General features: G+C 40.5%; 1 long non-coding RNA gene across 1 annotated transcript; it reads right to left on the minus strand.

The window, feature by feature from the left end:
* Positions 1 to 68428: 68428 nt before the first annotated feature.
* LOC140621630 (uncharacterized) lies at positions 68429 to 116688 on the minus strand. The gene is made up of 3 exons (XR_012021385.1): positions 116472 to 116688; positions 106652 to 106819; positions 68429 to 69495 (listed from the first exon to the last, which is right to left on the minus strand). It is a non-coding gene; the product is annotated as an uncharacterized lncRNA (long non-coding RNA).
* Between the last annotated feature and the right edge of the window lie 5752 nt (positions 116689 to 122440).

Here is a 122440-nt window from a genome sequence, read left to right on the forward strand (position 1 = left end):
TGTCCTAGGGAGAGAAATGCAGGGGTGTAGAACATGCTCTATTAATTGAAGGTTTCCCTTACATCGCATGTACCCATGCAGTTCCCTCTGGCCTTTCCCAACTCAGAGTCAGTAAGCAGCAGCCATTGAGTCAGAGAAGTGGCCTTACAACAGAATAGGACGGAAAAAGGGAGGTGCTTTGAATATGACTTTGAATGCAGCTTTTCTTATTCAGAATCTACAGCTTTTGCCTTTCCAGAGAAGGAGCTTGAATTGCCCCAAGGAAAGCTTCAGGAAATAAAGCCTAGTTGGTTTGAATTTATGGGTCCCAGAACTCAGATATCAAGTTAATCATGACTCTCAGTTCTGAGCACTTTATTAAGAGCATCAATGCTGAGTGCAATAAGGACACTCAGAAGGACAAACATTATATGGTCTCATTCATTTGGGGAATATAAAAAATAGTGAAAGGGAATAAAGGGGAAAGGAGAGAAAATGAGTGGGAAATATCAGAGAAGGAGACAGAACATGAGAGACTCCTAACTCTGGGAAACAAGGGGTGGTGGAAAGGGAGGTGGGCGGGGGGTGGGGGTGACTAGGTGACGGGCACTGAGGGGAGCACTTGATGGGATGAGCACTGAGTGTTATACTATATGTTGGCAAATTGAACTCCAATAAAAAAATTTTTTTGATTTAAACTAAAACTAAAATGTGTGCACAAAAAAAAAAAAAAAAAAAGAGCATCAATGCATGCAAAGCCCCTTTGGTCCATGATCTCTACTCCATTCCTCTGTTCTGAAGGTAATCTATCTGAAGTGTTTCCTTAACCCTGATTATGCAAGGTCCTTCCAAAATATGCAGAGCCATTCTGTGTGTGTGTTTTAAACTGATTAATAATAAATTAGTTTATTAATAACAATAACTTATCTGCCCCTATTGTCATGTGTACATCTATTTTGTAGCTTCTCTCCACTACCATACAAAAAGAGTTCAAGACCTAAAATGTATGTGGTAAACAAAGAATAAGAAAAAATGAAGCATGAGCTGTATCATCCAGCCCAAGGCAAAAGAAAGCATCGCTGGGCCTGAAGGGAAGAAAAGATTCAAAGGTAGAGAAAAGAGCTGAGACATCAGTGGAGGTCCTGAAAGGACAGTTCCTTGTTCTGACCCCCAGACCCACACCTGGGGGCTCACAAGAGAACCCCAGGTAGATCAGGGAATCTGAGAGGCCCTTTCCCAGGTAGAGTTTACAGACAAAAAGCAAGACCCAAAGCTTTCTTATGCCCAACTCGTGGCAGCAATTGGAGAAATGTCTGTGTGGGTTGCCTGGACAGATTCCTAGAAGACCCCTGCAAGCCCCCATGTCCTAGCACATACAGGTCTGGTGGGACTTTGCCCTCACCAGGGAATGTGCAGCATCCCAGGGGCCTGAACCAGCCTTGTGCTCCAGATGGGGCTGAGAAGCCATTAAGCACCTGACCATAACCCTTTCCTGGTGGCCTCCTACCCTTGATATCTTGGTTCTTTATGAGCCCACAACATAAGCATGAAACCTCAGGAAAAGGGATAAAGACTCTAAATTCACAAAACTTAGTTTCTACCATTCAGCATACTGGAGACCCTGAACAGAAATTAAATAATTACAGAAAAATTAAGTAGGTTACAGTTTGTATGCAACTGAGTTTTTTTTTTTTTAGCTCAAATTTGTTTCTGCTACACATTTCTTTCCTTCTTCTAGATAGTGCCTTTTTTTTTTTCTTTTTAATTAGGAACCTCAAAAATATCCCAAGAGTACCTGGTTGGCTCAGTCAGTAGAGGGTGCAACTTTTGATCTCAGGGTTATGAGTTTGAGCTTCACATTGGGTGTAGAGATTACTTTTTAAAAAATAAAAGAGTTTATTATATATATATATATATATATATACACATGCCTGGAGCAGTTCAAACCTAAAAATACTAGAGAAATGATCTATATACTACTAAAATGAGCATTTAAAGAAAGTCAGTTGGCAAGTTAGAAAATAATTACTCATATTCTTCTGAGTAGAGAAACCTGTGGAATTTGGACACTAAACAGAACATCAGGATGGAAACACACCTCATTGACTGTTCCATGTGATCTACCACCAAGGTCATTTTTGCAGGGAAGCCCCAGAAACCCCATTTCAAAGCTCCTCTGTTAGTACAAAAGCCAGACACAAAGGTTAACACAGCTGAATCTCCTACAGGAGAGTCAAGGACAAAGACTAGGGGTGGAATAGGGGTGTCACAGTCTATGGTGCTGTCCCTTTTAGGAATATTTTTCTGCTTTTAACATATTCTGTTAAGAAATTACAATATGGGGGCAGCCCAGGTGGCTCAGTGGTTTAGCACCGCCTTCAGCCGGCGGCCTGAGCCTGGAGACCCAAGATTGAGTCCCACGTCGGCTCCCTGTATGGAGCCTGCTTCTCCCTCTGCCTGTGTCTCTGCCTCACTCTCTCTCTCTCTCTCTCTCTCTCTCTGTGTGTGTGTGTCTCATGAATAAATAAATAAAATCTTTAAAAAAAAGAAATTACAATATGTAGAATCTTCTCATTAACATATATATCAAGAATAGTGATATTTCATTAGGTTTTTAAAACTTGATTCAAAAAAATAAAATAAAATAAAAATAAAACTTGATTCAAATCTCTAAATGAAATTTTAAAAACTAGATCTAATAAATAAGGATTACAGGAAAAGTGTAATAGAACTTTTTCGGATCCTCCTAGAAAACTATTAAGAACTGCTATAGAGATCTTGGGAGCTTAGGAAGATGGGGGACCCTGAGTTCACCCCATCCCACATTTACAACTAGATATCACTCATCTCCAAATCAATAAGCCAGACAGAGAACAAAAAACTGGTAGAACAAGCTCCATAACTAAATGCAGAGAAGCAACTGTGTCTGAAAGGTTAAGAAGGTCAGAAAGGCAGAGGAAGGCTGCCTGCAGGAGGGCAGGAGCTGGGCACAGAGATGGCAGAGAAATGGGCCCCCATACCAAGGAGCTCACACAGGGAAGACCAATGCCCATTGCATTTGGCTTTAAAAACCAGAGGTGTTGAATTCTGTGTTTGTAAAACCAGGAGGATGAAACAGAAGCTTTAAAAGCCAGCTGCTCAGAACTAGGTGAGCTGGAAGGGTGAGTGACAGCTGGGTTGCCACCCTTAAAGAGCCAGCAGCCTACACAGGAGGCAATCACAATGCCGGGATGGGGACGGGGTGGGGGGGTGGGGGGTTGGCAAATGAGACAGATCTGTGCATACTGATTTCAGAGCATGTTTGGGGACTTCTTTGAAAATAAGGGAGCTGGCAGGCATTTTCCTCCCCCACCTCCCAGCATAAACATAGAGATACCTGTGGGAGGTACAACTGCACTGACACTGGCTACCTAACCCACTAGTAGTGTGCCACATCCATGAGTTCTCCTGAGGGTATCCACTCTACACCTTCTGGCCTCAGCTGTGGGCTCAGGGCAAATTTTGTTAAAACCAAATGGGTGCCCTGCCCAACCTCCAGGTGCCCAGTTCCCACTACAACTCACATATCTACCACACCACTCCCAGCCACAAACACTCTCAGCCACTTGCATGTTGCACCCAACCTCATGGCCCAGCCACCTTGTGTGCAGGCCCCAGCAGCTGCAGTGCTTCAGGGGATCCTGCATAGAAATAGTGGCCCAGTGCAAACACTACCACCCTGTCCCCAGGTTCCCCAGCAGGCATGCTCCCTCAGAGCTGGCCTGACTCGGTCCCACTAACACCACAAAGAGCAAACACAGCCCACAGCAGTGTAGTCATTGGCACTGAAATGGAAAGTGATTCAGACATAGCAGCAGGGCATAAGCAAAACACATAGGATACTCTCCTGAAGGGCTAGGTTCTAATGAACAGAAAACACTACACCACAGGGAACTCCAGGACTCTTCTTCATAAAATCATGACTTTCAAGAATAGAAGACACAGCTGACATTCCTAACACAGAGAAACAGACACAGAGAGGCAGACAGAAGGAGGAGACAGAGAAATTTATCCCAAATGAAAGAATAAGACAAGGCCACAAACAGAGATCTAAGTGAAACAGGTATAAGTAACTTGCATAAGGATACTCACTGGACTTGAGAAAAAAGTGGAAGACATGAGTGAGTCCCTTAACACAGAGATAAGAAATAACATTGCAGAGATTAAGGGCTTAACAAATGAAATGAGAAACACACTTAATGGAAGGAACAGCAGGATGTAAGAAGCAGAGGAATGAATTAGTGACCTAGAAGATAAAGTAATGGAAATTAATCAAGCTGAACAAAAGAGAGAGAAAAGAATTATGTAAAACAAGAATAGACTTGAGAACTCAGTGACTCCATCAAATGCAATAACATCCATATAATAGGAGTCCCAGAAGAAGAAGAAGAAGAAGAAGAAGAAGAAGAAGAAGAAGAAGAAGAAGAAGAGGAGATAGAAAGAGGGACAGAAAATTTATTTGAAGAAATAATAGCTGAAAACTTCCCTAATCTGGGGAAGGAAACAGATATCCAGATCCAGGAGGCATAGAGAACCCCCAAAAGAAACAACAAAAGCAAGATTGACACCAATACATATTATAATTAAATTTGCAAAATATAGTGATAAAGAAAAAACTTTAAAAGCAGCAAGACAAAAGAAGTCATTAACTTAAAAGGGAAAACCCATAAGGCTAGCATGAGATTTTTCAACAGAAATTTTTCAGGCCAGAAGAGAGTGGCATGATATATTCAAAGTGCTGAATGAGAAAAATCTGCAGCCAAAAATACTCTCTCTAGGAAGACTATTACTCAGAATAGAAGGAGAGATAAAGAGTTTCCCAGGCAGACACAAACTAAAGGAGTTCATGACCACTAAACCAGCTCTGCAAAAAATATTAAAAGGGACACTTTGAGTGGAAAGGAGAGACCAAAAATGACAGTAGGAGACACAAAAGTAGTAAAACTGAGTATTTCTGTAAAAAAATAAGAAACTCACAAAGAAGGATATAAAATATAATAACATAAACCTAAAATTTGGGGAGGAGAAAAGAAGAAGTTAAAATATAAACAATTACCAATTTAATATAGACTACTATATGCAGAAGAGGTTGTATACAAACCTAAGGCAACATTACATCAAAGCCACTAATAAATGGGCAAACAATAAAGAGAAAGAAATTCAGATACATCACTAGAGAAATCAGCAAAATATGAAAGAGAGAAAAACATGAAAGGACCAGAGAAAATCTCCAGAAACAACCACAAAACAAATAATAAAATGGAAATAGGTACATATCTATCAATAATTATTTTGAATGTAAATGGACTCAATGCTCCAATCAAAAGACATAGGGTAATAGAAGGGATAAAAAAAAATAAAAAAAATAAAAACAAGACCCATCTATATGCTGCCTACAAAAGGCCCACTTTAGACCTAGAGACACCTGCAGTTTAGAAGTGACAGGATAGAGAAACATTTATCATGCAAATGGATATTAAAAGAAAGCTGAGTAGCAATACTTATATTGGAAAAATAGACTTTAAAACAAAGACTGGGGGTGCCTGGATGGCTCAGTCAGTTAAGCATCTGCCCTCTGCTTGGGTCATGAGCTCAGGGTCCTGGGATTGAGCCCTGTGTTGGGCTTCCTGCTTAGCGGGGAATCTGGATCTCCCTCTCTCTCTGCCTCTCTCCCTCCACCCCTCCCCCCTTCTGTTCTCTGCTCTCTCTGTGCTCTCTCTCCCAAATGAATAAATAAAATATTTTTTAAAAATTCAAAAATAAAACAAAGAAGATCATAACAAGAGACAAAGAGGGACAGTGTACAATAAAAAAGGGAACAATTCAATAAGAAGATATAATAATTGTAAATATTTGCGCACTGAACATAAAAACACCCCAAATACACTAAACAGTTAATAACAAAAGTAAAGGAACTAATTGATAATAATACAATAAGAGTAGGGGCTTTAATACCCCACTTACATCAATGGACAGATCATTTAAACAGAACATCAACAACAACAAAAATAATGGCTTTGGGGCACCTGGGAGTTATGCATCTAACTCTTAATTTTGGCTTAGATCATAGTCTTAGAGTAATGAGATTAATTCCTGCATTGGGCTCTGTGCTTAGCAGGGAGTCTGCTTGAGATTCTTTCTCTCCCTCTGTCCCTCCTTCTACTCATTTTGTCTCTCTCTTTACCACCAAAAGTAAATAACCCTTAAAAAAATTAACTAATGTCTTTGAGTAACACAGCAAAACAGATATAACAGATATTTAACAGATATATTTAGGATTTAACAGATATATTCAGAACATTCCATCCTAAACAAGCAGAATACACATTCCTTTCAAATGCACATGGAACATTCTCCAGAATAGATCATATGTTAACACACAAAACAAACCTCAACAAATTGAAGATCAAAATCACACCATGTATCATTTCTGACTACAATGCTATAAAACTAGAAGTCAACCAGAAAAAAAAATTTGAAAGAATGCAAATACATGGAGGTTAAATAACATGCTACTAAATAATGAATGGATCAACAAAGAAATCAAAGAAGAAATTAAAAAGTGCATAGAAACAAATGAAAATGAAAACACAATAGTCCAAAACTTCTGGCATGCAGCAAAAGCAGTTCTAACAGGGAATTTTATGGCAATACAGGCTTACCTCAAGAAGCAAGAAAAATCTCAAAAACAAACAAACAAACAAAAACCTAACTTTGCACCTAGAGAAGCTAGGAAAAGAACAGCAATCGAAATCTAAAACCAGAAGAAGGAAGGAAATAATAAAGATTACAGTAGAAATAAATGATATAGAAACTAAAAAAAAAAAAAAAAAAAAAATAGAACAGATCAATGAAACCAAGAGCTTGTTCTTTAAAAAGAAAATCATTAAAGTAATAAACCTCTATCCAGACTTATCAAGAAAAAAAGAGAAAGGACTCAGATAAATTAAATCACAAGTGAGAAGGAGAAATCACAAGCAACACCACAGAAATACAATCATAAGAAAATATTAAGAAAAAGAATATGCCCCAAAATTGGACAACTTAGAAAAAAATGGAGAAATTCCTAGAATTATATAACCTACCAAAATTGAAACAGGAGGACATAGAAAATTTGAACAGATCAATAACCAGCAAAGAAATTCAGTCAGTAATCAAAAAATTCCCAAGAAACAGAAGGCCAGGACCAGATGGCTTCACAGAATTCTATCAAACATTTAAAAAACATTCCAAAATATAGGAAAGGAAGGAAAACTTCCAAATTCATTCTATGAGGTCAGCATTAGCCTGATACTAAAACTACATAAAGATACCACTAAAAAGAGAACTACAGGCCAATATCCCTGTTGAACACAGATGCAAAAATTCACAACTAAATATTAGCAAACCAATTCAACAATACATTTGTAAAAAAAATTATTCACCACAATAAAATGGGATTATTCTTGGGTTGCAAGTGTGGCTCAATATACACAAATCAATCGATGTGATATATCACAATAAGAGAAAGGATAAGAACCATCCAATCATTTCAGTAGACACAGGAAAAGCATTTGACAAGTACAACATCCATTTATGATTAAAAATCCTCAACAAAATGGATTTAGAGGGAATATACCTCAACATTATAGAGGCCATTTATGAAAAACCCATAGCTAGCATCATCCTTAATAGGGAAAAACTGAGAGCTTTTCACCGAAGGTCAGGAATAAGACAAGGATATCTACTCCATCACTTTTATTCAACATAGTGCTGGAAGTCCCAGCCATAGCAATCAGACAACAAAAAAGAAATAAAAGGAATCCAAATCAGTAAGGAAGAAGTATAAACCTACATTTGCAGATTACATGATACTAAATACAGAAAATCCTAACAATTCCACACACACACAAAAAAAACCCTGCTAGCATTGATTTAAAAAAATTTCAGTAAAATCACAGGATATAAAGTCAACATACAGAAATTTGTTCCATTTCTATACACCAATAATGAAGCAGCAGAAAGAGAAATTAAGAAAAGAATCCCACTTACAAGTGTACCAAAAATAGTAAGATACCCATGAATAAACCTACCCAACAAGGTGAAAGATTCAAGATGACACAAAGAAATGGAAAGACATTCCTCATTCATGGATTGGAAGAACACTGTTAAAATGTTTATACTACCCAAAGCAATCTACACACTTAATGCAATCCCTATCAAAAAAGAAGAAGAAAGAAGAAAGAAAGAGAAAGAAAGAAAGAGTGCCTGAGTGGCTCAGTTGGTTAAGCATCTACCTTCAGCTTGGGTCATGATCTCAGGGTCCTGGAATCGAGCTCTGCTCAGTGGAGAGTCTGCTTCTCCCTCTCCCCCTCCCCCTACTAATGCTCACTCTCTCTCTCTCTTTCTCTCTCTCAAATATTTATTCTCTCAAATAAATAAATAAATTTTTTTAAAAATGATAATCTCTTCAAAAAATGGTGTTGGGAAAACTGGACAGCAACATGCAGAAGAATGAAACTGGACTACTTTCTTATACCATACATAGAAATTAACTTAAAGTGGATTAAATACTTAAATGCAAGACCTGAAATCATCAAAATCCTATAAGAGAACACAGGCAGTAGATTCTATGACATCGGCCATAGCACTCTCAAGATATATCTCCTGAGGCAAGGGAAATAAAAACAAAAATAAATTCATGGGACTACATCAAAATAAAAAACTTCTGCACAGTGAAGGAAATAATCGACAAAACTAAAAACCAGCCTACAGAGTGGGAGAAGATATTTCCAAATGGCATATCCAATAAAGGGTTAGTATCCAAAATATATAAAGAACTTATAAAATTCAACACCCAAAAAAACAAATATTCCAAATAAATGTGCAGAAGACATGAACAGACATTTCTCCACAGAAGACACACAAATGGCCAAAAAACACATGAAAAGATACTCATCATCACTTATCAGGCAAATGCATATCAAAACCACACTGAGTATCACCTCACACCAGTCAGAATAGGTAAAATTAACAACACAAGAAACACTTATACACTGTTGGTGGAAATGCAAATGGGGCAGCCACTGTGGAAAACAGTATAGAATTTCTTCAAAAATTTAATAGAACTACTTATGATCCAGCAATTGCACTATTGGGTATCTACTCAGAGAATACAAGAATTCAGAGATTATAGAGAATACACTAATTTAAAAGGATACATGTACCCTTATGTTTATAGAGCATTATTTATAATAGCCAAGATATGGAAAGAGCCCAAGTGTCCATTGATTGATGAATGCAAAGAAGATATTATATATATATATATATATATATATATACAATAAAATACTATTTAATAATATATAAATATAGATATTATATATACAATTAAATACTACTTAGCCATAAAAAAAATGAAATCTTGCCATTTGCAATGACATGGATAGAGCTAGAGAATATAGCAAAATAAATCAAAGAAGGACAAATATCATATGATCTCACTCATGTGGAATTTAAAACACAAAACAAACAAGCAAAGGGAAAAATAATAAAGAGAGAGTGAGAAAACAAGAAACAGACTCTTGATTATACAGAACAAGCTGATGGTTACCAGAGGGGTGGAGACATGGATGAAATAGGTGACAGGAATTAAGGAGTACATTTGTCGTGATGAACACTGGGTGATATATGGAACTATAGAATTACTATGTTGTACACCTGAAACTAATGTAATGTTATATGTTAACTGGAATTAAAATAAAAATTTAAATTAAAAAAGGAGTGCTATAGCCAAAATGTTTGTGGTCCCTCAGAATTCATATGTCAAATCCCAAAGCCCAGTGTGATAGTTTTTGGAGGTGGGGCCTTTGGGAGGTGTGAGGTATGAAGGTGGAGGCTTCATGAACAGAATCAATGCTCTTATAAAAGAGACCCCACAGAGCTCCCTCACCCCTCCTGTCATGTGAGGACACAGTGAGAAGACTGTGAATGAAGCAGGTCCTCATCAGACATGGAATTTGCTGGCACCTTGATCTCAGACTTCCAGCCTCCAAAACTATGAGAAATAAATTTCTGTTGTTTATAAACCATCCAGTCTATGATATCTGTTATAGCAGCTCAAATGAACTAAGACAAGAACCAAATATCAGTTAAAAGTCAAAGGAGGGGAGAATTCCTATGGTCAAGGATGGTGCTCACATTTTCTTTGACTCTATTATTAGAGTATGAAAAGATTAATGGATAGCTAAGGTCTACAGGGGAGAAAAAACTGGAAAATATTTGAATTACATCGGCATTTGCTCTTCAATTCCCAACTATTATTGGCTCTTTACCAAATTCCAGTGAACTGTAACTTGGCAGTATCCAGAAATAGACCATTTGAAAATTAAAACAAATAAAATCAGAGATTCTTTTGTGCACTTGGTGAGTAGGTTCAGGGAATTCATTACTCACAAGGTGACAGAAGGGTGTGAGGCCATTCACAGGTGACAGAAATCATAAAGGACTATTGAAGGGGGTTTTGTTGAGACAGTCTTTGTCCTGAGGTTGATAACATATCTTCCAAGAAGACACACTTTGACCTTCACCCACAGCAAGAATTCTAGTTATATCTTATTCATAAAGGATTGGTTCTAAACACAGATAGAGTAGATTCTGGATGGACTCCTCAATGTTGGTCAATCTGCCAGAGTTAAAAAGTCATCTTAGATCAATTTTACCAGGACAAATATTTCTCAAGCACCACAGATCAAGTCAACATCACCAAAGAACATTATTCCAAGAAACAGCCCCTGCTTAGTCCCACCATGAACCAATCTAACATGTTTTCCATAAAGTGTCTTCCAAGCAGGAACCAGCATGCTCTGGAAGCAGCCCCTCTTTCTGTTCTGTATCACATCACTTTGCTGGACAAATAGTGATTCACACCTAATTTCAACAAGGACCACAAAGAACAAATGGTTCCCGTATATTATTCTGGATATTACCTTATATTAATAAGGTAACCTAATATTCAGGCTTGCTTTTTTAATGGTGACTCTTCACTGCTCACAAAATATCTAGTCAAACATGGGACATTTGTTCAAGTCAAAACTCATTCTGAATGGCCATAAAATCTATCGATTTTATATCTGTGGCTTAGTGAAAGCTAACTGTCCATGTTGTTTAAGTCAGTTAAATTAACAACTTGGAGAACCAGTGGTGTCCAAGCATGCCCAGCTGTGCACTGTGCCTTAAGTAATGAATAGTATGTCCTATTTTTATTTAGTACTTTTATCCTATTCACCTGGTCTCTTTTAAAAAAGAAATGCTTCTAAAACTAATATTTACTTGTTCCTCCAGAAATACTTTAATTGGCTTTGTGAAATCAATGGTTCCCTTGATAATTGATAAGAGAGTGTCTCTTTTCCCTGTCCTGGCAATATCTTGGTTTGAATAACAGGATAGATAATTCTTTCACAAATATGAAAAACAGATTTTCGGAAACAAGCTTATTTTATTAAGCCATGTTATTTAATTTTATCTGACATTTGCAAGTCATTTTTGCTAGTAAGCACTCTACATTAATACCTTGAGTTCACATAGAGTTTAACAATATGAATTTCCATTCAGAGGAAAGTATAATATATGTTTGGCAGAAGCCAAGTTCATGAAGAATTAACAGTTATCACATCTCAAAGGGAAACAAATTTTCTCTGTTTCTCTCCTGCCAGCTGTCAAGCATCCAATTTGCACTTTCAAAATCCTGTGTATTATCCCAGATTCAGGAATGAGAGTATTGGTAACTTTTTAGCACATCCATGTCCACACATAGCAAATCCAAACACTTACAGGTGACCAACTGCTACTGAGGTAGAAAAAACATATCAACATATCATCTTCAAATATTTCCATATTAATATCCAGAATAAACCACAGAAAATAAGTTATTTTTATATGTTTAAATAAATGTGACAGAAACCTTTCAAAATTTACAAATTAAATGGTTTCCTGAAAAGTTGTGTTAAATGAAAATTGATCATTGAATCTTCTTTCCTGCTGACCTACATTTTTTTTTAAAAAGATTTTATTTATTTATTCATAGAGAGAGAGAGAGAGAGGCAGAGACACAGGCAGAGGGAGAAGCAGGCTCCATGCAGAGAGCCTGATGTGGGACTCGATCCAGGGTCTCCAGGATCATGCCCTGAGCTGCAGGCAGCACTAAACCACTGCGCCACCGGGGCTGCCCCTGACCTACATTTTAAAACATAAAATATCACACCAAGTTCTACAATGTTGGGCCGCCGGGGGGCTCAGTAGTTTAGCACTGCCTTTGGCCCAGAATGTGATCCTGGAGTCCGGGGATTGGGTCCTCATCGGGCTCCCTGCATGGAGCCTCCTTCTCCCTCTGCCTGTGTCTCTGCCTCTCTCTCTCTGTCTCTCATGAATAAATAAATAAAATTTTTTTTAAAAGTTCTAAAATGTGAAAGCCAAGCATTAATACAAATAGCCGATATTGAACAAACATAGATCTTTAAGAGGAAAATGTGTTCTTTCTTACTATAAGTAACACATATGAAAATAAACTGGTCTTCAGAAATGCTGTTTAATTTGCAGGGAAAAAATCTGCAATCATGTGGAAAACTACTCAATTTTAAATGCTCAACCCAAATGCCACCACCTCTGCATATCTAGCCTTCTCTACTCTGTAATCCCTAAAGGAAAAAATATGTCTACATCATTCCATGAACACGGGTGCAGAATTAGGGTACTTCCTTCCTCTCCTGGCACCTAAGCTTCCCTCTTTTATAGCCCCAGGACAAATTATTATCATTCTTGAGAATCTAGATCCTCCACTGGACCTTGTGCTCCCTGAGGAGGGAATGCTGAATGAACCTCTGAAGGACCAGTGCCTACATGAGTGCCTGGCATCTCATTGGTGCTAAGTAAGCACTTATGAAACGAATGAGTAAACAAATGAAAGAATTGATGAATGTAAGAGGAAATATAATCAATAATGTTGTAATAACTTTGTATGGTGACAGGTGGTAACTAGACTTATTATGGGGGTCATTTTGTGATATATAAAAATATAAAACCACTGATATATACCTGAAACTAACAGAATATTGTATCTCAGTTATACTTAAATAATATATAAATAAGCATTTTGAATTCTTAGAAACTTAATGTAGATACTGCTTAGATTGCCCCCTCTGGGTGTTTTGGAAATACTTTCAGTTATCAGGTCCCTTATATCTCCTATTGTCAATACAGGGTATTTTTAGTTTGGTTACTCTAAATAAACTGAACTCTCTGATTTCAGAAATCAGCGTTGACAGACCTCTTAGACTTGAGGTGCTCATCTGCTGACATAAGAGTGACTCAACAATGGGCTAGAGACTAAGACATGCCACTTAACAATGTCTCAATTGACAGACTTTTTATTTTATTTTTTTTTAAGATTTTATTTATTTATTCATGACAGAGCAAGAGAGGCAGAGACATACACAGATGGAGAAGCAGGCTCCCTGTGAGGAGACTGATGTGAGACTGGATCCCAGGACTTCATGACCTGAGCCAAAGGCAGATATTCAACCATTGAGCCACCCAGGCGTCCCTCAGTTGACAGACTTTTTAAAGTGCTATCCCCAGACAATTAACAAGTATTGCTGCAGGGATTATGTAGTTTACTGAGCAGAAACAACTCTGGACCTGAAGGAAGGAACAAAGTTACCAATTAAAGAATGTGTAACATATAAACAGCAAACACCAGAGAAATGCAAAGGAGTGTGTAGAGTCAAGGGCCAACACATTCTCACAAGCAGGCCATGCAATGTCCACATGACATGCTCATGCTGATGGGAATGCCTCACCAGCAGATTTTAGAGAGTTGTCCCGATGGATGGCTGGGCATATACCAGCTTTTAGAATCTTCCCAAGAAAGAGCTTTGAGTAATCACCCACAGTGTTGGGTCAATATCTTAACCTCCCCAACCCTCTGGAAGGGGAATTGTGAGGCAGAGTATCAAGAAAGAGGTGGTAGATAAAACCGCCTAGAAAAATGACTCACAGTGTTTATTTGCAGGCTTCAGTCATAAAAAATTAAAGGCCATTTTAAGGTACACTGGGCACTGATGGAATCGCAACCAAAATGACAATAGAAGCCTCAATGTTTTCAATACATAAAAAGGAGAGAATGCCCAACTGTAAATAAACTACCAGCAGACCTTCCCAGGGGGTGGAGAAGTAGAAGATCCCCTAAAGCAAAAGACACTTTTCCTTTTGCATATTTTAGTTTGTTAATTGTGAACTTAAAAGTTTGATAACCTGGAGTCTATGTTCTACCTGCTGATTCTTTAGCCTACAGAAGGACTTCTAAATCATCCACAATGCTAGAATCTTCCTAATGCAACCACCAAAGCCTATAGAGGATCAAGTCAGAGATTGGCTTGAACTGAAACAACCTCAAGAAGGTGTGACATAAGGTGGATATTTGAAATTGTCAGTTGCTGAAATCTCTTGCTGTCAGTGGGCACCCTTGTATTTAAAGGTATTTAAGGGTATTTAAATCTCCTGTGGTCAGTCAAGTATGCAACCAAAGCACAATATTCCTCCAGGACTCTTTAAGTAACTATATGACAAAATTTGTTTATAAAATTCACCTTGATAAAACTTCAGAATTCCTAATTCAGTAGAATTAGAGATTTTATTATTCTTTCTCCTTTTTGTCTCTATAGTTTAGTCATATTTGCTGTCTATTTCTGTGCACCCTAATTGTTATCAATTTCTTTAATGTTTACCATTATCAAGAGCTGCTGTCACTTTCTAATACCAAGATCTAGATTTTGGAAATCTAAAGTTAATGGCATCTGCAAAGTTCTCGGCAAAGTAGGTACAAACCATGTTTATGGTTCCTTTCATTTCACATTATTCCACTGTTTCATCCAACATAGAGAACTAAGAACTGATACCACATAAGCTACTAAATTTTGAATCTTTGATTTCTAGACATCTTAAACAAACTCCCAAGAGAAAAAAAAAGACAGTCCTCTACTTTCATATAAAATTTAAAAATCCATGTGTGTGTGTGTGTGCATGTGCATGTGCGTGTGTTTGGGATTGCAGAAAGCAAGTGGAGTACAACTTAAATAATATATTCTTCACGATGAAGGGATTCCCAGAGATACTTATGAAAAAGTCTTTAATTATATCTCATCTTTAGACATCCTTGCACTCTTCACTGGTTTATTTCTAGTTTTTCAAGCATGCCTCTTAATATTTTGATTACACAATTAAGAGGCTTAAAGGTTCACATATGAATACATGATTAACAGGCTTAGAACTAATGCATGCCTCGGGTTAATTTACCACAAAGCTTTCCATTTTTCTTCCAATTTTATAAATGTTTTAAAGTCTATGTTTCTTATCACAGATATCAGCATTTGGGTTCTAATATTTTCCACTCATTTTTATAAATTAAGGCCAAAATTTAGAAATATTCAAACAATTTTACAAACACTGCCTTTCAGTCAAAGATAGCAAAGTGCCAGAGTTGAACGGTCTAGACAAAGACAACACCACGCGCACAACTCACTCAGCAGCTGAAGCCCAAAATCTGCCTTGGAGTCATCAAAACCTCCATGTGTGAGTAAATTTAGATTCAGAAATCAGCTGTACTACCAGGCGACATTAGAAACAATTACCCAAATATCTGGGCACTTTCTGTATTGCAGCCATACTGGGACAGTATTCGTTCCTCACAAAGACCATGGCCTTCAAACTCCTACTTCTACATGGCAGTTTCTTAGTCTAGAATATTCTTTCCCCACCATCTTCTCCAAATTTCCCCTGGCTTATTCCTGTTCTTCAGTTCTCAACTTAAATGTAGCCTTCTATGTACCCCCACATCAGACTCTATCTATCCTCTGTGTCACTGTCACTTGAGGCTTAGCAACATGTCTTAGGCTTATAATGAGGTTTGCTGGCTATCTTCCTTAAATGACCATCAATCCTATACACACAATCTGGAAACCTGCTTCCCCAGTTCCATCCTACATTTTCACTGCCTGGCACATACACTCTATACTCTGGACAAGTTGTTGTGTGACTGGATTAAACCAGGTTAAACTGTAAAAGCATTGAACACAATTTGTATCTGAATGATATACATGTTTCTTTTTGTCATGTTTAGGTAGGAGGGAGACAGAAATCGAGGGGGCAGGGTGGAGTAGGAGTCATTGCTTCATCATGATGAAACAATCCCATTGAGCCATGGAGGCTATTTATATGGCATCCCTGTGGGACAAGTTTTCCTTCCTACAGACAAGTGTCCAAGGGCCAAACAAAGCAAAGCAAGGCTGTACTTTGGCCTGACATCTGCAAAGTTTTGATCCTCATCCATGTCTTCATACCAATAGAGATCTGATCTCTGTGTGTAGTGGCATTGACTCTCTTTGATCATCTATGTTGGCCACATGTTCCCCTGAAGCCAGGGAAACAATCCTGTCTTCATCTGGGAACTGGGAACTTGATTCAAATATAAAACATAAAGCTCTGATTATAAAATGAGGGCCACAGTGCATCCTATAGTTTTAGGTTTCAGAGAAAAGGTGATTAACAGTGACCCCACATGTTTGCTTCCCAGCTATCACCAATGGCACCACCAGGAGCTACTGGACACACAGAGAGAGCAACCAAAACCACAGGCAAGGAATTACAAATACTTTCTCTTAAATAAAAAAGCAACCCCATGTGGGAAATAATCAGTCTTAGCCAAGGAAAAATCAAAAGGGAGGAGTGATAAAAGAAATATAAGCTTACTTCTAAAACAATAGTATTAATAATAAGCTTTTAAACAAAAGTCCTTTTTAAAAATGCCTGGTTCAGCAAGTTCTCTTTCATCAGAAGCGCTCTGCTGAAACTCAACTTGAGATTGAGGCCGAGACTCTGGAGCTTGGCTCTTTGCCTCTTGTTAGGGACCACTGTACCTGAGTCACCAAGCAGGTACGGGAATACCAACAGGCCCCTGCCTCAATGTGGTTTCATAAAGCAATACAGAAACAATTTTTGGCTTTGCTGCAAATGTGCATAATGGAAAGCAAATATTATTAAAAAGACAATCATTTTTAGTGATTAAAATAATCCAAGGCAGAAAAAATTTCTCCCATAAGTTTCTAAGTTCTCATTTATCATCGTTTTGCCGCAAGAAGCCAGAGTAATTTTATTTTTCCTGACTTCTATTAAAAAGATCAATACATATGATTCCAAAGAGTCTCGGCTCATGAAAAGATGGAGCAGGCCTGTAATCACATATGAAAGTATTGGTTGTCATTAGCAGAAAGATTGATCTGAAAAGACAACAGACCTAGAGTGAAAGGGCTTAAAATTTTCCATTGGGCAGCCCAGCAACTTTCACCTTCCAGATAATTGAATACAGATAACAGATTACCATATTAGAGGAAAGAATTGGATTGGGGATATTCAGTAGATACCCACTTTAGCAAAGCAATACCAAATTTCTCAATAATGATTTTGTTTGATGCAAAAAATTAAAGTGGCCTGCTGGTACAAAAGTATTGTCTGATGCACATTTGAGTCAATGTTGTTAGATGAGATTTTTATATAGTTACCTGCGGCATTGGTGGCTCTAATGAAAGCACATGTTCAGCTGACTGCCAAGACGACAGTTAAGAAACATGTTAAGGAATGTGTATTCCATGAACAGAACTTCTTTCAGCTTTCTTCAGTGAATTATTGACATGACTCGTAGTGATGATTGTATAAAACTCACAAAAACTGAACTCATGGGCACGCAAAGAGTCTTCTTCACTCCATAGTTCTCCTTTCCTGAAACCCACTCACAGCTGTAAAAATGCTAGCTATAAATCAAGATGGAATTTTTATAGGATCTTGGAAAGGCATGGTGAACTTGGAAATTCAGAATTGTGGACATTTTAAACTGGAGGTCAACATTTTCAGTATCTTTATCTTTGTCCTACATATGTACAATATTGACACACCTGAGGATGGTGTTTTCATGTTCCAAAATTAATAGATAAGATGAAAGAAGAGCTGAAACCAGCACAAGATGCTATTAACCAAACACTGCCCTGTATGTTTTTTCCAAAACATCCGAATATTTTATCACTCTTCAATCCCTCTACTTACTTAGCTGCCAACAATAACTGGACATCTCACAGTTATCGGATCTGTTCATAATTATTAACCACTGATCATTTTCATAATAACCTAAAAGCTGATCCTGGAGAAAGATATCAACATCCCTTCCCTAAAACAATAATGTTGACAGTGTTAGTGTTAAGAATCATTGTTTGTAATGGGCTTCAACAGAGTTTGAAAGATGTTTTATGTAAGTGTGATACTCTATTACTCTCTTATGAATTTTTCAATGCTTTCATTATCTACATTTTACACAAAATCACATTGTCACAGCATTCACTAGACACTTCAATGCATACAAAGCAAACCTGCTTTCCTCCATGCCTAAATTAAACAAAACATAAACACTTGTTTTTGTGAAAATACCAGAAAATGTTCATGCTTTTGGAATTTCCTGTAATAATAGTATCAGGAGTAAATTCCTCTAAATACAGAGGACAGGAATAAGACCAGCCAGGAATTATTTTTAGTTTTTCAAACTTAGTAAATTCTTTCCCATTTTCAGCTGAACAGATTATTTTTTCTTGCCACTAAGTAAACATCTCCATTTTACTAATGAAGTCAGTATTTTTAAGAAAGGAAGGAATAGGATTTTTCCCATGAGTGCTTCATACAGGAGTCTGTGTAAGTGTATGTGTACATGTTAATAGGCCATGCTGGTAATGAGGCCACATCCTCTTAAAGCCAATTCTCTTTTTAAGAAGACTGAAGTTATAATCACTCCAGGGCATTATTATTTTATTGTGGTGAGCACTGAGTAATATATGGAATTGTTGAATCAATATGTTCTATACTTGAAACTAATATAGTATTGTATGTTAATTCTACTTCAATAAAATAAGTAAATACAGAGAGACAGACAGACAGTGAAGTAGGTAGCTCTCCAAGATTGCAGTGACTTGTGGAAACTGCCCATCTTTCTCCTGAGGAAGAGTTCTCGAATGATGACTCTGGAGCCATAAGACACCAGAATGGACAGATAGCCCATGATGTAGTTACGAACACTCAGTGACAGAAGCACTTGTCAAGTCTGTATTCCTCCCCTGCCCTTCCCTGTCTTGCCCCTGCCTTAATGAAAGGTCTATGATATGATACCCTGGGTTAACATGCTCTCAAGGGAGATGATGGAATAGCTTGTATGGTGCTCCAGACTAGCACACCAGGCTCAAATTTGCACTGGGCTGTGCTGCTGTCATATGTATGAGATGTATCTCATTCCTGTCCTCTGTGTATAGTCTGACGAAGAAGTTGCTGAGGCCCAAAACATGATGTAAATTGGGGTTCAAACATTATATTTCCAAACACTAAAAATTATAGCATTTTTTAATAAAAAGATGAAATAAGAGAGAAAAGCTAAAACTCTATCAGCCAGGGTTCACCAGAAAAACAGAACTGATAGGAGCTAGAGATAGATGTATATTTATATTGAGGCCCATGAAGAGCCAAAGTTTCAGTTCAACTGTAAAGGCAGGAAAAAGTCAGTGTCCCAGCTCAAAGCCATTTAGGAAGGAGGAATTGTCTATTACTCAAGGGTGGGTGAGTCTTTTTGTTTTATTAAATCCTTCAATTGATTGGCTGAGGGCCACCCACATTAGGGAGGGCAATCTGCTTTTACTCAGTCTACCAATTTAAGTGTTAATCTCACCTTCAGTGAAACACCCAGAATGCTTGACTAAATATCTGGCACCTCATGACCCAGTTAAATTTATATAAAATTAACTGCCGTAGTAACTTCATCAAATACTAAGCAAATACACTTTTTCTTCTGTTTGTCTTAATACAAATGATAATGTAACTTTCTATTCATTCCTTTTTTGTGATTATTCTTTTTTTCCATTTGGTTTAAATATTTCTTCTGCACTTCAACAAGCAGGCAATGGATGGGCAATAAAACTGTGCTGAAAGCTGCCCACCTCCTCCCCCCCAGCTAAAGCAAGCTCAAGGAACATTTATTTAATAAAAAGGAGAATCAATAAAATTATAATTTGAGGAAGTCAGAATCAATGCCAAGTTGTCCTGTAAAAGAAAAAAAAATTGGTTGAAATTCATGCTTTTTCTTCTCTTTGTTAGGAAAAACTATATTAAGAGTAGGATTAATTTAATGATCACCATACTGGTTGGTTTAGTGCTAAGAACCATGACTAAGAAACATGCATGCAGCTTCTATTCCTTTGAAACTGCATTTTTCAATCCTATCAGACCCTTGCTGCTGTAGGAAAGTTCCACAGACAAGCAGCATCAGAATTCCGTGGGCATTTGTTTAAAATGCATATCCTGGTTCCAACCCCAATTCTATTAAATCAGAATATGTGGGGATGGGACCTAGGAATTTGCATTCTAAGAAGCTCTCCAGGTGATTATTTTTTTCTTCATCTTTTTTTAAATTTAATTTTTAATTTAAATTCTAGTTAACATATATGATAAAACTGGTTTCAGGTGTAGAATTTAGTGATTCTTCACTTATATATAGCATCCAGGTAATACTTAAGTATGATAACATGAGAATCTCCAATTAAATAACACTTTATCCAGTTCACAAAATCACATACATCACAGGTTAAACCTCAACCAGAGAAACGTAGTACTATCATCCAGTTAGAGCCTAATTTATCAACCAGTTTAATCAACCAATTATCAACCTAATTTATCAACATACTCCAATTCAACTATCAAGAATTTTGTGTTGAATTGTGTTGCTCATTTCCTCTAAATTCTGAAGTATTATAAATGAATGTAAGTTAGCAGTACTATAGAATACCAGATTACCAAGATATTACAATATTAACATTTAATATCACCTTTTAAATTTAAGTATTAAATTACATTTAATATTAAACATTAATTTCCTTGCATTTCATTCCACCATGTTGACATAAATAGATGGCCCTCAAAAAAGATTTCAAGTTGTCCTCAGTTGTCTAATTATTCATATTTTCAATAAAAAGCACTTGTCAACACATATGAACAAGGTTGGCCATGAACAGCAATACAGAGAAGCTCTGTTTTAAAGTAGTTGGTCTATTTATTGTGCATCATCTGTTAATTCTGCCTTCCAAGCCCAGACTTAGAAAAATACTCTAGAGCCTCCATAGTCTTCATTCAGCCCAGATCTTTTCTTTGCAACAAGAATATTAAAAGAGGCCAAATTTTGAAATAGTGGAATCTTCCTTCTCTTCCCCCCAATCTGAGTTCCCAATGTCTTCATAATACCCACACTACACCATGATAACTCCCCATCAAGACATTCTGTGTCTGCATGTTGGCCTCTGTTGCCAGTAGGGCCCCTCTCACAAGGGCCTCATCCCAAGACCATCCTCACTAACAAAGCCCGGCTTTCCAAAAGCTTCTTTCCCCTCTTTCCAAATATAAATATTCTATATTGCTTCTCATTCTCAAGAGACCTGACATTGACTACCTACCTGTTCAAATCTGATACTATTCCCTTTGGAATAATAATGAACATTAGTTTAGCATCATCTCTGATTATGATTTAAAGCAAAGCAGAACTTGGGGTTGAACTATCAGAGTCTAATAAGACATGGCTGTGGTTATGAATCCTAAGGAAGCTCTTGCCCTCAAAGAACTCATAATTTAATATGATAAATAAGATAGTTAAACCAAAACACAGTGGGCTGGAAAACAAAGAAAGGTGCAGGGTGCTAAGGTAGTCAAGAACAGGAGAGCTCACAGTCAGTTGAATGTGGGCTTCAAGCTTTCCAAAGGATGCTAGCATGGTTCATTATAAACCCGCCCCTTCTGAGGTCACAATTCAAACAAAATAGATATACCAAAATTTTTTCTATCTGGAAATGAGAACTGTGTCCATGAGAACTTACATCATGTCAGTTTTCCTCCTGGTTCTGAATACACTGAGGTGCATCATGTGATCCTACTGGAATCATTCTGACATAGCCATAGGCAAGAACTGTCATCATTGTCTTTTTGAACCTAGTCCCATAGCATTGCAAGCTATGTGTGAGGGGTATACACTTGCACATGGATGGGGACAAATGTGTGTGCAGCAGCATATATGATTCTTGCCACAGGTAAAGTAGATATCTTCCCTGTATATCAGTAAATAAGTGCATTGAGTTACTTATTACTCAAATATTGAGTTACAAATACTCAAATATTGAGTATTTGTTGGGAATCAAATTCCAAGATGATGGCTACAAACAATGCAGAACCAGTCCCTGCCCTCCAGGAGCTTAGAGTCCACATAGCCAAAGAGAAATTAAACACATAATGACTAGTGTAGACTCAAGTATAGTTGCAAGTTTAAGACTAATGCCTACATAGGTGTCAAACAGTGCTTTATCTTCTACAGTTGCAGAAACTAGTGTTGCAATGAAGAAGATGATGACTCTCGTCCTCATATTGAGTGGTGTTGCAAATACCTGTCTCAGTTCCGTGGACAGCCCTGTTGCCTCAGCATAGAGTCCTCATCTATACCCTGGAACCACTCTAGTAAGCCATGGTTCTAAGCCTATAGGTGAGCATAAAGATAACCTGGGGGACTAAAGATCGGACACCTGGCTTCACCCAGAAATGCTCATACAGTAGGTCTATGCTGGGAAAAGTCCACGTTGTATTTGAAATACCCATATGAGTGGTTCTAAAGCAATTATATGAACTGTCTTGGGAAACTCCGTAGCCTAGAAATGAATGAACTAAATACTCTGATTTTCCCTATTCAAACATATTAAGACATGATTTAATTGATATACTGCATTCCCTTCAGAATGTCTCAAAAATATGCACAAATATTTACATATTGTACCTTCTCCTGTCTTCAAGAGACACAAAGAGGCAAACTATTCTCAAAATAGAAGAAAGTTCACAATCCTTAGATTTGAACTCTTTTGAAAGGACCTTTTAGTATGTAATTTCAATACAATTGTCAGGTTAACAAAAAAATTATTCATTTATGACTCAGTTTTTTAAAATATTGACTAGTAAATCTCTCTTTAAGACAACATGCATAAACCCCTAAATGTAAGAAATATGCTAAAGCAAAAACTTGATATGGCCAACACTTCATGATAGAAATAAAATCAGCTGCTAAGCCACAGACAAAACGGAGGTTTTTCTTTGTACCTTCAAATCAATTCTTTGTTTTGTTTGTTCGTTTGTTTTACCATTTTTAAATGACAATTAGAAAAAAATCTGTATTTTCACTAAATTTAACTTTTCCTCTTCCATACAATATTGACTCAAAAACAATGTTATCAATAGTCACAAGTAAAAGAAAAGGAACTTCCGAAGCCACAAATTCTACTGGAACCAAGATTCCCAGTTTATGAGTAGAGATTAGCAACTGACTTTAAAAAGAGACTGCAAGTCTCGGAACAAGCCCAGAATGATGTGAAGTGAGAAGGTTGGGAGGAAGGGTAGGAACAGAAAAAAAACATATTCTCCAAAATTCCAGAGTTTTCTTTTTGTTCAAAAAGGCAAACTTTATGTAAAAACTTTGCAAAGATATGAACAGTAGAACAGCTCAACAGCATAGCCAACATTGATATTGATATTGATATTGATGATATTGATATTGATATTGATATTGATACTGATCTTGATATTGGACTATGAACTATGAACTAGAATGGAATCCTTCTTTCACCCAGTAAACCACTAATGCGTGAGGCCTGATATAGCGAACTGTGTTGGGGATACAGTTGGGAACTGTGTGAATAAAATACAATTCCTGTCTTTAAGACATTCACCACCACGCCTGTAAAATGACAGCCATCTATCTCTACGAGGCATTACTCATCAAGGTGTGTTATACGGGTCCAGCAAAACAGCGAGGAAGGGGTAATGAACTCTTCCTGGGATTGTGAGTAAGATGGCCTCAGAGAGGAAATGAGTGTTTTTGCAGACCTTGAGTCCAAGCAAGTTTCTGGGTAAAGAGATCACTAGTTTGGGACAGTTTTTAATTTGTGTGGAGTTCCCTCTTCGGTCCTCTACTTGACTCTCATTGCATGCTCTTCCTGGGCAAGCCTTTCACATGCACAAGTTCAGCTCCCATCACTATGCTTATGACTCCCAAAACTGTATCTTGAGACAAAAACTTCCTGCCTGGGTATCTCAGTTGGTGAAGCATCTGCCTTCAGCTTGGGTCATGATCCTAGGGTCCTTGGATCGAGCCCTTCATTGGGCTCCCTGCTCAGTTTCTTCCTCTCCCTCCGCTCCTCCCCCAATTCGTGTGCATGTGCTTGCTCTCTCTCACTCTCTCTCTCAAATGAATAAATCAAACCTTAAAAAAAAAAAAAAAAAAAAAACTTCATGTCTGAGTTTCAGAATCACAGCTAGATTCTCTCGTGGGAAACCAAAATCTCCTCAAGTCTGACACATCTAAATCTAAGTCACATAACTTGTTGCCTAAGACCGAAATGATACATAACCCCAGACTCACCCTCTCCTCACTAGTCACTAGGTTCTGCTCTTTCCATTTAAGTATCTCACCCTCCTCTGCTTCCATAGCCACAGTTTTGGTTGATACTCTTAACCATGTTTTACATCATATCCCTGTCTCCAGTCTTATTTCCTTCCAATTCATCCTCCATGCACTGTCAGGGGAATGCACTGTAAGTGACAGCTAGTGATTTTGCTTCTCTGATTAATACCTTCCAATACTGCATGAGCACATTAGGATAAATTCCAAACCCCTCACGAATTGGGCTCCTTCATCCTGCCATCCGTTTTCCCACTATCCCCAACAGGTACACAGAGCTTTGCTCAAATGCACATATGCTATCTTCTCTGGCCTGAGCATCCTTTTCTCCCCATCTATTCACCATCTGCCCTGCTTGCCTAACTTCTGCTCAGCTCAGCAACCTCTTCCTTTGGGGAGCTATCTCTGATATCCTCAGGCTGAGTCAGGTCCCCCTCTCTGGCCCTGAGTTCCCTGTGCATGACCCTATTGGAGCACCCTCCACCTGTTAGGTATTGGTTGAACTATTCGTCTGCCTCCCCCAAGCTGACTGTGTGAGACTCGAGGGCAGGACTGTGTTCTGTTCATTTTATATCTCTCATGCCTAGCACAAAGCTCATTACATAAGAACTCAACTGTTTGTGGATTATCTTAATTAACGAATGCCATTCACTGAGCTGCATAATATTGCCATCCAAGAATAAATACTTGAAAACCTCAGAGACCACAGGCTATTCAACAACTCTACTCCTTAAAAACAATCAACAATAAAAATGTGCATCCTAAAGTTATATAAATATCATAGAAAAACAACTGGTTGGATATGAAAACTGGGGTCAACCAGCTGTTTCTTTCTACATTGTACCAAATAACTGATGTGATAGTTGCTGCTGTTTGGTATTTTTGGTATTTTGCTTTTTTAAATTTTTGATAGCTAACATATAGTGCAATATTGGTTTCTGGAATAGATTTCAGGGATTCATCACTTACATACAACACCCAGGGCTCATCACAACAAGTGCTCTCCTTAATCCCCATCCCCCATCTAGCCTATCCCCCACCCATCTCCCTCTATCAACCCTCAGTTTTTTCTCTGTAGTAAGAGTCTCTTAGGGCTTATTGTTTACCTCTCTCCTTTTTTCTTTTCCTCCTTCCTATATGTTCATGTTTTCCTTCTTAAATTTGTCTTCATCTAAGTAACTTATTTCCCTTAATAATTATATTATTATAATTATATTTTATATATTATATTAATATAATTATATTATAATTCACTTAAGCTCCATCCATGTTGTTGCAACTGGCAAGATTTCACCCTCTTTGATGGCTAAATAATATTCCTTTGCTATATATACCATATCTTCTTTATCCATTCATCAGTGATGGCCAGTTGGACTCTCTCCATAGTTTGACTATTGTTGATTATGTTGCTATAAGCATCGGGGTGGGGGGTGCCTGGGTGGCTCAGTCAGTTAAGTGTCTGCCTTCAGCTTGGGTCATGATCCCAGAGTCCTGGGATTGAGACCCATGCTGGGCTCCCTGCTCAGTGTGGAGTCTGCTTCTCCCTCTCCCTCTGCCTCTCCCTCCACTCATTCTCTCTCTCTCTCAAATAAACTTTTAAAAATCTTTTTTTTTAATTTTTAAAAATCTTAAAAAAAAATCAAGGTGCATATATTCTTTTGAATTTGTATTTTTGTATACTCTGGGTAAATACTGAGTAGTACAGTTGCTAGATTATAGGGTAGTTCTATTTTTAACTTTTTGAGGAACCTCCATACTGTTCTCCAGAGTGGCTGCACCAGTTCGCATTCCCACCAACACTACAAGAGGGTTCCCCTTTCTTTGCACCCTTCCCAGCACCTGTTGTTTCTTATGTTGCTAATTTTAGCCATTCTGACAGGTATGAGATTGTATCTCATCGTGGTTTTGATTTGTACTTCCCTAACAAAGAGTGATATTCAACATCTTTTCATGTGTCAGTTAGCTATCTGGATGTCTTCTTTGGAAAAGTATCTATTCATGTCTTCTGCTCATTTCTTAACTGAGTTATTTGTTTTTGGATGTTGAGTTTGATAAGTTCTTTATAGATTTTGGATACTAACCCTTTATCAGATATGTCATTTGCTAATACCTTCTCCTATTCTGTAGGTTGCCTTTTAGTTTTGTTGTTTCCTTCACTGTGCAAAAGCCTTTCTTCTTGATGAAGTCCCAATAGTTCCTTTTTGCTTTTATTTACTTTGCCTTTGGAGACATGTTGCTGTGGCAGATGTCAAAGAGGCTGCTTGTGCTGTCTTCTATGACTTTGATAGTTTCCTGTCTCACATTAAAGTCTTTCATCTATTTTGAATTTATTTTTATGTATGGTATAAAAACGTGGCCCAGTTTCATTCTTCTGCATGTTGCTATCTAGTTTTCCCCAACACCATTTGTTGAAGAGACTGTCTTTTTTCCATTGGATAGTCTTTCCTGCTTTGTCTTCCTGCAAAGATTACATCGCCATATAGCTGTGGGTCCATTTCTGGGTTCTCACTGCGGTTGTTTAAGCCATTATATTATCTGATACTTTTGAGGCAGTTGAGTCAATAGAGAAGTTAAGTATCATGTAAGTTCCATCTGTGTTTAGCATCAGCAGATCTCATTAATTACTGTAACCTATTATCTCAAGTCCTTTTCTGAGCATCTACTTCAGGTTAGGCATCCATACTGTATAAATGCTTCTCCCAGTGTAGCTCATGGACCACTCCTATCTATATCACCTGAGGGTCTTCCTAAAAAATGCATATTCTTATACCTCACCCAAGATATCCTAAACCAGAACTTCTTTTCAATAAAGTCCACCCTATTAATATTTATTCAAAGTAAAATTTGAGGGCAGCCTGGGTGGCTCAGCAGTTTAGCACTGCCTTCAGCCCAGGGTGTGATCCTAGAGACCTAGGGTCAAGTCCCCCATTGGGTTCCCTGCATGGAGCCTGCTTCTCCCTCTGCCTGTGTCTCTGCCTCTCTCTCAATCTCTCTCTCTCATGAATAAATAAAAATCTTTAAAAAAAAACTAAAATTTGCAAGTCATTGGTCTACACTTTGGACAGTCTCAGAGAAGGTGGAAGGATGGAGTAGTGAAGAGATAAGGGAATGAGAGAGGCCAAGGTGTAAAAGGGGGAAACATATTAGTTAGGATATAGGAACAGCTGCTGTGAAAAGAAGAGCCAATATAGTAGTGGTTTAAACAAACAGAGTTTATTTCCATTTCATATAATGGTTTATATAATGAATGTTGACAGTCCAGGGAATATTGACAGTCCAGGATGTAGAGGCATCAAGATGTCAGGAACCCGAGATCCTTCCAGCTTGCTGTTCTCTCTGCCATCCTTAGAATCTTTCCCTCAACTACATGGTCTAAGGTGGTTCATTACTTCATCCTCATTGAATGAGATGGAAATAAAAGGGAAAGGATACTTCCCCTAAAAGGCATAAGCCAGAAGGTATACCTACCACAACCTGTTAATTTTCCAGAAATTGCTTATGTATCTTCAACCAACTACAAAGGAGACTGAGAAATGCAGTAGGTGTAGGAGGAGTCCATGTACCCAATTAAAAACTGGGAATCTGTAACAATGGAGTAAAAGGGGAATAGATAACAGGGTCTATTTGCAGTCTCTGTCACCTGGGAGAAAGAAGAAGGGGAGAAAGGAAGTAGAAGGGAACAAAAAAATACAAAATCAGTTGTCAATTCTTCAGAACATCCTCCATCCCCTAACCCTTACCGAAATATGTCTGCTTTAGCCTGGTGTTCTTGGTTTTCCAAACATCTTTAATCAAGATTATTGAATTCACTTTCACTGACACCCCTCCAGTCTTGGCCTTGGACATTGACTTTGATTGGAAACTAATCTGCTGCCAGTGTTTCCAATACCATTGACATAATGGGCTACAGGCACAAGCTGTTTATCCAAGTTCTCTGCTTTATATTAAAAGTCATGGGATTAGAAATGAATTTTAAACAGCACAGTTTCCTCATTTGTGTTTAAAGATGGCGCTGTTTGGGATGCCTGGGCAGCTCAGTGGTTGAGCATCTGCCTTTGGGTCAGGGTGTGATCCCAGATTCCTGGCATTGAGTCCCACATCAGGCTCCCTGCATGGAGCCTGCTTCTCCTCCCTCTGCCTGTGTCTCTGCCTCTGTTTCTGTGTCTCTCATGAATAAATAAATAAAATATTTTTAAAAAAATAGATGGCACTGTTTGATCAGTCCTACCATGGCACCCCTTCTACATGACTAGTACCCTCTGGAACTGGGCAGTGCCCTGGCCCTGTGCTTGGTAAATTGAATTTCCATGTGACTAATCACCTCGAGTTTCATGTGAAAACTGCACTTTGGTTTATACTCTGGCTGTTGGGGAAAGTCTAAAACATGAAGGGACAGGCAGATTTGGTGCTACTGCTCCACTCAGACTACCTTTCCTATGGAATAAGAACTACCATGGCCCCACGCCAGAATGCTGACCTGTAGAGAACAACCCCCTCCAGCCTTCCGTGGGCCTAAGATGAACCATGTGACATTCATTCCATGGATCAGACATCAGGTCAGATCTTATTGCTTTTGGACAACAGCCATTATGAGATTTATGGAGCAAAGAATAGGTACAATACAACCCTCAGAGTACATTACAAAGTTAGAGGGTATTTCTAAGCATGGAAATATGCAACATTTCAGGGCTAATGTCATAAAAAGAGGCATCAGACCAATAGATCACTGTCTCCACTCAACTGTAATCTCTAAAAATAACTTCAGCTCTCATTTCTGAGAATGAGAGAAACTTTAGAAGTTACATTCATGTTTTTAGGAGTCCATATGTAACCTAAATTTTCCAGAAATGAACCTGAATATAATCTAGTTAGAATTACATCCCTCAAATACATTTCAGTACAGATGCAGATTCATAAAGCAAAATAAAAGATAACGTGGTTTTATTCCAAAGCACAGACTTAAACACATGGCAACACTCATCATTCTCAAAGTTCCCAGTTGCTTCATTTGCTCCCGAGAGTCAAGTGGTTTCTATAAGAAAATCACATGTGGTCAGAAAATTATAGGAGGCCTGGTTCTTAGGGAGTAATGATCCATTCATTTGATAATTTGCTAAATGCCTACTCTTGCTCTTCGTCATTTTTTCCTTCTTGGTTAGCACATCATGCAAATTGTGACAAGAGATAAAGAAATGGAAATGCTCCCGGAAAAACAAGCCAAAATGATGAAAAAAAAAAAAGATACAAAATCTTTTTAAAATAAACTTAATATTGTGGGATCCCTGGGTGGCCCAGTGGTTTAGCGCCTGCCTTTGGCCCAGGGCGCGATCCTGGAGACCCGGGATCAAATCCCACGTCGGGCTCCCAGTGCATGGAGCCTGCTTCTCCCTCTTCCTGTGTCCCTGCCTCTCTCTGTCTCACTGTGTGCCTATCATAAATAAATAAAGTAAAATAAAAATTTTAAAATAAACTTAATATTTTTTAGAAGTGTCTCTATAAAAAATACTCATGGAAAAATTTAAATGTGCTATTGTAGCCCCTCCGACACTGATTTTCAGAGAGTGATGCCACATGCCCCCATCACTAGCATCCATACCATCGGAAATGGCCACTGAGGATGTTCAAGGACAACTCCAAACAGGCATCTAGATGTGAGCAAATGTACCTCTCTCTGGAGACTTTGGATTCCATGTCTCTCATTTTTTAAGTATGGGTATATGAGAAACACTGATCCCTAGGCTATTGTTTTTAGGTAAATCCTTGAGTTTACTTTATTCTGAGGTTGATATTCTTATTTGTTGGCTATTCTTGTCCATTCATTTTCCTGAGGACCAATTCTCAGTGTTCACCAGGATTGGAATAGAAGCATGGAAACCAAAAAGCAGCTCCACATTATTGCTTGTTGCTATGCCCGCTGATGTGTGGTGATGAAAAGAGCAGACGTAAAAGCCAAGATGAATTTCCACCATGAAATGCAAGATAAGCATAGGGACATCCTCATGTGCCCAAAGAATGGGGCCAATTTTAGTATGTCAACAGAGTTCCAAGTCACGTGACCTGGAGTTATATAAATCAGACAGATTTAATGTGATATAACAGCAAGGATTTTAAATAGGTCAGCTCTTTTTGGTGTGACTTACTACAGTTTACTTAAAAGGAAAAATAGAAAATTTATTATATAAGGAAAAGTAGAAACTATTATATAGTCTCCAGCAGTCAGATCTAATTTCCTAGGATGGTGTAGGACAGAGCACTCTCAGGGTTATTGAACAGTTTGTATCAGAAAAGGCCTGATTGGAATTTGTGCTCACTGTCCTCTTTCTCTTTACTCTTTCTCAGTTTTCTTAGGAAACATATCCAATATTCAGGCTTCTCCAGCCAAGCAGGGTGGGGAGAAAAAGGCATTTACACTGAATGGTGTCTAAAAATATTTTATACCAATTTCAACATTTTAGGAAAATAACTGTATGATATTCCAACATTAACAGAAGAAAGGAAAAATTACTTAAAAGATGCCTATCTGCTCATGCCCTACATAGATCCTCTGTTGGACAAAAATTTTCCATTCTTCTCATGAAACTAATTAATTATAAAGTTGGAAAGTTTAGCAGACACTGTGTTTTAATGAATTTCTCTATTTCTCTTTGGAGTTCTTAGGGAAGAAGGGGGTAAAGCACAGATAAATACTCTCTAGGCTGTAAGATCAGAGGAGCAGGCAGGTGATCCAGTCAATGTTGAGTACCTAACTCATTACTTGGCATGTAATAGTTGCTTAATAAAATTTTTTGCTGTGTGTTAAATAGCTCTTTCAAATTAGTAATTCATAGTTTTTCTGCCACTCTCCCATACTCAAAATCTAACAAAAATCTTTTAAAGGTATGAGTCCATGACTTTTTTATTCCAGAGTTTTACAAGGCAACATTTCTTCTATCTAGTCGCTTTCTCTTGCATACTCAAGGGTTCATCTTAGTAATGGAGCACAAGGGCTTTGAGGTCAGACATGTTCAACCATGAGGTTCTGCTGTTTGCCTCATGTGGTTCAGTGAGTCACTTAATTTCTCTGAGCCTCATTTTCCCTTTCTTAATGCATTTTGATACTTATTTCACAAGGCTATCTATGGATCAAATAAAATAATATGTATTAAACAGCAAAGTGCTTGACTTCAATTAATGAAGTCTACTTGTGATGATTACTTCAGTAGTAGTAGTAGTATCTACATGAAACTTTATTTTTATTTTTTAATTTTTTTTTACATGAAACTTTAGAATAATCTTATAACATGCTTTATTTTTTTATTTTTTTTTTAAGATTTTATATATTTATTCACGAGAGACACAGAGAGAGATAGAGGCAGAGGCAGAGGCAGAAGCAGGCCCCATGCAGGGAGCCTGATGTGGGACTTGATCCTGGGTCTCCAGGATCACACCCTGGGTTAAAGGTGGCTTTAAACTGCTGAGCCACCAGGGCTGCCCTTATAACATGCTTTAAAAGTTAAATGTCATTGCATATCTAATTGAGAAATTTTTTTTTTCATCATGAACTGAATAAGCTGCTTTTTTGCACTGTGTAATACCAAAGGAAAAGTACCTCCATTTTTGTAATGACTGGGGATAAATACTAAAGTATGCAAATTCTTGGATGCAAATTTCTCTGGATCTTTCTTAATCTATACAATACTTTAGAATAATATGCATATATTTCTCCATCACAAATTAGCTGTAATTTTCCCAAAGTCAATAGCCTATCAATGGGAACAAAATAAATAGAGAAAGTAACATACAAAACACCCGTAAACATCCTCAGTGCAATAAATGTGAGATTGAAGAGAAGACACAAGGAGAGATGCTCTTCTAGAAGCTTCCATTTTCCACATATCTTCTTTTTGCCTTGTGGCATGGTTAAAGGGATACACGCAAATCTAAGAAGCTCAACAAAGACTCCTTTGCCTCAGGCATCATGGATGGCTAGAAGGAAAATGGGCTGTTTCCTTCAAAGAACTTGAGAAGAGAACACAGAAAGCACAGAGGTAGAAGTATGTACATGAAGAACATGTAAGAAACACACAGCCAAATATGTGCAGATGGATAAAAACTTGAAGAGGAAAAGATAGTAGAGTGCCTCAGGCCATTACTGTCAAATAAATGACTGAACTACAATGGTTTGGACTAACCTAAAATCAATAAAAATTGGCACATGTATCTAGGTTCCGAAAATCAGAGGTGAGAGGCATGCCATCTCATATTTGTTGTCCTTCTACTCCCAAAATCCCCTGACAAGAAAATGAGCCTCAGACAACTCATCTATTCATCTGCTTTCAGCTAACACCTAACTCTGAATTGTCCTCAAATTTTTGTTTGATGTTTCTCCTTCTAATTTCAGTTTCATTAAATGGGGATTTCCTTGTGGATGTTTCACAAAGATGTTAAACAATCATAAACAAGTCCTGTATTCATCCACATTTTTTAAAAAATTAACTTAAATCTTAATCATTTGTAACTTACAAACCAGTTTATAATTTGTTTTCTGATTGGATAGTTAGTCAGTGAAATTAATTGAATGCTTCTCTTTAAACTTCATAGTGTTGAAATACCCTAAACATGTCTACAAATGCACTCATCCATTTATCTTACATTCATCTTTCCTAAATCACCCTATGACCAGCAAGAACACCATAACCTTCCTGCTTCTGAAAGTCTTTGGCTTTGGGCTTATCTTCAACTCTTCCTCATCCTCAGGGGTAGCGGGGAACAATCTACATCCTCTATACGTCTACAAGCTCAAAGGCTGGGTAGAAAACATCTAGTGTGAATGTGCCTCAATACCCCTACAGAAGGCCCCTAGGAAGGACCCAAGACAAGGGACAAAAAAGATGAAAGCTATTGATCAACTCCCCCAATGCTACACATGCCTGCACCCCACCCTTTAGAGCCATAGGGCTGATTCGTTCCTAGTTACAATTTAGAAATATTAGGTAAGCACCTACAATGTGCCAAGCACTGCTTTACTTTTGATGATGGAAATAACTGGTGAACAAAACCAGCAAAGTGTCTGCCCTCATGAAGCTTGCATTCCAGAGAGAGCTCTTTCTTGGTAGCGAGAAAAAGGAGTCTGAATAACAGACCTTATAGTTGGCATAGGATATAATTTTCTATCTTTCTAAATGCTCTTAATTGTCCCAGTCTAAGCCAAATTTCATTCCTGCTGTGCAAAATGGCATGGCCAGTCTGACCACCAAATACCAAGAGGCTTTCTTAACTACTCGAGTATGTTGTTGGCCAAAAAAAGCCGGCTGCTCCAAAATGACAAGGCAAAACATGTAGAGTAATTTTAATCAATTCTTTCAGCCAATTTTAAAGGTATTTATCACAAAGCACCACAGTCTTGCTAAAATATTTCTTTAAACACAAAGAGTACTTTGTTCCTAAACCTAAACCTTTGAGAAATAAAGGGAGCACCCAGACACTGTGCCTGTTTTGTAAGTTAAAGTGAAAAAATGCAACACTGAAACTTGTAGTTGATATCTCTTCAGAAGAGAATTCATCAGCAAGGTAATAATTCCCAGTAGCTATACAAAGAAACCACAGTCTTCAGAAAAACCACATAACAGAGAATGGAATACTGGGAGCAGCCCACATAATTACTCATGATAGATAACTGTATTAAAAATTAAATATAAATTATTGTGGGCATTATAGTTTTGGCAGAAGATGAAAAAAGTGCTTTATGTTACTTAAAAGTTTCAATAACTGCCTTAAATTTGGCTCCATCGAAAGTAAGCCTACCCCGAGTAAATATAAAACATTTATTATTTGCAATATTGCTTTCAATACAATTGCAGGTTTTAAAAAAAGATCTCTTGAATTTTCTAAAAGTTTCTATATGGCATTGTTCTTTCTAACAAGTACTAAAAATGGATACAAAGAGGTGAATTTTAAGCACAGCTTTAAAGAAGATGACTTTAGTATATGAAAATCTCTTAGTGAAACTCAACAAAACACAAAAATCAATTCCAGATGATCTTCAAATCTAAACATAAGAGGGGAAAAATAAATCTTCCAAAAAAATATGAGAATGTCCTCACGACCTCGGAGTAGGCAAAGATTCCTTAAATAACACACAAAGCAGTACCCTCAAAAAAGAGATGAATTAGATTATATTAAAATTACAAATTTCTGTTCAACACTGTCGGGAGACTGAAAAGGCAACCCACAGAGTGGGAAAAGAAACTTGCAATAAAAAAAAAAATCCAACAAAGAACTGATACCCAGAATATATAAAGATTTCCTACAATTCAATAAGAAAAAGAAAGACAATCCAATAGAAAAATGAGCAAAAGACTTTAACACACACTTCACATAAGAAGATATCTAAATAGCCAATAAACATGGAAAGGAGCTCTACTTCATTAGTCGTTAGGCAAATGCAAATTAAAAGCACAAGGAAATACCTTACATTTCCATCTATATGGTTGAAATTTATTTTTTTATTTTTATTTATTTATTTTTTTGTATGGTTGAAATTTAAAAGGAGTCTCCTACCAAGCAGAGCAACTGGCTCTTTCACATCCTGCTGGTGGAAGGATAAATTGGCACCAATACTTTGCAAAACTACACAGCCACATCTGCTAAGCGGAGGCCTTCAAAGTGTGGTCCATTGACCAGCACCATCACTATCACCTGGAACTCATCAGAAGTGCAAATTCTCAGGACCCACCCCAGACGTCCTGGGTCAGAAACTCTCCAGGTGTGTCCCAGAGTTATGTAGTTTAACAAGCCCTCCAGGTGATTCTGATTCATGCAAAATTTTGAGAACCACCATGTTATAGCTAAACATATGCATGCCTTGTAACCCAGGAACTGCACCTAGATACAGAATTCACCAGAAAGTGTGCAAGAATGTTCACAGGGGATCCCTGGGTGGCGCAGCGGTTTAGCGCCTGCCTTTGGCCCAGGGCGCGATCCTGGAGACCCGGAATCGAATCCCACGTCAGACTCCCGGTGCGTGGAGCCTGCTTCTCCCTCTGCCTGTGTCTCTGCCTCTCTCTCTCTCTCTCTCTGACTATCATAAATAAATAAAAAATTAAAAAAAAAAAAAAAGAATGTTCACAGTGGCACTACTTATAACAATCAAAAACTCAGAAACTAGCTAAACGCTCATCATCAGTAGAACAGATAAACTGTGATGTAGTCGCTTGGTAGAAATCCATATAACAATGAGGACAGGCAATCTACAATTTCATTCAACAATGTAGATGAACCTCATTTACATAATGTTAAACAAGAGAAGCCAACACAAAGCAGTCTATCCTGTATGAGTCTATTTATATAAAATACAAAACCAAGTTAAACCAAATTTTGTAAAGAAAAAAAACTTGTTATGATTGGGAGACCAGCGGGTAGAACCTGGGTAGGGGCTTGGAGAGGGTTTCTGGAAGCAATTAAGATTCTGTTTTCTGATCTAACATTGGTTACACTGGTGATCAGTTTATGACGATTCATTGAGCTTGTAATATTCATTATAGATGTGTAGTTTGGATACTTTTCTGTACCTAGATTCTACCTCAATAAAACGATTTTTTTTTACTTGATTAATTTTTTTTTTTTAAGTTGCATAGTGAGAATTACTTCAGGTAGGATATTTGCATTGGAAAAAGTGTAAGACATTAAAGAAGAATAAAAAAGAGCATCAGAAATAATATCCGACTCTGGGGAACTATTGTCATTATGGCAGCAGAAGGGGGAGGAAGCTTACAAGATTTTGTACCAATGAAAGCTTCCAGGGGTGGCCGCATCCGGGTACTAAAAATAGTCCCTGGGGTCTGATTGGGCAGTAGAAACCCACCGTGGGCATAGCTCATGAGTCGATCTAAGCTTCAATAATTAAAATGTAAGCACTATATTTCTATATCCCTTAACTCCATAGGAATTTTCAGTGGTTCTAATTGCATTAACCTACTCATCAGTCAGGTTAAGTAGCTGTCAGAGGAGGAAAGTGGAAATGGTCAAACACATCAATTAGCTGATGTTTGCTTCTCATTGAAGTTTGTTAATTTTTGCCAGCAGAGCCAATGGATTTAAAAAAGAAAGTGAATGTTACCACATCTCTGTCACCAGCAGAGCCTTCATGCTTTCTTGAACCCCCTTTTGAGTAGCTTCTGGGCTCTGGCTTAGACATGGGTTCAGGCTGGTTTATACCAGCAAGGGAAATGACCTCGGCCAGTTATGTCACTCAGGTAACTCAATCTGAGCAACACACCTACACTTGTTTCCTTTAAAAAAATGTTCTCTATTTTTGTTTTTATTTTGTGAAACAGTAATTTGCTTGCATGGTTAGAAACTCCAAAGGAACAAAGGGTTATATGGAAAAATACCCCCTCCTAGTCCTATACCTTTCAGTACCCCTCCCTGGCAGCAACCAATGGGACTGGTATCCTATTTAACTTCCAGAGCTTGGCTTTTTATTTGAAAAATCTGTAGCTCTATTGATATATTCTGTTTTAATCTTCCCTTCTTTCTATACCAAAGAAACGATATCACCACTGTATGAATGAATATGCCATAATTTAACCAGTCCCTCACTGGCAGGTATTTATGACTATTAATCTTTTCTCATTGCAGAGTGCTGTGATGACTGTTTTCCCACACATGTCTCTGTAAATGTGTGTGTGTACATAAATTTCTAGTTATTTCTCAATTTTTTTGTTAAACTCATAAGTTTGAAGAAATTCTAGAACTATGGAAAAATTGCAAGAACATCACACTGAACTTCTGAGAATGCTTCAGTATGAATTTCTTCAGCACTGTGATCCACCAACCATTTTATACGGAGAGATACATCATTGCTACTGGATCCTAAGAAAACAAGAGGACCTGAGTATTCAAAAGCATTTTTTAAAAAAGCAAAAAACAAAAACAAAAAAATTAAAAGGATATCCTAAAGGAGACAAGAAACACAGAAGAAGGATGTTAAAAGCCCCAGCAACAAGCAGCCTCTCATGCTGTCCCTGCATGTATGTACACTCAACCTGACATACTAGAACAGGAGACAGAAAACTCCTATAAAGGGCCAAAGAGTCACTAGGTTAGACTTTGCAGTCCCTACAGTCTCAGGCACACTTACGCAGCTCCGCTGTTGCACCATAAAGTAGTCATAGGTAATACAAACATGAGGGATTGTGGCTGTGATCCACAATCATTTGCAAAATTATTTTCAAAAACAGGCAAAAGGCTGGTTTGGTCCTATAGGTCACAGTGTACCAACCCCTTGATCTTATGATACAAAAATTACCCCTTTTAAAGAAAATGGGTCTCTAGACTCATTCCAAATGTAGAGAAACATTTTCAACTCTCCAAAATCAATCACAAGCACTGGTTGCTGGCCCCTGACTTCAGGTAACTAGATTGTCAATTTTTTTTTTTTTTTAGATTGTCATTTTCCATGCTCAAATTGCATTGCTCATCTTAAAGTACTGCAGAGTTGCACTGCTAATAGGTGAGGTGCTCGCATTGGCACTGTCCTTGAATGGTCATGAGAATACACACACATGAGCAGGACTAATGAGTTTGCCTAAAGGCAGGCACCCTTAGAGCCTCCAGGCTTGGTATGGGTAGGTATGAAAAACACTTCCCCTGCTCCAGCGAGAAAAACACGATTTTGACATTTGGACTCTCACACAGCAGAAAGTATAGGTGAGATTGCCCAAGTGATGTGGTCCCGATGATACAAAATACAAAAATGTCTTCCAACCAGTTTGATAACTGAAACCTCTGTGGTTGGTTACCTTTGAGCCATTTTCCCTCTGGAATCAGATGCTTTATTTCATTGAGTTGTTATTTTCCTGAAGGTAAGAAACTCTGGCAGAACAGCTTTACTGACTAAAAACAAGCTACATTTTGGGGGCTCTAGAGATGTAGACTAACAACCCAATGCTTAGCCAGGTGATTGGTCCCACCTCTTATTCCTTCTCATCATGTGGTGGGTCAACCTCATTCACATCTTTCTCACACTTTCCTTCTTTTCTGTCCATGTTTCACATTTCTGTCCCTTAGTCACTTGCTTCAGATCAACCCCCCCAAAAAGGAATAAGAGAATATTGAGGGTAGCAAGACACAACTATTGAAAAAAGAGGACTTAAGAAAACATCTTTCACATGACCTTTTGGAGCAGTGCTTTGACAGCGAGAACATGGCCTAATCTATAAGATCAGAACCATTGGTGCCATGTAATAAACCAGTAATCAGATTATACTAACTATACCTTCACTACTTTATCATTTAATCTCAGAAAGCTTCTTTAATTGATATCTGCTATTGGTTTGGTCTTGACGCCAATTAAAAGCAACATATTATAACCATTGTGCAATCAGATGGGAATAAGAAAACACTGGTATGCAGATATGACATAGAATATATAAATTTGATTATTATAATAATAAATCTATTTGTTGAGAGGTTGACAAATAACCAATGGCTCATTGGTAATGCCCTCTAATCCTCCTCCTTATCCCTAGAAAAAAACATAGAAACCAAAATAAAAATATAATATGCACCAAGTTTAAAAATGTGAAAGAAGAGTATCCCCTTAACGAAAAATACTAGAAAACTCATATCTATGATCTGTTTTCTCCTATGTCTATTGGAATTATACTGCTCACCAGACGGGGCTGAGAGGAGCAAATTAGAGACACCATGGGAAAACATCTGCAAATAGCAGAGCGCTCCACAAAGACAGGTCCTTATTACCAAAGGGGCAGGTAGAGTAAATGCGTTAATGTGAAAATCTCTCCATCCCTCCAAAATGCCTCCATATTATCTACATGATCTAAAATATTCCTTTATCAAATTAGTGTTTCTAATTACATGCTGTGGGCTGAAATAATCATACATGCAATCAGATCCCATAGCTGACTCCCCACAATATTTATTTTGTTTTTTTAATCTGGTCTGAGGTGGTGTTTTCTTATTGGACCATAAAAAATTCCATTATCCCTTGGTTCACTTGTTATTTTTAGATGGCTACATTTCTTTTATTGTTGGAATTTCTTTTTCGGGGGCACCTGGGTGCCTCAACGATTGAACATCTGCCTTTGGCTCAGGATGTGATCCCAGGGTGCTGGAATCGAGTCCCACTTCAGGCTCCCCACAGGGAGCCTGCTTCTCCCTCTACCTGTGTCTCTGCCTCTCTCTCTCTCTGGTGTCTCTCATGAATAAACAAATAAAATCTTTTTAAAAAGGGATTTCTTTTTCACACGATCAATTGAGGAGAAAATATGAGATACTTCAGATGTGAGGAGCTGTCAGTAAATTGATGTGGAAGTTTCTAAACCTATAACTCCTGGAATGTCCAGTACCAGCAGGAGTGTAAGCCAAAGACATTATTACCACAGAACTGAATGCCTTCCTGGTCCACTGTCTACCTCAAGCCCTAGCCTGTTGGTCCTGAAATGCCATTCAGTAAGTGCTGGCATCCTCCCAGTAGCCTTAGATACAGTGTGTCTTGCAAAGACCCAGAAGGGATCAAATAAATGGTGGCTCAGAGTTGTTCACATCCTCTGAAACCAACAGTCCTGGGCTCCAACCCTGGGCCACCACTTAATGTTGAGCTCCAATTCCTGTAGCAGATATTCATCATGCTTTGTACACACATGCATTGCTTGAGCATGTTTAAAGAAATTTCTCCCTTGTCAGTCCCATGACCCCAAGAATAAGCCAGAAACTCATTTCCCAAGCTTTCAGTGAAGCCAGGGTGCAGCTATATGATCTAGGCTTTGGGAATGAGATGCACTCCCTAGAGACTTTAATGAAGTAGAGAGCAACAGAGGGAAGCGTACTCACGCTCTGTTCTATAGTGTTTGTTGTTGTGCTGGAGGCAATAGAAGCCTCCAGCTTTGGGGAACATCACCCAAAAAAAAAAAAGGCACCCTCATGCCTCAGTGGTAAAACTGTGCTATCTGTATCCTGTGAAGGTGACAGAGGAGTCTTCACAAAGTCTTCCCACTCTTGTGAGAATCAGCAAACTACTAATAATCCTCTATTTACTAAGTTTCATTTATATTTATGAAAATGAGAGTATGTTCTTCTGTTACCAATTAAGAATCTCAATGAATTAGTTGTCATGTTTACAGATGGCAATGATAAGGCGTACAACACAAAAATATTGAGCATTATACCTGGAACAACCGGGTAACAGCACCTGGAGCCCAGGTAAAAAGTATTCCTCAAATGTTAGTTATACTTCCCTTATTTTTTAGTAATCAAATAGTTTTATTATCCTAGTTATTTTCCTTCTATCAGCATATTATGTGTTCTTTCACTATTCTTTCATTGACTATCCTAAGGATTACAACATATTTTCTTGATTTATCACAATCTAATACTTATTATAATTTTTATTATCTGAATCCTGCCAGAACTTTATAACTGTTTAATTCCATCTACCTCCCTCCCTTCTTTGCCTTGGCATTACTATACATTTTTCCACATCTACTTTAAGCTTCAAAAGACATTACAGTTATTGCTTTGCACAATCAAAAATTATTTCTATTTAGGCATATGTTTATCCCTCATAGTACTATTCATTTCCTCCTGTATTTCCACATTACCATGTGGAATCATTTTCCTCCAGCCTAGAGGAATAGTTTTCCTTTCAGTACAAACATGCTAGCAATGAATTCCCTCTATTTTTATTTGTCTAAAAGTATTATTACTTCACCTTCACCATTGAAAACTATTCTAGATATTCTTAATTCTAGATGGACAGTGATTCTCTTTCTTCACTTTAAGAATATTCTATTGCTCTCCGGATTCTTTTACTTTTCATAAGCATCCAGCTGTTGATCTTACTATGGCTTATTCAGAGGTAATATGTCTTTTTTCCATATTTGAAATTTTTATTTTTTCACTTTGCTCTTCAGCAGTCTTACTATGATGTGTATATGATTTTCTCTGTGTTTCCATTGCTCAGGAGTTCCTGAGTTTCTCAAATCTTGGGATCCTGTTTGGTGAAATTCTCAACCATGACCACTTTGAAAATTTCTTCTGCCCACCACCCCATCTCACCCCACCCCTGCATTTCCTTCTCGATTCATTCAAGGAATCCAGTTATTTGTATATTGGACCTTTTTTAGCATATATCATGTGGGTTCTTACATTTTATCTTTCCTAAAATCTGAACTTGAATGCTATTAACTTGCCTACCAGTTCACTAGTCCTGTGTTCTGCTATGTCCAGTAGCCACTAATACTCAATATATTCTTAATTTCAGATACCACATTTTCCCATTTTAGAATAGCCATCTAATTCTTTACAGATGTCAACCCTTTTATAAAATTCTCCATTTTTGTATCTTTTATTCATTTTTTTCTCTATTTTTGAACATACTAAACATAGTTATTTTTAAATCCTTATCTTCTAATATTTGATTATCTGTGGGTCTTCATCTATTATCTGGTTTTTTGCTTGATTGTTAGTTGTATAGTCTTGGCTGTTTGCATGTCTTAAAATTTTCTATTGCATGTAAGACATACAAAACTGCAGAGACTCCAGGTAGTTCTGTTATCCACAAAAAAGAATTTCTCTTTTCTCTCTTATGCAGATGGTATGAAAGACCATTCATTTCAAGCTATTAATAGGTTAACTTGGAAATGGGCTAGGTTTTAGTTCTAGTAAGACTCAGAACACTTCTACTTTTCCTTTATTTCTAGGGCATGGATTTCTGAGGTTTTTATTGAGAGTGGTAGGGCCTCTATCTCATAGGCCCTGAAATATTCTGAGAGTTACAGTCTCACCCCGTGGAGGTTTCAACTTAGCTCTCTAACTTCCTACTACTCAACATAGCCTCAAAATTTGAAAATGTCTTAATGAGGAGACCAGCCAAGCGTTTGATGCAAGCCCTCTCCACTTTCCTCACCCCACATCCAGAATTGGTGAATGACCACAGAGAAGTAGGGATAGGTGATGACTGGCTGCTAACCCTTAAAGAGTCTCTGCTTATGAGTTTAGTTTATGTAATCTTCATTAGTTTTCCTAGCTCTTTGGTGTCTATAAAAATAGACCTTTTGTAAATTTATAAATTATCTATTTCTTCTTATTGTTTCAGCAAGAGCATCAGCCGAAACCTTCTATATCCTATCTAGATAAAGAAGTTCCCCTTACCTCCTCTGTAACAGATTCTGTCATTGGTGACTTGAGGCTCATTAAAAGCCCCCCAATTTTTTACTAATAATAGGAGAAACTAGAATTTAAAAAAAGAGCACAGACAGTGTGATTGTTGGATTTTATGGAATTTTCAAATGATGTATATGTCATTTGCATCTCCAAAGAACATTTCACTTTGTGTAAGAACCATTTCTTATAGACAGACCAGGTTGATAGAATTGAAGTCACAATTTCTAGTTCAGATTCAATATATATTTCCACAAACCCAAATAAATCCATTGTGACAAAGAACCATTTTACCTATCACTTTTATCCTTGTGATTAAGACATGCTTGAAATAAATTATTTGTTTTTTGTTAGGATAATACCAGTTCACAGTCCCCCACCTCCAGTCAAAATAAGCTTCACACCAACAAAACAGAAAAGAACTGATGAAAAGAAAAAAGAAAAAAAAAAAAAAACCTGGAAAGCAGCCAGATTTATAATAGATTGCTTCTATTTATAAAAAGGTGCTAAATACGATTATTTCACAAATTGCCTCTAAGCAACTCTAGGAACCAATTGCTGCACTGAGAAAAATGAAAGAAAGAAATTAGAACATTGCACTTTGTATATAAATCTAACCAAGGTGGCACAGAAATGTGAGTGCTGGAAATCCACCATACTCCATGGAAAAAGTGAACTTTTTTCCTGCCAGCTCTTTATTCTTAAGAATTTAGTCACTCTGGGAAGTTCATTGATGCCTCTTCTTGTTTAAAAATGTGAAAAGGCTTTGCCATATGTAGTTTACTAACTAGATAATATTTGTTTAATTTCTGACTCCTCCCTCTCTCCATGGGTACTCACCCATTACTGAACCCCTCCACAACCACTGAACTGATGTCTTCACTTGCCAAAAAGTGTCTGGGCCCTCTTTAAGGCATGTCACTGTAAAGCTATACTACCTCCACTTTTCTAAATTCATTGTTGCCCTCGCCTCACACCCCACTTCTCTGTTAATGTATGTTTATTTGTAGAAACTTGAAAGTTTAATAGCATGAAAACGTAGAAGAGAGAGATTTTAAACCCTTCTATCCTAACAGGGAGGCTCACTCCACCTTACCTAATGCACAGGGCCAAACTTAAAGCAATTGAGGAAATGGATGGTTTTTCTTATAGGATGGGCTGGAAGAAAAATAGTATCATTAATTGTTCACCATTTCCAGCCCATTCTTTGGATGTGCCATCACTATCCTGTCATAGCTAGTGAAAAATTTAAATGCCACTTTTATTTTTCCAATCAACAGCTTGATATGATCCAATAAAAATGCAATTCCTTTAATGGACACACTAATGCATTGGCAAATTGAGGTCTAGGGCCCCAACCTGGCACACACACAGATAATCTCTTTCCTGAAACAAATCTTCCCTTCCAATCAAAGGGTATGAATGATTTGTCCAAACAATCCCCCACTCTGAACTTAATACAAAAGCTCTGTTGGTGTTGAAATTTGGGTGGAGCTCACCAAATCTAAGGTTCTAAAGTGCAGGAGAAAATTCAGGAGCCTAGTATGATGACAGATCAAATGAAACCAAAACACTCTACCTTGACAAGACTTTCCAGCAGCCAAATACTAACTCCAGATCAAACCAGATGGCTTAGTCTTGAGGTCAAAGAAGTATTGCTAAGATCTTTTGATATTGTTCCTTCAACAAATGACCTGCTTCCTTATATGTTCATCAAGTGAATTTTTTAAAAGTTTCAAAGGCTTGAAATGTATGAATGGTTTCTTTGATATTCATTTTGACATAGATAGCTTTCTGACATATTAGTAGAGATGGTGCATTTGTTTCAAAATATGTTATCCATACTTTTTGAATGGCTATAATAGAGGATACATTGATACATCTTTGCTCACACAAGTGAATGACCAGACTGCTGAGACAATGACTTTCTCACCATCTTCTTTTGTATGCCCAGCTCTGATCATGTACCCCACCATTTCCCAGGTACCCAGGACCAGCTTCATCTCAACAAGAAACCAATTAAACCAAGAATGTTTCTGCTCTCAGTCATTCAACACGTAAACCCAACTCTTATCCCTCACGTCAAACTTTAGCCATACCCAAAAGTGTCACCCACATTTTGAGACAGCTGTTCTCACAAAACACCTAAAATCTACAACCTGCCAGTTCTCAGTGTTAAAATCTTTACCCACGGTTGCATCAGGGTGTTGGTTTCTGTCTTTTACTCAAGTACACACAGATCATAAGTCAAATCAGGACTCTGCCCACCCAAACATAACTACACACAGAAAAACTCTGTGAGACATGGTCTACACAGTGGATATTAGTTTTGGCTCCCTACACTGGCTTAAAAAAAAAAAATCCACCACAAAACAACAATGGCCAACTTTGCAGATCACCACAATTTTATAAAGCACTTTCGCAACCATTATCTCATCTGATCCTCACAAGAACACTATGAAGTTAACAAAGCAGGCATTATCCTTATTTTAAAGATTATGAAATTAGGATCCAGAGAGGCTAATTACCTTCCCAATACCCTCTCACTGGTGAGTGGCAGAGTCCCAATGGTGTGATGGTTCCAGCACATCACACAGCCCTAGAAAACCCTGATTAACTTTGTCTTAGCACAAAGTACAGGACTTATTAGAGCATTATTATCTGCTTTTTGGGGGATAAATATCTCTTGAAATTAAGCCTTCTGAATGTGATGCCAACTAATTACAAAGCGCTGGCTCTTTAAGACAGTGTTTCACACTGTTGTTCTTAACATTTCTCTCTCTCTCTTCCACAAGTTCACACAGCTCCCTTCATTCATTTGCTGTAGTGCATTTTAAATATTGCAAATATCCGATCATGTTAAAATGGTTGGAAAGCACTACTTTAATGTTCAGTTAGTGATGCCAAATTATCCTGACTGTAATAAGTGACTTCTTTGCAGGCCTGACCCCACAATTATGCAACTCCTCTCATCCTAGTAGATCCTGCCTTTTTTTTTACATTTGTTTTTATTTAAGTTTGATTGGCCAACATATAGTATAACACCCAGTGCTCAACCCATCAAGTGCCCTCCTCAGTGCCCATCACCCAATTACCCCATTCCCTCACCTAACTCCCCTTCCACAACCCTTTGTTTGTCTCCCAGAGTTAGGAGTCTCTCATGGTTTATCTCCCTCTCTAATTTTTCCTACTTAGTTCCTCTCCCTTATAATCCCTTTCACTAAAAAATAGTGAAAAGGATCCTGCCTTTATTTTAAAAGTTCATACTTGGGATGCATAGGTGACTCAGCAGTTGAGCATCTGCCTTCAGCTCAGGGTGTGATCCCAGTCTGGGGATGGAGTCCCACAACCAGGCTCCTTTCAAGGAGCCTGCTTCTCCCTCTATGTCTCTCCCTGTCTCTGTGTGCCTCTCATGAATAAAGAAATAAAATCTTTAAAAAAATAAAAAATAAATGTTCATACTCAAGGAGGGCACCTGATGTGATGAACACTGGGTGTTATATGCAAACTGATGAATTAGTGAACTCTACATCTGAAATTAATGATGTGCTATACGCTGACTAATTGAATTTAAATGAATAAATAAAGTTCATACTTTGTTCATCATGGAATTTTGTGTATACCTTCGCAGCAACATCTAGACTGGTATTTGACCAGACACCTAAGCACCACAGCCCAGCCAAGATGACACATAAAATTAACCATCACAGTATGTAAATTGTATCTCAATTTTTTAAAAAAAAATTAATAATTAGACCATAAGCTATTCAATTTAAAAAATGATCAAAATGTTTGAATAGATGATTCACCCAAAAAAATATACAGGTGGCAGTGAATCATGTGAAAAAATGTGTTTCCTAATTAGGCAAATGAACATTTAAAGTATTTTTAAGTTTGTTTTTTAAAACCTTATTTTAACTTCATTCATCTGAAATTGATTGAGTCTTACCATGTGAGGTGACCCATGCACCCACAGACACCTCATTTATTTTATTCAGTTAAGGCCTTAACTTGATCCTGGCCATTATATGCATTCTAGCAGCCAAAGTTTCATACTGGATTTCTGCTTTCGCCACCACCTGTAATACTGACATCATCATCTTCTGTATTTTAGTTTTATTTTTCAAGTAACAACACTCTCTCTGCATCTTCCCGCCTATTTATCAGCTTCTATTTTGGCTGAGTGATTGGTCTTAGATTCTTTGTCTCAGAGGTCTCTCACCTTCAAATTGTTAGTTACCCAGCGTATATCCTCTAGACCAAGAGTCTGCAACCTTTCTCTGGAAAATGCCAGACAATCAATGTTTTAGGTTTTGTGGGCCAGAAGGTCTCTAATGCAAATACTCATCACCGTTCTTGTAACATGAAAGCAGCCATGGACAAGGCATAATCAAATACATGGTTGTATTTGAATAAAACTCTTTCAACAAAAATAGATGATAGGCCAAATTTGACCTGCAGGTCTTTACTTACTAACCTTTACTCTAAAAACCAGCTTGTTCTGTTTTACTTTCTCACATTAGAAATTCAAAAAATGAGATGATGTCTTATATTTCCAAGATGCTATGTCATGATCAACTTAGTTGTAAGAAAACATTTTGTAAGGAAGGTACAGTTGACCAGCAGAACCAGAGTCAGAGTTCCCCTCTCAGCACCCTGATGTAATATAATAATAAATACATATTTTCATCCCTGGTTCCTGGCCAGAGATCCTAAAACCTTTGTGATTCCCTAATTCTAATATTCTAATATTTGGTCTTTGACTCTGGTTCCTGACATAAAATTCCTAAATCCCTTAGAATTTCCTGGGTGTTAGAAGCATCATTTGTTCTAATGAGGTGACTCTTGGTAAGTTCCTAGACAATTTCAGGATGGAAGCTGGTCACCAGAAACATCACACCATGATTAGAAGTTTGGGACTTTCATAATTGATGATGCCTGTGTGATGAAACCACCATAAAATTACTGAACCACGGGGTTCAAAGAGCTTCCAGGCTGATGAACACATGGAGGTGCCAGGAGAGTGGTGTGCCTGGAAAGAGCATGGAAGCTCTCCACCTCTTCCCACACATCTTGCCCCATGCATCTTTCCCATCTGGTTGTTTCTAAGTCATAGACTTTCAGAATAAACCAGTAATCTAGCAAGTAAACTGTTTTCCTGAGCTCTGTGAGCTCTTCTAGCAAATTACTCAACCTTATTTATAGCTAGTCAATTAGGGGAATAGGTGACACCTGGGATTTGCAATGCACATCTGAAATGGGGGGTTGGAAGCAGTCAGTGGGACTGAGCCTGACTCCAGACTGATCTGACTCCAGGTAGAGAGTGTCAAAACTAAACTGATCATAGGACACCCAGCTAATGTTGGAGAATTGGTCAGCGTGGAAAGAACCCCCACATTTGGTGGCCACAAGATAAGTGTGAGAGCAAAGGAAAGCAGTGAGTTTTTTCTGCGGCTGTGCCATTCCACATGGAAACACTCAGTGACACCACTATCAGGCCCTGAGTTCCTGACACAGGGAAGACAATGGAACACAAATTGCCAATTTTCTTTTCAGGGAAACTGAGGCCTGGGTGGTTAAAAACAGTCTAAAGTGCCAGGAACTGCAGGTAAGAAGAGGAAATGGAAAAAGCAGGTTTGGAACCCCTTGCTAGGTAGTGCATGTTGTGGGTAGGTGCCTTGTTGTTTTCAGCAAAATGGCTCACAAATTTCTAGTTGCTTTAGGCTATTTTGCTCAATAACAGCTAATTTTATTGGAGCAACTTGAATCTCTTAATTCATCCCTACCTTCAAATCCTTCCGCATTTACTTAGAAGTTTCATATATGGAATTCTAAAACACTGTTGCAATGTTTTAGTGGGAAGGGCATGCCCTGGCAATCCAGAGGGATTTCCATTCAAGTCCCCGCCTCCCCACTTGCCTGCTATGTGACTCTGGGTGGATTATTTGGCCTCTTGGAGTCTCAGTTCACTTGTCTATTTAATATGAATAATAATACCTACCCTATAGAGATTTGGGAGTGCTGTGAATTGAATTGTGCCCCCAAAAAGATATGTTCAAGTCTTAATCCCTAGTTCCTGTGAATGTGACCTTATTTGAATACAGGGTCTTTACAGAGGTAATTGAGTTAAGATGGGGTTGTTAAGTGAGTCCTAATCCAATAAGACTGGTGTCCTTATACAAAGAAGAAAAAAATGGACATAAAGAGATACACATGGAGGGAAGATGATGTGGAGAAGAAGAGATTAGAATTGTGCTGTCACAGACCAAAGAATGTCTGGGACTCCCCAGAAGCTAGAAGATCCAGGAAGGAGCCTCCTCTGGAGACTTCAGGGGGAGCAGTGTCCTGCCTACACCTTAATTTTGGACTTATGGCCTCCAGAACTCATGAAACTGTAAGCTTTTGTTCATCTAAACCTCCAGGTGTTGACCCTTTGTAAAGGCAGTCCTGGCAAACCAATACATTGAGGATTCAACAAGATAATGGAGAAAAAGAACATCAAATAAAGTCTGCCAGCAGAACAGAAATAATAAAGATTAGAGTAGAAGTAAACACTATAGAAAAGACAAAAAACAAAAACAAAAATAGTAGAACTAGTTAATGAAACTAAGAGCTGGTTCTTCAAAAGAATTAATAAAATTTGTAAATCCCTAGCAAGACTTATCAAAAAGAGAAAGGACCCAAATAGATAAAATTATGAATGAAAGAGGAGAGATCAAAACCAATGCCACAGAAATACAAACAATTATAAGAGATTACTAAGAAAAATTGTACGCCCGCAAACTGGGCAACTTAGAAGAAATGGACAAATTGCTAGAAACCTACAAACTACCAAAACTGAAACAGGAAGAAATAGAAAATTTGAACAAACCCAGAACCAGCAATTAAATTGAGTCAATAATACAAAATCTCCCAACAAACAAAAATCCAGGACCATCTGGATTCCCCTGGGACTTCTACCAGACATTTAAAAGAGAGTTAATATGTATTCTCAAACTGTTCCAAAAACATAGAAATGGAAGGAAAACTTCTAACTTCTAAACTTACTCTACAAAGCCAGCATTATTACCTTATTCTAAAATCAAAGATGCCACTAAAAAGTAGAATTAAAACCAATATCCCTAATGAACATGGATGCAGAAATTCTCAATAAAATACTAGCAAATTGAATTCAACAATACACTAAAAGAGTTATCCACTATGATCAAGTGGGATTTCTTCCTGGGCTGCAGGGGTGGTTCAACATTCAAAAATCAATCAACATGATACACACATTATTAAAAGAAAGGATATGATCCTGTCAGTAGATGCAGAAAAAACATTTGATGAAATACAGCGTCTTTTCTTGATAAAAACCTTCAACAAAGTAGAAACATACCTCAATATCATAAAGGCCATATATGAAAGACCTGCAGCTAATATCATTTTCAATGGGAAAAAACTGAGAGTCTCTCTCTATGGCCAGGAACAAGACAAGGATGTCCAGTATGTTAAATAGTACTGGAAGCCCTAACTTCAGCAATCAGACAACAAAAGAAATAAAAGGCATCCAAATTGGCAAGGAAGAAGTCAAACTTTAACTATTTGCAGGCAGAATTACTCTCTAGAAAACCTGGAAGACTCCACCAAAAAATTGCTAGAGCTCATACATGAATTCAGCAAAGTTTGCAGGATATAAAATCAATGTGCATAAATCTGTTGCATTTCTATAGACCAATAATGAAGCAGCAGAAAAAGAAATCAAGGAATTGATCCCATTGCAATTGCACCAGAAGCAATAAGATATTTAGAAATAAACCTAAATAAAGAGGTAAAAGATCTGTGCTCTGAAAACCATTGAACATTTATGAAAGAAATTGAAGAGGATACAGAGAAATCGAAAGCATTTCATGCTCATGGATTGGAAAAACAAATATTGTTAAAATGTCTATATTATCCAAAGCAATCTATACATCTAACGCAATCCCCATCAAAATACTACCAGCATTTTTAACAGAGCTAAAACAAACAATCTTAAAATTTGCATGGAACCACAAAAGACCCCAAATCCAAAGTGATTCTGAAAAAGAAGACCAAGACTGGAGCATCATGATTCTAGATTTCAAGCTATATTACAAAGTTGTAGTCATCAAGACAGTGTGCTACTGGTGCAAAAACAGACACGTAGGTCAATGGAACCAAATAGAGAACCCAGAAATAGACCCACAACTATATGGTCAACTAATCTTCGACAAAGCAGAAAAGACTATTCAATGGAGGGACACCTGTGTGACTCAGTCAGTTAAGTGTCTGCCTTCAGTTTAGGACATGATCCCAGGGGACTCGGATGGAGTCCCACATCAGACTCCTTGCTCAGCTGGGAGCCTGCTTCTCTCTCTCCCTTTGCCCCTCCCCCATCATTGTGCCTTCTCTCTCAAATAAATAAATTATTTTTTTTAAAGACTATTCAGTAGAAAAAAAAGGCAATCTCTTCAACAAATGGTGTTGGGGAAAACCGGACAGCAACATGCAGAAGAATGAAACTAGACCACTATCTTACACCATACACAAAAATAAATTCAAAATGGATGAAAGACTTTAATATGAGACAGAAAACTATCAAAATCTAGAGAAGAACACAGGCAGAAACCTCTTGACCTCTGCTGCAGCAACTTCTTACTAGACACGTCTCCAGAGGCAAGGGATACAAAAACAAAAATGAGCTACTGGGACTTCAAAATAAAAAGCTTCAGCGAAGCAAAAGAAATAATCAACAAAACTAAAAGCTAAAAGGCAGCCTATGGAATGGGAGAAGATATTTGCAAATGATATATCTGATAAAGGGTTAATATACAAAGTCTACAAAGAACTTACCAAACTCAACACCCAAAACACAATCCAGTTAAGAAATGAACGGGGCAGCCCAGGTGGTTCAGCGGTTTAGCACCGCCTTCAGCCCAGGGCATGATCCTGGAGTCTCGGGATCAAGTCCCTCATCAGGCTCCCTGCATGGAGCCTGCTTCTCTCTCTGCCTGTGTCTCTACCTTTCTCTCTCTGTGTCTCCCAGGAATAAATAAATAAAATCTTAAAAAAAAAAAAAAAAGATTTTCTCCCTCTCCCTTAAAAAAAAAAAAAAAGAAAAAGAAATGAACAGAAGACATAAATAGACACTTTTCCAAAAAAGACATCCAGATGGTTAATACACACATGAAGAGATGCTCAACATCATTCATCATCAGGGAAATACAAACCAAAACTACAATGAGATACTATCTCACACCTGTAAGAATAGCTAAAACTAACAACTCAGGAAACAACAGATGTTGGCAAGATGCAGAAAGGAGAACCTTCTTGCACTGTTGGTGGGAGTGCAAACTGGTGTGGCCACTCTGGAGAACAGTATGGAAGTACTTCAGAAAGTTAAAAATAGAACTATCCTATGACCCTGCAATTTCACTACTAGGTATTTACCCAAAGGATACAAAAATATGGTTTGAAGGGGCACATGCACCCCGATATTTATAGCAGCATTATCAACAATAGCCAAACTCTGGAGAGAGTTCAAATGTCCACCATTGATGAATGGATAAAAAAGGTGTGCTATAAATATATATATATATGTATATATATATATATTTATATTTATATTTATATTTATATGGGATATTATTCAGCCACCAGAAAGAATGAAATCTTGCCATTTGCAAAAGCATGGATGGAGCTAGATTGTATTATGCTAAGTGAAATAAGTCCATCAGAGAAAGACAAATACCATGTGACCTCCCTCATATGTGGAATTTAAGAAAGAAAACAGATGAACATATGAGAAAGGTAAAAAGAGAAAAAGGGCAGAGGTAAACAAGCCATAAGAGACTCTTAACAATGAGGGTTAAACTGAGGGAGGTGGGTGGGGGATGGGCTAGATGGGTGACAGGCATTAAGGATGGCACTTGTGATGAGCACTGGGTGTTGTAAGTGATGAACCACTGAATTCTACTCCAGAAACCAATACTGTACTGTATGCTAACCAACAAAATTTAAATAAAAATAAATTAATTTTTTTTAATTTTTAAAAAAGGATAATAATGGAAAGCAGGCACGTAGTTCAATTTCTGACCTGTAATGGATGGTCAAAAGTATCTTCAGAAGAAACAAATGTTCTTTTGAAAGTCCAGTTCCCATGTATTGAATCCCTAGTATATGCTGGGATATTTAGCTTATGTTCTCATTTGTAATTTTTACAATGACCCTATAAGATAAGGGGACTTCTCAGTCTCAACTACTTTGTTGATGAGGAAACTGCAGCCTCAGGAGGCTAAGAAACTTGCCCAAGGTGAAATGCTAGAAAGAGGTCACTGTGTGTCATTAATTCATTAATGATTAAATTGCCAGAGTGCCCAGTCTATAGCAGTGTCATTAGAGGAATGGAGTAGCCAGTTATTTAAAAGCCTTTTCTATAGGAATATATAACAGAAATGTACCAAACTATTCTAAGTACATTCCATGAACCTTCTTCAGTGGCCTACTTCAACCATAGAGTTGAGGTCATATATGACTTAATACCACCCGAAGGACAGGTAATTGGTAAGGATGGATATATGATGGACCTAGAGATATGCTGCTTACACAGATCCTCCTTCAAAAAAGGGTTGCCCCAGATGTTAACTCCTTCACAATTGCCCGAGCTACATAAAGACCCCACCCAAGACTATGGCTTCTCAGGACAGCCTACACCCAAGGACTGAGCAAGAGGATGAGCCATGTCAGGCCAATGTGGGCTCCTCTCACAATACTATTCACTCTACAACTCCCCCTCCAGGTTGACAGAGGTATTGTCAGGCCTATTCTAAGGGTAGGTATCACCTCCCCAATCTTATTTCTCCCCTGTTCCTTTAATGTGTTGTTCCTTAAAAACGTACTGCACACCAAACTCCACTTCTGCATCTGCTTCCAGAAAACTCACCGGGTTTTGTATCTAACTTTGGTTGGCAAGGAGTGATATCAGCCCAAGTATGAATCTGATTGAATATCCAGGGAAAGAAAAGATCCTGTTATCCATGCATTTGCAATTTGAGTCCAGGGAAGGAAATTCAGTGAGGTGTGGATAAAGGGCTAAAGTATACATAAAAATCCCCCCCATGGTCATGGACAGATTAGAGGTCCATAGACTTAAAATGAGTCTCCCCAGTAGGAGTCAGAAAGAGTCCCTGTTTGTGCCATCAATTCCACAAGGCCAGATAGTGTATTTTTTAAACAAATGTGTGATAAGAACATTGAAACTTGATACTTCAAATCATATGGACCAGTTCCAAAAAACATACATGCTTGGTTAAGAAATGCCCTTCAAGGGGTACTTTAGATTCTCACCATTATGAAAGGGTAAAAAAGATACAAAAAGTCTTGTGATCTGTGCAGAAAGTTCCTTGGCTGATAGTAACTGTGTAACATATATATGGAATAACTATCAACATATATATTCACATTTCCACATAATCAAGGTCAAAAGAAGCTAAGTAATGGGGAGGGGGGAGGAGTAAATTGTTCCATGAAAATTTTTGAGCTGATTAAAAATTTACAGAGAAAAGAATCCATTGCAAGCATGGCCACACTGTATCCCCTACATAAAGGGAGGCTGGTTACTTAACTCTAAACCCTGCCCTTTGTGCTATCTGATTACACCTTATCAGGGGCCATTAGTGTCTGATAATAGCAACCAATCCCTTGTTTGGTCAGCCCTAATTTCCTTAAAGAAAATCCTCTTTGGCATGTAACTCCTCCCCTTATTCACTCAATGGGATAATGCAAGGAATAAAGATATATATTAAGATCTGCCACCAAAAGGCAAGATCACATCCCACTTATCCACAAATACACCTTTCCGCATTCCTATCACAAAGCACTGTCCTCTTCTTGCCCCAGGCTTTGTTCAGCAATGGAGAGATGAAATGGCATGCAATGTTTATGATGATAATTCAAAATATGTAGAATGTGAGTCAACAGGACTATGGAAATCTTTTAACTCAGCCTCTTCCTTTTACAGGTCAAGAAGTAGAAATCTATTCTCATAGTTCATTAGAGGTTAAGTCTAGATTTTTTTTTTCATGAGAGACACAGAGAGAGAGAAGTAGAGACGTAGGCAGAGGGAAAAGCAGGTCCCATGCTGGGAGCCAGATGTGGGACTTGATCCCGAATCTCAGGATCATGCGCCCTGAGCCAAAGGCAGATGCTCAACCCCTGAGCCACTTCAGAGTCCCAAGTCTAGATTTCTGATTCCCAAACCAGGCTTATTTCCACCAAGACAAGTCACAATCCACAGCATACCATGTTTTCCACAATATGATTCAGGGAGAAAACTGAAACTCCTCATCCTGATTCTTTCCTGGAATGTTATCTTATCTTTGCCATTGTGTGTCTTATGGCAATTATAGACATCTTAAAGAGAACTCTGACTAAATGGGATGCATCGCCACAGAATGATGGATAGAGTGGTAAAAATGCCCTTTGAAATAAAATATAAAAAAATAAAATAAAAATCCTATTGATACTGACCTCTAGTTTAAAATACAGTCTACCCCCAGTTTCCACAAAGAAGAAAAATAGATAGAAGAAGATACAGAAAGAGGGAAAACCCTACAAGAAGAATGAAACTATTATTGGCAGCAAACTATTCCCAGAATATGGAAGGACATCTCACTAATTACATAATAAAGCCAACAGTTGACACCCCTAGAGCTCAGACCCCTAATCTTGCCTGTGTTTTCAGAAACCAATGTCTGTGTACAACGGAAAATGGCTCAGCCATCCCCATGTTGGGTAGGTGCAGGTTTTTAATAGTTAGAATTCATTCAGAGCCTCACTTTATACTTTTATCTGAAGAAGGAAATGACTTGAAGAAAGAAGAAAAGGGTAAATGGTGAGGGTGCATTGCACACAGGGAGGGGCAGTTCCAAGTGCTAAGGTGTCAAGTGCTTCAGTAGGAGGAGATGCAGGGGCCATACTTTTTCCCACGTTCTATCAGTTCTATCAGAAGGTCAGCAAAGCAGATATCAAAGAGAGGGCCCCCACTTAGCAAAAAGCTAGGAGAAAGAACCACAAGGTAGAATGCAAATTAGGAGAATAAACTCTAAAAGGCTGAGAGTGAGACCATGAAGAATGGCAAGACAACATGTTTACCCTCTTAAATTAAATATCCACTTCATGTCTGGTAAAAAAGCAGACTTGATTATGTGGAAAACTGAAGCCCTGGTTTGGAAAAAAAGTTGGATGTTCAGAATAAATGTGAAGAGATAAGGAGATAAAATGAAGTGCAAAAAGACGGCAGATATCCAAAGCCAACACCACCAACTTCCATACCATGAATTCTTTTTTTTTTTAAGATTTGTTTATTTATTTTAGCAGGGTGGAGGAGTGGGGGCAGAAAGAGAGGGAGAGATGGAATCCCAAATAGATCCCCCACCAAGGACAAGTGCCATGTGAGACTCAATCTTACCACCCTGAGATCTTAGACCTGAGCTGAAATCAAGAGTTGGATGCTCAACCAACTGAGCCACCCAGGTGCCCCAACATACTGTGAATTCTCTCTTTTTCCTTTTTTCTTTTTTTTTACATACTGTGAATTCTTGAGGAAGACACCAGAAAAGGTGAAAAGGAAGTTTTGATTTAAAATAATTTATGAAAATGTTAGAATTCAAAAAACACAGACACACCCACCTGAGTATGTGAAAGGAAAGGGTTCTTTTACCATGTTCAACCTAAATTGATGAGAAGAGCTCCATTGAGACACTTTCTAACAACTCTTAAATAAATGGAGAAAAAGGCATATAAGAATTCAGGAAGAGGGAGAGACAAAAGAAACAAAACAAAACAAAACAAAATTTAAAGCAGTTTCAGACGTCCCTTCTAGGACATTGAAAGCTAAAAGAAAATGCAAATATACTTGTGCCTGAATTTAAAATGAATAAAAGATTATGAAGAAATATATACCAATGATCAAGAGAGGACTCAAAAAAATAATTTTGTGATCTAAAAGAACTGGTGGTGAACACTGAAATTCATGAAAGATGATCTGAATGAAGATTATGAACGCTGACCAGACTAAATACAAATGTAAAATACCTCTTACAAATATAGAATAAAAAAATTATTTAATATCAATCATCTAAATGTAAAAACAGGTTAAATTTTTTCAATCTCAAGAATGGGTAAGGGAAGTAAAAATACATTAAATCTCTTACTTGATATAGAGAATTGTTTAAAAATCATTTTTATTTATAAAAATACACACTTTGACATTTTTTTACTTAGAAAGCCATTAGTAAAATAAAAACTAGAGTACCTTGATTCAAAATCCCAAGAAACTGTAAAGGTAAAAAATAAGTACTCAAAAAAAGAAGAGAAAACATTGGGAAAAGGAAAAAAAAAAAGACTTACCCCAAAACCAACATAAGAATCATGGCAGAAACAAACAAAAACACTAACAAGGGTCAGATTGGATTTTTAAAATCAAACATACTCTGCTCTCAAGAGGTTGTGTTGAAATACAATGAGCAGAAAGGGTTTAGAGGGAGCATGTGCAAAGATTTATTATATAAATTTTAAAAATAGATTTTAAAAATAGGAAAGTGTGAATTTTTAAAGAATTTTTTAATGATTTATTTATTTATTTATTCATGATAGACGAGAGAGAGAGAGAGAGAGAGAGACATAGGCAGAGGAAGAAGCAGGCTCCACGCCGGGAGCCCGATGCGGGACTCGATCCCGGGACTCCAGGATCACACCCTGGGCCAAAGGCAGGCACCAAACTGCTGATCCACCCAGGGATCCCCAGTTTTTTTAATTTAAATTCAATTAGCCAACATATATTAGCTACATCACTAGTTTCAGATGTAGAGTCCAGTTATTCACCAGTTGCATATAACACCCAGTGTTCATCACATCACGTGCCCTCCTTAATGCCCTTCACCCAATTAAGCAACCTCCCACCCACCTCCCCTCAAGCAAACAGTTTATTTCTGATGAAGTCAAGTTCCAAATAGAATATTAAATAGGACAAAAACTGTAATTTTATATCAATAAAAATAGAACCCAAAATGAATATATAACAATCATAAATACTCACTGAATACCGTAGCATCATAATATGAAGCAAAAATAATTAGAAATTGATAGCAGTATTTAAACAACAAAGCCCACTACATAGAAATTAATATGCCTTCTATTAAATAATCCTTGAATAAAATATTTAAACAAACCAATAAGTAGACTTTTAAAATAATATTTTAAAACTAACAAAACTTTTAAGGTAGGATCAAATAGTTCTTACAGAAAAGTTCACATTTAAATTCTCTTAATACTAAAAGAATAATAAATGAACTAAGGGCTCTATGCAAAAAGCAAGCAAATCTACAGGGCATAGAAAATATATTTTTAAAATAGTATTATTACCCAAGTTGTAGGATTAATAGAGAAATTCTGGAAAATTTATACACAAATACACAATTCTAGTCACTCAGATCCAGAACATCAAATTAGAAAATAAAAATATACCTATGTAAAAAGTAGAAATGTCCACAAATACCAAGATTTTAAAATATAAAAGAATATTTCATATAGAGCTGTGTCATAACTGAAAATCTTCAAGAAATGGCAAATTAAGAAAATGTTCACTATAAAAACAAAAGCAAGAACATCTCATTTGAGTAAACTAAAACTATGGAAAAATTAGAAAAATTATCTAAAATTTATCTCCAATGTATGATAGACCATAATAGGTTTTTTAAGATATACTTTTAAATAAGGAATAGGTTGTTTTTAGGATATATATAAATCACTGCAGAGCACAGAAAATACAGACAGCTGGCCAACATCATTTATATAACTGTTCTAATCTAGAAACCAAAACCAGAAAAGTAGAAAATCCAGAAATGAGAAAAAAGACCTATAGACCAATCTCACAACTATAGACCAAAAACTCTAAATAAAAAAATCATAAAGTAAATTTCATAATATTTTAGAAGAATGACACACCCAATAAAATTTACATAAGGAATCCACAGGCGATTTAATGTCAGGCATTGTATTAATATGATATGACATATCTGGGCCAATTAGAAAACAGTGGGACTTTCTTGACTCTATCCAAAGACTTTCTAAGGTCAGCGGTTCACACACTATGTGAGGTAAAAGGATGAAAATAGATTTCCAAACATCCAGATAATTCTTTAAGAAAAAGATCAAAGGCTAAATATTTATCTAGCTATCTGGGATTAAATATTCATTAGTTCAAACAGAATAGTCTCCAAGAAGGAGAAATATTATGCCACAAGCCATTTCCTCATTATTTGGAGATATAGGAACGCAACCCCCACCCTCCCACCCCCCCACCCCCGTCCACGAAAGCCTTCCAAGGCCTCAACCTGGCTGTCACTGTCCCTCTGTTAGATTATCTATTTCTGGTCCATCTCACCTCCATGGTTTGGCTATTACCCCTGGACACACTTCACCCTCTCTTCATCCTCCACCTCCCCTCCAGAATATTACTGATGACATGCTCTGTTCTCCACTCATGGTCCCAGCTCTATCCAACTCTCCATCCTGACCATTTCCCTGGAGACCATAGATTCCTGGGGCTCTGGGTTGTGTCCTGTAGCTTCCCTACACCGCCACACAACAGAGGATAAGCATTTAACCCATTTTGGTTCTTTGTTTACCTAATCAATCCAGAAATTTACAAGTGCCTATTGGTATTGATTCCTGTGTAGCAAAATAATCCTAAATTAATAAATGAGTCATATCTCCCCCCCAAGAAATTGATCTAAAATACTTATGCACACATGCATATACATACATACCTAGTCAGTTTTAAGGCATTTCTGGAGTCCACCACTTGCACTTGAAGCTTTAAGATTTATCACATAAATCTGTGAAACAAAAGCTCAAAAGAAATTAGCTGCCATTTTTCATCCAGTTTTGGCTTTGTCTGAGAGGACCATGAGACAACCCAACAAGGCTAATTCCAGTTTCCCATTTCAATAACCTACTGCTAAGGGGTGATATTCCAATGAAACTTTTACCCAGAGAATTTACCTTATTCATCTAATGGCCTGATCATCTCTCTTGGCCAAATCAGAGTGAGTTTCCCTTCTCTTTTAAGAGGTGACTTTCCATCTTTTCACATTTCCTGTACAAATTATACTACCTGATAACATGCCCAGGTCCCACCGGTTAACCAACCTGCCAGTCTTCATGGGACCACAAAGAGTTCTAAGGACCAAGAATTCTCATTATTGTACATATTAATCGGGAGGGGGGAGAAAAGGACTGTTCTGCTTCACTTTTCCCACACTGAAAATTATAACAGATTAAAAACCCCTGGAATCTACCAAGCGATTGGATGAAATAAATATTCAAGAAAACGACAATGGTACATGGCTTGTTTTTTTCATGCTTCCATGCATCTTGGGCCTAGAGTTCTAAGGAGTTTATCAATCTGCTCTTGAATTGAGTTTTGAAGATGTTTTTAGAAATAATCAGGTGGCTCCTAACAGTTCAGTTATATCGAAATGGGATCAGCTGCAGCACAGGATGCAAGTGGATGGTCTGAAGAAAGGATACAGTGGGCAGACAAGATTAACATTAACAGCAAGACCCCATGTACATCAAGCAAAAGGAAGAGGAGGCTGGCACTGATTCAGGAAAGCTGAGCCACGAAGCACGCAAATCCAAATTATTCAGTACAAATCCCCAGTTTCAAAACATGGGCCAGGTCCATAAATACATCCATAAGCCTGTCTGCTAAATACACAGTCGCCTGCCTTAAATATTTGAGATGTAGGAAATAGAGCATCTACTTAGTTAAAAAGCAATTTTTACCCATCTTTTTATATCGCAAAGCAATTATTGCTCACTCACTGCCTTAATTTGTTCTGACAACCCAATGTCAGATAACACCAAAGAAAACAAATGAAAAATGGAAAGAATAGTTTCCTATATGATATATGTTTATGCCAAAAAAGATTAGTTAAAAATCCATCTTCTTCCACCTGAATTCAGAGACTGTTTAAGGGAACTGTCAGTAAAATCATTACTAATGAAGCACCAGACTACCCAAAACAATGGTTAGAAAGAGAATTTAAAAGATAAATGCAATCGCAGATGTCACAAAGTTTTCATTAGCGAATGAAGATGCCAGGAAAGTTCACGTTTTCAGAATAGCCTGTGGTGATTCCAAGTGTCCACAGTATCCAGTCTCAAGTCTCATCCCTCCCTGTATCATCATCTCATCTTCTCCCTGTGCTCAAACCCCCACTCCCAGGTTTGGAACTTGGCTTTTCCTATAAAAATTGAATTGGAAGCTATTGTAATCCTCTACTCCAACAACCAAACCCCAAACCTACTTTCTTGGCTAGGATTGCCTTGGTGTTTATAATAAGTCGTTCATCTTTGAATTACAAACCACTGTCAGGCACCCAATTCTCTGAGACATCCTAAAACCCCACCTAGGGGCCCACAAGAAGACAGCTTTGCTTGTGAAAGGGATGGGGCTTGGTCTAAAGACATACATCCAGGGGTGCCTGGGTGGCTCAGTTGGTTAAGCAGCCAACTCGTATTTTCAGCTCAGTTCATGATCTCAGGGTCCTAAGATCAAGTCCCATGTCAGGCTCTATGCTCATTGGGGAGTCTGCTTGAGGATTCTCTCTCTCCCTCTCCTTCTGCCCTTCCCCCTACTCATGCTCTCTTGCTCTCTCTCTCTCTCTCAAATAAATAAATCTTTAAAAAAAAAAAAAAAAGAAGAAGACATACATCCAACTATGCATCTGGACACTGGATTCTGGCACAGAGAGTGGAGAGCAGTGAAAATCACAGATCAGACAGGGAAAAGCACAAGAGCAGGAGCAAAGGCTGGTAGTGAGATAATCTGCAAAGTGGGTTTCAAATGATTAGTCTCTGCAAATAGAAAATCCCACGCGTGCCCTTTGTCTAGCAACTTGATCTTTCTCACTGGGGAAACAGTCTGATTCTTCTCCCAAAAAAAATAATGGGAGATTATATCTCAGAGAGGAACAAGAATTTACTGTGCCCTAGACTTCTCCTACATCTTGATATTTCTTTTACTGCCCATGTCCATCTGAGAAACCAAATGAACATCTAATAGTTCAGTGCATCCCAAACTTTCTTCTGAAGTCCAGGCAACGGCCAACATGGCTGCTCCCCATTTGCTTGGTACAGATGCCAGGGCCAATGTATCTTTTTTTTTTTTTTTAATTTTTTTAAATTTATTTATGATAGTCACACAGAGAGAGAGAGAGAGGCAGAGACACAGGCAGAGGGAGAAGCAGGCTCCATGCACCGGGAGCCCGACGTGGGATTTGATCCCAGGTCTCCAGGATCACGCCCTGGGCCAAAGGCAGGCGCCAAACCACTGCGCCACCCAGGGATCCCAGGGCCAATGTATCTTGTATTTGGACGGACAAATGGATGAGTGACTGGGAATTGGTTAGGTCAATAGCTGCCATTCCAGCAAAATAGGCTCAAAAAAATTAACAAGGAAACGAATAAAAAAAAATCTTCATGATGAGATATAAACCTATAAACCAGTTTAAAACCTCTGACTTCCATCACCCAGTTATACCAAGCCCCAAGAACCAGGATCACAACAATTGTGAGATTATTTAGACGGATCCCAAAGATGTACCAACTCTAAGCTTGGACTTCATCTCCGAATCCACATGAACACTATTCCTAATGTACATTTTTTTTTTTTTGAAAGAGATGAGTATGCAGTAGGGAAGGGGCAGAGGGAGAAGGAGAGAGAGAATCCCAAGCAGGCTCCACACCCAGCACAGAGCCCGATGCGGGGCTTGACTACACAATCCTGAAATCATCACCTGTGCTGAAATCGAGTTGGATACTTAATCATCTGAGCCACCCAGGTTCCCCTAATGTACATTTTTCATAAGAAGTAATACAATTCTCATTTCAGTGATAGGCAATTAAGATTTTGCTTTGAGCAAAATCTATAGAGCTAAAAAATCAACTCACTTATGCAGAGAGGAAGGAGTCCTGCTGGGTGCTGAGATGTAAATCTAAACCAAGCCTTAGTTGGATGTAGAGAGCCAAGGCTTTTGACTACGCACTCCTCCAGGAATCCAACCTGTGCCAAAGCCAGGAGTTCTGAGAGTCTGCAGAGAAAGATGCAAGACTCGGATGACAAAATCCTCCCCTAGCCAGGGCAGGGCAAGACTCCAATCTCAGTGGGATATTGTGTGCAGACTAGCTCTGAGGAAGAAGCCTCATCAGTGGCCCACTCACCCAAGCTTCCAGAAAAGATGAGAAGGTAAAATAAGGCTGCAGTTCACCCAGACACCAGGGGTAGGCAGGATACCTGGGGTTCACCAGACTCAGGGCAGAAGGAAATGGAGGTCATTCTAGACCCCATTCACCCATGGAAATGGGCTGGTTAGTACAATGATCAGAACAGGCTGAAGGGCCAAGGGTGGGCCTGCTGGCAGATGCGCTGGGCCAAGCTGGGACGGGCACAGTCACGATGAATCCGGCACACAGTCGCGAGGCAGCAGCCCAGGGAAGCAGCAAGCACTTGCACAGTCCCTCTCGAAAATCAATATGTAAGCTCCACACCCCATGTGCCTAGAGGCAGCACTTCATTTACAGGAGCTGCCAAGGGGCTGAGGCCCGTGGTAAGTGAGGCTTGAATAGAAATCACTCTGGAAGCACTTGCTCCCTTCATTCCTCAGGCACTCACTGAGCACGTACAAGATGCTGGAGCTTGCAGATGAGCGGGTGGTCAGCATGAACACATCAATGCCCGCAACGGGCTAAGGAACCACGGAAAGTGCAGGCCCCTGCTAGCTTCTTCCTTAATTTACACTTAGCAAGGAGAGTTCAGCTTGAAAGTCAAGGTTGGCACAGACAACAACCTTTCCAGGCTTCTGTTTGTTTTGTTTTGTTTTTCACCAGGTCTTATCTCGGTGGCTGTTTCTCTAAAAGGCTTTTCTGCCAAATTCACTGTACATGTGAGTTTTGTTTTTTGTTTTTTGTTTTTTTTACTAAATGGGTTTTGTAACGAATTTCCTATGCATTGTGTTAAGGGCATGCAGAGGTTTCAGGGTCTGATGTTTTTATCACTTAGCACTTTGGAAACTACAGAATTAATAGGGACTTATTTATATAGTACTCGGTGCCATTTTCACACAGCAGCTATGAAGGATGTGATATGCTTTCTCGTTGTATTTAGGAATAGTAAATGGCAGTGTTCCACTAAGTTGAGCAGGACATGGACCTTCTTAATAGGAAAAAATTTTCCACATTTACCACCTACTCACCTTTATTTTTTTTTAAGATTTTATTTATTCAGAGAGACACACACACAGAGAGAGAGAGGCAGAGACACAGGCAGAGGGAGAAGCAGGCTCCCCATGGGGAGCCCAATGTGGGACTCGATCCCAGGACCCCAGAATCCAAAGGCAGACACTCAACTGCTGAGCCACCCAGACATCCCCACCTACTCACCTTTAGATCCCACATGTGCAGTGAGTATTTGAGAATGGGCTGGAGTTTATAAGCTCCTGATTTCTATGCAACACCAAATGCATTATGCCCCAAGTCTGAGTAATTTGCTTATATTGTAATATTTCTTAAATAACCCACCAAAAACTAGAAATAAGTTTCCTCCACTTAGAACACTTCGGCCACTATAAAATCACAATAACACTTAAAATAAATGTAATCAAGGTGATAAAAAGCCACAAAACTTCAAATTAATGCATCTGTTTTAACATGGCAGGGGCTAATGCAACTATAAAAGTCAGTGCTAGAGCTTGTCTGGCCTATGGCAATATTGTGTGTACCACAAGCAGTGGGATGCTCCCAATACTTCCCTTTACTGAAACTACAATAGGCCTTTGCTTGTACAACACCAGGTGATAACCTTGGTCCTTCCCGTGGAAAGGAATCTCATTGCATATACCCTAGGTCCACCTCTGTTCTTGCACTGGCATGTGACAACTAATATCTGCTGTTTTGCTACTCCAGGACCTCTTTACCACACACATGACCACAGGGTGCTTATTCCCTTCTGGTTATCTAATCAGGTTCACGATGATGTGTCCCCCTGCTATCTCTAACTGCAGCTGCTTTTTCTGTTCAGAGGTAGGTGCTGAAATGCCTCCCAAAATCAGACATGGAATTATAGCCCCAGATTGCACTGGGTTCCCAGAACCCCATGGCGTTTAGGTTCTAAAATCAGCACCAGAGGCAAAAATTAAAGTCTAAAATACCCTTAAAATTGTCTTACATTGCAAGACAAGCATGAAATCCATTACTTCATCTATACAGCCCTATAGGGTAATTCTTAAGCTCACTGAAGTTTGAGAACCACTGACAGACTATAGGAAAGACCAAAAGGGATGTCTCTCCACAGAAGTCTGGGCATCCGAGTCAACCCCGCCTGCAGACAACTGTAGTCCCCAGGGATAAATGGGAGGCCAAGGAATTCCAAAGTGTTCTTGCTTTCTGGGAGAATCTATTCTCTTCCAGTATGGAGTTTCTAAACCTAACATATGTTAGTAGATGTGGACATATTATAAGATCTAAATAAGATAATTATGGACTCTCATCCCAGGACAGGTATATAAAGTAACTTGGTAGGTTACAAGTGTGTGCATGTCATTCGGTTATTCAGTTTTGCATGGTGGGTTGATGGCTTTTCCTTGTTAAGTCCCATCATTAACTCATGCCCAAACGTATTTGTCTAGAATCTTCTTTTTGCAAAATGTGAACCTTGTTGAAATATACAATTCTATATGTGTTCACTAAAGAACAAAATGAATCTTATTAAAAATCAAGGTTATACTATACTGTGCCCAAAGAATCATTCTGTCATCGGGCTAAGGATCAGAAGAAATATACGTGTGCACAAAGGTATCATGTGCAAGGAAGCAAAAAGTATGTTTGGTTATTAAGATGGCGAGGCTGAAATATGATAACAGATCTGTCACCCTTAATCAAACCAAACCAACAATCAGAATATTTGGTCTGCATAATTTTCCAGAAGACGTTTTAACTGTGTGTACTGAGTCCTCTTAAAGCAATATGGCAAATAAATAAATAAAGAAAGAAAGAAAGAAAGAAAGAAAGCAAGCAAGCAAGCAATATGGCCTCTGCAGGCAAAGTATCCCCAGTCTCTTGCTTCAACAGTCTTGGGACCAAACAGACCCAGGGATGCCCCTTCCACCAGTCTGCAACCACCCTCCAACCTTTTATATAGGCACAACCTTCAGAACCATCTTCTCAGTCACCCTCTGACTTCAGGATGAGCCAACATCCTCACTTGAGCTTAGCTCCTTATTACTGATCTACCGTGAGCTCCCAGATTCAACAGAATTATTCCATTGAGGTGGAGGTTGCCATCAGGTTCCTGGTCAACATGCATCTGTGGGTCTCCTACACCTACTACTGTCTGGGCTTCTATTTCCACCGTGAACAATGTGGCACTGGAGGGCTGGACCACTTCTTCCATGAGCTGGCTTAGAAGAATTGCAAGGGTGTTGAAGATGCAAAACCAGTGCAGTGGCTACAGCCTCTCCCAGAACGTGCAGAAGCATCCCAGGATGAATAGAGTAAAGCCCTGTATTTCATGGAAGCCACCCTGGTTCTGGAGAAGAACCTGAACCAGGCCCTTTTGGATCTGTGTGCCCTGGCTGTGTCTACACACAACTCCATCTCTGTGGACTTCCTGGAGAACCATGTTCTAGAGAGGAGGTGAAACTCATCAAGAAGATGGTGGCCACCTGACTCACCTCAACAGGCTGGCTGGCCTTCAAGCTGGACTGGGCAAATAGTTTTTCAAAAGGATCACCTGCAAGCATGACTAGGCATCTCTGAAGCCGTTGAGGGGCTCCTCTGGCATCCCCCTGGTGCCAGGGCTTGTCCCTGCAGCCACTAGGTAGCTTAGCTACCCTGGAGACCTCTCCCAAGCCATGAACCAAATGGAAACAATAGAGCTTTTTTTTTTGGGGGGGGGGGGGGGAAGTATGGCCTCTGTAAATATTCAATTACAAGAACTAAAAGGAATGATTCTGCTAAATTTTTCCCTGTTGCTGCTTGCTGGCCTCCTACCACCAGAATAAATTTTCTTTCCTATATTAATTGTCTTTGCTACTCCTACAGACACTTGGTTCTGGTCATTCTCACTCCCCTCCACAAGCCTGGTGTTCTCTAGCGACCACTGTGTCAACATGAAAGGCCTTACCCACTCTGATTATCCCACTTAGAAACTTGAATATGTCTCCCTTACTTCACATTCAGGCAATCCCCAACCCTGCTATCTGCTCTGGAGAAGAGCCCAGACTGGCCTCTCTTCACCTGCAGTGCCCCATCGTGGTCTAAGCCATCAACATCTCCCACATGAACTACTGAAATACCCTACTAATTGTGTGCACTTATGCTCCCCTCCAACCTGTTCTCTACACAGTAGCAGAGTGATCTGAAAATGCAAATCTATCATGTCCTTTTTTTGACACTTTTACTTACTGTCATTTTCTCCTAGAATCATAACGGAATCCTTCCCCTACCTGCAGGGCATGTTTCTCAAGATCTGATCCCTGCCATCCTCTCCAGCCACAGCAGGAGCCACTCCTCCTCCTCTATTCACCACATTTGGTCACTCTCAGACTTGGTAAGGCCCCAACTCTGTGGCTTTTCAGGGGCTTTGCACCTCCTTGGTCCTCAGCCTGGAGTGCCTGTCCCTCCCGGGAAGCCTAAGCCCTTCCTATACCCCTCAACTGCTCCCCTTGTTACATCATCTTATTGTATGGCCATAGAATAGTGCCCACCCCGCAAGATATCCCTAATCTTTGGAACCTGTTACTATGTCACCTTACATGGTAAAAGGGGTCATGCAGCTATGAATCTTGAGATAGGGAGATTGTCCTGGATTACCAAGTGGGCCAGACATAATCACATGAGTCCTTAAGCAGAGAATCTTTCTCACTGGTAGTCAGAGAAAAATATGAAGTTAGAAGCCTGGTCAGAGAGAAATGACTCTGATGGCTTTGAAGATCCAGGAAGGGGCCATGGGTCAAGGAAAGCTGGCAGCTCTAGCTGGAAAAGGCAAGGCAATGGGATTCCCCCTAGAGCCTCTGATGGAATGTAGTCCTGCCCACAACTTGGCTTTAGCCTGGTGAGACCCATGTTAGATTTCTGACCCAAAGAACTTTAAGATAATAAATGTGTGTTGTTTCGAGACACTAAGTTTGTGGTAATTTGTTACAGCAGCCATAGGAAACTAATACATGTGATATTTGTGGTATCTGTCATCCCTCTAACATCAGTAATTATTTATACCACGTGGTGGTTAAAAAGCACCAGCTCTGGAGTCAAACAGTCTGGGTCAGTCTCCCGCTTTCCCGCTCACTAGCCAGATGGCTTTGGGGAGTTAAGATAACAAATATGCTAAGCTACCATTCCTTTATCCAGAAGAAAGTGATAATAATGCTTATCTCCAACGGTGGTAATGAAAATTCAATAACATAATATGAAGAAGAATTTAGCATAATGACTGGCACGGAGTAAGCATTCTATAAGAGTAATCCACCATATTGTGATGGTTAGTTGTGTAACTATTTCTTTTCCTCTACAAGATTATAAACTCTGTGATGATAGGCATCATGACTTTATTGCTCATTGCGGTATTTCCAGGACCAAGCACTGAGCTGGATAGAATATGTAGTCAATGTAGAAATGGATGGATGGATGGATGGATGGATGGATGGATGGATGGATAGATGGATGGGCTTATATGTAAGCTACTTTAGGTACCAACCATTACATAAAACCCAATTTACCTGGTTAGCTCCACAATATGTGCTGAGCCATTGCTGTGCATGCTAGGCATTGTGCCCAGTGCTGCTGAAAAGGAAAAACAGAGTGTCCTTTATTGTCTATGAGCTTATAGAAGCTCAAGATTCTCAATGGGAACATACAGGGCAACAGCCCTAGACAGCGTGGACTGAGCATCATGAAGGTGACAAGCCAGGAGACTCTTCGAGGCATAAAAGAGGAAATGGTCTCATTTATGTTGGGTGATCTGGGAAGTTTTTCTGGAGGTAATGAGATGTGAGACAGTGTTTTGAGTCTGGGCAATGTTGCTATTGGATGAGAGCAAAAAGGGGAAATCATTCTGGTAATGTTATAGGATAGGGGAAGTAAGCCTGCAAGAGTCAGTCTGACCCAGTGCTTAGATGGCTTGGAATACTGGCTAAAGACTCTGGGCTGCCGCTTAAAGGAGGGGAGGATGGGTGATGATTTCTGACCCAGGAAGTAACACAATGAAGCAAGTCTATAAGACAATGGCAGTCTTGGCCTGGACAAATAGCTGATCCAACCCAATTGTGGGGACTCAGTTCCTAGTTTTTAAAAATGGGGGTGAAGCCAGATTATAAGAAGTTGCCGATCTTCGATTTCAACACCTCTCTGGAATTTGTTGTTTTGAGGGCATGATCTGGATCCTTGCCCTTGACAGTCTTGATATCTAAGTCTGCTTTGTTCACTATCTTGCCCTGTTAATGATCACTGTGATTTCACTGGCTCCCTGAGCTGGGCAGCTCCTCTTCTGTGGGTTCCCACTGTGAACCTATCCTCATGCTCCTCCCAGGGTGCTGGAAGTTTCCTCTTCACCTCTCAGCAGGGCAGTTTCAGGAATCAGTCATCCATGGGGCTTGTCTCTGAGTGTTGAAAGTGGAATAAAGGATAAGTCAGGTCTTTAGCAGTCCTTGCCAAGAACCCCAAAACCCCAAAACCTCAGTCTGTGGGTGATAACCCTCCCCATCTGGGCATAAAAGTAGCCTCCCTTAAAAAAGCAAGTTTCGTCTCATCAGCAGCTGTCACAGACATGGGGCGGAAACCCAGCCCTATCCTGGGAATCCACTTGCAAACAGACAGGTACAGAACCTTTCTCCATCCTTGATTTGTGATGCCAAACTCTATTGTAAAACATTTGCTTGAAGAAAGTATCAAAGTGGGTTTATTTCTATTACAAATAACACCCAAATATTTCCCAAATGGTTTCTGAAATCAGTCCTGTGCACTTTTTAAAAGCTTTAAATGTTTCCAAATTCTTTTGAAATTTGTAGTGATTGATACAGGTTTTTGAGTTTAGTATTACTGCTCATGTCACATTTTCGCCTGATTTCCAGTCTTTTGTGGTATCCTTGATTAGTAAGGTACTTGATTTTATCTTTTACTGTGGGCCTTTGAATGTAGGAAAATGTTGAAATGATTCATCAATCATAATAAAAGACTTCAAAGGGATCCCAGTTAAACTTCAGGATTCTGAAGCACAGTCAACTTCTTGTATTTCAACTTCAGGACAATGAGACTAGTGGAGAATTTTGCTTAAAATGCCTAATGAGTATGTTAGTCACATCTAAAAATCATCTGTTGTCCACATGTTCACTATATATGTATACATATATATATGGAGATTGTGCATTACATCCGACAACCATTTATTATGTAGCAAGATATGGTTTTGGCTATTCATTTCCACTGATCCAGTCCCCGAACATCAGAGGCCACTGTTAAAGAAAATTCCTTGGGGTGGGAGCCCTGTCCCACCAAAGCCAGAGAGACTGCATCACACCTGATTCATGCTGTACAAGCTCCAGTTTGAAACATAAAGTTTAAACCCAGCAAATGATTACTTTTAAATCACAATTCGGAAACGTTTTTTTCTGTTGTGCTTATATGAATCCTACCTTATAGTTTTCAAATTAAGTGTTTGGACGAAGTATTTAAAAAGACAAGATATCTGGTATGTGTTTCATATTAATAAAGATTTTAGAAATAATAGTGCAGATGTAAAAAGGAACACCATCAAAAATAAAGAACGCTTTTTTAGATCTTAAAAGTTCTCATCACAAGGAAAAACTTCTCTATGTATGGGGAGATGTTGACTTATCGCAGTGATCATTTTTAAATATATACAAATACCGAATTATTTTGTTGTACACTTGAAACTAATATAATGTCATATGTCAATTATACTTCAAGGAAAAATAGGAACTTTCCTTTTGAAATAGACGTTTAAAGTTCATGGTCTTTATATACAGGCTTCCAGTCGTTTATACATAGGCAGGCTTTCGGTTATGGAATGAATAAGTCAGGGGAATAAAAGGCACAGCAAAGAATATAGCCAATGATCCTGTAGTACTGGTGGCATGTAGCATGGTGACCTGTAGCATGGTGACAGCTGGTAGCTACACTTCTGGTGAGCATAGCATAATGTACAACCTTTGAACCACTATGCTATGCACCTGAAACTAATGTAGAATTGTATGTCAACTATACTCACATAAAAAATATCGTAAATATAATATAGTACATGGCTCCTATTTCTTGTCATGGATTTCATGAGTAGTTGCTAAATCGAGGTACTGAGGAACACAGCAATCAAACACATCCCTTCTCTGGGGTGTTGTCCACAAGCTCAAGAGAAACAGACACTTAAGTGCCTGTAATTCTGGGCTGACTGGCAAATTGCAAACCAGGGTCGTAAGTGACATCAAGCCTGTAAGGAAGGGCAGCGTGGGTGGGCTGGTTAAGCATCTGCCCTCAGCTCAGGTCATGATCCCAGGGTCCTGGGATCGAGTCCCACATCTGGCTCCCTGCTCAGTGGGGAGACTGCTTCTCCCTCTCCTCCCTGTTCCTGCTCTCTCTCGCTATCTGTCACTAAATCTGTTTCTCTCAAATAAATAAAAATAAATTTAAAAAAAAAAACTGCAAGGAAAAAGTGATCTGTTCTCAGTGGTGGAATCAGGAGAGTCTTTACATGGTGATTCCATTTACGTTAGGTCTTAAAAGGTAAGCAGGACTTCAACACCCAGAGAAGCCCCCAATCAAGAATAGCATGGCCATAGGCCAAGAACATGAGAAGGATGGCTCAGCTCTAAGGCAGCTGGTACTGGGGGGGCTTGGAGGGCAGGCCAGGTGAGAGGCACTAGGAATGCAAGATGGGGGTAGGGTGGGGGGACATGACAACACCTGTCCTCAACATGGTAAATTAGAACCAGGTTGTAAAGGGCTCCAAATGTGTGCTAGGGACTTAGGACATTTCTCTGTGGAAAATGGGTTCAGAGAAGGTTTTGAACAAAGAAGGACTTGAGACAGATGAATCTCATGGTGAGCTGGAGGTTGGAATGAGGAGGAAAGATTCACTGGGAGATGAGTGTACGGCTTATGACAAAATCAGGTGGGCTTCAACCTGAAAATCAATGGTGGAGACAGGAAGAAAAGCAGGTGCATTTCAGCAGTAATTCAACATGGGTAACTGATAGCATCTGAGGGGCTAAAGATGACTCCAGACCTTCCAACTGGGAAAGGTGGACAGTTAGGGAGGGAATTAAGAAAGAGAATGCAAGAGAAAATGCAGATGTGAAAAAAATGAAGTAACCGATGCTTCCTCTTTTAATAAGTGACCCCCAATTTGAGTCTTAAAGTCTTCAGGTTTGCTGGTTAAAAAGGAAAAGCTAGGGACGCCTGGGTGGCTCAGTGGTTGAGCATCTGCCTTTGGCTCAGCGTGTGATCCCGGCGTCCCCGGATCGAGTTCCACATTGGGCTCCTTGGGGGAGAGACTGCTTCTCCCTCTGCCTATGTCTCTGCCTCTCTGTATCTCTCATAAATAAATAAAATCTTTAAAGAAAAAGCCAAAAAAAAAAGGAACACACTCCAGAAAAGGAAAAAAACATAAGCAAAGCCACAGAGATGAGAGTCTGAGGCTGTCACAATAGGCAGAAAAAGAATATGGTGGCATAAAATGAGGCCCAAGTGGCAGGATGGCAGAGGAGCAAATGTGAGAAATATTTAGGAGGCAAAAATCAATAGCATCTGATGATGTAGGGGATAAGGGAGATGGGGAGGATCAAGAAAGTATCTCAGGTTTCAAGCTTAAGTGACCCCGGGGAATTCGCTCCCACATTGGAAATGGAGAAGAGATGGGAAGAAGGATACAAGCCAGGGAGAGATGATTGATGCCATTTTGACAGCGCTGAGTTTAAGGTGTCAGGAAGACAGTTTCGACCCAGAGAGAGGTGCAGAGGTGAGCCCAGGGAACCAAGGAGCGGAGATGATGATGAAGATTCGAGGAGCATTACATTGCCAGCAGCAAAGAAAATCCTGCCTGTCGGTGGCATTGCTTTGAAAAAGCAAAGAGAAAGAGAGCCTGCAAATCTCTCTCTGCCGACAAAGGAACCAAAGACTGAGCATTCACGTAGGTCAGAAGAAAAGAAATAATCTGAAAGTAGTGTGGTCAAGAGGTCTCGATACCATAAGACCCCTTGGCGGTAATGAGTGCAGCAAAGGATAAGTTCCTGATTCATCCATAAGCAGGCCACATGCTATTCCACCCACCATGGAATCATCCGGTTGCGCAGCAATTCGGCTCTTCATTAATTCCTGCTGATAAATGGAAATACCTTTTATGCCACCAGGATCTCTGAAGGATGCTTCCTGCTTCTTGCACCTATGCTCCAATCAATGCTTCGCACTTTGAACATTCATACGCTAGGGCAATCGGAGAGGCAAAACCATTTACAGAACAGATTAGAAAATACCCACCTGGGTGGCTCAGCTGGGGAAGCAGCTGCCTTCCGCTCAGGTCATGATCCCGGGATCCTGGGACCAAGCACTACCTGGGGCTCCCTGCTTCTCCATCTCCCTCTGCCCCTCCCCGCGACCACGCTCTCTCACTCTCTCTGGCTCTCTCTCTAATAAATAAATAAACGCCTATTTTTAAAAAAAAGAAAGAAAAAGAACAAGACAATGTCCATCTAATGCTCTATCGAAAGGCAAGAGATTTCTGTATCGTAGGCCCCTAGTGATGAAAGGTTCAGACTTCAGGTGTTCTTTATGGACAGAAACTTCTTACTTAATCGGAGCTGGTGAAAGAGCACGTCTGCCCAGATTCATCCACTGAACTTTTCTGGTTTCAGCCCGAGCAGCCCCGGGGAGCTCTCTTTGGGAGACTTGCATAAATGTGGAAAGTGGATGACATCACCCGAACCGGGCCCTCGGACGAGCTGACACCACACTTAACACAAGCCCAAGAAAGGCAGGAACCCAATCAGCTCAAATAGGCACGGCGGCCGAACTTGATCCGCCAGGACTTCTCGCTCCTAGAGCAAGATGAAATAATCACTGTCTAGAACCTCTGGGTCTTCCATTATTAAATGGAGCAACTTCTGTAACCGAAGTCGAATAACCTCACAGGCCTGCTGACCACCCTTGGCGACAGAAACAGCCAGCAGCGCGGGTAACGAGGCCCCGGCTCGCGCAGCAGAGGGAGCCAGGGAAGGGAAGCGGGTCTTTAACCCTTAGTTACAGGACGGAGTGGCTCATCAGGCGCCCCCCCCCCCAGCCCTCTCTCCCCGGCCCTCTCTGCCCGCCTGCCACCCCCCTGGGGAGGTTGTGTCCTTCTTTCATTCCTTGTGTCAGATTTCGGGCTGACACGTGGTAATTGATTCCGTTGCTGGTTAGACCGGTGTTAAGTGGGAGGGATCAAGTTTCAGTGAAAACAAATAGCACTTCATGGGTCTGACCTTTCCTCTTTGGAGCTTTTGTTGTGGTCGGCCCTGGGATGTGCAGCCCTGGGATGTGCGGCTCCAACGTGCGGGTGAGCCCCGGGTGCGCCTCTGCCTGCAGTCCCCGGCTTCACCTTCACCCGCTCCCCGTGCGCCAGTGGCAGCTGGGCTGTCTCAGTGTCACTTCTGGCTTGATGACAGCCCAGCAGCAGGTGGGAGCTCGGATTCACACCAGAGAACCCGTGTCCAAGAGACCAAGGCGGCTGAGCGGGGCCTGAGCCTTCTAGGGTCACACACCTTCCTGGAGATGACTGCCACTCCCTGGGATAAGAAGAGTAACCCCTCGAATGACAGCACGCCTGTCCACGTGCTGCTTCCAGCTTGGGGCACAATCCCGGCTTTGTGCTCCATCCACCAGAAGGAGGTGTCAGCACGGAGCCTTGACCAGCCTGAAGTTCAAAGTGACCCCAGAAGAATGAAGACGTTTTGGCTTATTGTCTTGAATGCCTCCTGCATTTTCCAGAACTTCTTCAGGACCGACGGGTGCATTTCCCCAGGGCTGGGGGGCGGGGGGGGGGGCAGTCTGTCCTCCGCAGATGCTGCCTTTGGCTGAAGGGAACCACTTTGCACAAGATCATACCCTTTTCCTGCAACAGCTGGAATCCAAGGACCCACTGACAGGTCAGGAGCATGACAGCCTGACCCTCCTGTTTTGACTCAGCATGACTCCAAGGACCACGCCAGTGTCCCAGGGGGGTAACAGCAGCATTGTGTAGCCTCTCATCTCCCCCTTCCTGCTTCCTTCCTTCCTCCTGGATCGTAAGAGTGCCCCCTAACAAAGATCCCACATGCTAATGCCCCCCTCAGAGTCTGCCTCCCTGGAACCCAGCCTCACACCAGAAGTGCTTCAGGACAGTGGAGGCTCGCGGATAGGATTCTGGAGCTTGACTACCCACTGCCTGGCCAGCAATGAGGACCCCACCACGTAGCCCCTGGCTCACAGAGGGAGTGTAGTTGCTGAAACTTCCACCACAGTGAACTAGGGTGGCCTATGGGGCAGGAAACACTCAAGCATCAGTTGCTTGAGAAATCCCTATGGGATGGAGTCTTTCTCAAGACATGAGATTCCCCATTGCTGGGGGCTGCTGATGTTTGGGAGAGTCACCATGAAGGTCTAAGGACATCAACCATCAGCTGAATACTAAGCGTGGCAGCCAGAAGTCTTCCTTGCCAGTCTGTGAAGGGACTTGGCCACTCATATTCAAATTGCAGAGAAAGCTAAGGATCAGGCCCGGGACTCACTCGGAAAGCCAGCAGAGCTACACAGAACTTTATCCCCCAACCTGGCAACTCTGCTAGGGCAAAACTCCGAGCTCCTGTATAAAAGAACGGCATCCTGACGTACGGAGTAGGGCTGTCCAGAGCGATGCCCTCCGGTCTTGAATCCTAGAGCCCCTTGAATTCTCTGAGCCTCCAGAAGAGGCCACTCCTCCCAGTCAGGGCTAGAGCCTTCCTATTGCTTGAGGACATTGTGCAGAGACCTTTACCCTGAGAGATACACACACACACACACACACACACAGAATCTCTACCCCCTCCCCTCAGGCCACTAGCCTTAGGTCACAATGATGAGCCAGGGAAATAAATGCTGGGCTTTCCAAGGGAGGAAAGGGATGGCCCCTGAAGGACCTGCAGGCCCCAGGCACCATGTCCTGGCTGGAGCCGGGAGAGGATGGAGACGCTGGCCCTCGGGGCTCTGGATCAGGGGCAGGACACAAAGTCGAAGAAGGAACAGTGTATCAACAAGGGAACACTGTCCTGTGCTATGGATGCAACACCTGGATCAGTCTGCTCAGGCTGCTGGAACAAAGCACCACAGACCCGGAGGCTTAAACTACAGATATGCATTTCCTCACAGTCCTGGAATCTAGAAGACTGGTATCAGAGTGTCAGCAGGGTTAGTTTCCTCTGAGGGCCTCCTTCCTTGGCTTGTAGGTGGCTGCCTTCCCCCCACCCCCCGGGTCCTCACGAGGTCTTCTGTCTGTGTGTGTGTGCGTCCTAATCTCCTCTTCTTCTAAAGACACCAGTCAGATTAGATTAGGGCTCACCCTAATGGCCTCATTTTAATTTAATTATTCCTTTGAAGAGCCTGTATGCAAATACAATCACATTCAGAGGTACAGGAGGTTAGTACTTCAACATATGGATTTATGGTGGTCGCGGGGCGGAGGGGGGGGGGTTACACAATTCATACAACACCCCGAATAAACTCCAAGAGGTAGAACTAGCTTGCTGCTGGAGTGGCTCTTGGAAGCTTGGAGCAAATGATGGCCATTCTAAAGAAGAACAAAGTGCCAGAACTGCATGATGGACAGTGAAGGAAGGATAGAAAGGCTCAGGGGAGTGTGGGCAGCATGACCGAACATTCCGTGTGAGGCCAGAAAACCCAGCAGATGCTCTTCCATGGGAAGACGCTGAGGGCATGCCACCTGCTGAAGCGATGACGAGTGAGCTGGTCAGCTGACAGCATCACTGGAAACCTCAGTGGGTGCCCTTCTCTGCAGGGCAGGGCGGCAGGAGACGGCAATACAGAATTCTGCAGCCCACTGGTTTAACAATGGGAATGACAAGACCCAAAATACGAGGGATCCCTGGGTGGCTCAGAGGTTGAGCGCCTGCCTTTGGCCCAGGGCGTGATCCTGGGGACCTGGGATGGAGTCCCACATCTGGCTCCTTGCATGGAGCCTGCTTCTCCCTCTGCCTATGTCTCTATCTCTCTCTGTGTGTCTCTCATGAATAAATGAAATATAAAAAAAAAAAAGACCCAAAATACGAGAGGCCAGCAGCTGTACTCAGCTACTGGAAGCTGGACTGACAATTGTCCTAATGAGTAGCAAAGTCAAAGTCATGTTCTGAGGGCGATCTCGGCAGAGGTAAGAGATGAGTGTTCCAGAACAGCGCCCCCAGAGGCCAGGTACAGCAACTAACCAAAGTATTGCTCCATCCATCTCTCCCCTCACTCCCCACCAAGTCCCCCTCCCCCCTTCCCACCTCCTCCCCAGAGGACTCCGTGCTGGAGGATCAGGACACTGGGTGAGTGAACCCATTCCCTAGCCATTACTCTAGACCGTACATGAATCACAGGGATGGGAATACTTGGCAGTGGCAACTGCCCACGCAGATAAGAGCTACCATAGTGAGGCAATCTAAGGGGAAGACTCTAAAACTGCCCCCTACCCTAGCCAAGATAGCAAATTAAAAAACATCATATCTTGGGGTGGATTCTAAAGCTTAGAATTACCTTCAAAGATTTGCAGGATGCATGGCGTGGCCCCTATCATATCACCATTTAATTAATCAGTCTGGTCCCTACAGAAAGAAACCAGACGGGTGCTGGAGGATGATGGACGCCCGTGAACTGAAACTGAGGCTTTCTTGCTAGACAGTATATCTTAACTAAAGTGGAGGATGCTCAGGTACACAGAATAGAGCCTCTGATCTGGGGATTGTGCCCTTTGCACCCATATCCAGAAGGAGGATCAGAAACAGTTTGCCTTTACTCAAAACAGACAAAGGTATTCACTTTCAGTGTTGACCCAAGGCTGTGTTAACTCTCCCCTCTCTGTCATCATACAGTCTGAGGAGGCCTGGACCAGCTGGACATCTGCAGAGCATCACCCTGGTGATGACACCATGTGAACGAGGCCTGATGAGCAACAAGTGGCAAATACCCTGGGGCTTTTTATAAGTCAGATTCATGCAATAAACACAATGGGAAGTAACTCCATGAGGACCCAAGGGCTTGCCACAGCAGTACAGGTCCCAGATCATGCCTGGGTGGCTCAGTCAGTTAAATACCTGCCTTCAGCTCATGTCATGATCTTGGGCTCCCTGCTCAGCAGGGAGTCTGTTTCTCCCTCTCTCCCTCTGCCCTTCCTGCTCATTCTCTTTCTCTCTCTCTCTCTCTCTCTCTCTCTCTCAAATAAATAAAATCTTTAAAAATAAAAAATAAAGAACCCAGATCTGGGGTATGCCAAGACATCTTAGCCAAAGGAAAGAACAAATTATTGCATCTCCCCCTCACTAAAGCAAAGACTTCAGCACAACACTCAGTGGGTTTCTTTGGGCTCTTTGGATTCGGCAGTTAGGAATACTGCTCACATCCATTTAACAAGGGACCCAAGTGTTTTGAATAGGAGCCAAACAGGAAAAGGGTCTGTAAAAAAGGTCCAGGCTGAAAGGCAAGTGGCTTACCAATTTAAGCCTTATGTCCCAGCAGACCCTATGGCGTTAGAAGCATTAGTGATGGAAAAAAGACACTGTGTGGAAGTTTTGGCAATCTACATTAGGAAAATCACGACTCAGGTAGACACTTAAATTTCTGGAGCAGGCCATGTCAACTACAGCAAATAACTACACAAGTCTAGAGAGAACAGTTCCTAGCATGCTATTGGGCCCTGGAAGAAATGGAGAGTACCTGACCCCAGGACACCAAGTAACCAGTCATCCATGACAGGCTGGGTTGCATCATACCCATCAAGCCACATGGTTGGGCAAGCCCAGCTGTAATCCCTTGTGAAGCAGATCTCCATATCAAGGGCATAAGCAAGCCATACAATCAGGCAGCCCAGACCCCCCACAGTACTTACCACCATTGCATTACCACCATCTCCTTAGCTCATATTTATTGCCACATGGAACATCTGTTTTGAACAGCTAATGGAGAAGGAAAAAGCCCAAGCTTGATTTATCCTGGGGTCAGCTGAATATGAGGGTACAAGCCAAAAATAGCCAGGGGCTGCTTAATAGCCTCATTCCCAGGGTAGCCTTGAAAGACAATAGTGAGAGGGAATCATCCCAATGGACAGAGCTTTGGATGGCACATTCCCCATGTTTAGGGGAATTAAAAAGTGCCAGCGTCCAGGTAGCATAAACCTCTTATACCTCAGTGGGATGTCCTGGGTAGTCTATGTCACTTGTTTCCAAACCTAGCTGAGCATCAGAATTACTTGAGAAACTTCTAAATGGAGGTCCCCAAGCCCTTCCCCCCAATTACTAAAATAGACACTCCAGATATGGAGCTCATACATCTATATTTTAAACAAGATCCATAAGTGATTCTGATATCACTAGTCTTTGAACTGGTGTATGGGAAACATTGGTCTAAGTGATTAGCAATGTCCCGGTGAGGATCAACAATATTGATAATATTGATAATATAGCAAGCATGTAACTAAGTCTGTTGTGGTAATCATTTTGCTGTACACACGCATATCAAATCATCACATTGTACACCTTAAAATTATAAAATGTTAAATGTCAGTTATTTTTCATGTAGCTGGGGAGAAAAAGACAAAGTATTTTTTTTAAAAAAGCAAACAATGTAACACAAATGCTTTAATACATATTAACTTTTTTTTAAATTCTCACAACCACCCTATGAGGTATGTGTTACTGTGTTATTATTAACTTCATTTTCTATTAAGAACATTGAAGTTGCTCAAGGTCCTATAGCAAGTGATTGACAGAGGCAGCATTGAAACTTAGGCCCTGCGCTTGGTCATGAAGCCATAGTGAAAAGAGCAGTCAAGAAGAGAATGAGGAAGAAAATCTGTAATCCACAAAGCACGTACAGATTGTAGAGCGAATTCCTGTATTTACCTTAAATGAAGACAAATTGTTTTCCAAATTCTTCGACTTCAAGGACAGAACCTATTTGCAATAGCATATGAGCGCCACCTAGTGGGCAGATAAGGCCGCTCCGAGTAAACGCTCTAAGTTTCAGCAAGGACAGAAAAGTTATTAAAATTAGTACACTCCAGTTTCCTAATTCGGGAATGAGAGAATTCCAATTCCAGAAGGATGAATTATTTGGCCTCCAGAAAAGTTTTAAAAATACAGTGAGGATGGGACGCTTGGGTGGCTCAGCAGTTGAGCATCTGCCTTCGGCTTAGGGCGTGATCCCAGGGTCCTGGGATCGAGTTCAGCCTCTGGCTCTTTGCAGGAAACCTGCTTCTCCCTCTGCTTTTGTCTCTGCCTCCCTCTGTGTGTCTCTCGTGAATAAATAAATAAAATCTTTTTAAAAAAATAGAGTGAAGATATAAAAAATGAGGAAAAACATCAAAACAGGTAAAGTCAATAATAATCATAGGAATGATGTCAGCCTGGGTTTTTGCTTTTTTTGTTTTTTTGTTTTTTTTTTTTTATGAAGAGACAATGGTAATGAAACATAAAAGAGAAAAGGCCATATGGAAAACCATTTTAAGTTTATATCCTTATAATAAATTTATTATAGGCATACACTAAAATCTTTTCATGACTAAGTAATCTTTTCCAGGTATTCTCTTAATCCAGCACCTTCTTCCTGTCCAGGTGTTAAGACAGGGCTGCCTAAGAAGCTGAGAAGTGCTGGAAGTTTAGGAATCCACTACTTGTCTTCTTGATTTTCAAGACAGTCATTTTCTCTAAGATCTGTTGAACCCACCCACACAGCAGCAAGGCAAGATGGCACTGAATTCATGCAGTGGGAGCCAGTTCATTGTGTGTGGAGCAGGGCTGGAAAGAAGATGGCAAGGGCCATGAGCAGGACATGATGTCAGGGTCCCAGGAGGCATCATCCAGGACAGAGCCAGGGTACAACAGAGTTGGAAGACAGAGGGTGTTTCCCTGAGCAGAGGCTGGCCTCCGAAGCTGATGACAGTGTCTCCAAGTCCTCAAACCCATCAGGGTTCATCTCACTGCTTCCCAAATTCCTATTCGACTTTAAATAGGAGACATAATAGCCCTTTAGTGGGATTTGTTTTGGGGACAAATGTCCCCACGAAATGGATAAATCTGAAAAACCTGATGCTAAACGAAAGAAGCCAGACGCAAAAGGCCACATGTAGGATTCCATTTATTTGGCTTATCCAGCTATAGGTGAATCCATAGCGACAGGATGCCAACTCGCGGTTGCCAGGGGCTGCGGGGAGCAGGGCGGGGTAAGAGTCTGGGAAGTAACTGCTTGACAGGTTAGGAGGGTTTTACACTGGAGTGATGAAAATGTTTTGGAACTAGATTAGGGGAATTGGTTGTACAACACTGTGCATGCGCTAAATGCCACTAAATTGCCTGCTTTAGAATTGCTAATTTGATGCTACTTAAATTTTACCTTAATAAAAACATATATAAATATATGTATTTATTTATACACTTCCTTCCGTGGCCAAGCCCAGAAATATTACAAAATTTTAACTCTGTCTTCCATTTTAGGATTTTAGACCAGAGTATTTTCAATTTTGAGTATTTGGGTGAGAATTATTTCTAAGATTGAATTAGGAACTGAGGCCATCATCCTCCAAATGGAGAAGATTATTCCAGCCTTCTATGGGAACAGGGGCTGCTAGTAAGAAATGGGGGTGGGGGAGATGTCACCTACAGGCCGTCGAAGGGAAAAGACAGCTCATCCTTAGCAGTTAAGTTGTTCTACAAAAAAGTCAGAAAACAAGCTACTCCAACTCAGAGCTGTGCTTTGCACCAGGTTTCGATGCTTGGATGGCTGGGGTAGGTCTGACAAGAAGCAAGGAGGTTTGGCCCTATCTCTTCATGACCCCAGGGCACAAGAAACCTGGAGTCTGGAAGAAGCCAGCACCTCATCTGCAAAGCTTTCTCTCGAGAAGCATCAGAAGGCAATCAGCAACTGGCCGACAAGCACAAATTCCAAACACACACCCAGCTAATGGAAACCACACACACACACACACACACACACACACACACACACACGAGATATTTTCTACCTGCCAGTGACAATCTGGAGCAGGAGAAGCAGAGAGAAAATAGCCTCGGGGGCTTTATTCAGAATACTCTACATCTAAGGGCAAATTGAGTTTCTCAAAAATAAAGGCTTTCTGTTTACAAACATACTGTTTTTGCCAAAAAGAATTCTTTATTTTAGGTGCTTTGGGAAAACTGCAGAGTCCTCGGGTTTGGGGCCAAAGACGCCCAAATGTTGCAATCCTAAACCTTTGGCAGTGACAAAAACATGTTTGCAAGTGGAAAGTTTTCGGTGCAGACTTTTCGTGTTGTTTTGTTTGGGTGTGCGTTTGTTTGCTTGCTCGGTGCCAAAGGATTTCCTCCACATCTTCCCGGAACCGGGGAGCGGGGGTCGTCACTGCATTCAGGACATTGGCCCCAAACCACCTGCACCCTCATTTGTACATCGCAAATGGCTGGAGGCCATACAAGAGCAGCCATGGAATTCAGGGAGCCACCATTTCCCGTCTTCAAACTGAACCTGGAGCCTTGTCAGGTGGCACAGTCAGATGGACCAAGAGGAGCTCTCGCTCCCTCCCTGCGGGGTTTCATGTGGGCACAGTGGATTTCTGCCTTTGTGTCTCTGGTTAACCCAAATTTTCTCCCTAGGTCCAGCCCCAGCAGGTCACCTTTCCATCCCTTTCCGTCCTTGGGTGGCTACTGCCTGTGCTGAGGCACCAGCCCAGCATCTTAACTCTGGCTTCCTACCTTCCTGCCTACTGAACGTAGACACTTAGAGAAGACCAGCCCAGCAGAGCCTTTCCAGATAGTTCATCACGTTGTATCAGAGCCGGGCCTATAGTCTTGAAGTCCAAGTGTTTCAATTTACGAGGCACAGGCACTTCAGAACTCAAGAAGCTGAGCCTGAATCCTGCCCAGGAACAGAAGAGGGTCCGAGGGCCCCACGCAGACACTGGACAAGGGCAGGTGAGGGAGCAGGCCTCGCGGGGATGGCATGGGGAGAGCCCAGTCAGAGCCCAGAGCCCTCCCATCACCGGTGGAGGAGCCGCAAGGGGACAGATTGGGTGTCCTCATTCAGCCTTGCGGGTGTTCCAGAAAGCTCTGAGCTCCGGTGCCTCCTCCCCTGTCTGGTGGGAGTCTAGGCGCTCGGCAGGGACAACCCAGGGCTGAAGGCTGCTCTCGTCCTCTCCTCCACCTCAGACCACCCCACCCACTCCTCCCTCCTCACTGGCCTTTCAGGGAACCACATCTTCTGAGTCACTCACTCGCGATTCTTGGCATCGACGATGCTGCCTCCATCTCCCCCCTTAGCTCATGTACTGCCAAATACCATGGATTTTACCTCCCTGGTGTCTTTAACATCCGTCCCTGGTTTTCATTATCGTTGTCACCACTGGATGCCAGGATCTCATCATGTCTCGATGGAGCCAATTTAATATTCCCTAATTAATACCCCACCTATAATTAATACCCTAATGTCTCCCCCACATGAGTCTGTAAACTTCTGTGCTACTTGTAATCAACTCCTGTTTCCCTCCTTAGGCTGTATCCCTCTCTGTTCCCCCTCCTTCTTCCCCATCTCTACAGATACATCACCACCCCCATTCCCTGTTCCAGATAGACTGTGGGTTTTTTTCCCCCAGTGTCTCCAATGCCGGGGTGATAGTGTCTCCCTTTAGCACCCCACCCTCACCCCCCGGAAGCTGTTCTCTCTGCCTGGAACACTCTAGCCCTCCCTCCTTCCATCTAACTCCTACTCATCTCCCAGATGGCCTAGGTGTCATTTCCTCCAGGAAGACCCGCCATGCTTTCAGCAATGGGTGGCAGAAACACTGATTCCCGTTGGCAGAGATGATAAGGAAATATATTAATGCCATTAAACAGGAGACTCAAAGGTAAGGTGTAGGTGGGTTCAGGGGTGTCATGTTGCTGTCACCAATGAGCTGTTTCTTGTTTCTTTGCCACTCCTGGTATCAGCTTCACCTTCAGCAGATGCTTCCCCCTGTTCTACTCCAGAAACTATAATGTCCAGGGGAAGAAGAGAGTTTTCTTTCTGTAGTTTCTCTTAGGTGCTGAGATATTTCCAGAAGCATCCCCTCCTTCCCTAACCACCACCAGACTTCCCCTTACAACTCTTGGCCAAAATTATTTCCTGTGTCCATCACTCACTCAAGCACTGGTGAGGGGTGTGGCATTACTGGCATTACCTGTTGGGCTACCTCTCATACTTGGATTTGAGGTCAGCCTCCCCCGAGGCACAAGATGGTGTGGCAAGCAGTCGATACCCTATCAAAACCCAGATTCCGTTTGGAAGGAAGTGAGAAGCAACAGGTAACCAGAGTTCACTCTCCTTCACATTGGATTCTGTGTTCCTTTTATGGCTAGCTGCCTTAGTCCATCTAAACAGGAACCATAGACTAAGTGGCTTATCAATAACAGAAATTTCTCACAACTCTGGAGGCTGGGAAGTCCAAGATCAAGGAACCAGGAGATCCAGTGTGGGCCTGCTTGGTGAGGGCCTGCTTCCTGGTCCACAGGAGGCATCTTCTCACCCTGTCCTCACATGACAGAAGGGGCAAGGGCCCTCTGGGGCCTTTGATAAGAACACTAGTCATTAAGGACACCTCACAGTCATGAGAGCTCCATCTTTATGACCTGAGGGAATCACTTCCCAAAGGCCCACCCCCTCCAGACACCATCTTATTGGGGGTTAGGATTTCAACAAATGAATTTGGAGTGACAAAAGCATTCTGCAAATGCAAAAGCACTTGCATCTGCCCCTCAAAAATTCATGTCCTTTTCACATGCAAAATACATTCATTCCATCCCAATAGCCCCAGAAGTCTTAATTCATTGCAGCAGTTATTCTAAAGACCAACTCTCATCTCCATACCAGCTGAATCAGATATGGGTGAGATTCCAGGTACATTTATCTGGAGGCAAAATTCCTCTCCAGCCATGAATCTGTGAAACCAGGCAAGTTACATGCTTCTGAAACACAATGACGGGACACACACCAGGTAGACATTCCCATTCCAAAAGGGAGAAACAGGAAAGAAGGAAGGAATGACAGGTCCCAAGTAAGTCCAAAATCGAATTGGGCAAATAGCATTAAACCCTAAGCCTGGAAAATCATCCCTTCTGGCTTGATGCTGTGCCTCCCAGCCCATTGGGCAGCACTGCCCCCCTCCCCCCACAGCTCACTGACTGGCCCTGCCTCTGCAGGTGTATAGCAACAGGGTTGTCACCCACCAACTTCTGGGCGCTCTCTAAGCCAGCAGCGAGAAGGCACCAGCCTACACCCCCTCCTCCTGGCTCCTCTTTCCCCACCAAAACTCCATGCTGAAATTTCATCTGTTAAAGCACAATCACAGAGGCCAATTCCAAAATGAGACTTTTCTGATCTTTTCAATCATGCATACTTGTCCCACCTGTTTAGATTTATAACCTCTAATGATATCACAGAGCATCCTGTACCCATATCATAGAAAATTGGATCCATGACTTCTTTGAAGTTCCTTAATGGCAAAGCTGCTGTGACTTACCTCTGCACTCCCTCTAGCACCTGACCCCGTGCTTCACACATGTTGGGTATGCTAAAAGTCAGCAAAGGGACACCGAACTCGGGATTTGCAATCAAGCATTCTAGTCGGAGCTCAGTTAAGCACCTACCGTGTAAACTGGAACAAGTCTCTAGGCCTCCAAAATATAAAATGAGGCTCTTGGATCAGATGTTTTCAAGACCCCATACAGCTCTGTATTTGTTTCTTAGGATACTGCTGCAACAAATTACCACAAACTGGGTGATTTAAAACAGAAATCTATTCTCTCCCAATACTAGAGGCCAGAAGTTGAAAATCAAGGTGTCAGCAGATTTGGCTCTTTCTGAAGGCTTTGAGGGAGAATCTTTTTCAAGCCTCTCTCCTAAATTCTGACAGTTGCCAGCAACCCTTGGCGTTCCTTGGCTATAGATGCATCAGTGCAGTTTCTGTCTCTGTCTTTCCATGCTCTTCTCCCTCTGTGTGCCTCTGCTTCAACCCTCCTCTCTTTTCTCTGATAAGAACACTAGTCAGTGAATCTAGGGCTCATCCTATATCCAGGATGACCTCATCCTGGGTTCCTGAACTTGATGACATCTACAAAGACTCTATTTCACAGGTACCATTCACAGGTACCAATGGATAGGACTTGAACATAGCTTTTTAGGGAGCAATTCTATGCACTACAAGCTCTAACACTGGAATTCTACTAGTTATTCAAGCCTGGTAGATGTCACATTAAAAAAAAAAAAAAACGCACAAACTAGACCACTGTAGGCTGAAATATTTCCTTCCTTTATAAAATTACATGTATATTCCCATTGCGGATCACTCAACCATCCTTGATTTGAAGGTTGAGCAGCTTTTTTGAAATTTTTCTCTTTTCATTTCCTAAAATATTGAGGGTGAGTCGACCTCCAAATTTCAGATACTGATCAAGAACACTACCTGTACACTATAGGATTATTTGTCTTGGCTTCTGGTACCAATTCACAGCCTAGAAGTCATCAAAAGCTCTATCTCAGAGGGCACATATTGGTCCTAGCTGCCTTTTCACATCCTAGTGCCTTAAGATTCCTGACAATGAAAGTAAGAACTCTTGGAAGAATCACAGGGAGGCCCCTATGTTTACTGAGCCCCTGGCCTGTTTCAAGAGAAACACAAGACCACAAGGAAGTCAGCAGCAACCCCTGTCACCGCAGGTGGCACACTCAACATTCCCACCACCCCTCCATGCAAGTGCCATTTTTAAAGCACATGTGTCATTAGGAAAGGCACTTCTAATACTTCTTTATCAAGTTGCACCAAATGATGCCATTGATGGATGAGGTGGTTCAAAACAAGAGGCGATCATTTGTCTTTCTTGACAAATGTATCTCTGCAGGCTTCATGGCTGGCAGACCAATCCTATAGAACCCAAACCCTCAGAGACAAAGCTCCACCAGGGAACAAGGCTGAGCTGTGTGCTGGCCTTACGTTATGTCTATTTTAAAAGTTGACTTTGGCAGGTGTGTTGAACACTACACAATATATCTACTCCCAGAAAAGATAAGTGGGGAAAAAAATCAAACACTAAATTTTCTTTAAATTCTCTCTTGGAAGCAAACACCTTGGCTCAAAATCCTTGCTTCAGTGATGATGGACTAGTTGGAACAAATTATAAAGATAATATTGGAGCTATAAATAATTTATTTTAAAGAACCCAAGTGCTAAAGTATCTCATGAGTAGCAAATTCTAAGGAATGTAAGCTTCCAGATTATATTCTATCTGAGGCAACATTTTTCCAGAACTCCTGGAACATGTCTAAGTAATGAAATAAACTCAATAATCTTTTAAAGGGCTCCCTGTTAATAGATATTAGGGGCAAATGATGATTATGGACTCACGGTTGTATCATGGGATAAAGGAAAATGAGATCTCTAAATATCCAAGATGAAGAAGTTCCACGGCCAGGCCAACTCTAGTTCAAATAATCAGGAATGTTTCCAACTATTGCCAACTTTCTCCCTTACGGCAGTAAATGCATTTAAAGGGTCCATTCAAAAGGGATATTTACCATTCTTTCCAGTTTCTTCCTCTGTCCTACCTCAAAAGACCCTAAACACCCTCCCTAGGGCTCCCTTTTCCTACATTCTGGAACAAAATGACAAAATTAAACTCCATAAAAGTTTGTGAAACACAACCTTACAAAACCTGTTATTGACATTCAACAATGTATTTTTAAACTAATAATGTGAATTTTTCCATGCCGAAGAGTCATATAATTGGGTCACCAAAAAAAAAAAAAAAAAAGACACAGCTGTAATAGAAAACATTTCGGAAAAGGATATTCATACTTCAAAAGCCCTGACTAATCATAAAGTGATGCAAATTTGAAAGGAAATACTTAGATTGTATTTTTACCCAGCTGAACAGTCAGATGTTTAGAAATGCCCTGGATTTTTCTAAATATTTCCTCTGTTAATAGCAAAACAGCTCAAAAGCTCTAAAAAAGGGGGGGAGGACACTCTGAAACCTTGATTCTGTGTATTTTTCTTAATTACAGCTGCCCCATTCTGGTTGCAATAGAGGGTCTGATTATAAAGACTTTGAAGCTAAGATATTCACCCAGAGTAGCTACACAGAGTTATTTTTATGAAAAATACTAAGAAGTATGAGTCTGGGAATATGCATAGAACTTCAGATGAGAGGCTGGAAAAAGAAGGAGGTGATGAAGGACTTAGCACATTTTCAGTTTGTTTCTCTTACAACCTGTGAGAGAACCCAGACAGTCGATGGGCTCCAGGAGCAAACTCAAGATGGCTGCTGTCCAGAGAGTTTGGCAAAGCCCAGGCAAGGAGGAGAGGCCTGTGGTGAGCTGGCCTCCTAGACAGGAAGGTGGTGACAGCAGCAGCCGAGTTGCATGGCATGTGAGCCCACAGGACAAGCTCTGGCAACTGCCTAAGCAGTCCCTTGTGGCCTTTTCTTCAAAAGTGAAGATGGGGGCATCTGGTCAACCACAGGTGAGGTGGCACTTCAGGAAGAGACTGAAAACTGTCAATTCAGCCAACCCTAATGAGGACCAGACACCCAGAAGTATTTGCAGAGTTGGCGGGACGGGAGTGAGAAGTAGCATTGGCTTGCATCAGACCACCACCAGCTGAGCAGGCCTGCACAGTGAGGGAGGAAGGAGACAGTGTCCCCTGGAACTCTCTGGGCAAAAGGCAGAATTTGAAATGCAAATTCAAACAGGCTGTGGTGGGCGTGTGCCAGGTTTGTGCCTGGGTGACTGCCTGGCCCTTTCCCCAAAATAGCACATAGAACCTGTGAGAAATGTGCTCTGGCCCCTTCTAGATCCCAGCCCTGAGGACAGTAGGGTGGGAACCATTTCCTCAAAATCCTTATCATCACTTCCTGGCATTTGTTTCCTGTCTTAAAGCCTGTCCCTGAGAAATGGAGAGAAAACACAGCTCACAGCAGTGCAACCTGGGGACTTACACCCCAACATCCTGGAACCACCAAGGCCGGCCCCTCTGGGAATGGAGCAGGAAGAGGAGTTTACTACAGAACTTGAGTTCAAGAAGAAGGCTTAACTTTTTAAAGACATCTGAGGGTAAAGATTATTTTTCTAAATAATCATTGAATCTGGCCATCTTCAATTAGAAGTTAAGCCAATAAAAATGTTCCAATCAAGTCTGCAATATAATTTTTCCTCAGTGGTCTTATGATCAACAAGAAAAACTTCCTTGTTTTATTTCTTTGAGAGGGAGGTGAGAGGACAGAGGACCTATAACTGCAGATAGCCTGTGACTCACTTTGAGCACTGCCCTCGTGGTCACACAGGAGAGAATCCATCACAGGAACGCAGGGTCACTGTGATGCATGGAACTATGTGCCTCCTCAATCACCACCACCCCTACCACATTTATATGTTGAAATCACAACCCCCAGAACTTCAAAATGTGACCTTACTTGGAAATATCATTGTTGCAGATGTAATTAGTTCCATTAAAATGAGGTCATGCTGCCATAGGGCAAGCCCCTGATCCAAGATGGCTGATGTCTTTATAAAAAAGAATGTCAAGCGAAGAGAGAGAGCCATACAAAGAAGGAAAAAGATAGGAAGACACAAGAAGACAGCCATCTGCAAGCCAAAGAGCACCTGAGGCACTAGAAGCTAGGGGAGATGCCTGGAACACAGTCTCCTTCACAATCCTGATAAGTAAGGAACCCACTCAACCCTGCTCACACCATCATCTCAAACTTCTGAGCCATGAGAAAATACATTCCTACTGTCTAAGTCACTCAGTTTGTGTTACTTTGTTACAGATGCTCCAGGAAACTAATACAGTCATGTATGATTTTCATGGGCCCTGGGCACTTTGGGCTATAAAAAAATATTCAAAATTACTCTGTGACTGTGTTAGTATAAACATAAATAAGATTCAGGCTGGATCATATGCAATTTTTACTGCTGACTTTTAAAAAATGAAAACATCTTCATGGGCCCCTAGAATTGTCATGGGCCCTCAGCACTGTACTCCTGAGCCTAATGGAGATGGTGGCCCTGTAGATATAGTCACTGGGGTCCCCAGGTTTGGGCACATGCCTCTCTGTTCTTTATCTTGACACCATATTGAAACTACCTGTCATATATCCACTATTGCCTCTCCCCACCCTCTGGCTAGAACATACCCAGGCAGAAAAACTGTCCTGTTTATCTTTGCAGCCCCAGCACAGCTTGGCACACAGTAAGTGCTCAATAAATAGCTAGCGAACCAACTTGAACCAAATCAACATGAACCGATAAAGATCCAGTGTTATTTAAGGTCATTACTGAAACACGAAGCAAGAAAAGAGAAAAAGAAGGAAGTTTTGGCAAGAAGAGACCCTTAATAACTGAAGCCTTAGCTCCTGGTAGCCGGGTGAGGATCTGGGAGCTCATCCCAGGAAAGTTTTGAAACTGAAATAAAAATGAGTGTTTTATAACCATCCATTCTGTTCCATTTTTTTTTCTCTCTCTCTCCCTCTCTCCATCTTTAAATTTGTTTTTCACTCTCCAGGACTTGGAGAAGTTCACTTACATCAGAGCTGCTTGCCTGTCTCTGGATGAGGGTTTCTCAAATTACAACTTTTCCACTGAGATTTTTCTGACAGTGGATTTGGTCTTTCTAGACCCAGCCCCACTTATAGTCCATGCCAACACTACAGTCTAAGTTATCCTCATCCCTGAGCAATCTCTGCTTTTCCTGCCGACCACTCTGCATCTTTACTATGTCTCCAAATAAGAAGTTCTTTTCTGCACCAGGATCCTAGGGTGGCAGATTAGCAAACCTCCCTTAGCCCTTTGCCACCATTAAAATTTTTAAAAAGAAAGAAAGAAAGAAATTATCATTGCACTGGGCACTGAGGAGAGATAAGAAACACAAAAACCTACTTATTCCTGAGAAGATAAGACTTCTAGATTTCTAATTGTGTGTCATAAACTTCCTAGAAGAGCATTCCCCAAAATGCATTCAATAGAATGCTAACAGTGTCACACAAACAAAAGGTTCCAAGGACATATATTTGGGAGGTACATGGGTTTAAAAAGCTAAGCCAGTTTCTATAATCAGAACTTCTCAGAGCCTTTAGTGCGTTAATTTGCAATAGGATTATCTATGAGGCAGATTAAAAATTCAGCACTTCATGGACAGACTTAACCATGAATTTATCCTATAGGGGGAGTGGAGAAAATGGAGTTCAAGGGGCATGTGTTCTAGGAAATGCTCTGACAAACACTGGCCTAGCCACGATATGTTGTTTCAAAGGAGAGACACCACGACCATTTGCATAAGGATCCCCTATGGACTGAGGTGGTTAGAGAGGGAATGTTAAAAGTAGTATGATTCATATTATGCTCAAAACATAGAGCAAGGAGCGGGAAAGAGAAGTATGTTTGGAAACATAACTTCAACAAAGAAGAAAATTTATGAGATGTGTTTGAAGAGAACCAGAAGACTGGTATGGAAGGCATGCTGTGGAAAAGACCAGAAGAAGAAAAAATAAATTTATAAAAAAATAAAATAAAATAAAAATAATAAAAAAAGAAAAGACCAGAAGGCCTGGAAGGAGCAGGAGAAAGAGAAGGAAAGAGGACTAAGACTCTAACTGTGAGAACCTCATCCTGGAAGCATGAGAAACAAGAGTCAACTTCAAGGCAAAAGCACAGATCCTGAGTGCTGGAAGAACACAAGTGAATTTGGCTCCACTCAATACAAATGATTCCTACCGTCTGCTTGACAGGGAGGAAAAGTGCTATGAAGGAGCAGGGCATGACCTTGACAAGTAGGGAGCCATAGGTGGTGTAGGGGCAAGGGCCCTGGGCATGTTAGGAAACTCATATTCCACATCCAGTGCTGCTGGATAAGAGGAACTGACATGATGGTCCCTTACCATTCTAACACCCTGTCAGTCTCCAATGATGTAAAAGTCACATCTACCCAGAGCCAGCAGGGCTGGAGAGAATGGGGCATTTCGAGATCAGATACCACACTCCATTCTCCCACAGTGAGCTTACCAGAGATGGTTTCAATTGATAAGCCTCTTTGCAAAGGGAGTGCAGCTGTCCTGGTCTGGGCAGCTGTGCAGCCCTATACAGCTGCCTATGCCATTTGGACAAAGGGTGGGAACCCAAAAGGCATGAGTTCTGAGAGAATCAAGGGACAGAATTATTGAAAGACAAGAGGACAGAAGAATTGCAAGGGCTGTCTTCTTGCCTTTTGAATTCAGGAAAGCTGATCAACACATCCTCCTGAATCTTAAATGATGGAATCAATCAGATGCACTTTTCTACACCCCGAGAATCAATTAACAGCTCCTGAGCCTGTAAAATTAACAAATCTGTAATAGCCTCACAGGTTTGCAGAGTGGGTTGTACAGCATAAGCTATATAAAACAGAAAGCACCATGCCTGGCCTAGAGTAACAAGTCGTTATGGGGCTTTGCAGTCTACACGTATTGTGCTCAGACCTAATTATTTCCTGAGATGCATCACTGATGTGTTACACCCTCTACCCTGCCACTACCCATCTCACCCTCAGTGCTCTTCCCTGCCTCGCTATGGGACCCTGCTCAAACCAATCACAGCTTCCTTCATGCCAATGCTGCAATGGACAAAAGAAGGACCAAGAAAAGATAGACCCACTTGAGCATCTCATACTTCTTTTTCCTTACAGCCAACACCACAATTTTAGTTAAAATGTTGGAATAATTTTGTTTTCCATTATTAGCATGTTTCTTACTTACCGGGATGAAATATGGTTTCCTCTGGTTAAAAAAAAAAAAAAAAGCCCAATATTTTGTAAAAGATGAAGTAATGCCTAGTAACCATGGCTGTTTTTAAAACCCCTTCCTATCAACACTAAAGGGACTTGGTTTAATGTTGATCCATGCCACAGTATATTTGCTTCACTTCCAGCTTCTGGCTAACCCCTTAATGGGTAAGTTAATTGAGTAACATGAGTCAATTAATCAGAATGCATAGCTATTTTTATGAACTCAACTGCCAACACATTAATTCATGACATGTGTTTCATAAGTTGGAAGAACGGCTAAAATATAAGTATAGATTTTTACAAGATATATGGTTCTAAAAGTCAGATGGTGTGAATAATTCATCCATCCATTCATCTAAGAAGTGTTAATTAAGAACGTACTATGAACCAGTCACGATTCTGAGCACTGAAGGTAATAGATGAATCAAGTCAAAGAAGAGAAGCAGGCATACAAACAAGTCCTTACACACATATTTATGATGGAGGTGTGGACATGGTGGGGTGGTACCCAGTGTAGGGGCCACATGCCTGTCAGAGGATCAACCAAGGTTTCAGAGGGGCAGAGCTGCATCTATAAGAACAAGTAAGGATTCACTGGATGATATATAGAGAAAGAGGCTATAGTGACAGAAAGACATTCCAGGTATTAGAAATTTGCTCTGAAAATGCCTCAAGGCACCAGGGAGCAGAGTAATTCAGAATGCTTAGAATGCAAGGTCTAAGGAAAGAGAGGGAAGTGATGAACAGGAGCTAAGTAGAGGAATAGCCAGAGCTTAGAAGACCTTGAGTAGCAAACTAAAGATCTTGGGCTTTATTCTGAAGGCAATGCAGAACTTCTGAAGGGTTTTAAGCAGGAGGGGTGATGTGCTAAGATGCTTAAAAGATCATTCTGGGGACAAAGATCATTCTGATGACTGGAAGGAAGAGACTAAGCCAGGAGATAATATCAAGGTTCAGATGAGAGATGATCAAGGTCTAGGGTGAGCCAGAGGCATCTGGGAGAGAGAACAGACAGTAGATTCCAGATATATTTTTTTCCAACTTTACTAAGATGTAATTGACTCAGGTATATTTATTTATTTATTTTTGTATATTTTTTATTGCAGTTCGATTTACCAACATATAGTATAACACCCAGTGCTCATCCCGTCAAATGCCCCCCTCAGTGCCCGTCACCCAGTCACTCCATCCCCCCACCCACCTCCCCTTCCACTACCCCTTGTTCGTTTCCCAGAGTTAGGAGTCTCTCATGTTCTGTCTCCCTGTCTGATATTTCCCACTCAGGTATATTTAATAGCTCAAATCAGTAGGATTTGCTCATGGATGGAAGTGAAGTGAGAGGCAAGAGTCCGGGGTAGTGATTGGATGAGTGGCACACCATCAACTTACATACTGTAGAGAGGAAGAGAACCAGGTGGCGGGGGGAACATCATGAGCTGCATTCAGCCATGTGGATTTGAGGGCCCTATGGACATCCAAACTGCAGGTACTCAGCAGGATGTTATACAGGTGGGCCCAAAGCTTAGGAAATAAGTCTAAGCAGGAGAAAGACATTTAGAAATCATCACTGCGATCATAATGGAACCAAGAGAGAACATGTGATTGCCCAGGAGGGGCAGATGGAAGAAAAGTCCAGGAAAAGGTAAATCTGAGGATGACATAGCAACATAGAGGATGATTAAGAGAAAAAGGTCTGTACATGGAAACCCCCAGATAAACCATTTAAGAGCATGCAGCCAGCAGTGACAAATGGAACAAAGGAGAAAGAGGAACATGTACTGGATATGCCAATGTTTGCAAGTTTCAGTTTCCATGAGTTTGAGGACTGGCACTGAGTATCTGACATGACCAGGGAAGAAGCAATTATATATAAAAAAAAATTTTTTAAAGGAAAGGAAAAGAAAAGAAATCCAGTGGCTCTCAAACTTTAATGTACATTGAAAACATCTGAATGGTATTTTTAAATACAGTTCCTCAGCCCCACTCTCAGAGTTTTTAATACAGTGGGGCTACAGGAGATTCCGGGAATCTGCATTTTTAACAAGCACCTAAGAGTTTCTACGAGGGCAGTCAGAGAATCCACTCTTGGGGCACTTGACGGGATGAGCACTGGGTGTTATTCTGTATGTTGGTAAATTGAACACCAATAAAAAATAAATTTATTTAAAAAAAAAAAAGAAAAGAAACACTGTAAAAGTGGCTCTCTTAAGTTAAAATTAGGTACTTTTTTTTTTAACAAAAGTATCTTATTAACAGAAATATTTCCCAGGGGTTCATGATACCCATTTCTGTTGTACTCATAGAGATCCAAGAGGCCACCAGATTGTTTTAATCTCCCCAATGACTTCAGGTTTGGAGGCTTCAATATCCTCAAAATGAGATCAGGGGTTCTCATAGCTAGAAGAATAACCTGAGCATTTAAGAAAATCTGTCTATAATGTCCTGGTTCCACCCTATCTCCCAAATCAGGCTCCCAGACATGGAGCCCAGAAATACAGATATCTGAAGCCCTCCACCACACACACACCCCACCTAGTAGGTTCTGTGGTTCAGCCAGTTTTAGAAACAACTGAATAGATCATCTCTAATCCAACATCAATCCTTAATAGTCCATGAATTCAATGCACATCTGCAAGAGGAGTTGTGTTTTGGCTGCCAAAATAAGGCCCTAAGAAACCTCCCTGTCAAAAAGGAAGTTTAAAATTCCTTGATGTCAGCGGAGCTTGCGATAGAAACTGTAGTCCAACTGTGAGTTTTCAGAGTAAATATTATTACAATGATGTAGAATTTTAGCTGGTCCTATTAATTATGCAGTTGAAGCACTTCGATGAATTGCGGGTGCCCTAATGTAAACATTTGGTTCAGTAATTGTTACTCTCAAGTTCAATGGCCTCCTCAGATCAGTCAGCAAAGATTTACCATTGTTGTTATAACAACAAGAAGAGTCCAGGAAGAATGAGTCCTTTCGCCAGCTCTAACACTGGAAAATTCGGTAAACATATATTTAAGTCAGTGCCAAACAATAAATTCTCTGGCTATAAGGATTATTAAGGAAAATGAGATGTCTCATAAGTAACATAAAGGGCTAGTAAACACTATCATTTCAAAGCCCCAGTTCTCCAGAGACAAAGATGACAAATTCTTCTAAGTAAACTGGTTATACCCCTCACCCCTTCTTCTTTCCTCCTGTGGTGATCCCCATCAGGTGCTAGCAATGGCTTGTGTTCCAGACTAGAGTTTGCTAGAAGAGAAGGGGTAGAAAGAGACAGGGGAGTACATGGCAGGGTAGCACTGAAAACCTGCTAGCAAGCCCTGCCTTTGCTATGTCCACGATTTTCTCTTATGATGGCCCTAGGGAAGTGCCTTCAGCTTCCTACAAAACAGAGACTTCTATGTTTAAAAACCTTAGTAGGGATCCCTGCACCTATATCATAAAACTCACATTGTTTAGAGTCAAGCAAGAGCATTTTCCCATTGGGCCTTGGTTCCTCCTGCCCACTCTTCCCTACCCTCACTCCCCAGTACCATATACATCCTCCATTCCTGGGACATTAAACTTCTGACTCTCCACAAATCAGGGTCTCTCTCTGCATGTGCTAAAGCCTCCAAAGCAGTAGCCTTCCTGCTCCCTTTCCTCACCTGCCAAATCTCTCAAGACCCAGCTCAGACAGTACTTCCATGGTGAAGCCTTCTCAGACTATCCCAAACAGACTTGTGGATCCACCCTTGGTACTCTGGAGCCCTTTGTTTAAACTCCAGTAATATCAAGTATGCTGCTAAAAAATTATTTATCTAATTGCCTATCCAACTCTTCTGCTAGACCATGAACTCAAGGCCAAGCTCATAGTAGACTCTGTTAGATCATCAGCAGAAGGGAGGGAAGGAAGGAGGGAGGAAGGAAGGAAGAAAGCTGAAAAGAAGGAGAGAAGAAAGGAAGGAGGGAGGGAGCAAGAAAGGAATGAAAGAAGAATGGATGGAGTGATAGACAAAGGGGCAAAAAGAGGCAGAAATAACTGGACTAGAGTCAGAAGCTTCTATTTCTCCACCTGTTGACATAATAAATGTATATTGGGAATAACTATTAAGTTCAAGACATTGTGCTGGGCATACTGAGACAAATAAGACACAACTGTGACCCCTGCAAGACACTCACAGGCCAGCAAGGAATACAGATAAGCACACAGACAATTGCATTGAAGCCTGTGAAGTCCACTGAAGGTACACAAAGGCTGCTATGATATCATATGGGAGAATTTGCCAAAACAGTCTAGAGGAGTCAAATGGAAAGCGGAAACCTAAAGCATGAGTAGGACTGGAAGCAATTTATTTCCAGGAGAGGGACAGTAGGTGCAAAGGAAGGAAAATAAAGAAAATCTTGGACAAAGAATTGGGGCAGGAGACATAAGGTTGGAGAGGGAAGCGGTGGGTAGCCTCAAAGATGTCTAGCGTAAGCATGTGGACATGAGAGAAAGTGCTCGCTGAACCCTCAGCCTTTGTACGTGCTGCTCCTTTTACTTAGAATATGCTTGGTTTCCACTGGAAAAATTCTGTCACCCTTCAATTAGAGGTTCCAGGCACCCTACACTTTCCCATTATAAATTCATCCTTCAAAATTCATTGAGTTATTCTATCTAATTCCTGGCTGCCCCAGTAAACTGGAAGGTTCCCCACTCTAGGCATTGTATCTGTCTTGCTCATCATGGTATCCCCAGCACTTAGAAAGTGCCTGCCTATGGTGAGCCCTCCATAAATGCTGGTTAAATGAATATAAGAAAAGCATGGTCTTCTTAACCAAGTCTTTCCATCATGGTTCTCTGAAATAGATTTTTTTAAAAATCCCACCTGGAAAAATGTTTGAGAAAAATCTATGAGGTAGAAAGAATCCCAACAGAGAGCTTGTTGTCACCCAGCCTCTGACACTCACACAAGAAGTGACCCCCAGCAAGACATGGAAGCTCACCAAGTTTCTTATTTATCAAATGGGGCTACTGGCCTGGATGAAATCTAAGGTTGCCTCTACCTCATCAAATCAATGGTGTCTACATTATAGCTCCAAAGCCATCATGACTCATGGCAAAAGTAATTTGGTGATACTGAGATGGAGGAAAGCACTCGGTGCCATTTACCTACAAGACTCATTGAATTTGTCCTAAGGGAAGCTGCTGCAACATGCACTCTCGACTTTATTAGATATGAAAACACAGTCAAAGAGGAAAGGAGAGGTCATCTCTCCTGCACAAATAAACTTTCTTTTAGTAAGTCCCCAAGAGATGGATATGGAGAGCCCAACATTTTCCACTTTCAAGTTTAAAATGGCCAGAAAGAACCACAATCCCTAGAGCCAAACCTGGGAGAAGGGCTGGAGGCGCCTCCAGCAGCAAAAGGTCACGTGGCTTGCTCTATGCCCAGGAGATTCAGAGGATTAGAAACAAACTAAAGCCATGATTTAAGTAATTTCATCTATGTGTTTCCAGAGATTAATTATATTTATTGCATCTGACACCAGTCAGGGATAGCAAACATCTTTTGTGAGGCTTACAACAATATTTAAAAAGCATTACTCGTAATGGCTGATTTTGTTTTATTGTATCTGACTCAAAGCCAAAGGTAGACAGCACTTAGCTGTCTGTGGACATTAATGTTTGGAGAGTAACAAAGACAGCTCCCCTCTCTGGCCTGCTACGGGCACTTGCACATACTGCCCATCCCCTCCCTATATGTGACATTGGGATGGGGGCAGGGAGGCAGTTCAACACCTTCGAATTTGTTGTGCAGCCACTGTATTTAAAGCACAGTGCTAGGCATTGCCAGATTCTCAGAGGTGAATAAGACAAGGATCCCTGCCCCCCAGGTAGGCATAGGACTCATTAATAGTCTAACAAACACTACCCCATAAAGACAATACTACATGCCATACAACGGGTAAGATAGTAGTAGGATAAGAATATATTCAAGAGAACGGAGAAGTAAGTGCCAACTAGGAGCAATCAGGAAAGGACGTGGTATATGAGATGAGCCAGCAAAGAGGAGGTATCTCTTAGGTCAAGACAAATAGAAATTGAATCCTGGGTGCCAAGAATAGCATAGGCAAAGGTGGGGAACTGAGGAAGGGTGGGGCATGTTCAGGCAAAGCTTTAGATAGCATGTGGGGTAATGGCACATAGTGGGACAGGAGAAATGGAGCCTGTGGTTGAAAGGCTTGAATGCTGCCTAAGGAGGGGCATATATTTGGTAGTCAGCAAGGAGCATGCATGCCCCTGAGCAGAGCAGTACCATGAGAAGATCTACACTCCAGGGAATTTGTGTAGGGTGTTAGATAGCAGCCAGCGGGGCCTTTCAGAAAGTGCCCTCCATGGCCCAGTTGAGAGCCACTGCTCTAGAACATAGTCACACTTGGAGATTGGGGGCTGTAGGATTGCTTCAGAAATTAACATGGGGGGCTTGGTAAATTTTAGTCACCTGGCCTGGGGACCTAACTATGGTGTGTCCTACAAAAAGGCGATTTTAAATTTCCAGCCACCAACAGAAACAATATTCAAAAACAATTCATTTGTAAGTTGGAGACTGCCCTCCCAAATGATGGAAACTTGTTTCATATCTTTAAGGGGTGCTTCCACTTTTCAAACAGAACTTGCCATCCAGTGGAAAAGATGAAAGTATTTTGGACAACCAGGAGATCCAAGCATGAGGCCACTTACATCCACCTGTGCCACGACATCGGACAAGAATGCAGCCCACCGGGGAGGCCCCCCAGTAGCTACATAGTGGTTTATCTCCACAAGCCTTAAAAAATATCACAAAAGGGGAATGTCTTTAAAATCCATCACATCTTCAACAGAGTTAATTTTACTGGAAAATTGTTCTCCCTTTTTAGAACATTAGTCCCTAAGGACAGAGTATGAGAGGGAAAGACTTGTTTTTTTATGAACTTGCCTAAGAAAATTGATACACCCTAAAGCCCATCTAGTTATGAAATTCCATTGCATCTGTCTCTTGTTTGTTTGCTTTGAAACCACCAATCTAAATCTACTTGAGACACTCAATGCAAAATAATAATAGCTCTGTTCCTTTTTATTTGACTTTAAAGGAAAAACTAGAAGAAGAAGGGGATCAAGGTCTCAGTTAAAAATCAAGAAAATATGCCAGAAATCGACATCTATGCAAAATGAATCAAGATCAAACCTCTGTATTTTTGCATTGTTGCTGAATTTTTTTCTTTGTAAAGAAGTCATTTATGTCTTTTTTTTTTCCTGCATGTTTTCTGGATCCGTCATCAGTACCGCATATTTTATTGTGCCGAGTATAAATCCTTAAGCATCATAAGAAGTTTCTACTGTGTCTTTGAAAAAATACAATTCAAAAGATCCATAAAACTGTACTGTAAAATTATGGATGCTAGCATAAATAGGGATATACACACTTACATGTCTATTGAGAAATGCATGTCTATTTAAATACTGTTTTTTATTTTAACATCATTTTAGACTTACAGAAAAGCTGAAGAATAGCATGAGGAATTCAGAATATCCATACACCTTTCACCTAGATTCCCCAAATATTACCATTTATCGTGTGTGCCTGTGTGTGCATGCACACCTGTGTGGATATGTAAGTTGCATACACGATGCACTTCTACCCCTAATTGCTGGAGTTTGTGTCTCCTCAAAACAAAACCATTCTCTTACACAACCACAATATGATTTGAAAGTAAGAAAATTAATAAGCTATTGTTCAGACCTATTATACAGACTTAATTCTAACTTTGCCAGTTGTCCAAATAGTGTCCCTTAGAGCAAAAGAAAATCCCAGATCCCACATGGCGCTCATTTGTCATGCATTCAGCAGTATCGCCCTTGTGTATAAAGAGCAGAGACCAACTGTTTCTATCATACAAAAACTCAGAAAATACTGTTCCCTTGAGTTCTTCCTGAGGAATCTACTAAAGCCCATGTTTCAGACAACAAAAATGACTAGAGAACACATAAGGACAGATGGTGAGCACTTAACCTGTAGCTGCTTGAAGAACTAAGACTAAATGAAAGTTAACAGAGAACCTTATAATATATATACTATAGGACCATGTGAACACAGATCCGACTGTGAGGATGTAGTAAAGCCATGAAATAATGGAAAGACAAGAAATAGCATATGTAATACAGTTAACTGTTCTGAGGAATCATGATTGGTGGTAATAGTATTATGTTGTTATTCTGAGACTGTTGTGTTTATACCAAGAGATAAAGCAAGTAATTATGGGATAGTTTAATCCTATATACATGGGAACTAAGATTTTTGGTGTGAAAGAGGGGAGATACAGATGTAATATAGAGGAGGTAAAGTAAAAACCCTGTAGTCTTTAATTTGAATTAGAAGTTGGTGTTTTATTCATCAATTGCCATCAGGGAAATACAGATCAAAACTACAATGAGAGACTACTTTACACCCATAAGAATGGCTAAAATTAACAAGACAACTGTTGGCAAGGATGTGGAGAAAGGGGAACACTTTTACATTGTTGGTGGGAACACAAGCTGGTGCAGCCTCTCTGGAAAACAATGTGGAGGTTCCTCAAGAAGTTAATAATAGAGCTACCCTATGACCCAGTAATTGCACTACTAGGTATTTACCCCAAAGACACAGATGTAGTGAAACAGATGGCCTGCACCCCAATGTTCATAGTAGCAATGTCCACAATAGCCAAACTGTGGAAGGAGCCAAGATGTCCATTGACAGGTGAATGGATAAAGAAGATGTGGTATATATATACAATGGAATATTAGTCATCAGAAAGGACCAATACCTACCATTTATTTTGATGTGGTTGGAATTGGAGGGCATTATGCTGAGTGAAATAAGTCAATCAGAGAAAGACAATTATCATATGGTCTCACTCATATGTGAAATATAGGAAACAGTGAAAGGGACCATAAATAAGGAGGGAAACTGAATGGGGAAAAATTAGAGAGGAAGACAAACCATGAGAGACTCCTAATTCTGGGAAACAAACAAAGGGTTGCATAAGAGGAGGTGGGTGGGGTGATGGGCTAACTGGGTGACGGGTTATTAAGGAGACACATGATGAGATGAGCACTGGGTATTATACTATATGTTGGCATATTGAATTTAAATAAAAGGAAAAAATGTTTTTAGAGAAATTGGTGTGTTGTTAATTTTAGCCATTCTGACTGGTGTGAGGTGGTATCTCACTGAGGTTTGGATTTGTATTTCCCTGATGCCAAGTGACGTTGAGCATTTTTTCATGTGTATGTTGGCCATTTGTATGTCTTCTTTGGAGAAATGTCTGTTCATCATTTCTGTCCATTTCTAAACTGGGTGATGGGCATTAAGGAGGGCTCTTGATGTCATGAGCACTGGGTGTTATATGCAACTGATAAATTACTAAATTCTACCCCTTAAACTAATAATACACTACAGGTTAATTAAATTGAATTTAAATTTAAAAAAAATTTAAAGGAATTAGTGTGAACTGATATGGCATTTTATCTGCTTCTAGACAGATGACAGATAGGTGGTGAGAGAGACAGAGTTTGTCTGTCTGTGTATGTATGCGTGTTTTCTTAGCTCTGTCCACTGAGAAAGCCTAGAAACAAAGGCCAACCCAGTTCTAGAATCATGTCAAGGAGATACGAGAGCAGCTGATCACAGAGGTCTAAGTGGAAGAGCTTCTCTAACTCACAGATGGGACAATGTGACTTCCATAAGGATGAGAATTACAAGAAATTGGAATTCATCAAGTATATTTAAACCTATGAGCTCATGATGACATGTTTGAAAAACCTAACAGGTAAACTTTTGAGGATGACAAAGAACCAGTACATGATCTTGAAAACTTAAGTAAAAGGGAGTGCCTGTTTGGCTTAGTTGGTTAAGCATCGGCTCAGGTCATGACCCCAGAGTCCTTGGATTGAGCCCAATGAGACTCCCTGCCTCCCCTCTCCCCCTGCTCCTCTCTCTGCTCCTTTTCTCTCTCCTTCTCTCTCTCTCTCTCTCTCTCTCTCAAATAAATACATTTTTTTAAAAGAAAGGAAACTATCAAACATGTATCTTACTTTCCAATATGTATAAACTATTAGATAACCAAATAGTGGATGAAAGGAAGTATATCCTTTTAAAACTATTCCAGATAATAAATGAAAACAAAGTGATAGTCTTAGAACATCACTGTTCTGCAGCTTCCAACAAATGAATGGATCTAGGTGACATGCATCATATCCTCCAACATTAAAAATAAGAGGGAAAAGAACAGGTACATGACAGAAGAATACAGCACCAGCTATAATCACCTATCCCAGGGGCTGATCCTGAATCTGCCTCTGGATCCAGCTGTCAATTTATAGGAAGACAGGGAACACAGGAGCATGTTGAACTGCACAATGAGGGCACAATCAGCAAAATTCAGCCTGGAGCATAGTCCACAGGTCAAATGGGCCAGGTTCTTCAAATTCATATATAAAAACTTTTCAGTAGGCAAAATTATGATGTGTAGGGCTGCATACTTTTAACTAAACCATAAATATACAAGAAACTTAATACCATAAAAACCATAAAAGTGATTACTTTTGGTGGGAGTAAGGGAATTCTAGAATAACCGGCAAAATTCTATTACAATAAAAAATTTAAAAATAGATTTAAAAGTCAAAAAATAAAACAGTTGTTATTTTAAAAAGCCTTTCCAGAACAGGAATCCATTATGATTATATATACAACATCAGAAAACCCATACAGTGTTCATCTATATATATAATAAATGTCTGGAAGAAGGCATGAAGCCTACATACAAAATAATGAATGATGAGCAGTAGGATGTACTGCTGGGACTCAGATCAGGATGGAGGGGAAGCCCAGAAGCTTAGTACCAAAGGATTCTCACTTCTTGCAGGATTTCTATACTGTTTACATTTTTACAAGCAACTTTTCATGTATTATTCATGCAGATTAAATGATTCCATCAATCAAGGAATGAGGGAGTGATGAGTTAAGGAATATGTAAGCTAGTGGGCTAGTGACAGTAAGTAGATGAGTGAGTGAATTAAATGAATGAGTGAGTGAGTGAGTGAGTGAGTGAGTGAATGGATGGATGGATGAATGAATGAATGAATGAGTGAATGAGTGAACGAATGAGTGAGCAAGTGAGTAAATGAATGTAGCATGAAAAAAGTACCCCAGTACAATAGGCAGGTCTTACCAGTTAGGTCTTCATAAAATCACATTAGTAAACCACAGGGAAAAACAGATTATGCAAAAGTCACCCCAGACACCTCATGTTCTGCATATTTGAAGAACCTTGAATCCCCAGTCACTGACTCCACGAGATTTACACTAAAATTTTATAAATGAAAAATTTATAAGGAAACTTGACAATGGGCCAGTCAAGTATGAATTCGGAGCCCAATGCCACTTTGATTGATCCCCTGTGTCCATCCTAACACCATCTTGCCTGCTCCCTGAGAACCCTTAATTAGGAGATCCCACCAAGAAGTCTTGCTGGCAAAAAAAATTCTAAAGGCCACCTCTGCACACATCTAGAACTAGTTCTTTGTGACATTCCTTTTAAACACAGAACCACAGCCTCTAACTCACTTACCAGCCAGTGTCCAAATTCAGAGCAGAGAGGCATTCTTTCAAAATTGATGGAATTGAAAAACGACTCTATTTCCGATCAAGTTTCTCCAACTTGCTGTGTTCAGCACTAGGAATTCAAGGTTTTAGAAAGCTGGTCAGGGGAGAGTGTCTTGCTTAACTTCTCTGGGTTTCAATCAGGGTTACCTAATATTTGGTTACCTAATATTTTTTTAAAGATTTTATTTATTTATTTATTTGAGAGAGAGAGCAAGTAAGAACACAAGAAGAGGGGAGAAGCAGAGAGGAGAGGGAAAACTGCACTCCCCACCAAGCAAGGAGCCTGATGGGGGGCTCGATCCCAGGACTCTGGAACCATGACCTGAGCCAAAGGCAGATGCTTAATTGAGTCAACCAGTTGCCCCAGTCAGAGTCTTTAACTGTAAAATGGAAGGAATATATCACCTGCCTCACAGAGAAGTTATACAGCCTCAAGAGAGAATTATGTGAAATGCCCAGTACAGTGCCTGGTTCATAGCAAGTGCTTAGTAGGTATTTGCTATAGTTATTATTTTTTTCATTAAGGTGAAATTCACATAACACAAATAAACCATTTTAAGGAAAATAATTTAGTGGCATTTAGTATGATCAAATATTGTGCTCTGAGACATTTTCATTACCCAAAAGGAAGTCCCATATTCATTAAGTAGTCAGCTCCCTCTTTCCCTTTCTTCCTGGCCCTGACAACTGCCAATGCATCTTCTATCTCCATGGGTTTATCCATTCTGCACACTTCATATAAATGGAAACATATAACATCTGACCTTTTAGGTCTGGCTTCTTTCATTTAGCCCCATGTTTTCAAAATTCATCCATATTATAGTAATGTATCCATATTTTATTCCTTTTTAAGGCTGAATAATATTCTATTTTATGTGTAGAGACCACAACTCATTTGTTTGTTAATCTGTTGAGGGCAATTTGGGTCATTTCTACTCTTTGGCTATTGTGAATAGTGCTGCCGTAAGCATACACATACATGTATTTGTTTCAGTGCCTGTTTTCAATTCTTCTGAGTATAAATCTCAGAGTGAAATTGCTGGGTCATATGGTAATTCTAGGTCTAGCTTTTTGAGGAACGACAAAACTATCATTACTTCTAAAACATTCATTGCAGTGCCACTAAGTACACGTACTGTTTCATGAGGGGGATAAATATCTATGATCCAGGAGTCCCTATGAGAATTAGTTTCTGGTGAGCATCATTTTTCTAAAAGAAAACAAATAGTTATTACACACATTTCAAAATTTTTGGGTAAATAAGTCTATTCTTTTAAGTAATACTGATAACTTCCAACTAGGTCAAACTTGACTGTCTATAGTACCTAACTAATAAAATGTGTTTCTAGGCCTTCCCTGTCTGAGCATGCATGAATGCAAAATGGCAGAAAGCCTGTCTGGCACAATTGCTCACATCTCACTGAATGCAGTTCAAGAAATAAATAGAATAGCAAGCCGAAAGAGGAGCTATTAATAGAGCTCACAGAAATACAGGTTGAGGACGCCATTGTGTGCTTCAGAAAAACTAATCCAGGGCAGAGACTCAAAGAGCAGAACAAAAGGACACGAATGCCAAGACATGGAGAACATCTCCCACTTATGGAAGGAGGCAGGGTCAAGGGATGAGAGAGGAATGTTAGCTTCATGCCCCTGCCAGTATCTTTCATGGCTAATTACACCCCGACAGCCTATAAATTCCTCTAATAGTTTTCAATGGAGAAACTATTCTTCTACCCATCCCCTCAAACTATTAAGTAATGTAGCTGATTTAGACTGGCTTCCAGAATCGCCCAAGTGGCGCTGATTATCACTGATGGGTGTGGACAAGAGAGAAAGCAAGAATGCATTCTTCTGAGAGCCTTCTGGGCAAAAAAACACCATGTATGGTAAATATCAGATTCCACATATCAAATGTCCCCATTTCCCAACTGAAGCAAGTATCTAAGAAGCACCTCTCCTCCTCCTCTCTTCCCATTCTGCTACCTCTAAGACTAGGACCCAGCACAATAGCTAACCTCTCCTACTACCCAGCTCTCAAAGTCATTTTTCAGAGTCAAGGAATTTATCTTTCTTACCAGGGAAGAGTTCTGGCTCCAAACATATCAGCTAAAAAATAAAAATTCGACTTTGCAGAAACAAAAGCTCATTCATCTCCAACCAGCAGCTTCTTCCATGGTCCTTGATGAAGAAGATAACACACAGCATTTATATGGCAACTTTTGTCTTCAAGATACTTTATAGACCTAGGTCAGGAAAGAGGAGACAAATAGTAGGTTGACAGATCACTTTCAAAACCCTGTTTAGGGCTAGTCTACATTTTGTTTAAATAAAGCAAAAAATGGATCAAAGGCCCATAGTTCTAAAAAGAGTAAACGATCTATGAGGCATAAGAAAATAAATAATAAAATAGGTGTCAAGTCCCCAGAGGGAGACCCGCATCTGCTAAAGCCCACTGACTTTGGAGTCAAACACACCTCATTTCAAATCCTCATCTTGCCATTTACTAGTTCTCTCTCCTCTGAGAGCATCAGTATTCTCACTGGAAAATGAAAGAAATAACACAACTTACCAGATAGGTTTAAGTGACATAATGTCTGGCCTGACAATCAGTAATTATGGTGGTATTGGTAATAATATATTGGTGACCCAATCTAATTTGTTATAAGACTAAACCTTTCCAAAATATTAAAAAGCTCAGAATCCCTGAACACATTGAAAAGTAGCATATATTTTGCATTTTTTTTAACAATTTGGAAATTGTTTTTTTAAGATCTTTGCGGTTAGTAACAGGACATTAATGATATAGCATGAGGGCCTGGGCCAAGGCTCTTCTAAGGGGCTTGAGTAAAGACATCTGGGAGCAGGAGAGGCCTCACATTAAATCCACTCAGATGACTTCAATCTCTCACCATGCTCGCTTCCATGTTACTTCCTTGTTGAGTGTGGACTGAGATGAAGTGGTGTCATTTGTGGAAGGAATTTCTCCAAGACACAGAAAGGCTTATAGATAAATACTGATTTAAGACTAAAAATTAAATGTCAGTTACTTTTATGAGTAAAGATAGGAGTGGAGACCTTTGAGGCTTATAATTCTTCTCTCATCAACAGAGAATTTAGACATGTGAATTACTATTTAAAATTTGCACATCTGGAACAATTTCCTACTTTATCACAACCAGTCAAATAGGACCTGCCTGGAGAATTTTGAATGTCCAACTGGGCACTCACTAATGACCTTAATATCCATTTCACCAGCGCAGCTCTCCCCCATGAATTACAGAACCATCAACTTGGCAAATTGAACACCAATAAAAAATAAATTTATTATAAAAAAAAAAGAAGAGAAAATGGACAGAAGTTGCTGATGGGTTGGCCATGATATGTGGGTGGGAAGTGAAGAAAATGACACTAAGGTGGACCTTCAGTTTCTACCTGGCAAAACTGGATGCAGAGAGAACCATTCACAGAGGGTGGAGACACAGGAACACAGGAAGAGGGAAGAAGCACAGAGATATTGGGAGAAGATCATTAGGGCAGATTTGGGCAAGTGGAATTTGAGATGCTTGTGTAAGCAACATCCAGTGCTCATCCCGTCAAGTGCCCCCCTCAGTGCCCGTCACCCATTCACCCCTACCGCCTGCCCTCCTCCCCTTCCACCACCCCTAGTTCGTTTCCCAGAGTTAGGAGTCTTTATGTTCTAAGGGAAGGGAGAAGAAGTGTGTGGGAAATATCAGAAAGGGAGACAGAACATTTTCTCTTCTAATACTAATCAGACATCTTCACTTTTCCCCAGTTCCATGGCAAACAACCTATAAAGTCAAGAGACTAATTTTTTTCATAACAAGTCCCCCAGCATCCTTCTTGGCCCTGGCCTAAATTCTTCCCCACAGTTTCCAGAATGATCTCAAAACTCAGAGTTCTATCTTAAATCCTTCCTTGGCTTCCATTGGCCAGGTAAGGGAGAAAACTTTAAGCACTAGAACACTCTCCATGATTGGGCCTCAGACACTTCCTTACTCTGAGCTCCAGTCAGAGTCTTCCTTTAATTACATGCCCACTCCTGCCACAGGATCTTTGCATATGCTCTTCCCCACCTCACACACTCTCTTTCCCTTTTGCATCCAATTAAACAAATCCTACTTGCCCTGCATATCTCCATTCAAAAATTGCTCCTTGAGAAATTTAGATCCATTAGTTCTATGTGGTTCCATGTGGCTTTGTATATAGGATCATGGAATCATCTCTCTTTCTCTTGCTGCCCTCCTTTCAGTCTGCACGTATCCCTTCATTGCAGTGGCTATTATGACTGCCCCTCAACTAGCCTGTGAGTTCAATGAAAGTAGAGCCTGTGTCTGGTTTGTATAGCATTATATCCTGACTACCAAGCACAGTGCCTTGTGAAAAGTAAACACTTGGTAAATTGAATGAATGAGCGAATAAATGAGTGTGAAAAGGTATAAGGCACATCAAATAGGAGAATAGGGGAGATTTACAAGTAACCTTAAAAAGGGTTCTGTACAACAAAATTCCAGGGCAGGGCAAGGGGAAGGCAGAGGACCTCTGTGTCCCAGGTCAGAGTTTTACAGCAGGGCCCCCAAGATCCTGGCTTTGTTGCTACCAGCAAACTCAGCAGGAAGAGAGGCGCAAACACTTGGGTACCTTCCTCTCATTTCACCTCTCTGAGGATCGTGGGTTTCAGATGGAGAGTCAACAGTAGGGCTGAAGATGAGTGAGATAAAGAGGAAAATGTGAGACTCCCTGGGTGGCTCAGTGGTTGAGTGTCTGCCTTTGCTCAGGTCATGATCTCGGGGTCTTGGGATCAAGTCCTGCATTGGGCTCCCTGCAGGGAGCCTGCTTCTCCCTCTGCCTATGTCTCTGCCTCTCTCTGTGTGTCTTTTATGAATAAATAAATACAATCTTTAAAAAAAAAAAAAGGAAAATGTCACTATGAAACATTCTAGAGCTTTCAGTACAAGATGTAAATGTGCCAAAGAATATCAGATAGAAATTGGACCTATCTAGAGTTTTGTAAAATGAACCAGGTAAGGTCACAAATATCCCTGTGTTTTATGTCCCTTACAAACTATGTAGTCCCTTCACTGTCTTAAAAACTGTTGGAAATTTCCAACTAATGGGGAGAAATACAGTCCCTAGCCTTTCCCCGAGATGTCTGAGGAAGTGAGACTAGACAGGGGTTTTGTGGCATGTCACAAAAGCCACATCATGTTTCAAAGGAAGATGGGAAGAGGTGTTCTGTCCAACAATGTGGAATTCTTCGGCTGAGAGCAGCAACTAGATCTTCTTCCAGACTGTGAACTGCCAGAGGATGTTTGCCTAAATGCTAAAAGGACTCCAGTCATGCGCCTTTTCTGTTTTGATAATTACTCATTCATCTAAAAGGAAAAAAAGACATGAAAATGAACATTTCTCTCAAGTGGGTGCCTACATTTAAAATAAAGCATCTTGAAGGAACTAAAGAATTAGCAAAGCAAGGACAGGACTGTCCTGCAGAAAGACAGCAGCCTCCGCAAGAGCCGCGGCTCAATTCTTTTCAGCACCAGACTTGAAAGTGTGTTTGTTTGTTTCTTTGTTTACTTTTGAAACTTGGGCTTTAAAGCAATGTATATGACATCCAGACCTTGCATTTCAAGCAGAACAACAGAATTCTAAACTCTAGCTTTATATAAAAGTAAAACATGACTACTTGGCTGTTTTCTCTGCCCCAACACATAGGATTGAGAAAATGCTTGAGAACATTTTATCAGGAAATACATGCCATGTTGTCATGCATCCAACTTCTTCTTCCCCCTTCTGAAGACCCGACCTGTAGTACTTCGCTTCTGAAGACCCCACCTGTACTACTCTGTCCCCTCTTCCTGAACCACCTGCAAGTCAATCCAGAATCCTCTTCTTCTGTTTACTAAACTTCAATCTTTACCCCCTGCCCTTTTCTTGCCTTGGCAAAAACCCTAAAGCTTTCAGGGTGGTTAGCAAACGGTAGGTGTAGGCCTAAGGGTTAAGAATTCACGCTCCCAGATGATAATCATCAGTATATTGTTCTGGAAAATTAAATACACCTGGGCCAAGTTTCTTAAGGCTGTACTCTTTGGAGATGTTTCAATTTTTTAAAAAAAGAAGAAACAGTTCAAGAATGTGAACTTCATTTCTCACATATATTTTCCTAGGCTGACTGGCTAGCTGGCTGGCTTGCTTGCTTGCTTGCTTTGTTTTTTATCTTTTCCTTTTTTTTTTTTTTTAATTTCATTATGGGCTTTGGGTTTTCCCCAGATTTTTACCTACTCTTGTCCTTCTTGACATATGAGACATGTGTTTGTATTCTTCCATCTTAGTAGGAGCATTAAACAACAAAAGAAACTGTTCAAAATGTCCTGTGCTATGATTCAGTTCAGGCAATCACCATCCTCACACTGTGCACAGCTCTCCGGTGACAAAGATAAACAGCACCTGGCAATCTAAGTGGTAGGTACATTCATTCAAGAAATGCTTATTTGATCTTTCTATACACCAAAAGTGGTGCTTGCAGCAAGGGTCCAGAAAACCAATCAAGATGTTTTGGTTCTCAAGGAATTCCTATCTGTTGGGAATGATGGATTAGAATAGCAGTGAGGCTCTGCCAGAGGAGTGGACCCCTGTGATAGAAGAAACACCAAGGAATGATGCATGTGATGGGGTCACTCATTTACCAGATAGCCAAGATGCCATGGTGGGCCTTCCAGACAGAGAGCAGCAGAACCAAAGTCACAGATACATAAAAGGATGTAGGGCAATAGAGAGACAGGGCATTTTAAGGTGGCCAGACCAGGCTTCTGGGAAGAGTGGCAAAAATGAAGCTTAGATGTATCTATTGAAATAGATTATGAAAGCTTTGGTGTGTAATGCCAAAGAGTTGGATTTATCCTGCAATAATAAGAAGGAAAAATACAAGGTAAGCTTTTGGTTTGGCAAGGGACTCAACAAAGAGTTATAATAGAAAGTGTAATCCTAATGTTTCTCCTATAACTATAGGAGAATTATACTTAAGGAGAATGGAGGGGAGTCATCCTTTTCAATTGAGGACAACTTGAAGGGGACTTCAGGAGGAAGATGGTTTCCAAACAATGCCTGAAAGGATAAAGGGATCTCAAACCATGAGTGATGAAAGAGGGCCACCTATTCAGCACAGAGATAGAGGGTGGTAAGCATACATGGCTTTGTGCAGGAGCATGGGATCTGCCAAGGCCAGCCTGAAGCTGTTGGAGGTTTAGAGTAGGATATGAGCCCGCAAGTTAGCCTAGGTCACACTGTGGAGCCGTTTGAATGCCACATTATGGGTATTGTTCTAAAGGCAACAGGAGGCCTACAGGACTGATGATTTTGAAGTTAACTCTGGCAACATTGTAGAGTATGGATTAGATGTGGAGAGAGACTAAGCAGAGAGACCAGTGTGAGGGCCACTGCAAAAACTAGGCAAGAAATTACAAGGGCTTTATGGCCAAGCATGATACAGCTGGACTGTGCCTCCTAGCCTCCATTGAGAGTGGGTGAGACCACGTGGAGTATGATCAGAAGAAATGGGTTCAGTTGCAAGATCTGTTCATCAAACCTCCTGAGTATCTCTTCAGTGCCTCTTTCCTTCCAGGTGGCAGTGATAAAGCTGAATCCAGGGTTCCTTGGTGGCCCAGTGGAGGCTCCATCAGCTTGAGTCACTACATGGCTCATGGACTATAACCAGTGTACTTGACCAGTTCTCTTACGTGAGCAAAGACTATCCTTCTCTTGGTTTTATGTCATTTGTGCTTTGAGATCTCTTTGCTATACCAGCGATGCCTGCCTTACCTAACATTGCCCTCAACTGTAATGGTAGCACTGAGGATGGAAAGAGACAGAGTCAAGAGACATTGTGGAGGTTAGTCCTCAGGAAGTGGCTACCAATTTTAAGAGCAGGTAAGGGTGAAGAGTCAAAGCTGGTGCCAATATCTCCAGTCTGGACGAAGGAGAGTTTTGTTAGGTCCTTAATCTGAAAGAGTGACTGTAGGAGGAGGAAGGGGTTTTAGAGGAAGGTAATGAGACCCATTTCGAACATGTAGAAGTTGAAATATCTGTGGGGGACCAAGGTAGAGCTGTCCAGTGGGCAGTTAGGAACACAGGCAAGGAATTGGCCCATGGAAGCCTGAGTAGAGCTGCACAGACACTCCCAGAACAACCTGAGATGCCCGGGAAGCCTCCTGTGTACTTTATTCACACTTTGAGGAAATGTTGCAAATGTCAAAGACTACAGATTATATTAATCAGTTATTTAAAGTATTATTGGTAACCTTTTAAGGTAAATACTGAATGAATCATAGGTGATAAGTTGCCTTGAGTTAAAAAAAAAAAAAAAAAAAAAAACCCGTTCTGCTACTTAGCAGCATAGCAAAAGACTTTATCTCTCAGGGACTCAGTTTTCTTCCTGTACAAGATGGAGATAATACCTCTGCCCTTCCAGGGTGGCTGTGAGGAATAATTGGAGTAAATAGCCCATGTTATATGGGGATCTGCACCTTTGTGTTCCATTATCATAAACCAATGTCAAAGTCTCTTCAATAAATGGTGCTGGGAAAATTGGACATCCACATGCAGAAGAATGAAACTAGACCACTCTCTTTCACCATACACAAAGATAAACTCAAAATGGATGAAAGATCTAAATGTGAGACAAGATTCCATCAAAATCCTAGAGAAGAACACAGGCAACACCCTTTTTGAACTCGGCCATAGTAACTTCTTGCAAGATACATCCACGAAGGCAAAAGAAACAAAAGCAAAAATGAACTATTGGGACTTCATCAAGATAAGAAGCTTTTGCACAGCAAAGGATACAGTCAACAAAACTCAAAGACAACCTACAGAATGGGAGAAGATATTTGCAAATGACATATCAGATAAAGGGCTAGTTTCCAAGATCTATAAAGAACTTATTAAACTCAACACCAAAGAAACAAACAATCCAATCATGAAATGGGCAAAAGACATGAACAGAAATCTCACAGAGGAAGACATAGACATGGCCAACATGCATATGAGAAAATGCTCTGCATCACTTGCCATCAGGGAAATACAAATCAAAACCACAGTGAGATACCACCTCACACCAGTGAGAATGGGGAAAATTAACAAGGCAGGAAACAACAAATGTTGGAGAGGATGCGGAGAAAAGGGAACCCTCTTACACTGTTGGTGGGAATGTGAACTGGTGCAGCCACTCTGGAAAACTGTGTGGAGGTTCCTCAAACAGTTAAAAATATACCTGCCCTACGACCCAGCAATTGCACTGTTGGGGATTTACCCCAAAGATACAAATGCAATGAAACGCCGGGACACCTGCACCCCGATGTTTCTAGCAGCAATGGCCACTATAGCCAAACTGTGGAAGGAGCCTCGGTGTCCAACGAAAGATGAATGGATAAAGAAGATGTGGTTTATGTATACAATGGAATATTACTCAGCTATTAGAAATGACAAATACCCACCATTTGCTTCAACGTGGATGGAACTGGAGGGTATTATGCTGAGTGAAGTAAGTCAGTCGGAGAAGGACAAACATTATATGTTCTCATTCATTTGGGGAATATAAATAATAGTGAAAGGGAAAATAAGGGAAGGGAGAAGAAATGTGTGGGAAATATCAGAAAGGGAGACAGAACGTAAAGACTGCTAACTCTGGGAAACGAACTAGGGGTGGTAGAAGGGGAGGAGGGCGGGGGGTGGGAGTGAATGGGTGACGGGCACTGGGTGTTATTCTGTATGTTAGTAAATTGAACACCAATAAAAAAAAAAAAAAAAAAAAACTCAAAAAAAAAAAAAATAAACCAATGTCAAAAAGAGCTAGTACTTACAGAATTATTCTACACACACCACCAGGTCCACCCAGTTAATCTTGACAATGCTCCTCATAGGTATTATCACCTTCCCCACTATCGAAAAAGGAACCCAAGACCAGAGAGATTAAGGAGCTTCCTCAAGGTCACACAGCTAATGGTGAAGCTGGGCTATGGTTCCAGCAGGCAGACTCTGGCACATGGGCTCTTCCCTACCACATGACACTCCCACAGCAGGCCACTCTTCCTGGAAAGCATAGTCCCCTTTGGGAGCTCAGTGTCCCTCTTCAGCCTTGGCCTTTCCTGAGCCCTGGCCTAGGAAGCATTTACAGTGGCTGTAAGTATGGGTTCATCAAGAGTTTCATCAAGGCTGTTGACAGTTCTCCACAGGTGAGAAGTGATTATGAGAACCTCTGACTTGTTCTTGAAGGGCAGTTTCACAATAATGGGGAAAAGTCAGGAATTCCCAAGAAACAAATGCCAGTTGGTAATGCTGGGGCATTTATAATGTTCTTAATTTTTCAAAGCATGTCTGTAAGCTACATCTTCTTTCCACTAAAGTAAATTGGGGCTCAAGCCATTCAAAGGCTCATGGAGGTAAATAGGGAACACTGGCAGAGAACTTGTAAATTGTCACTCTTGAAAGATGCTTTTTCTTGGAACTCTCCCTTTTCTTTCTCATCCTGGCCCATCACAAGCCAGAAGAACAAATGCAATGGGAGAGAAGGGGAGATGGGTCATTCTGGCTGCTGGGCCCTCTCATGGGTTGTGGGACCCTCCCTACTGGGAAATAGCCTGGAGCCTCCCCAGAGGTTGTGCCACTATTGTTCCCATGGGTTCCTCTCTTTCAGATTGTTCTACTGTCTGGTCAGGGGACAAGATCAGAGTGGAGGACAGGCTCTGCTACAAATTACTGAATCTAAACCATAAGAGGTGAAAACCAAAGCAGTGGGATGATACTTTGGAAAGACACCAGGGATGGGGCAGCTCAGACCACAGTGCTTGATTTGGTAAAGTGTGAATTCTCAAATAGGGAAACCCAGGACTCTCTCTGCTGATTACATATTTATTAGTAGGACACTCCAAGGAGCTTCAAAACTGAGAAGTCCAGAGCATTTCTGAATAGTTTCTGGCCCCATCTGCTGAAGCTCCGCAAGACTCAGTATCTCCCCTGATCTGCCCTCAGCTGCCTCCCCAGGTCTTCTTGTTGGCGTCTGAGGGGAGCCATGTGCCCTGGAGTCTTTTCTTCATGGTACATAGACTGTTCCAGTCCCTTCTCAGGATTCCGCAAAGCTTACAGGCCTTCCCTTCCCAGCTACAACCCTTATTCCTAAGCCTTGGTGTCCATCATACTCTCATTAAAAAAAAAAAGAAAAAAAAAGTTTTCAATTTTAAAAACCACAAAATAAAAAAGTCAATCAATATATAACTTAGAAGTCCTTCTAATAGTCTCTGTACCCAACAGCCCTAATGGCTGGCTGGTGCCTTTTTTCTTCTTTGCTCAGTCTGCAGCTCATTTAAGCATCAGTGGAGATGACTCATGCTCTAGTTCTTAAAATCAAACTTGCTCCACCAAACCCAAAACCCTGTATTTATCCAAATTGTAGAAACATGCTCTTACCACCCATCCACCAAAATACCTCCTATTCAGAACAACAGAGTGTTAATGGCTGATTCCACCCTCCCAATTTCCAAAAATATTCATACTGCTTCTTCATCAGGGCAGCAGCCCTCAATTTTCCTCTCACAGAGAATTCCACTCACAATGGGCTTACCAATTCACAGGTCTTACAGAGCACTCTTAATGGGCATTTCTTAAAAGTTGATCAGAGGGTCGAGGTATGTATACCTTGACCGGTGGGATCCCCTGATTCAAGAATTTCATTTTGCTGTTGAGGAAGCAGGCCTACAATGCTAAAGAATTTGCCCAAAGTCCAAGTTAAAAGATTTGCCTGAAGGAAGCCTCATCACCCTCCAACACAATACAGATGCTCAAACAGCTTTCATATTTTCTCTAGGTCTAGAAGAAAGAAATTACCTCCAATTTTCTCATCCTTTTAAGGTAAAAAATCACTTAGCTGTCATTGGTAACAACAACTTCTTTCTTTATCAAAGAAGACTTCATGGTGGAGAAAGCTCAGGTTCAAAGAGTATTGTTGTGAACAGGTGGAAGGAAGGCTCTTCCAGGCAGCCTGAGCAAAAGTATGAAGATGGGACCTCCTGATATCCATAACAAGACGTGGAGTAAACAGTTCCATTGTCTGGAGCATAGGCAGATGAAAAAGAATAGTGAAAAGCAGATTTAAAAACTTTGTACCTTTACAATTATTCTTCCAAAGTAATTAATTTCTAATCATATTAATATACATAGAGAGATATAAGTCCCATCATGTGTAATTCCATATTATTGTAGCTTCAAGAAGTCTCTACCCCAAGAACATTGGGGAAAGTCAAATTTTGCTAATTATAGGAGGGAGATTGACTACAAAGAAGAATTTCCCAACCATTGGATCTTTTTATAAAAGGCATGCACTTCCAACCAAGTAATGAGCTCCCCACTGCTCAATGCATTTGAGTGGGGGCTGGATGACTGCCTGCTTGGAAGGTAAGAGAGATTTCTGCTTTGATGGGAAGTTGGCAGAAGGATATTGAAGGAGTCTTCCAAGTGTAATAGGTTGTAATCTTTTGGGTAAGAACTAAGCATCCACCTGGATTCAACCCCAGTTCTGCTCCTTACCAGCTGGATGACCTGAGCAAAGCAGCTAACATCTCTGTGCTCCAGTTTCCTCAATGGAAAATAAGGATATAAATACTAGTGCCTACTTCAAGGGTTATTGCAAGGATTAAATGATTAAATTAAATGAGTATCAGGGTCTGAGACATAATCAATGTTTGGTAATTGTTGGTGGTTGTTCTTGTTATGAAGTTGTTATTATTATTGTGTATTCTGGGTTCTCAGCCTCCTTCACTCTCCAACACCACAGCATGCCTCGTAAGTAGATGCCACTAAAGTGGCTTCACAACACAACATGACATCCTTCCAAGTACAGACCATGCACAAAATACCCAATTTTCTTCTGATGGTTCACTTTTTTCTCCTTTTTTTAAAAATCAAAATGAAGCATAAGACAAATGAAAAAGAATGATGAGACTCACATCTGAACTGATATCTTCATAACCATTCTTCAGACATAATCAATAATTACATTAATTACATTAACACTATATAGAAAGATAAGTCCCGTCATGTGTGCTTCTATCTTATTAGCTAGAATTCAAATGTTTTTCCACCCTCAACCCCTTGAAAACCACTTCTGGTGGGGAGAATGGAAAGTTAGCTTGAGGACCCTTCCTGCATCTCCACCCTGGCTCCCCAGTGTTGCATTTTTCAGAAAAGTTTACCCTGAACTTCCATGATCCTCCTTCCACCCCCCTGCAAATTTACACACAGAGCACCTTTGTGAGGCATGGACAGAGCACAGAGAAGTTCTGTCAAGCCAAACAAGTTGATTCATGAGCAAAAATCCCCCAACTGTGTTCAAAGATTAAATTGGAAAATTATCAGCTGCTTCTGGTTGAAAATTCCACTGAAACACTTCACAGGGTGCCTGCGCCTTCAGTACATATAGTTCCCAGCGCTTGCACAATAGTCTACACGTGCAAACGCACACGCTCAGCGGTACTTAAGTGGCGTGTGGCCTCAAGATGTCTGTGTCATCTGACAGCCAATGGTTTCCTGCATATTTTCTGTGTAAACACATCCCTGTCTACTAATGTGCTGCAGCCCACAAAGTTTAACAAGGTTCAGGCAGTGGGGCACTTGGATTTTGAACTTTATAGCACTAGACGCTTAAGTCTAGCAATGGGGAGTTCTTTATTTTTTGGCAGCCTTTTATGTTGGTATGCCTTTTATGAAGAGTTCCAATGCTTGGTAAGGAACAGTTATAGATCTTCAGTGTCCTATATGATAGCCACTAGCTACTTGCTTTTGATACTTGAAATGTGACTAATCCAAATTAAGATGCATTATAGGTATAAAATACTCACCAAATTTCTAAGATTCAGTATCCAAAAAAGTCAACTCACTAATATCTATATAGATATATATGTTATGGTAGTAAATTGTCTATATTGGATTAAATGAAATCTATTATTAAAATTACACTTATTTCCTTTTACTTTTTCAGTGTGACCACTAGAAAATTTTAAATTACACATACAGCTCACATTATATCTTGATTGCACAATGTTGCCCACAAGTATTTATTAAAATCAGAATCTCATTGAGGTGCCCGAGGAATCTGCGTGGTTAACACACACCCAGGTGATTATGATTTTTGCCATCTGTGGACCCCTGAAGTAGCAGCTAGTAACTTGAACCATGAGTCAGAACTCCTGGATTCTGTGCTTCATTTGGGTTCCTCCTCCTTTCTGGTCCTTGATCTCCTCATCAACAGAAGGAAGGTCTTGGATCAGACCTAGAAAGGCATACAGCTTAAGACTTCCATTCCCATTACCCACTGACTATATGTCCATCAACCCATGAACCCAGGCCAACAGAGAGCCCCAGAGACTGACTGGACCCACATGGATAATAAATTCAGGCAACTGTGACTCTAGAGAGGCATTCATGGTCTTCAACCACAGGTACTCCTGAGAAGTCAGGGAGAAAGGATTACCTGCCAGCTTTCCAGAGAAGTGCAGCCAACTTTGGCTAAACCAAATAAAACCTCATTTATATCAATATCAACAACACCACCAACTGACCAAGGACCTGCTGCATGTAAAGCACACACACACACACACACACACACACACACACACTCATGCAAATCCTAGAGCAAATTCATATCCCTAGGATGTCCTAAAACTGGCTAAGATTCCAGGACCAACCTGGGGCAGAACCCAGCCCACCCTCATTGAAGGCCACTTGAAGCAACCTACTAACCTATTCAAATGGAAAATCCTTTTTCAGACAGGAAGTGGGAAACCAACTTTCTTTTTAACCTGATGGAATTATCAATTTCACCTTTCCAAAAGAGCTCTGACAAAAGTTGTTAAAACAGCCTTCAGAAGCTTTGAAATGCACTTTCCTGATGGAAAAGGGTTTTCCAGTAGAGGGGAAAAGCGGCTTATTTAAAATATTTCTAAAAGTAACCAGTGAAATAAGTAAAAAAAAAAAAGTCTGTAGCTTTTGGAGAAGGAAAGATAGGAAGCAGAGAAGGAAGTGGGTAAAATCCACCTCAATCTAAACCTCAAGTGCTCTTAGGGCAAGGATGTGAGATAGTCTCAGATTCCTGGCTACCAGAGTGCACCAATAGATGGATGTTAGGTTTCAGATGGTAGTATTTCAAATAAATGTTTGTTGGCTAGTGTGTCTGAAGAAAATTCACAGGAGGACCTAAAAGGAAAAGATGCTGGCCCTAACCTTTTCCTTAATCAATGTAAAAATCCCCACATTCTCCATCACTTTATTGACAGAACAAAGACAGTAGTAAAGAGCCAGAAACAAACTGGTCACACTGCAGTCACTTAGATATCAGTCTCCTATGGCCCAAAATATGCAGTGCCTATGGAAAGGGCTTTGTCTCCACTAAATAATAATCATCCATGACACAGGGCTGAGACAACAGACACCATACTGAATGTAGAACCCTTGTGGAAGAGACCAATCCCTACATCTTGCTTCACTAAAGACACTCACATTTTTAACCTCAGACCTGCCAGGGTTATATATTCACATTAATTTGGTTCTCATGCTTGGCCAAAGTGTTGACTTCTGGCCAAACTAATGAAACTGGGGATGGCCTGTCCCACAATTACCATCCCAGATGGACAATTCCTGCCAGCAGGAAGACACATTTATAAGAAGTGTAATAAGCAGATCTTGGACCCAAATTATGAGCTAATGCCATGAACAAATACACACAGAGATTCCAGGTAACCTGTAATTCTGTTTACGGCACAGGGCGTTCTTTCCTGGGACTTCTCCTCCTCACTTATCTGATTAGTAACTCCAAATTCATGTGATCTCTTTCTCAAAAGTTTTCCACTACCACATGTACAGGTAATAGTACTTTGCACAAGAAGATGACCTTATTTAAACAGAAGCAGGATGGTCCAGGTAATTAGCTACATACATTGCCAAACAAAACCTCTAGAACCATTACCAACTGCTATGGCCATCTTCACTTTATGATCTCATCTCTTTCTTCAATTTTAGTATATGTGCTGTCGAAGCAAGCACTTATCTCTTTCTTCAAACATAAAAATTAGTAGTAGACTTTTTGCTATCCTTGGATGCCAGCACTGAGAGGGACATCTGGGTATGGCTAAAGTATTGGGGGTTAGAGATGCTGGATCACCAGGAACCCATGTTAATGAACAACCAAAGAACTTCCTGTCAGAAGACATCCCAACAAGCAACCCTTGGTCATCAGTGAGAAATGACTGAAAGCAGACCTTGGTATCCAGTCTGAGCCCAAGCCCAAGCCCAGCCTGCCATGTTGAGAGATTATAATGGAAATGAGGGCTGTGTTTCACTGAAGATATCCAAGGCATTAAGGTAAGGGCAGCACTACTTTAGTTACTTTCCATGAAATACAGGACTAGGTAAAAACAGTAATTCTCTCCACAGAAGACCACACAGCTGTGGCCCCAATGGCTCTGACACATCATTCACTCAAGCAGAGAGGATGGCACCCAAGGGAGTGGACCTGGGAGGGGAGGCAGCCCTCATTCCTGGGGGTACAGAGGCTCTCCAGGGGTCTTGGTGGCAATGGAAGCAGCTGCCCAGCATCAAACAATAAAATGGTACCTGCTACATGATAACCAAGCTCATGAGTGATTAGGAGAAAGGTTTCTGAGGGTTGAGCTCTCATAAAAGCAAGAAAAATCTGTGTCATCTATACTAACAGCTTCTTTTAAACTTCATGAGTTCTGTGCTCGCTTCGGCAACACGTATAATAAACTTCACGAGTTCTATGATCTTAACAACAGTTTATAAGTTCAACCATTTTCTGGAATGCAAAAATTGCAGACACACTGAAGGGCTATGGATTCCTACACAGGGTGTCCCAGAGATCTCTTCTGGTCAGATCTCCCTTAAGAATAAGGCAATTTAGCTGGCTTAATCTGAAGCTTAGAGGAGCTGAAAGCCTTTCAGTGAGTAAACAGGATGCATAACAGGAGCTGTATGTGTTCATAAGAACTTGGTGCCAAAGGGTCAAGCCTGGGGGGTTCACCTGTCTAAAAAGTGGTCATCTTCACAAAGGAGTGGAGAAGTGTAAAGAGCACTGACTCCGGGGCACATGAGTAGCTCATTTGGTTGAGCATCCAACTCTTGATTTCAGCTGGGGTCATGATCTCAGGGTCCTGAGATCAAGCCCCACATCGGGATCCACACTAAGCAGGGAGTCTGCTTGGGATTCTCTCTCCCTCTCCCTCTGTCCTCCTCACTGCATGATCTCCTCACTGCATGATCTCTATCTCTCTCTCTCCCTCTCTCTACAACATAAATAAACACAACTTTAAAAAAGAGGAAAAAAGCACTGATTCTGGACTCATAAAGATGTGGACTTACATCCCAGTTCTGCCACTTGCCAATACTATGAATTTTAACCAATTAGGTAAGCTCTTGGTACTTTGGACACCTCAACTGTCAAATGAAGATTCTAATGAATATCTTGCAGGACTTTTTTGAGAGTTAAACAAAATATGCAAAACTCCTAAAGGAATGCTTGGCACCCTAACCCTAACCCTAACCCTAGGGAAAAGCATAAAACAAAAGCATAAAAGAAAGCATAAAAAAACAAATTAGAGATTGATCCCACTAATGGAAAGTTCAGGAACAGTATTTATGAAGTCCTAGAATTTCAGAAATAAAATCTCATAGATCATATGGTCCAACCCCCTTAATTTTGGACATAGTACTGAAGCTGTTAAGTGTCAAACTAAGGCCACACAGGTAATAAAGAACAGAACAGAACAAAATCCACGCTTGACTAC

This window comes from Canis lupus, chromosome 30 (assembly GCF_048164855.1).
Source record: "Canis lupus baileyi chromosome 30, mCanLup2.hap1, whole genome shotgun sequence".
Lineage (NCBI taxonomy): Eukaryota > Metazoa > Chordata > Mammalia > Carnivora > Canidae > Canis > Canis lupus.